The sequence below is a fragment of the Drosophila grimshawi genome, unplaced genomic scaffold, assembly GCF_018153295.1.
Source record: "Drosophila grimshawi isolate 15287-2541.00 unplaced genomic scaffold, ASM1815329v1 contig_44, whole genome shotgun sequence".
Taxonomy (NCBI): Eukaryota; Metazoa; Arthropoda; class Insecta; order Diptera; family Drosophilidae; genus Drosophila; species Drosophila grimshawi.
Window position 1 is genome coordinate 885,217 of NW_025063240.1, and position 144,179 is coordinate 1,029,395.

Genomic DNA, 144,179 nt, shown 5'->3' on the forward strand with positions numbered 1-144,179 from the left:
GTGTGAATTTATACAGTGGGAGCTGAGTGCAACTGCCACACGAGGGACTTATGGATACTCCTAATGAAGCAAGTGGAAATAAAATACAAAGTATAAAATAAGTTTGAAAATTAAACCCAGCAAGAACACTTTGGTATGCAACCTAGTTTTTTGGCTTAAAATTAGTCTGCTAAATATTTGTAAGAGCTAAAAGATTAAACTTCGTTTAAGAAAACTAAAGGTGTCAAATTATTGAAACCTTGCCATTAATATATTTATGCACATTATAATTACAGTTGAATAAAATTTCAAACTAAATGCATATGATTAACTAAGTTCTTAGAAAACATATATAAATAAATCATTGTTATTATAAGAGGTTCCTCGTACCTAAATCTCGAGATGAAAGCTTATTTTACTACGATACTACACATAAATAATTACAAACTTTTTGTATTGGTTCATCATTTCTTGCGATAAATTTTATATATTATAAAAGCGTATAAAACGCAATATTCTCGATATGTGTCAGAAAAAGGTATTTTCAAGTTTTAGCAGAGTAAGTCAGCTTTTCAAAAAAGTGTTCTGACATTATTCGCACTTTATTGCGAATACTCTGAGCATTTTTCCTTAAAAAAGATAACTAACTAATAAATTAAATAGCAATCAATACCTCTCTCAATGAGAAGCATATACATATAATGTGAGCAGTGAATCAGATTGTATTTATTGCTGTAAACAACACATTTGTCAATTTTTAAAGGGTTCTGGCCCCCAAGACGCAACGACATTTGAATGACTGCCAGGCACATTGCGTGCGCTGCAAGCCAAACAATTCCCGGCAAATGCGTTTTGGGGCGTTTGCAACAGTGTTCGATGATGCTGAGACCAATGCAAAATGCGTATTACAATCCCACAAAATGTGCATTCGAGTACAGTTTTTGACTGACAGTTAAGGGCGTATCTGTGCGTGTGTGTGTGTGTGTGTGTAGGTGTGTGTGTGTAAGTGTGTGTGTGTGGTGCATTCCTGCTAGTTGCTCGCTTACATGCCTGGCTTGCCTCACCAATAATTTCCATGTTTATCTGTCAGTCGTAGTCGTCGCCAATGTGTCAGGTAAGGCTAACTGTCCGTTCAGTTTTTCTCTCTCCCCTGTCTCTGTCTCTATCTTTAGCTGACGGGTTGCCTGTCACTGCTGCCACTGAGCACAGAACGCATACATTTTTAAAAGCTTGGCCCGCTTTGGGGCTCTGCGCTTCTCCAGGACTGCAAATGCAAATTGCTGACTTGCTAAGAAAAAGATTTATGATTGACGTCAGCCGAAAGGGCAAATGTGTCAGTAATTGGATGACCATAGATCTAAAATTGCATGTTTTCAATTTGTTATGTTCTGATTACATAATTGGCACAAATTTTTAAGACGCAAACAGAAAAATGTAAATATGTAAGCGGATTGTAAACTTGTTTACCTTTATTTTAATAATATTTCATAACAATTGCGGTTAAAAAAATAACATTTTAATGAACGCTTTTTTCTTGAAAAGATTTATAAATTTAATTTACATTCATTTATTTTATTCAATGTTGACAAATGTTTTTATTGTGTAACTTTATCTTCATAAGAAAAAATTGTTATTTATAATCGAAATCATCTGGTCTAAGTCTGGCTTATACAGCTTGTGCACCACTATTCATTACCAATATTATTTCTTACGGCAATCTTAAAGATAGATTGGGCATTTCTCAGTTTCAATTTGAATTCGCTTAATCCATTAGAAATGAAAAATAAAACTAAAAAACTCTACCTCTATTTTTGATTGGTAAATATTGTTCTGCCAGTCTGAGTTTCTGTCTGTATGAACACGCCGATTTTAGAGAAAACAGTGAGAGACTTTAAATTTAGAGCTTAATGTCTGGTGTACGATATGTACTCGAGTCTACTTCATTTGAGCCAAACAAATTATTAATTTACTGTGCAAATTTCATGAAGATGGGATAAGAAACACAGAATTACTATTATCAAATCGAGCAGTTTAGGCTACAGCATTCTAACTTATTCATCTAATATAGTAATGTAGAGGGTATTATAACTTTGTCGGGAAGTTTGTATGGCACTGAAGGAAGCATTTCTGATTCAATATACGAATTAATATTATATATTTTTGTATTTTATATTATGTTTGCTTATGTGAGCAGAACTCATTGTTGAGACTTGGTATATAGCCGTCTCCTTGCTGCAGATAAGTGGTAATTTGAAATCCGGACCAAAATGTAGTTTGACTCCGGTTTTTTTTGGGCGTGCCAAAGATAGCCGTTTTTTCATGTTTTCAATTTGGGTCTGTGGAAACTTTCGATCCGAGCATTCCTATTTATTTACATGCTGTGTCCGTAGTAGCAAAGACGGATTCAGATCCATTTAACCCAGATTTGACCCACAATTTACCTATGAGGAACACTGTTGGCAATTGCTCCTCAGTTGATGCATGAATGCGTTTTATGCTGTGTCATTGGGTGAGGTTGCAATGCAGGGCACGCCCCAAGACACAGAGTCCGGATTCAAAATGCGGAGAACCGTTGGCAACACACATGGACAAGAAGCTTTCCAGCACAGGGCAACGTAAACAAATTTGCAAATGGACGAGAGTGTCTATTTCTGTAAGTGTGTGAAGGTGAACGTCTGTTGCCGTTGATGTATTGGTGCGCTTTATAATGCATTAAGTTCGCATCAAGTCGCACAAAAGTGCCAGCTGCAAACTGCAAACTGCAAACTACAAACTGGGCGAAGAGCTGAAATCCAAAGCTGAAGAGTTTCGGATTTTCAAGCTTAAAACAAAATGTTCATCTTAATATGCAAACATTTTTGCAATGGGAATCGGCGAGTAAAATGAAATTTCGCTTTTCGCCAAAAGTAAAAATGCGACAAAGGCTACAGATTAAAAGTCTAAATTGCTTGCATATGAACCCCTCCAAAAGCCACTCAACGCGAAATGAAATGACTCCATGTGTGGCATCGTGGCCCTTGGAATGGAAATCTGAATGGTTCAAACTAGACTGCATATGAACTTCTACATGTACATGGGAGTGTGTGGGTGAGTATGCGGATAAGGTTCAAGCGTCTCGGATTTTCATTTCACTGGACTCGACTTTATTGAAAGAGGTGGACTTCCACAGTCATGGATTTCAATTGGGGAGTTTACGGGGATAGTTAATGCCAGTGGATACATTGTTCAAAGCGGAACCACGAAAGGTGATTAGAAGTAGGCAGAAATAGAGACAACTGGTCGAGTCTCTGCAAGGCAATGCTGCCAGTTGACATCTGTGACCAGATTGGGTTCGTGTTTCGTAGTTAACCTATTCCACGTGTATGAAGCGTAGCGAAATGAAAATTGGAATGCGAATAGTAGACGTATATTGGATCAAAGAAAAAATTAAGTGGACCTGATTCATGAATACCTTGGCAGGCATTTCAATAAAGTGACTACAGTGAATATATGATGGTAAATTAATTTGATTTAAATATTATTGTGTATAAAAAGCTGTCACAACTTGGAATTCTTTATTATGAACTCAACATTATTAAAATGTATTTTTAATTCACTTTGTATTCAGTCCAGGAAACGTCATGTTATATGTTGCAATACATCCCTGGCAGCTTGTGAAAATAATAATGTCTGTGCAAAAAATACATAGTGTGTATTCTTTATTTCAAAAATATACTATTTTAATGATATTGTCAAATGAAATGTATAAAATATAATGCAAATGTATGCGGACTAGATAGGGATTCCTTATCGCCAGAGCGGATATTTGCTTATTATATATGAATTTTGCATATTCTGTATTTAAATATATGTTTCCAAAAATATTGCATTTAAAGTCATTTTTCCCCATACCGCTTGGGAGTACAAACATTAGTTTCCAATCTATTTAAACACATTTAATATCTAGCGTAAGTCTTCAATATATTTTATCATGGTGTATAATATAATATATATAAGAAATTGTGGGGGACGCAGCTAAAGACTGTGATGAACGAGAGATAACGAGGCTTCAGAACTAATTCTTGTGGATTGGCAATAAGCACACTGAGACTCTCTGTGGATAGCACCCTAAATACGAGTGAAAAGAGGGATTTTAAATCAAGTACACTCAATGCATTGCTACCCCTAATTGCGTAAGAATAATAATAATAAGTAATAATAATAATGGTATATAACCATGATTTCCAGAGCATAATTCCCTGAATACCATGCATAAGAGTTTAATCAGATGAAAGCAGTAATATATTTACTTAATAGCAATGAAGCTGTCTTTTAGTTCGTCCAAAGACGAACTTAGTTGCTAGTACTTAGTTGCAGTTGCTCATTTTATACTGCATAGGATATTGTAATTGTGTCCTGAAGTGTGTAACGCATTGAAGGAAAGACATTTAATCACATAAATTATATACAAATATTTCTATACATAAATGAATTATAAATTCCGTCTGTTTCTAGGAAAACTAATCTCTCAATTATCTTGATAAATTAATTATTCAAGTAATGTTTCCAAATTGTTAGGCTTTATTTAAGTGCTTATTTTTAACTCTGCTTAACGCATGGCATAAAGTAACTGACATTAAGTTTTTGGGCCACATTAAATATGCAAAGTATCCTGAATATCTTGGGCATAAAACTTTATTTATAGTCAACTGCGCTGCTAAAAATAACGCACAGGAATAATCACAATTGTTTTGACACTTATCTTGTCTGGGGTGTGTGATCAAAACAAGAACTAAACTTAACAAATTTAGTTGTTTAGCATAGACCTTATTTTCTGTTCTTTCTTGTAGATTGTGGTAGATGGCCTTGAATATTTATTCTGATTTTTGATTGCGATTTGCGATTTATGTCGATGACAAACGGCACGAGGAATAATCTAAAAAACTGCATCAATGAGAGGCAAAAGTATTTAGAAGTTCGGCATTTAGACCAAATTCAAATTAATAGTGATTATTGATACTAACCATATGAAATGAATTTAAATATATATTCAAAATGGCATATAAACTAAATAATTTACGCTCAGTTTGCCTTAAGGTTTCTGTGCATTTATCTAATAGAATACAAACTGAAGACATATTTGTCGACGCAGAAATGAAGAGTTCTTTCTAAAGATAAAAGCAATATAAAGAAAGTGTAGGTGGATTACCACAGACACATTTAATGGAGGAACAACTTTCAAACTCTTGCTAATGACAGCAAAGCCAAGTAACCAACGCTAATTTCCTGTGATTGCGTGTTCATCTGCATATGTGCATGTTTGTCTGCTCATAGCTGTTTGTGTGTCTGTGTACATCTTATATATATGTATGTTTTATATAATTTCATTTTACATCAGACACACACAGCAAGGTCAGCAGTTGAGAAAAAGTTTTCAACATATGAATGCATAGGAAGAATATAAAGAAAAGTGCAAAGCATTTGGGAAAGAATACTCAAGCAAAACTTATCTAAGCCGTTTCGTATGCAGAAGCAGTCAAGCAGTCAAGCACACACAGATACAACTATAAGTGAGTATCTGTGAGTGTGTGTCTTGCCCTTATATATCCTACTTTTATGCGTGTTGTAATCATAAGCGCGCTCTAAGCCCTGTAATAAGCTTATCGGGAAGCGACCAGAACAGAGTCCACAGCGTTGCCGAGTGTTGAGCTCAGCATTTATTCAATATATCTGCTAATCGGCTTATCGATAGCAGACGGTCTCTCTAATTTCGAATTATCCAAAGTTTGGTCATACTAGCGAGGATAATAAAGTCCGGTCAGATCAGAAAAACTAACTGCAAAACTTTGTGACTTTGTGTTTGTAATGAAACCAGTAAGTCCAGCCACACCTCAAAAAAAGATGAAGAAAATTGAGCAACTCTCACTAAAAGGTTTGCCACGCTGATAGAAATCAAGGTGAGTTTCTCGTACATTAGCAGTAAAATCTCTGCAGCAAAAAGAGATGGGGTAAGATGGAGTACATTTTTTGTTGGCAAAATAAAAACGTTTTTCCTGAACTTTACTTCCTGTTTTTTGGCTGTGCTCGCGCACTTTATGAGCCGCATATTTTGATTAATGCTCTTTCTGCGAATCCTGCAAATGCAACGGCTGCTGGGTGCAGGGTTGTGGCAAGAGGCTAAGCGGATAAATGTGTCAAACGCTGAAGGCTGCTAAAATACGCTGTAACAGTTAGTGCAATTTATAGACTCATATACGATTAGCTATTGCAAGGCAAAGGTGCAAGATTCTCAGCCAGAGAAACCACTGTCCGATTACTGTCCATAGCAACTGAAATGAACCTAAATGAAACCAGCTGCCAGGCTTTAATGATACAAGTGATATTATGCAATGTACTTCTTTCAGTCCTGATTAGCATAATTATTTTTTCAAATCAAGCGTTTATCAAATAAAATATTAAGTCTTTAACTTTCAAATTCTCTAGTTTTAAATAAATTTTAAGCTTTCAATTTTAAAAATTTTAACTATAAACAGAACATCTAACAGTCGCTATACTTAAATTAATGACGTCATCCAAATAATCGAGAAAATTGTGTCATATCATCTCTGATTACAATTTTGCTCAACGTATCCCAATGAAACGTAGCTTGGGGTATTATTTTACAGCTGTCATTTTACTTTGGCTGGCATTTTTAATTACTTAGCTTCCTTTCATTTAACGGCTAATGCGAATAATTGTCCCCTAAATTGTTAACGGCTTTCAGACAAGTCCCAATTTGGAAATATCTCCAGGACATGTTTTGCTTTTAAATAATCCACAATCAAATGCCTGAACCTTTTCTCACCGAAGGCTTTTGCCATGCTATTTTTGGCTTGCATGCTTTCTAACAACTTGTTATAAAAATATATAGCTGACATGAATTTGATTGACTTCTCCGGCATTTGCACTTGGCTTTGACTGCAGACTTGTGTGCTTTGTGATTTATCCATTTATCTGTCTTGTCCTGAATTAGATAAATGCGAGAAAGTAAAAGTAAATAAATATGTTTTCATTTTCCAATACATTTTTTTTTCTAAAATTGGCCTAGCTTTTAATATGCTAAAATCTCGCAATGTCCACCACAAAATAAAGAGCTGAGTTAAAACGCAATTAATTTAATTATAATTATACCAGAAGTGTGGGCTCTGTCTTAAGGAAAATGAAATTCCAAGCAAAAGACTGAGAAACAGGAACACTTTTTATGAAATCTAAGAACACAATTTAATTTAGCTGAGACTGAAGTCTCTTTAGCTTAACTTTCACGTAGAATGGGATCTTAAAGGTTTCATATTGGAAATGATTTGCTGTAGATGCGAGAGAAAGAAAATTGTTAAATTGCTACCATAAATTAAAATAATTTATCCAATTTGAGCAGGAAAACAAAAAATATCATCTGCCATCAATTTTTTTTACTCACAATTGCATTTTCCTTTTCATTGCAGCGCAAATTGAAAAATAAAACAACCAGAGACAAAGAAGGAGATTGAGAGAGAGAGAGAGAGAGATAGAGGGGGGAGGAAGAAAAACCACGCGCATAAGAGACGAACAGAGCAGAAAAGGACGAGGAGGTGAATGCAGTGTTAGCAGGATGTCAAAATGCCATCGGCAGATCAAATCTTGTTCATAAATGTCACCACAACGGTGGCCGCGGCAGCGTTGACAGCAGCCGTTGCCGTCAACGGCACACCAGAGGCGTCCACAGGGAAGGCATCATCGCCAGCGGCAGCCAACGGACGCAGTGCCTCAGCAGCAGCAGTAGCAGGAGCAGCAGCGTCGTCAACGTCAACAACAACAGCAGCCCTGGCAGCCAATTTATCGGGTTCGTTGGTGGACAGCCTGACAACAGCAACGGCAACGGCAACGGCAACAGCAACAGTGACAACAGCAACAGCAATTGTCGAGTCAACACAGGAATGTGGCGCATTGGCCGTGGAAGAGTTGCATGTCAGCTTTTTGGGCTTGCAACTGGCGGTGCCGGAGTGGGAGGCGCTGCTCACAGCGCTCGTCCTCTCCATCATCATAGTGCTGACCATAATCGGCAACATTCTAGTCATACTGAGCGTCTTCACCTACAAACCATTGCGCATTGTGCAGAACTTTTTCATCGTCTCGTTGGCGGTGGCTGATTTAATGGTGGCGCTGCTGGTGCTGCCCTTTAATGTGGCATACTCGATACTGGGCCGCTGGGAGTTTGGCATTCATCTGTGCAAGCTGTGGCTCACCTGCGATGTGCTCTGCTGCACCTCCTCGATACTCAATCTGTGTGCCATTGCCCTGGATCGCTACTGGGCGATAACCGATCCCATTAACTATGCACAGAAGCGGACAGTGGGTCGAGTCCTGCTACTCATCTCGGGTGTGTGGCTACTCTCCTTGCTGATTAGCAGTCCGCCGTTGATTGGCTGGAATGATTGGCCGGATGAGTTCACCAGTGCAACACCGTGTGAGCTGACCTCGCAGCGTGGCTATGTCATCTACTCGTCGCTGGGCTCCTTCTTCATACCGCTCGTCATTATGACGATTGTGTACATTGAGATCTTTGTGGCGACGCGCCGTCGCCTAAGGGAGCGTGCCAAGGCAAACAAATTGAATACGATTGCGTTGAAGACAACGGAGCTGGAGGCCATCAATACGAGCAGTGCGGCTGCTGGCAGTAGCTCAACCAGCTCCAAGGCGCGTGCCTTGGGCAGCCTCTGCGGCAGTTGGCTCTGTTGTGGTCGCGATCGCGCCAACTTCGCCACGCCCATGATACACAACGACCAGGAGAGTCTCAGCAGCGAGACGCACGCCCAGCCTGACACAAACACCGAACAACACCAGCACCAACAACAACAACAAACTGTTGTTGTGCTCGTCAAGAAGTCGCGTCGCGCCAAGATCAAGGACTCAATTAAGCATGGCAAGGGGCGCAGCGGTCGCAGATCGCAGTCTTCTTCGTCTGGATGTGAGCCGCACGGTGAGCAACAGTTGCTGCCACAAGCCAATAGCAACAATGCCGCCACCAAATCGGATCAGGAGATAAGCACAGAGAGCGGCAGCGATCCCAAAGGTTGCATACAGGTGGGTCAATCAAATTATTCTTTTGTGACTCCATTTAGAAACTTAATTTACTTATTTTCATTTCATTTTATGTGAACTACATTTTGTCTACATTAAATAAATAAGTAAATAAATCCTTGTAGTTAATACGGATTGCATATTGCTTACTGCTCGCAGACAGTATTTTAGATAGATATTTATGAATTTAATTGAATTAAATAAAAATTGATTGTAAATAAAAGAAAGAAATAAAAGTTTCTCAAGTGCAATTATTATGCATTAAAGCATATAACTCATTAGTTATCCAAAACAAAAACGGCATAAAGATCAATGCAACATGTTGCTTTTTAATATATACAAACATACTTTTTTAATAATATTTATTTAATATTATTATATTCAACAAAACTTAGTTTTTATCTCTTCAAACTTTGATAAAGGTATCGTCGCAAAACTCATGTTAGCTAATTACAATCCTTCGATTATAAATAAATAGTAAATTAAATTATATCGCAATTATTTATACTTATTTTATTAAAATATAAATTTAATATGAATAGTTGTAAGTTAAAATATTTAACATATTGTGATAATATTTAGTTATCATATAAAATGCTTAACGTATCTTATGAAATTAATACAATGCGATTTACATTTTTTCTAGGTTTGTGTTACCCAAGCGGATGAGCAAACGTCTCTAAAGATGACGCCGCCACAGTCATCGATGGGCACGGCTGCTACGACTGTGGTGCAGAAGAAGCCGAGCACCGTTAACCAGTTTATCGAGGAGAAGCAGAAGATCTCACTGTCCAAGGAGCGGAGGGCTGCTCGCACCCTGGGCATCATTATGGGCGTGTTTGTCATCTGCTGGCTGCCGTTCTTTCTGATGTATGTGATTCTGCCATTTTGCCAGAGTTGCTGTCCCACGAACAAGTTTAAGAACTTTATCACCTGGTTGGGTTACATTAATTCCGGCTTGAATCCGGTCATCTATACGATATTCAATTTGGATTATAGGCGCGCATTTAAAAGACTACTGGGCATGAAGATATGATGACATAATGATGGACACAAAGTGCAGATGCCAACCAAAAGAGAGGGCATAACTCAAAGTTTGTGCCAAAAATTAATATGAATATTTGAAGAAACACCTGGGAAAAGTGATGCTACCAAATAACTAATCATGAAATTTACCTAAATATGGTTTCACTCATTTGTATACAAGATCTCGAATTTCATTCAAAATAATAAATGACATTAAATATTTGAACTAAATGAAGAAAAAAATAAGCAATTTCTATTAGCAAATAAAAAGCTTCGTGTTACATTAGCGAACTCTAGTTTTTTACTTAACAACTTCACTTCAATATCAAATGAATATATCTGTTAACTTTAGCTCTAAAATAAACTCACTTTTTTCGGGTGTTTCAAAGCTTTGGTTTTGCTCATAAAGAACCCTTTGAAAGGACACGCCTGGGCGTACTTAGCTAAATGTAAACTGTTATATATACTCATAGAAAGTGTACTGCGAAAGGGGGCCTAAATAACCCCAAGGTCAACTTTTATGTGCACAAACTCTCTTCTCCAAAAGAAATATTAAATAAAATATTCAAAACTGGAACAAAATATTACCATAAAAAAGGAGGAAAGCTTCAATGTATAAAACGGATAACAAAAAATAAGAAAACTAAACTGGAAACCTAATTGAATTTAATTAAATGTTTATGCACATGTTGCAAATATGTTTCATATTTCATTCTTCAGCGCATAAACTGAATATATATAAAATATATATGCATTACATTACATATGCATACATAAATACAAAATAATAAATAATAATAAATTAATGATTAATTGAATGTGCTCGCTCAACAATGAGAAACTTCCAAAAACTGTTTTCTTAGGCATTACTCTAACATATTTATATTACGAATTAGGTGCAAGAAATTATTAATAATAAATGTATGTATACTTTGTGAGGTACGCTTAAAAATATTTGTTAAATAATTTAATTAGAAATGAATTGTTTTTATGACAAAGCATCAAATGTGTTGAGTGTGCAAAAGCACAGCTAAAAGCTTAAATACTTAATAAATAATTAAACACAAATAAGTAAGATATACAGCAGCAAAGATAAATGTTTTATTGCATTGTGCAATATAACTTAAAATAACTTAAAATATAAATCAATGTATAAAACCAAGAGAAAAGAAACTCATAAGTACATACGGCAATTATTGAAATTTCATGGTGTACGTTAACTTCACTAATTAAATTGTTTAATTAGCAAGCCGAAACAAAACAAACGAACAAAAAGACAGATTCGAATAAAAGTTATGAAAAATATTTAAAAACCATAGTTTCACTTGTTTATTTCAAAACGATGTAGTTCTGCGCTTTTTTACGTTGGACCTAACGCATCGCCATTCTACCGACAACATTTTGACGCTTTTCATCATTAAATCATTTATTTACTGAGAGAAACGACAATTTATTCTGTCGATGTTTGTGTTCTAAATTTAAATCGAATTTGAAACGGTCATTTTCGATAAATTCGAATTTTAACAGATGTTTTAAAATTTTCTGCTCCTCCTTAGTGCATGTGCTGACAAAAGCTGCTTGTTATGTATGTATGCACTACAGTGACCATTGCCTTCAGCAGCTGAATGATATGAGACTGCTTAACCTTTTCTTCATATTTAAAATCAGCTGGCGCTGTTAAACTGCTTCTCAACATAAATTGAAATAAATTATTATTTGTTTTATTAATTACAAAATAATCGAGTTACATGAAATGCGACCTAAAAGAACAAATGTTGTTCCCGTCTTTATATATAATTTATTTATTTTAAGCAACTGGTATTTTTTTAGTATTATAAATAATAATCCCAAATATAGTTTTTGGGATTTTCTGCTTTGCATTTTGGATTTGTGTCAGTATTTATGAAATGTGCGATTAGTCATTTCAATTTATTTTTAGTTTACATTTAAAGCACATTAGAACATTATTTCAAATAAGTCTCCTACTGTCCCAAAAGAAATAGAAATAATACAAAAATGCAGGTAAGCTTAAAGTCAGCAGAATATTTATAATTTATATATTTATATGTCTATAAATACATTTACAATTATAAATGTGTATTTGTGCATAAATTTGAGCATGTGCATGCAATAAATGCCCATATTCGGTAGTAAAACGCACCCAAAATGAACCGCATGAGTGAGTTGAGCGATTTGTGAATGAAAACTCAAGCAAATGATGATTTTTGTAGGATCCCAACGAAGATACCGAGTGGAACGATGTGCTGCGCGCAAAGGGAATCATTGGGCCAAAGCAGAAGGAAGCGGAGATTACCGAGGACCAAATTCAGGCGATGATGAACGATGTGATTCAGCGACGAACAGATTTGCCGCCGCAGGAGGGTCAGCGTGACAAGCAGATCGATGACATGTCACTCGACGAGCTCGATGAACTCGAGGATTCAGAGGACGAGGCAGTGCTGGAGCAGTATCGCCAGCGTCGCATGGCCGAGATGCGTGCCACGGCGGAGAAGGCGCGCTTTGGCAGTGTTCGCGAAATATCCGGGCAGGAGTACGTCAACGAGGTGACCAAAGCGGGCGAGGGCATCTGGGTGGTGTTGCATCTGTATGCCAACGGCGTACCTCTCTGCGCCCTGATCCACCACCACATGCAACAGCTGGCGGCACGCTTCCCTCAGACCAAGTTCCTGCGCTCCGTGGCCACCACCTGCATACCCAACTTCCCCGACAAGAACCTGCCCACCATTTTCGTTTACCACGAGGGAGCGATGCGCAAACAGTTTATTGGTCCGCTGGAGCTGCGGGGCGAGAAACTGACGCTGCCCGAGTTGGAGTTTATGCTGGGTTCGGTTGGGGCTGTGCCCAGCGACATTAAGGAGGATCCCCGGCCACAGATCCGGGACAAAATGCTAGCCGATTTGGAAGATAAAAGTGCGGATTTTTATTGAGATCTCGTCGGAATTTCTTCGAACCCATTTTCTGTTGCAGTACAATTGCGAATCTTGTTTTGTGTGCATTTCTTGTTAAAATATAAAAATTATTTTTGCTACAAGGATTCACTTGTTGTTGTTGTGTGCTTTCCCACTGCTGGTCGGGTTCTTGGCCATGCCTTTGGGCTTGCTGCGAAATATGTTCGGATCGATGATATTGTACGGGTGCTCGCAGGCCGGATTTATGGTGCGCCCGCGACGCAGCTCGTGCTTTTCCAGCAGATGTGGAGCCAGCAGTAGAAACAGCTGCTCCGTCCACGAAGGCAAGCCAAAGCTGGTGAAACACAGCTCCCAGTAGGGCAACCCCAAGTGCGCAATCGCCATGCGCAGATACTCACTGAAAGTCTCGGCCAGAAACTGCCAGCTGAGTGTGCCCAGCTCGAGCAAATAAAACCGTGGATTATTCGAACTAGTTGACTCATACAACATGCACACCTGAAAGGGGAAATATTTTTGGTGTGAAAATAAATAATAGCAACTAGAAGAAATATATGCATTTATCTACATTATACAAAAAAGAAAATCGCCCCGAAAAGCTTACATATTTTTTAGAAATAATTTTCAAGTATTAAGATAAATATTTTTTAAAATTTAGGTAGCGTGCCCTAAATCGATAATTTCAAACATATGGCGATTTTTACAATTTTTAATCAATTTTTCCTATAGTCAAAAACATTTTCAAAAGTAGAAGTGCAAACGGACATATTTTGAAAATATCATTTCTAAACTTCAGAAACGAGTAACGAAATTTAACGGCTCGGCTTTTATATCAGAGTTCAGATGACGTCTGACTTAGTCAAATTACACCATATGAATTTATAAACTATAAAATATTTGTCTATGTGAAATCTTCAAATACAAATTATATATTATTAATAATATAAAAGGCACAGCATCTTGAAAATTGAACATATTTTTCTAAATTGTGGAAAAATACACCCTAAAATTCAGACATTCAAAGCCGAGCTCTCAGAAAGCCACAACAATAAATTTTGGAAATTGTTTGTAAATAATAGCAACTGCAACTGTTCCACACTCACCTTGGCCATTTCGTTGATATTGTTGATCTCAAATATTTTCGTCTTGGCCGTTATGATGGGTGTGGCATTATCCCACTTGTCCTTGGCTATAACAGAGCTGGTGCTGCTCCCGCTGGCCCCGCTCGTCGACTGGGCGCCGCTTGCCGGGTGAGTATTCTCGATGTTCTCCCGCAATAGGGTCACCTGGAGCAGATGCGGAAAGTGTATGTAGCCGACGCGTCGAACATCGCTGGCTAAGGGATTCCATTTGACGCATCATCATTATTCGACTTTGTTTGGTCGAGTCCCGATACTTACGCGCATATTGATAGCTCCAGTTGAGCACGAAGCCATCGCTTGAAAGATAAAACTTTTTCATGTCCTCCGGCAGGTAGACACAGTGTCGTTGCTCCCAGTTGACCACCTGGCACGGATTCAGGGGCTGTCGACGCTCCAGGCTCACATTGCACACTCTCGGCACATTTGCTATTATGTAAGTTGGTTTTCGGTATTGGTTTAGCTGGCAAACAATAACTATTACTCACATAGCGTTTTAATCAGGCCCAACGTCAAATTTTCGTAGAATGCATCTTCTGGTGAAAGTTTCTTATTCATATTTGTAATATGTAATTTTCAAAAATGGAATATTCCAAAGAGTGGGAGCGCTGTTAAATGTTAAATTTGATAGAGTAAACAATGACTCCCTGACACTGGTTGTCCTGGTAACAGACTGACTAACTATCTGACAACTATTGTTCCTGAGGCTGAACTAACAATTCATTTCCATAAATATTATGAACTCTTAATTTTATATTGAACAAGCCAAAAATTACTCCTAATAAAGATATGAAACCCTTATTTCCCACATCTGAGTAACACTAATTATACTACTGATACACAGTTGTTTTTTATTTTTATTTTTATTTTTTTTGAATACGATTAAATTTTCGTTGATATAGCTGTTAATAAGTCGTATACTACATTTAAAAGTTTGTACATCATTTATTTACAGAAAAGAAGTACAGTAAAAGAGAAGGGGAACTAACAACTAGTCAAATAGTAATTTTAATAAATTCGAGTATTTATATTAAACGATTATTGACCACATCTAACTAAAACCAATCAATCTAAAACTGAAACCGCGATTATTTTTAAGTGCGGTTAATATGTTGGTGATATAGCTGTTATTAAGACAGTTGTTTTCTATTTTTATATTTTTATGTCCATTAAAATACAATTTATTTACACAAAATAGGTACAGTAAAGGAACTTGATTACGGACATAAATGATTGACTTGATAACAATGAAATTAAATACGACACTGAACGAGCAATATGGACGTGAACAGATCGTGGCCATTGACCAGTTGCCAATCTCATCTCTTTGCTTCACTGGGCTCTGTGCTCTCCGCCTCCTCCTCGTGTCAGGAAACCTCCCACACGGTGGACTCAACCGATCGACGCGGACGCCCAGCGACCTCCACATGGGCATCCAGTCCGTCACTCATGCGGCTGAAGCGGCGAGCCCAACTCCCGCGCGGATTTGCCTGGCCCCCGGCTATGGATGTGCGATGGCTGGCATCGCGGAACAGGCTCATAATATCCTGATTGTCGCCCTGCGCCCGCTTGATGCCATGCTGGTATTTGGCCTCCTTGGCTAGCAGCTGCTCGCGCTGCATTTGTGTCTTCACCTCCGAGGGCACATCGGGTATGATGAACTGCATGATGCCGGTTAGGACGAACACAACGTGCTGTTTTGGTCAATACAAATTTATAAAGTGAGTATCTATTAGAGCCACAGTAAGATTTAGAGCCAAACTTCTCCAATTCAAAGAACTGTATTATTCTACAACTCGAACCAAATTGAAGAACGATTTCGTTTAGAGACACAATTTGATACAATTAAATAAGAATTGTATGATTTCTGTGAAGTCTGCTTGAATGTACAATACTCTTCTTAACAAATAAAATAATAAATGTCATAAACTCAAAGATAAAAAGATTTATATTTTTGCGGCTTCTTATGCTTCAACAATATAACGTCGCCATTAAAATATTCTTTAACGTCGATTCGATTTAGAGAAGTTTGACTATACTTGATGCCCCATTATACCTCAAACACCACGACGAAGGCCAGGCGTGCGGCAAAAACATGCCAATAGTGGGGACTAAGGCCATAAGGCTCATAGTGCTTGGGGCCATTCCTGTAAAGTACAGCAAATGTAAAAATGGACTAAGATGAAATAGTTGTCAATTTACTAACCGATAACCCCTATATTGACAGGTGTCGGGATCGAGTTCGCTACTCGTCGCACCCCATTCCTCCTTGTATTCGGATGTATTGAATACGGACAGGGAGTGCTCAATGTAGCCAGCCAAGGTATTTGACTCCGAGTAGACAAACTTATAAACGACGCGTGGAATGAAATCACTTGTGTAGGCGATCACAAACGCATTCGAGACGACGGCCGTGTAGGTGATAATACGCAGAATGCCGTACCAGGCGCCAATGTCCTCCACACGCTCCGCCAACGGTCGCCTCGCCTGTGTGACCATCTTGTAGGCATCCAATCGAATCTCGGCCACATTGTTGAGTAGTGCAAATAGCGGCGCCAATGGAAATGCGGCCACAAACAGTGTCACAAAGCCATATTGAAGAACTAAAATAAGTATAGACCAAATTATGAATGACCAACTTGGGATGTTTAAAAATAGGCGAGCTACTCACTCATTTCTAGGTACTCGTCAAATAGGGCCAAGCGTCCTGGGTCCTGCATATGATAGTCCTGTTCCCAAGCCATATGTAAATGCGATTCATCCTTAGTAGCCTGCAGTTAAATACATATTGGGATTTATTGCTCCGATACATTATATAATAGAGTGCTACTATGCTGGTTAAGTGTTTTTACCCATGAGAGAGAGTAAATTTAATGCTAGATAGGTAAAAATGAAACACACAAAAATTTATTTATTATTTAATTTATCCAAAAGGCTGGAAAAAATAAATTGGTAAGTAAATAAATAATAAATAATAATACATTTATAAACATCTTTCCTCCATTTTCCCCACAAATTTCCTAAGACTTTCGTCGTGCAGCTGGATTTCAGTTCTAAATTGAGATATTTATCCCTTACCGCTTAGTCAGTACATTAATCTGCACAAACAGTTTTAATTATAAATAAATTTGTAAGTTTATATCTTACACACCTGTTTATGCTTACGCTGACGCCACCAGTTCCAGAACTTGGGAAAAAGATATTCCATAAAGTTGTTCCAGCATTGCTTGCCCACCATAATAATGGCCTAAATGGTCAGAGAGTTTGCCTTATAAAAGGAAAACATACTGATCGCTGAAGTTTATACTTGCCAACTGTATGCAGAGCTCGGAGAGGCAGCCCGCCGGATCACAGATGTCATTCTTGAGGCGGAAGAACTCACTGCGCCGCGCCTGATCATCGCCGGGATAGTCGAAGAAGCGTCCCTTAAAGAACGCTATGTAGATGAGCGACGAGTAGAAGTTCATGAACTCAAAGAAGAATATCTTAAAGGTGTATGAGTCCTCGTATTCGGTGTGGGTGCGAGGATTCTCCAGGTTTGTCAACTTAATTGCCATGCGGTGATAGATCTAATGAGATACCAAAAAAATGATTGATTGGTTGATTGATTGACCAAGTTCTACACTTATAGAATCTAAGCCTACCCGTGTGAGTATCATAATGACAACCAAATTGATCAACGCCGCTGTCACTGTGGTAAATAGCTTGGCATGCTCATTCACAAAGAAGCCTCCCCCGCCATAGATAACCGATACCAAGGATACGCGATAGATGATTGTGCCCAGCACGGCGGAGAGCACAACTGCGATCTGTACTCGAGGAAGATGAACAATATTTTGTTAAATGGTAATGTATTATTACAGTTCTTGCATATTAACTACATTTTCAAATAACTATTTTATCATTTATTTATTTTTAATGTAACCCACAAATTTAAAGATGATTTCAAAAAATAAATGTATCAAAAAAATAAATAAATAAGAAAATAATACCTTGTAAATGTCCATTTTCATAAATCTTATATTCTCTATGCAAAAATAGAACATTTGATTGAATATAAAATCTATATATCTAATAATTTGCTTGGTCTATTCAAAAACGCCATATTGCAAAGCAGAATCTAATAAAAATAGTTTCATATTGCATTAAAACTGCTTATTTCTAAGCGACGATTGTAATACACTCTGAAAACTCGATCTCACTAAACTCATAATTGTCCTGAAAACTAATAGCTATTCTAGCTTTTGGAAATAGTTTCTAAATATTCGAAACATATTTTCCAACATTCGAAATGCTGACCCTGGATTCAATATTCATAAATATTGGGTTTTAATTTTTAGAATTAAAAAGTAGAAAATCAAACCTTATTTTAAAAAATATGCTTTATAAAATTCAGAATAAATTCATGAAAATCATGTGGGAATATTTTTTAAATTAAACTTATGGATAATAATAAAAAATTAAAAAATACTCTGTGTACACATTGAAAAAAACATTCAAAATTTGTTGAATATTTTTCTAAATTTTAAAACCACAAGTTTTAGTTTTAGAAATTCACTTTTTGAAAAATAGTGTGTGATGTTCTTCTGGCCAAAAGTAACGACATTCTCTAAGATTCACCGTTATTTTTATTAAGTGCAGTATTTACCATAAAGAGCACGGCACTTCCCGTTATTACGAATCGAATAGCGCGGCTCCAAGTGGACATATAGGGTTCCTTCTCCCGTGTCACTGGATTCATGCGAAATGTGGTTGCGTTCGTCTCGAACTCGGGCCGGTTCTCCTCATCCAATTCGACGTTGTGGAGGTCCCATTCCCATACTAAGACTGATTGCTTGCGTTTCCACAGTTCCAGGAAAGTGGTGGCTAAAAGTGCATAAAGTGCATTCTTAAAATTACAGATTATTAATTGTTAATGTGAATACTCACCCCAGAAAGACATGAAAATGGCAAAAAATACCGTTGACGGGTTGTCGAAGAGGTAAGTTAATCGTGAGAAGAGGCATGATTTGTAGAGCGGCTGATAGCTGCACGCCCTATCACAAAGCGGACACAGGGTAATGTTGCCGGTGCCGGACTCATTGCAGATCTCCTTGCTTGGCGTATTGTCCTCCGACTCCAGTGTGGCCAGGCCATAAATAAAGCACAGAGTGCCAACAACCGAGGGGTAAACCAGCATTTCGGTGTAGAAACCCAACCAACAAAAGTAGAGCGCGATTTTGTCTCCAAAGTACTTGCGCACCAGGCAAAGCGGCTGCTTCTTGTACCACTGCGAAGGAGTTGCCCAGGTCTGATAAAGCACTCGGCGATCCAGGGAAACACCGCTCGAATGGGGCCGATCGTAGCGACCCTCGTGCAGCGGAAAGCAGCCCAGATAGGTGCCATCGTTGAGCAGTCGTCGGATGCCATTGCGATCACCCTCCTCGTAGGGTGTCCGAATCAGCACCTGCATCACCATCAGCGACCGCTGAGCACTTGTGTACGCCGTGGCACGATCCTTAACAATGAACCTGCATGATGTAAATTGGCATTAGTTGAATTGCGATTTCAGCTTTTTGGATTCCGTTTCAAATGATTTTTTACGTTGACAAATGTATTTTATAATCTGAGGAGTGGTTTTGAACTTGATGCTTTGAGTCTTAAGGACTCGGTTGTCTAGGAATAGCAAGACCTGAATGCCAAGGGGTAAACAACCTTTAAAATGCGAATAAATCTTGTCAAGAGTATTTCAGAATGAAAACAGCCATACTTTTGGCATCAAGGGCAGCGTACACCTCAATATTAAGAATTTTTATTTATAAGTAGGGAAGATCTTTCTAAAATTAAGAAAATAGATTTCAAAGCTACAAGATTTTTTTGATTTGTGTTATTAAACATCAGTTTTTTAAGATTACACAAATAGAAACATTTTGAATAATTTATAAATTCATAAAAAGTATTTTAAGCTACGCGGCTTCTAATCTTTTCAAAAATAAGTGTATTTTTATTATAGCCTTGTTAGAAAAATAATTCTCAATAATAGAAAACATATATATTAAACATAAATATTAAATATTAAGAAAGATTAGAAAATATTTCTCAACATAAGAACAACTTTTCAGATTTAAGGGTGAATTTGATTTAATTGTAATATATTTTATCTGAGTGTGTTTTGAATTTGATCGGATAATTATTGATCAACATGAGATTTTATCCAATAGCTGTTTTATATATAATTATTGTCCAAATATAGCTGTGCAAAATGTTGTAGTTTTTGTAATGTCAAAGGTAGCAGTTAAGTGTTGTCAGTTTAAGGACTTACTGTTCCTCCGGATTGCCGTTGGCTGTCGCAGCCTTGAAAGTTGTCTCGCCTTCCAGCAGGCTGTGATCGAGTTGGATCTTTTTGGTGAGCCGTTGCCACATATCCTTCCAGTATTGCACATTGCGCATGACGACGTTCTCATCATCCTATACAATTGAAGGACACTTAAGGACGTAAGTGCACACTTAATGAATGGTTTGCTTACCCAAGACGACTTTACGGTTATTGTTATGAAGCGTTTGATGGGCAACTTAAGATTCATGACCTCAGCTAGTCGTGTTTCGAGGCGCCACGGCAGATGGATCTTGAGGAAAAATGTTTTTTCGTTGAACGACTGTGACTTGTCCTCCAGCTCAACGTCGAGTCCTTCCTTCACTAGATTCTCCATAAAACAGCGCCTTATATCGCGCCGACGTGCCTCCGCCTCGGTCATGACGCCCAGATCCTCCTCCTCCCAGGCCAGCACCATGTCCACCTTGCGCCGTCCGTCCCGAAACATCAGTGACTCCGGGTCGAGGCCCTCCCTATCCTGTTTGCTTATGCGTCGCTCTCCCTCGCTGCCATCGCCCGTCAGGCTGTTGCTCTTGCTGGCCTTGCGACTGCTGGCATAGCTGCCACTAATGCTGCTGCTCTCTCCGGTGGATGTCCTTCGATCGGTGGGCATCAATTGTCGATAGCCAAACTGATCTGCCAGCTCATTCGAATGTGACGACTCGATTACTTCATTTGACTGATTCCCTTTGTCATCCACCTCGCTGGAATTGCGCCCATTCAGCGCCGGGCTAATGTGCAAGCCCAGAGTGCGACGCATTGCTGTGCCTGGTATATCCTCCTCAGGTCTGTCCACAACTTTGGGTCCGAATGCTTGCGTGGGACTCGGCTCCGCGGATTCTGTTTCCAGGTGTGTGGGCAGCGGCATCGTTATCGAGTTGCCCTTCGAGTAACATGAGGCATTGCTGCCACGCACCATCGAGGAGTTGAGCCATTTCTCTGTGTAGGAGGCAGAGCCGCTGCTGCCCGAGCTCTGTTTGTCCACGGGGGGTTTTGGCGAGACGGGTTTGTTCACCGCTTGACGTTCCACATCCATAAAATGGTATATGCTGTCGGCAGTGATGCTGGGCTCCATTGGTGGAGCCTCCAGATCCAATTCAATTAAATTTCTATCCTATTGTGGCAAATAAATAAAAGAAACATTATAAGATATATTGTTAAGATCGAAAGGTACAAATTGCTTGTGATAACGACACTGAATTTGCTTGAGATAAGTGGAGTTTTTAGATTTCAATGCACAAAAGGAAGTAGACCGCTCAAAGAAATATAAAGATCTTCTTGTTGTTAGAAATAATTTCTAAAAATTAGGAAAAATATTTCTAAAATTTAGAAATGCCTGCCCTTAATCGACAATCCTAAAAATATGGTTATTTTTTAATATAAATATTTATATTAATAACATTTCAAGAAAGTACACAAAAGTAAGCCGTAATTTTTTAGCAAAACCTTTCCAAAATTCAGAAAAAAGTAATGAAATTTAGTGGCTTATATTAAAGTTGAGTTCTTGCCTGCCTTAGAGTCCAAGTAGCTCAGTGGGAAGTCACTCAACACGTGAACCAAATCGAAATCGTAAGTTCTTTCCAATTAAGCATATGCATTTTATAAACTATTTAAAATATGAATTCTATAAACTATGCTAAGTCTAAAATGACTGACATTTAATAATAATATAAGCAGCAGAAAAGCTAATATAAGAATTCTTCAATTTGTCATACTTTTAGAAAAATATACAAAATAAGTCACAAAAACATAAGCATTAGAAATTTTTATTTTTGAATAATACGGCGCTAATGGCGCCAAAGGAATGTCGGTTTAATAAACTTTAAATTGATTTTTTTATGAGTGCAGGAAATAGGATTATTTGGCATACATCAAAATAGGAGACAAGATATGATAGCAGATATGTATACTGATTGATGAGTTTAGTTGGATGACTTACACCATAAGCAACTAGACGACCTGCTACAATGCCGCTGTCCTGGCTAAGCCGTCGTGGACGCGACTTGGGATGATTTTGGCGAATTGCTCGCTCGCTTTTGGCTGGACTTGAGACGACTTGTCGCCTGTTTGGAGAGTTGCGCCCACTACGTAAAGTGGGCACTGACAGGAATCCTGTAAAATTAAAAGTGTTTTAAGCTAAATCGAGATAGCTACATATGGAGCAGCGGCGAACTCACTTGGAAACTGAAACACTGTCTGCTCACTGGCTCTCTCGGTCTCGAGTGCGCCGCTGCCAATGAGATCCTCGCGCGAATTGGACTCAGTTATGGGTGCGGTGCTCTCATCATCAACGCTGTCGATTCGTATTTGAAAAATATTTGAGTTGCCTCGCACATTGCCCTGCAGCTTTCCATGACTGCTCATTTTTCCGTGGGTTTGTCTATCTATCTGCGACACGTCACTACACAAAGTAATTATACTATTTAGTTATTCTATAACAAGAACTTTCCTCTTTTTCGACTACTTGGCGTGTAATTTGACCTACAATGCCAGATCGCACGAGGCATGTACATTTGTCACCATTCCCATAATAAAAAATGTATTTAAATTTATAATTTCGATTCAAATATAACAGGAACAAAATCAACGCGCGCTCCAAAACTATTTGACTCTTTTACGTTTCCTCTGAACTAAAAGAAATAAATGAAAAAAAAAAAAACTGTTAGCCTGTTAATGTTATTTCTTTTTATAGGAAATATCGGGTCCTTTAAAGCTCCTCCTTCTTTTATTTTTACAATTCGTTGTGAACTTTCTCTAATTTAAATAGGCATGCACGCATTTTAATTTGTTTTTCTTTTTACTAACTTTACTTCATAGGGCACAACTAGGTCGAGTTGTTTCTGCTGTATTATTTTGTTTCCCTATTTCTGTAATGTCCCGATGGGCCACTTTTATTTGACATTTGAACCCTGTTATATTACAATTACAAAGAGAAGTAGTCCACATTGGGGCAGGTACTATATGTATATGTATATGTATGTAATTGTGCTCGCATTCAATTTATATATTTGACTGTCAAAGTTCGGGTTAATTAATAAATAGTTCAAAATTGTACACAACTCTATTTGTCAATTTGAGGAAAATATTTTGAAATGCAAAAATGCATTTTGTGCAAAACCTCAATATGCCAAGGTATGCATGAGTAACAGAATTGTAAGGCTCTCTGTCAGGGTAAAATAGAAATGGCCTGGGGATAGAGAGAGCTGTATTTAAATTATAAGAAGAGATCACCAAACAATAAACTATAAATATAATTTAATGTCTTTCATCAATTTTGTTCTAACTTGTTCGACACAACTTCGATAAACTGATATCTTCTGGTTGAGCACTATTAATTGTTGGTAAATTAGATTAATATTGTTTTGGAAACAGGGGACATACCCTGTGAACTAAATACATATTAAAAAGATTGACGTATGAATGTATGTCCATATGTGTACACACGCCATTCAATGGCATGGGAGCCAGAGTCCAACGTCATATCGAGGCCAGAGTCATAATGACCTTATACATACGATTAAATATGTATATACGTGTGCAAGATAATGCTCGTTACAGACAGTTGTACTTGGGTCGATAAAACAAATAAACTTGTTGCTGACCGTAGAGGCGGGTTGGCAATTTAAGTATTTTCAATTAACTGAATTAATCTGCATTTTTGATCACTCTACGAAAATTGGATCATCATTTTAGACACTCTTAGTTGTTTCACATTTCACATCTAAAATTAAAATTAAAATGACCTATAGCAGGGACCTGAGAAGGTCCCTTGCCTTGACTTGGTATTTTTGAACTGGCTGTGACTTGCTAGATTCGTCAATAGAATTGCTTGGTTTGTCAGTTGGGCAAAGTCCCATGCCATCGAAGTAATCACAGCAATTGAGGGTTTATTGATTCGTTGTTGTCATTTTTCAAGTTCTATATTCACAATCGATTATTGATTGATTCAAATTCCATGCACATTCACAGATCCTAGTCAAAATTCATGAGTACTCACAAAAATCAATTAAACCAGTCACTGCTAATCAATCTGTACAAACTGTTTTTGTTTAATTATTATTGTTGATTGGAAATGCACATTACATGGTTTGGAATTGGAATTGTTTGAAATGTTGCTTGCGTATTGATTTAAAATTGTTGTAAAACGAATATTTGTCTCTTGTGTATCTTTAGCATTTTTCCATTCACTCGTTCGCGTGTCGCGTATTAGTTATTAACACATTCCGTTCTACATAATGGAGACCAGGGTTCTTGCGACCGATTTATTGAAGCACTCGCGCACGAATGACCAATAGCCAAGTGAGTGCCACAGGACTAGGTTGGATTGCAACTGTCCTGCTGTCCCGACCACCAAATGCCTCCAACTAAAATGTAAAAGTTGGTAGATAATCAAAGTAGTTCATTTTCATGTGTTGCGCTCTCACTCAGTCTAACATCGAGCTGACTGACAGTACATACATATGTACATACATGTGTACATATGTCTATAGTTTAGTAGTTAATTGACTGGCCACACTGCTCGCAGCGAGTAGTATTTGACATTTCGAGAATTCGAGAGTGAGGTTCTTGTGCAGTTATTATTACATATGTATAAATTATACATCTTGAACTCAAAGACCTGTGAGTCCTGTTTCAAGATTACTCACACCCAGTTTTCGAGTGGTTAATAATGACATCACAATTAATTGTCACATAATAGTTGTAGCGTAACTATAAAAATAGGTGCCTCTTGTCACTAGCGACTATTATTGTACAGCGGTCCATCTATTTTGAGTGACTGTATGCGTCAATCAAGTCGGCAAGTGCGTCGTTTACCAGCTTAAGGGCGGCATTGCGTGATGTGTGATTGTTGTCGGAAGTACTTATACTCAGTTAAACGAAAGTATTGACGAATGCCGTTACAACTAACTATTTAACAGCTACAATCCAATACATATGGTCTATGATTTACTGACAAACAAATTGGTTTCTATGACAGCTAACACCAGATTCATCGTACAATATATATGAATATAGGTAGATGATGTACATTGTTAGTCTTTCTCTAATATCGGCATGAATGATTTGGCATTGGTTCGCGGAAGTTGACTAACATTTAATTAAAGTTGTGCAACAGTGTTACTTAAATATCTCAATATATATTTAAATGTGTTCATACTTTAAACTAAAAGTGTGGTTGTCTTAAGCGGATTCATTTTCTTAAATAATTTATGTGGAACTAAAGTCAAGTGCTTGTAAAACATGTAGTAATTTAGTCAAATTGTCATTGTTATACAATGGATGCTGATGATGATGAAGTTTTGGAAATAATGATTTAGATGTTTTTTGTTTTTGTTTTGAAAGCCATGCAAAACGTGTTTCTAAATATACGTTAATATATGTAGGTGACGTGGCTACTGTCAAAAAAAAAAAATATATTTATAATTACACATTTAAATTGATTGTTGCTTTTTATATTTAATGTACTTTCCTTCCATGAAATTGTTTTGAATATATTTAGTCTCTTTTGTCAATCTCGACGTAAGCTAGATATTGTCGTCGATCTTCATTAACTAAATCAAATTAATTAAAAGCAGATAAGTTCGATATTGGCAGACGTTACTGGCTGTGAATTATTCTGTCCAAAAACAACCAAAATAAAATGGAAATCAGTCATTTGGAAGTCAAAAAGCAGTTGGCCTCTGCGCTTTCGATGTATATTCTAAGTAAATAGTAATGCATATCTAAATTCTCTTGAATTATTACAATTATGGGAACTCACTAATAAATTAATGTGGCAGTCAAAAACAAATTACATTTCTTTCTAAAACACATCTGTTCACTTCACTTTATTCACATCGATTCATTTCTTCTTCTTCAAGTTGATGATCACACAATTGATATCGATCGACTTCGATATCAATGTTATGTACAGATGTCAAGTTAGTCTTATTACTGCTACATTAAGACCGAGTGATTCATCGGGATGCTATCGGTTTGCCAGGTGGGGGCCAATCAATAATAAATTCACTTCAATTTCATACAATACACGAATTGACGAACAGAAGCACAGACAGCCGGATAGATTGGTATGATTTGGTATGAAATATTTATTTTTGATTAAAACACACTCAAAAAAAAAAAATTCAACCTGCATTTTACAAAAATGTAATGCAATTTACTGGCTCATATTAGATTTTAGCTGTTGTCTATAAAAACTGTCTAAGATTTATACATTTTTAATATATATAAACAAGAAAGTTAACGTTGCAGTTGCTTTTTGTGTACACAGGAAAATTAAATAAGACCCTTAAAATTAGACACATTTTTTCAACATTTTCGATTATTGTATCCCGAACAATTTTTAAAATTTAGTGAGATTTTATTCTGAGTGCATTGTCGAATTCTAACTTAGAAAACGGATAAAATTTTAATTATTGCTAATTTTATTGAACCCAACACCACAAAGATAATTTTATAAAACTCAATTTTGGTATACAAGAAGTGCTTCCAAATGGCTTACGATCACAACGCCTAATCATCGGATTTTGGCTTTTCGTTGGAATTATTGGTGCACTGCTGAAGAGTATCTGGCTCACAAGTGTTTGTCGCCTTGCTGAAATACTGGCCCACCTCGCACTCGGCCTCGATCTTCTGGCCGTGCAGGCAGATGAAGTAGCCGCGACAATTATGCGTGTTCCACGCCAGTTGGCCATGCTTCCCGTTGCAGACGCCCACACGGTCTCCGTTCTCCAGAAGGCAGGTGCCGTCGTTCTGGCGACAGATGCCCAGCAGGCTGTCGTAGCTCTCACCGTTGCGGCAACGTTGCGAGACGGGCTCATCCTCGTCGCAGCTGATGTAGCGGCGACAGTCGCCCGGCTCTGCAATGGAGGTCATCACGTCGCCAATCAGATCACAGAGACTGGCAATATCTGTGAGCGGATCGGTGCAATACTTCTCAACTACTAAAGTTTGTTCCGTTGTCGCTGGATCAGCAGCTGTCTTAGGCGACAGCAGATCCTTCTCGTCGGTTAGCTCAAAGGCCTGGCACTGTTGCAGCGTTGCATTGAAGAAGTAACCCGCATAGCAGCGCTCCCTGCGCAGTTTATTTGAGACGCACAGGTAAAAGTTGTTGCAATTTGACTTATCCGGCATTAAGTGACCGTGTTTGCCCTCGCACAACTCCGGATTGGGCGGCTGATGCCCGCTGCTGCTGTTGTTCAAGGCACTCATCGTTTCATTAATTCCACTGACAACAACATAGGGGCAGGCGCCATCGTCCTGGGTGCACAACAACTGATCTGCATCAAAGTAGGAGCCGGCGCCGCAGCGTTGTGCCAACGCCACGCCCCCCGCACAAATGTAATACTTGGTGCAGTCCCTGGAGTCAGCCACGTAGCTGCCATTCTGCAGACTGGCACAGCTGTCAACGGCACTACTGTTGCCACTCCCACTTTCAACTGTCAGCTGTCCCAGCGGACACTTCTCCAACTCCGACTCCAGCCGGAACTCCGACTCATTTACACACCGCAGGAGCGTTGCATTAAAGCGCATCTTAGGTGGACAATCGACTAGAATGGCCAGTCCATGGACGCAAGCGTAGTACAAATTGCAGTAGACCTTGTGGGGCAGACGTGTGCCATGTGCGATTCCGGCGCAAGGATTAATGATGGTAAGATTGGCCAACGATTGGGCGGGTTGGCGGCACTGACCCTGATCCAGGCGACATTGTAACGTTAGGCTGTCAAAGTATTGACTCTCGGGGCAATAGAACAACTGAGTGTCATTCTGGCCAAGGCTGGAGTTCAACCGGAATTGAACCGAATTGAAACTGGAGCAATTGTAGTAGGCGCGACAGTTGTCCGCATGAGCTACCAAGCCAGCACCCTTGTGATGGGCACACACTGAATGGATGGGCAGACAACTGCCATCGTTGGGGCGACAGTAGCCGACATTGGCATCGAAGTAGCTGCCTTTGGAGCAGCTCTGAAGTAGAGCCGGCTGCTCCCGTAGACACAAATAAAAGCTTACACAGTCCTCCGGATGGGCAACGCTCTGGCCATCAGGCTGACCCACACAGCTGCCCGTGGGCAGTTGCTGCAGCATGGTCTGGCAACGCTCCACAGACTGACACCTGTTCAGGTGGTGGGCAAAGCTATGTCCGCGCAGACAGCTGCCCAAATGCCAGTCATCCGCGTCGCAGTAGTAGAAGAACTGGCTGCAATTCGATTCCGGCAATGGCAGAGCTCTCAGCTCACCCGGCTGGCAGGGGCGTCGCAGCCCGTTGCCCTGGCAGCTGCCATCGCTGGGCACACAGCCCAGCAGCGGCTCGAACTGTTGCAACTGACCACAGGATTTGACTATCCACTGATTCGCCTTGTTGCATTCCTCATACGAACGGCAACTGGTGGCCAAGGCCCGTATCTGTCCATTGGTGCAGCCCGTGGAGGAATCAGTTCTGTTGAACTCGACTGTGCACTGGCTCGCATTGTTGGGCAGGCAGTAGTTGAAGGTGCGACTAAAATACATGCCAAGTGGACATTGCTGTTTCCACCAGGCGTTCTCCATGCACATCAGGAATCGATCGCAGCTCGATGGATCTGCCCGCACAGCCAGCTGCTGGCAACTGGCCGGCTGCTCATCTGTGCTCTGGGTGCTATTCAGCCAGCTGCAGAAATCATCGCCCTCGTAGGCCGGCATTGGGAGACAGCTGCCTAGATGCGTGGCATAATACTGTCGCTTGGGGCAGTTCCTCAGTCGCCACTTGCCTGCCGCACAGCGAAAGTATTGCTGACAATTGTTGCCCCTTTCACTCTTGGTCGGAATAGTTTCGGATTCGCTGCTTGAATTGCAGGCGGGCAGACCTGATCTTCGGGCATAGCTACAGACCATGTCGTCGCGTGGCTCCAGGCAACGCTGCTGCTCCGGATTGTAGTAGCGCTCCTCGGAGCAGGTGCGTCGCCGCCAATTACCATCCAGGCATATCTCGTATTGAGAGCAATTCGCTGGCACAGACCGCTTGCTGTTTAATTCACAGGCGAACTGCAATGAATCAGTGGAGAAATTGTTGAATTGTATTAGTGATAAAAATAACAACTGTCGAAATCTGTTTTATTATAATTATAATTTTTATAATTTCTTTGATTGGCTTTGGGATGAATTGGTTAAGTCTGGGAAGCGTCTTGGCAACGCATGCGATTATTCTGTCTTTATAACAAATGATAAATGAGCCTCTAATGAATTTATTCACAAAATCAGACAAAAAAAAAAGTTGAAAAATGTCTTATTTGAATATTCAAAAATATCATTGAAAATAAGATTGAAGCAGATAGGACGATTTTTTACCATTTGGGTATCGAATTTTCACAACTCTCTTATTTGAACTCATTTAAGTACTGAAATAAAGATTTTGAATAGAAATCACAAAGCAATTGAATTGTAATTTCTTTCTAATTCGATTTTTTGAGAACCTCTTCAAGGTAGTCGAACTATTTTCAGTAATCCAGAAAATTGTCAATTTATTGCCCAATCGTAATTTTATTACACGAGTAAATAGTGAGTTTTTGTGATATAAAATTAAATCGAATTTTATGCAATAATTTAATTTTGTGCCGATAGTTCCTAAGATTCTAGCCGACTGCTTACAAAGATAGCTTCAAAACTGAAGGACTTTTACAGATGATATTCAACTAAATCTAAAAAAAAAGGAGATAATTATCGATAACATGAAATATTTTTTTATATAAATGAAGTATGAGAACAATAACAACTAATTTAAAGATAAGAACATACTCTTGTGGACTCTAAGATTGGCGAGTTCATACAGACAGACAGACAGAAATACAGACCAATGGGCAGCGCCAGATCGGTTGCTGCTGCTTATTAAGAATATATATGCCTTATGGCGTCGGAGATTCTTCATTCTGCTTCATTGCACGGAACGAATACAAATATTAACTTTAAACAATGACAAATTCCTGGATATCTGAGTTTTGTATTTCCTAGCAATTGCTTAATATTTATGCTTCACGTTATCAAGTATAAATTACTCTTAATAAAATCAGTATTCCTTACAACGACATATTTTTAGTATTATTTTCAACAAAATGTAATCAGTATGTAAGAAATTTAATTGTCAAGCCACAATTTTTTTGGATTTAAGATAATTATAAATATGGTTCAGAAAGATTAAAAGTATCGAATTGGCAGTTAAGGGCACATTTTACTTTTACTTTCTTTGCACCAAAATGTTATTTTATTTAATTTGCAGGTCACATTTGTTTTCCGAGCGTAGTTCGCATTTAAGCAGACACACAGACAGACAGACAGGTTACCAAATCGGCTGATAATGCTGATCAATTGTATATATACATTTTTAAGGGGTCGGACAGGTCTGCTACAATGTGCTACACAAATGGCGAAATAACTATAATATTCTCTGCCAGGGGTATATCAAATAGCGAAATAAAAGTTCAGCTTAGCGCACATGTGTGGTAAATAAACATACATATATTTGGATAGGTATAAAACTGGAGCAAGCGGAATTTCTCGTAATAATAGTAACTCATAAATAACATGCATATGTATAGGTATAGGTATATGTATATGTATATGTATACGTATATGTATATGTATATAAGTAAGTAATTTAAGACATCGTCTAAGGTCTACATGGGTTCAAGGCGTTGGTCGCATGTGTGGTATGAGTGTCGCAAAGTCTATGCAAGTTTCTGGAAGAGTTTCTTAAGGAATGAGACTGATCTTACTTTTTCCTCCGGCTCCACAGATCTCTTCTGTATGCCATGATCGTTCAAAGCGCACAATTGCAGAGTGGGATCATAGAGGTAGTCTTTTTGGCAGCTATGGTAGGTGGCACCTTCAACACTGCCATCGCAGAGGCAGAATCCTTCGAATGTATTCTGCGCTGCAAATACCGTGATTGTGGTTCGACCCGCACACTCTTGAGGATCACAGACGCCTGTGACTACATCCACACACAGACCCAGGGCCGAATTGAACTCGCGTCCAACTGGGCACTGATAAAATGTTGGCACAGTGTCACAGGAGCAGAATCCATTAGTTGTATTGCGCGCTGCGAACGATTCGAATTTCTTGAGAGTTTTGCATAGTTCCGGATCACAGGCATGTGTGACACATATGTTCAGAGTCTGATCGTAGATCTTATATTCTCCACAGCTCTCAAAGCTGGCACTGCCATCGGCTTGGCATGTACAGAAGCCATTAGCCGAATCTTTGGCTGCAAATGTCGTTACCCCAATTGCAGCTCGATTCTGGCACTGTGCCACATCACACAACAAGTCTTCAGTGGTTGCGGCCTTTGCCTTAGGGAGGCATATGCCCAGCGTGGCATCGTATTGTTTGTTGTCGAGGCATTCCAGATAGGTGGCAACACCTTCAAGGCACAGACAGAAGCCAGAAGTTGTATTTAGCGCCGCGAAGTTCGAATTGTCTTTCATTGTGGCACATTGTCCTGGTGTACAGACAGAGCAAGGCGCCTGTTAAAAAAAATTAATTATATTAGAAATCGGATAACAATTCAAATACTCCAAATCAAACCCACCTCGCGTATCATGCATACTCTTTCGCCAGCATTATAGTATTTACCACTCAGACAGTTCTCGTAAATTGCCTCACCACCCTCACACACGCAGAAGCTAGTGTCGTCCGCCTCGTTTGAGGAGGGGAATGTTTGGTATTCGCCCAAGCAAGAACACTGCTCTGAGTCACAGTAGCTGGCCATGCAGCCATTCTATTGAACATATTGAACATGAGTGACGACATCAACTATAGCGATAATAAATTGAATGAGTGGCTTACCACAGGCTCCAAGCATATTCCTAACACGGCATCAAACTGCTTATTGTCGAGACACGGACTGTAATTTGGTAAGCCTTCCTGACAGTAGCAAAATCCGTCAGTGCCATTATTAGCAGCGTAGGCCTCATTCTCGGCAAGAACATCACACTGCGACGCATCACAGACACTGGGACCCTACAATTTAAACAGAACGACAGTAAATGATGAGAGTTAGTGTATAATAAATTCAGTCGTCACACAGCAAGCTTACCGCTGGCTCCAAGCAAATCAGCAGGTCTGGATCGAATTCGAATTCCAGAAGACATGGGGTATATACACCGCAAAAGTCTTTGCAGAGACAAAAGCCAGCTGGGGTATTCGATGGGAAAACCAGATTGTCTGGGCCACTCACACACTGAGTCGAATCACACTCATTGCAAGGGCATGTGGTAGGTTCCTGCAAAATTATATGATGGCAATTACCCAATGAAATGGTCGGATCAGGATATTAGCCTAGAGCACTTACAGCGGGGACCAAACAGATGCCTAGAGTTGCATCGAAAATCATATTATTCAGGCATTGTTTAAAAGATGGCACCTCATCCGTGCACATGCAGAATCCAGTGTCTGTATCCAGAGCCGGGAATGTGACAAAATTTGGCTGGTTAACGCAATAGGTGCTACAGCATCTTGGCTATAATATTGTTGGATTTAAAGAGAAACAGCACATCAAATTAAACGTGAAAGAGCAGACATCGTCGGTACTCCGAAGGAAGCAATCAATTGGTAGAATAGACTTAACTTACATCAGGAATTGGTATAAGGACGCACAGTTCCAGTTCGGAATTGAAGGTATATCCGCGGGGACAGGGCACTGGCGTCGGCTCGCCGGCACGGCACAGACAGAAACTATTGGGATCATCGTAGTTCACGGAAACAGAGTATTCTGGTGTGTCGACACATACTTCTGGATCGCAAGGGCCCGTCTAAAATGAAATGGTATTAGAACATTTTCAACCCTTTTTATCAGACTTCGAGAGAGCATCCTTACAAAAGTGCATGCGCCCAACGCTGCATCAAAACTCAAGCCGGATGGACAGTTATTTAGATACGCGCCATCGGACTGGCATAGACAGAAGGTGGTATTATCACAAGTTAGCGATGGGTAGACCTGATTCACATTGGCCTTCTTGCATTGTGATTGATCACATGAGGTCTGCAATTGATAAATAAGGGAACTTTAGCGAACAGTACCTTTGTTCCGAGCAACATGCAACTCACACTTGGCGTGGCCAGACAAACCAAAAAGGTTGGACTAAACTCTGTGTTAGGGAGACACGATCGAATCGTGGCAATATTGTTGACGCACAAATAGAACCTTGTCACATCGCCGGCAATGGCAATGGCAGTTCGATCAGCTGCTGTGGCACATTGGTTGGCCTCACACGTCACATTGCTGGAGCACTTGCCGATTGCCGAATTGAAGCCCGCGCCGGGCCCACAGTTCACCACCTGGGGAACACCATCGGTGCACTTATAGTACTTGGAGCAGATAGGATTAGCGACATTGCCCGAACCACAACTACAGGGATTTATACACTTGCCGGTGACATCGATGGCACAGGCATCGCCATCGAACCACTCGCCACTGGGACAGCTGGACGGAACGGATACTCCATCGATGCATGTGCTGTAGGCAGTGCAATCGCTGGGATTTATCATTTGATAGCCATTGGGCTTGTTGTTGCACACCCAGCATGTAGCCTCGGTATCGGGCACACAAATGTTTTCACAGCTGCTGAAGATGTTGCCCTGACCACAGGAGCCATCGATCAGCTGACCATTGACACATATCTGATACATGGCGCATTCGGTGGGATGCGGCACCATGCTGCCCTCGTCCATGCCATCGGGGCAGTTGCAGTCATTCTCCGCGGCACGTCGCGTGCGCGCATTCGGTTCCAGCAACTTGTTCTCGGGACACTGATTGTCGTCATCGGGGCGACAGATGCCAACAGACGCATCGAAGTAGTAGCCACCAGTGCAGGACTCTTGAATCCACTTGCCAGCGATACAGGCCAAATAGTTCCAGCAGTCAGCTCCTGCGACCGCAGCTTCGACTCCACTGCACGGGTTACCATCAATAGCAGGGGGTGTCTCAGTGGTGATGATGGGCACAGTTTCTGTGGTGCTGCTTGAGTCTGTGGCTCCCGTGTCGCATTGCGGACACACATTGTTTTCATCCACCAAACAAATCCGGAGCTGGGTATCAAAGTAGCTGCCGCTTGGGCAGGTCTTCGACTCCCAATTGCCATCCTGACACACAAAATACTGATTGCAATTATTCGCATCGTCTGTCAGGGTGCCATCCACGCAGTCTGTCGACGAGCTGTCCGGGCAGCAGCCACTGCTGTCCACCGCGCAATTGCCAAGTTCACCGTCAAAGTAATTGCCTTGCAGACAATCGCCGGGAATGAGTTCACCATTGACGCAGGTGAAGTACATACGGCAGTTATCCGGATTGGGTACCATCTCTCCACTGCTAGAGCCATCGGAGCAACCGCAGTCGGAGGGTGATGCGGTGGTTGTCGAAGTGGAGCTGTCATCACTTGGACATGTGCCGGGCACACAGTGCGGACCGGACTCTTCAAAGTATGAGCCCGTTGGGCACTCTTGAGAGGTGGCCATTTGATTGTAGCACACATAGAAGATGGTGCACTTGTCAGCATCAGCGACCGCTGATCCATCGGCCTTCCCAACGCAGAAGTTCTCCCAGCAATGGGAATTATTCTCATCAACGACACAGCTCGCAACGCTGTCATCGAAATAGGTGCCACTGGCGCAGGTTTTCTGAGTGGTCTGGCCGTCCTCGCAGACGTAGTAGTTCAGGCAGGATGTTTCGCTGGCAATAACTTCACCAGTTGTTTTGGTCAGGCAGAAATTTTGCCAACACACGGATTCGGTGTCGGGCACGCATCCATTTGTGGTTATGTCAAACATGCTGCCTGCATCACAGACTTGAGGATAGGCCACCTGATCGTCACAGATGAAGAATTCCCCGCAGTAGCCAGTCTTGGACAGATATGCACCACTCACCTCACTACTGCAAACATTACTTGGCTGCGGGTGGAGCACATGAAGTTAGTTTAGCATTTAGTCAAGATCTGGTATTCATTATATAAATATTATTTCTTGTGTCCGTCCGGGAAAGAACGAAAACTTGAGAAATTAATTCAAATCCGATCACTTACCTCCGCCAAGGGTGCGGCCAAGCTCAGTTTGCAGAGGCCACGTCTTGCTGTTGAGCATTTGCCGGACTTGGAATTGTACTCCTTGCCGGCTGGGCATTTAAGGGAGCGCACGGTATTCTTGTTGGAGCAGCGGTAGTAACTGGCACAGCTGGTAGGATTTGGCCAGTGGGGTGCCAATCCACGCAATTTCCTGTAGACGCACTCAGGATCGGCAGCGCTGGCAAGGGTTGCCACTGCGGCGAATGTAACCACAGTAAGCAGAGTAACTGTTGTAAAGGTATGGAGAAAGAAAGAAAATGTTAACTCCTTTTGCTAGATTCTCCTTTTTTCCTTTGGGTGGCTGACCTTTCATTTCGGTGCACAAATATTCCACGGCTATTGTTATAATTGCACTCCGCACAGTTACCAAAATTTCAAAGCCTTTATATACATAACAAATAACATTGATTTCTGCTTATCAGCATCGTTCGATCAGTGCGTTCTTATCAGCATTGTCGGTCATGTTCGACATAGTTTTTAATTGAGTTCGAACCTTAGCACCCATCAATTCCGGGAAGACAACAAATCTAGTGTATAGAGACGCACTCAAACCACTCCCCGTTATAGTGCTTGAGTGTTTATGAATGAAGAGCACAATTTGAAACATAGAAGATAAAATACCTAGAAGTCTTTGCATATGTACATTTATTCATATTAAATTATAATTTTTATTATTATGGTTATTAGGCGCAAACAGTATCGCATGTTTGATTCTTCGAGTCCCAGTAGAGATTAGATGGGCATCGTTTTATATAACCCTGCGTTCCATCGCATTGGATAAACAAATGACAGTCATAGGGATGTGGCAGGTACTGCATACCAGGATGGCTTCTGCACATGGCATCAGCATCCACATCACAACATCCTGTTGTTATTGGTATGGGAATTGTAGTCGCTTTCGTATCTGTCGCCGTTGTTGTGGTCCAAATTGATGAAGCCTGTGTCAACTCTGTTGGGGGAACGTGTGTAGTAGAATCATCTGGAAATTGTGTTTCGGTAACGAGCGTGGATGTTTTGGGTTCAGTTGGAGGCTGTGTCAATTCTGTCGACGCTGCATCTGTTGTAGCATCCGACTGCTCTGTGAGTGGAGTATCACTTGAAATCTGTGTTGTTCCAGTGGGCAATGCCTGTGTTGAAGATGAAGTTTTTAGTGTCTCTGTTGATTCATCGTCGGTCGGTGTTGCTCTTGATTGAGTCGTTGATGGAACTGTTGTTGTTGTTGTTGTTGTCGTTGTCGTAGTCGATGGAGTGGGCTTGACGCATAGTTTTGCATGGAGAGCTGTTATCAGCAACAGCAGCTGCAATCCTACAAATATCCAGGAGACCACTGAAATAAACAGAGACATTCCTTGACATATCTCTCAGGTAATTAAAGGCAACTTGCTTCTAACAAAACTCACGTTTCATCTTGTTCGGAGTTCAAGTAGCTGTCAGCACTAGAGCAACTGCAAGCGATTCTATTTGTATTTATATTGTTTGAAAATGCATCATCGTCCATTTGTCTTATCAATATCTAATTAGCATTTGACATGCCACTAATACTTTTATCTTATCTGAATAATGATATGATTTGCATTATAGTTACACATTTCAATTAAATCACCAACGTCAACTTTAGACAATAAATAGCAAACAAATTGACCACTAGAAAATTTTCTTAGTAATAGCGTAATAAATTGATTTTGGCCAAATTTAATTTCTTATTTGGTTTATTATATTTTTTATGTCATTATTGGAAGGGGTTCTTTTGAGTAGAGTATAAGCCGTTAGGCATATTTTATCGCAAAAAACATGTATTTATTTAATTTTTAAGCTGCCTAAAAGTATGCCAAGCAAAATTTAACCATACTGTTATTTAGTATCAACAATCTTTAAATTTGGAGTAAATCTTTAAAGCGTATGGTAGTAACAATCTAGTCCATATAAATATTATTCGCTTCTACCATTCTTACCACATTCAACCACATATTTATGTAATTTATTTTTGTATATATTTACATATTTAAAGGAGTTAATCAACTATTATATCTTTGTGTCCGACAGTATTTTGTGATTTTATCCACGCAACTATATCAATTTAATGAAAGGGTCGATTAACAGTGAAGGCATGTGAATTGACTTATTTGTGTCAGCTATCAATATCCATTTGTTAGCAACTGCAAATCGATTAATAGTAAAAAAAGTACTAGGGAACTGTGAATAATATTAATTCTAATGTTTTATTAACATTGCAGTCATAATGAACCCAATTGGCAGGACAGCAGAAATAAATTAGAGCACTTTAAACATGAGAGGCAAACAGATACTTTTTTATTTAATTGTTTTCATTACAACATAATTTATTTTAATATCAAATATCAAATTAATGGCATTATATGAAATAATCATTTTCAATGCAATCAATGTTAATGCTAATCCATTTGAGGAATTAACTACATTCGAAACGTCAACTATTGAGCCCATCAACTGAAATACTAACTTATTCTACAATTAAAATAGAAACGACATTAGAACCAAGTGTTATTTGTGATGAGGGAATGGAAAGTGTTTATATGGTTATGCAATTTCGAATTCTTGTTCTAATATTCTCTATATATCTCTCACTAAGAGATTTCTCTTGCGATTCGCAACATTATAAATTATATTGTGAATCACATTGTGAATCATCTGGAGATCCATTTATATATATGATTTCTGATTATACCCTATTTATTAAGTGCGTTCATATTGAATTTGGAAACAAAGAAAATTAAATTAAATTAACTAAATGTTATTAATAATTTAATTTTAATTACTCAAATAATTAAGTAATAAATGAAATATTACCTATTTGAGAGAGACTCAGACTGCTCATTGTTTGGCCTTCCTGTAGAACATGTTCCAGAGTCAATCTTTGGCCTAATTCTGCAGTGGCATCCTTGAAGAAACCTGCGATTACTCAATTGGAGTTTTAACTCCTGTTTCGACAATTCCTCGATTATCAAATATACTTAAATGTTTTTTGCTATTTAAGCCATGAGAAGCTCGTCTTCTTCGTCTGTCATTATGGCTATTCGAATGGTAGTCGTTGCCCATCTTGGACACCTTGGGCCATTGGCCATCTTAAATTGACTAGATTCAACTGGAGCATTTTACATTTATAATAATATAAATCTACTTTATTGATTTAGGGAAAAATCAGTTGGCTGCCTTCGGAAACATAACAAATTTAAAAATACAAATGGTTGCACCAAATAAATACACTTCATAAACTGGAACAGCAAAGAAATGTTGTTATCACGGACAAGAAAAGTACGGAAGATAAATATCTACAGTCACTGCGAAACACATTTTTATCAACAGTTGCAAGTACAACAAACTTTAACCTTGAAATTGGTATCAAACTAACCTTAGCCAATATCTCTCGCAAATTCGTAGCCCACCCAAATTGCAAAAACTTATACTTTCCGCAGTTTTAATACATTTAACATGAACCTTAGAAATTGTTTAATTCTTCCAGAAGGTTATTTTCCACCTGCTAGTAACTGGTAGTCAGCCAGCACTCGGCAACGAGCACGCCTGTTTTCTATAGTGAAACAATAGAGGGTATTTAACATTTGGCGTGCCTGAGAAAAGTATTCTCTGCTCGTATTATTGTTTATGCCAACTTTTTATATTAGTCAAAGAATTTCTGAAAGACAACACATAAATTGTGTATGAAAAAATGATCACGAAACCAATTATCAAATTCACAGACATAACAAGTGTAATCAAAAGATTAAAGGCTGCGTTTCTTCCAGCTTTTTATCTGAAATGGTATAAAAGAGTAGGTGCTGAGTTTTTGAAGACAGTGGAAATTATTTGTGTAACGAGACAAAATGAGAGCGTTCAGTAAGTATTAACAATTAACAATTCGATTGCTTACCTAAATCATTTATCCTACAGCATTTGCAATTGTTGGCTTGATGGTTGTGCTTGGAACCAGTGCACAAAGTTTGCAAGACGTAAGTGAATATGAATAATGAATATGAATATGTATATGAGTTCAATATTTGAGTTTGCATTTCAGCAATGTAGGGGAATTGAATACGATTTGATCCCTCACCCGGCTGATAAGAAGAAGTTCATAGTGTGCGTCTTCGAAGTCCCAGAAGAGCGCACGTGTGCAAATGATCATTGTTTTGATCCTAAATTGAAAAGCTGCTCCGAGATTGCTTGCAATCCGATTGTGCCCAGTGACAAAGCGGTCGCAGTTGCGTATTGCCATGACTTGGGCCCAGCAGAGAGGATACCTTCGGTGGATTGCTCCCACTTCTGGATATGTTTGGGCGACTTGGATCCCGTTTATGTGGCATGCCCGGATGGCAAACACTACTCACGTTCTGAGCAGGCTTGCATCTCGCCACCGCTGGCCAAGTGCACCACCCACGAGAAACTGTGCGCCTTCCCCGAGACCGCCTTCTATCCTGCCGAGAACTGTAATGAGTACTACGCATGCGACAAAAAGAATCTGGTGAAGCACACCTGTCTCTACGGTCAGGCCTACAGTGCGGAGAGCACATCGTGCGTCCCGGACTTCGATCACTCCTGTGCCGCTCCCACAAAACCAGATTGCCAGAATCCGGCCAACGCTGATGCCTACTTCTCGCATAGCGACTGCTCCAAGTTCTACGTTTGCATTCAGACCCAAGTCTACGAGGGAAAGTGCGCCAATGGCTTCGGATTTGACAGACAGAGTTCGAATTGTATGCCGGGCATCTGTAATGCTTAGATTCTAAAATTAAAAAAAAAAAAAGTTTAATAAATTATTGGATACAGCATGTAAGTTTTTGTTATACCCTAGAAAATTTTAAAATGTAATCACAAAGCATGAAACACATTAAAGTAAATATCTTCATCGTCGATCAACTGTCTGTCTCGCATAGCTCTTATTTAATGGAAAACTTTATTGATTTCCAAGATTCCCAAACCAAATCACCACTTATTAGTATTATTATGCCATTAGGAACTGTGCTAAATAGTCAACAACAGACTATTAAATGACAATTATATAGTGTGGGAAATCTTATTTCTATTATTTATTGAGCTTAATAAATGTCAAAGCTATGTTATGATGGAAGGAGTGTTCTAATGCTCGAGATGCCATAGATAGGTCCGTTTTCATTTTAATATTTTATATGATCACTCCGATCTCAGAGTCTTCAATAAATAAAGACTTCAAATGTCAAATATATGCATCAAGTTTGTTACGATTTATTGACAACAGTTCCACAGATTCCACAAAATCGATAAGCATCAAAAACTTTTAAATTTTATTAGATATGGCTTTCAAATAAGTTTTGAATATATCTTGATGAAATATTGATTGAGTTGATGGTATCTCTTTATCTCGATAAGAACATTCTTATTTGCCATATAATTCAAGAACTTCCACATATTTCTCTCACCTATATACATAAATCTAACAGTCCAAAGTATCAAAGTAATACAAATAATTTAGCATAGCTATAATATAAGCCATTTAAAATGCATTTATTTATTTTGTGTGCAATTCATATTTTTCTGATAAATTTCAGTTGCACTTTTATTACAAACATATTTTGTCACAAGTAAGCAACTTGGAGTTCCAATATAGGAACGGAGGGCAAATCTTCACGAATGGCAGATAGTCGCACTGGATAAAACGAGTGCAGTCTCCTGGGAATGGTATGAAAACCTCCTTCTGAGCAGCACACAGAGCGAAAAGACTCTGAATATGTTCATCTCGGCTAGAAGTCGAATTCGAGCTGTGATTGAAATTTGTTGGTTTTATAATGCTTTTAATTTCACATCGTTGCAATTGGGGTTTCCAACACGATTCAGGTGGGCAACTCAGAGTGCGTTTCTCATAGTAGAGATTGCAATCCCCTGGATAGGGTATATGTGTCAAGTCATTGGTTTGATCGCCAATGAGTGTTTGTGGGGTAGAGAATCCAATCAAGACAGACAGGCCGGAAACTATCCAAATTTGCAAATTCACTGTCAAAATAATAATTATCAATTAAAAATTAACAATTACCAATTATACGTTTGATGGTCTTAAATTACTCACTTTTATTTCCGTTGACAAGTGCAGACAAAGTTAGTAAGTTGCGATGTTTTATACCATTTCTTAGGGAGCCCTTATCGCAATATCAACGTTATTACCAAGTCAATAGTAATATTTAACAACAAGACAATAAGCAGAATAAGAATAAGAACAATAAGAAGACAAGATATATTGAATTATATCTAGGTATTTAAATAGTAAGCACTTCATAGCTAAATGCGGTAAAATTTCAACAGCTAAGAATGTAAGAAGACAAAACAGATATTTAGAAAGCACTTGACAATATTTACACATCATACACTTACACTTAAGCTGTTTTATTGATTCTCTGAAAGGCTTAAAGATACCGGCGATTACACTGATAAGCCAAAATATAAAAAGGCGCTTGTAAGTGCCAAGAGCATTGAGTGCTTTCTCTGACTTCTGCTGATCAAACCAAAAGTAATTACCAATTAAGCGACACTAGAAATTCAACTGATTTATTTACTCATATTCTTAACAGCCATGAAATTTAAGATCCTCATTTGCTTGACTGTGGTCACTTTAGTAACCACTGGCTATGGCGACACAGCTAATGGATCGGTAAGTCTACGATACTTAACAGTGGAATTTGTAATTATTAATTCACTTTTTCTTTCATTTGCCATACAGGTTATACAGGCTATAGCCCCTGTTCCACATAGTCAGTGTCCACTTTATGACGATCCCAATCATATTGTGATGCTAAGCTATCCCAATGATTGCAAAAAGTATTACACCTGTTTAAATGGCCTGGGATACGTCAATCAATGTCCCGACAACTACTATTGGAGTCAGCTGACTTACCGCTGCGACAATAAGCAGTATTCCACTTGCGGAAATGGCGATTATCCAGACACACCTAGTTCCATTGAGTACAGCGCCTATCCGGGAGATTGCAGTCGCTACTACGAGACTCGTCTACTCCGCTGCCAGGACAACTATCACTGGAACGCTCGCCATGAGCGCTGCGATCTGCCACAGATTGCGGGCTGCGTGGCATCTCCGATTCCCTTTCCGCCATTTACCACCCCGAATCCCTTAGTGCCAACTGCTGCAACTCCGCCATCCGGACCCCAATCACCAATGCAGCCTGGATCCAATAAACCGATAAATCTCGATGATCTCTGCAATAGTGCCATTGGGCAGAAGTATCTGCCATATCCTTTAGATTGCAACAAGTTTATCTACTGCGGCTCAACAGCTTCTGTCCTAAACTGCCCCACCAACTTGTTCTGGAATCGTAATACCCAGTCATGTGGATCATCCAACATCGGCTGTCCATAGGATCATTGCGGAACTGGCTAGATACGACGATAACGAGATACGTAAGGAGCTAACTTAATAAGAAAGATTAAACATTTGTGTCGCAGATTAAATACCATTCAGACAAATAAATTATTGAGCAAGAACATAAACATCAATAATCAATTAATCCCTTCACACAGATTGAAGCTATGTTAAATCGAAGATATAGAGACATAACCTTATGATATTTATACAAAGCAAACAAGTTCCTAGAAAAGCTCAATTGTTAAATGAATCTTTTGATATAATGAGCGGTAAATTCTTTTCCAAAGGTAAAAGACAAAATCGAAAAGTGAATCTCGATAAATGCACATATCACGTAAAAGAAAACTGTCACCAAATTTGGAAGGTAGATTGTATGTGTCCTTCTTCAAAGATCGGTACGATTTTGAAGATAGAGTGACTAAACTTGGAAGATAATTTGCTGGTAACCTCCTCAAAGAAACGGCATATCAATTTTCAGACCACGCCCACACCCGCCGGCCCCAGGAACTTCGACCCTACAAATCTGAAATGCGCATATCTTCCACAATTTGTCACCAAATTTAAAAAGTATGTTACTGGTAACTCGCCTAAGAGATTGATACAAAATTGGATGGCCACGCCCAATCCCCACTCCAAGCCTCCCTAAACCGATACCACTATTTGTGTAAATCGATAAGACCATATATCGCACATAATTCGAAAGCTAGAGTTACCAAATTTGAAAGGTAAGCTGCTAGTAACATTCCTTAAAAATCCGGAAAAGAAAATGTTGAATCACGCTCATTCCCGCCCCTAAAAACGAGAAAAGCCGATGTCTCCCGCTTTAAGAGCTAAAGTTACCAAACTTGGAAAAAGTTACCAAACTAAGATGGCACTGCAAAAAAATGTTTGGCCACGCCTACTCCAGTCCATATCTCCGGTAACTTAAGAGCTACCAAACTTGGAAGGAAGATTACTAGGAATTTTCCCTTTTAATTTTTTCGGCCACGTTACTATCTTATATCTATCGCAATTTGAAAGGCAAACTTGGACAGTATTTCTTGGTTACATCCACCCTGGCCTTTGCTACCTATTGTCAGCTTGTATTACGTATGATATCAAAGTATCGCAGTCGGTTACGCCTGATTGAAATGTTCTCTCTTGTTTTTGTCTTAAACAATATTCTCTGAATGTTAAAAATGTGATTCTTTATTTATTCAATGCATATTAATACAGCTTACTAATATTAAACAATAACAAAATGTTTAATGTAACTTTAAATTCTAAAAGAGAAAAAACATTTACCTTTGGTAGCATATTATCGAATATGCTACAAACTTCATATTCCAGAATAGCAAAAGCAGATCAGAATATTAAATTGTATAGTATTATTGTAATTTTTAATATCACAATTTTTTATATTTATACTTTACATATTTTATGTTGAGTCTCTTGTCGAATGTATTTGATTTTATGAGAGTTGTGTTCTTAAAAACTCTGAAGCCAAAAAAAGAACTCTGTTTAAGGAATTTAAAGTCTGTTTGTTATCTTTATATTATTACCTGATAGATTACAAAACTTGTCAAATTAAATGAGTTTTTTTAGAGATACAATTAGCTGCCTGGGCATCCATGCAGAGCAAGTGGGTCGGACTAAACTGCTCATTACCAGGGCAGACGTAGGCAACTGCAATGGGTTCTTGGCACACTATGTATTTTGTGCAGTTGTTCGGATAAGGAATAAGCGATCCGTCAGCTTTGCCTTCACAGAAATCATCATCGGTGGATTGATTCGATTCCGTTGTGGCAGCCACTTGAGTTGTGGTTGTCGGGGTAGCTATAGTTATAGTTGTTGCAAACGAACAGTTGGCAACCCATGGAGCCATGCAACGTTCCAAAATCGCACTAAACTCCTGTCCAACAACACAATCGTATGCCACAGGACCCGCACTGGTGCACTCAATAAACTTGGTGCAGTCGTTGGGATAGGGCACAAGCTTGCCTTCCGTTACGCCCTCACAAGGATGCGGTTGAGGTGTCGTTGTTGGTGTAGGCAGGGTTATCATTTCTGTAGTGGTCGTGTCCAAATCTAATGTGCTTGTTGTGTAATCCTCAAGGCATGCGTTGGGCGGAACGTTGGCACCACACTCACCACTCCATGGATCGTAGTACTCGCCGCTATTGCAAACGCTCAACATGAAGACGTTATCGTTGACACAGCGGAAATACCATTGACAATTACCCGGATATGGAAATGTTATATCCTTGCCGTTCTTGCAGGTGCCGGGAGATGGAGTTGGCTGGTCGCCAGGCGGTAACACTGTGCTGGATGTGGCCTCACAATCACTTTGCTCCCAGTCAACACACTGCTGAAGCGCCTCGCTGAAGTAATAGCCGTATGTGCAGTAAAATGCAACGGGAACAGGCTCTGCGCACACTATATATTTACTACAGTTATCAGGATAATTCACATACTCGCCTTGCACCTTTCCAGCACAGATGTCTGAACTAATAGGCTTTTCTGTTGTTGTTGGTTCAATGGTAGTTGACTGAGTCGTTGACTGAGATGTTGACTGAGTTGATGACTGAGTTGTTGACTGTGTCGTTGACTCTGTGGTTGTAGTTTGAAGGGATTCCTGGCATGCTGTCGGTGACACATCTTGTCCACAATCGCCCGTCGCCGGATCATACCAAGCATTGTAAATGCAGTTGGCTATGACAGAATCGCCATTTCCCAAACACAAAATATATCGCTGACAGTTGCTGACAAATGGATATGAGACACCTAGCTCTTGGCCCGCACACAGATCGCTTGGACTTGGCGTTGTCTTTGGAGTGGTGCTTGTAGTTGTTGTTTCTTGGCATGCAGTTGGTGGCACGGCGGGACCACAATTGCCAGTCGCTGGATCGTACCAAGAATTGAATGGGCACTTGGCTTGGACAGACTGATCGTTTCCCAGGCATAGAATGTACTGTTGGCAATCCTCAGCATAAGGAAATGATGCGCCCAGATCTTGATCCTGACACGGGTTGTTGTCTTCGCTGGTTACTTTTGGAGCTGTGTTGGTTGTAGTGGCTGTGGTGGTTGTGGTAGCTGTGTTGGTTGTGGTTGTCATTTCAGTAGATTGTTCGGCATAGCACCAAGCCTCGTCCGGTTCGTCACATACGAGTAAATTTGGATTGAAGAGATAGTGCTCGGGACACGTATGGAGTACAACTTGATGATTGATGCACACTATAAACTGATCGCAGTGCTCCAACGAGGGCAGCACAGCTCCGTTTGCTTGATCCACGCAATCATCCGGATACTCGGATTCGCTGCAATTAACTGCTTCGGGTGTATCACAAATTTGCAGATCTTCATTGAAGAGTTTACCGGGAGCGCAATATCTTAGCTCTGTTTGGGAATCGTTGCAGGAAATATATGCAGCACAATCATATGGATATTCATAGTAGCCTGTTGGCATATCTTCACAATAATCTGTATCAATAATTGTGATTGATTCAAATGATATTATCGTTGCTGTTGTACTTTTAACAGCGTTCACTGTTTGATTGAAGTCCTTTTCTTCGCTACTGACTCTGCTACTCCTGGCTGAAGTCCTGCGAAAAGCAAACACGATCAACAGCGTGGTCAGGGTGAGACACTTCCAGTCATAAGCTAGAATATAAGAAAAAATACTATTTATATAATTATTTTTTCCTTATTTTTAATTGAAATTTTATTTAAAAATGTATTTTTATTTTAATACATTTTTTACTTTTGTATTTTTTTGTGTCGAGCTAAGGTCAGCAGACATTTAATAAATAAATAAATACAAAATAATAATAATTTGTTAAAAATATAAATTAATATACATATATTGATCCATACAGTAAACCTGCAACACGAAATACAACACAACCAAGGCAAGCATTTATATCGGTTTGACTAAGAAAAAGTGTTATTGTATTATATTTTCGAATTTGGTGACGAATGCGATAATAATAATCTGGGCAAAATCGACAATTTGAAAGTATGTTTCCGGTAGCTCCTTTCAAAGATCGATAAACAAGAAAATTGGATCGCCACGCCCGCTCCGCCTCCCAAAACCGATTTACCTGATCACCATCAGGTACATCGATAAAACCATTTATCTCACACAATTTGAAAGCTTGATTTATCAAATTTAAAACGAACATTGCTAGTAACACCCTTCAACGGCCGGAACACTTTTGGACCACTTTCACTCACACCCCCAAAAACGGTAAAAGCCTATTTCTCAAACAATTTTAGAGCTAAAGTTACCAAACCTGGAACGTAGACTACTAGTAAACTCAATTTTTTCACAAAAGCTTCTATCGACAGCAATTTTAAAGGCAAATTTGGAGGATGGATCACTAGAAATCTCGCTCAAAGATCACTACACCTACATTCTCCAAAAGATCACAAATGCCCATGTAGTGTTGCGCATTGCAACATTTTGCGGTGTCGATTTCGATTTGGTGTCTGTGAATGGTGAAGTTTTCAAAAACTTGAGCCACTTCCAATAGTAATCAACGATTGGCCGGAAACGAACAGTTTTTTGCCATAAAGTGATAACCTGGCAATATTCGATGCTTGATGTTATACAAACAGTTGTTGTTGAGCAACATGAAGCTGCTGTGGTGGTTGATATATCAATTGCTGTATTTTGTGCTGTATATAGTTGTTGTGGTTCTTGAACAACATGCTGTTATTAAAGTTTTTGAAGTGGTTGTTTTCATTGCTGCTGTGGTTGCTGTTATTGTGATCGTTGTTATTCTGATTATTGTTGTTACTTTCGTTGATTTAGTTTTTGTTGTGGTTATTATTTTTTCCCAATCATTCACATTATGTTATATTTATATTAAATCACTTAATTATGATTATGAAAGAAAAGGTATCAACTTTTTTCCCCAAAAAAAAAAAAACAAAAACAAAAACAAAAACTATTCCGCCGACTACATAATTAAATTATTATTTTTTATAGCTAAGACCAACCACCTGCCAACAAGATATCCATAATTTTATTGGCAATTTTGAGAGACTTTCAAAAAATTAATATGCAAAATTGGTTAACTCGAAATATAACACCTTCGGTCTGTAAGAATCATTTAAGCTTCGCTATCACACATATTTGTTCATTGATATTTATTGGTATTTACTTTTCATTTTTGTTGTTGTCTGTGTTAAAGTTTTAGATTGTTTTTTTCTTTCACTAAATAATATATGAAAATCTTGAGAGTTAGTTTCTTTAGTTAGTCCCTGGTATTTATAAACTTTATTCGAACTATTATTTTTAAATTGTTTGTTGTTAGTTATACCACGGGTAGAAAGCAACTGAAATCTAATGAAACTCAGAAACATATTTTCGTAAGGCTTTCAGTGTAATAATGAAACGGAAAGATAGCAGTTAATCATATCAAAATTGAAGCCACTTCTGGTGATAGTAAAGACGCACGGATACATTCGATAAGATTTTGGCAGAAATTCAATTGAATTCCTATTATTAATTAAAGACAACATTCTAGTCAAGGAAAACCTTTTGGTGAGTCAATTGTTTATTTCTTATATATTTTTAGAAATTATCATTCAAAGTAGAAATTAATGGCTTTTCAGAGTTGAATAATTGAAATATGTTATCATGTTTCTGCAAGATGTGAAAGGCCTTAAATGAGCTTTCATATAGATGGTCCTCAACACCGAAACCTCTATAGATTTTTGGACGGTTTCTTCAGGACACACAAACTATAAAAAATAACTTCATTCCAACCTTTTTTATTCGGATTAGAAAACGACTGCTGCTCTTGTAAGGATTATATCCCACAAATTAATATAGTTTATTTTTTCCAATAACTGCATTCATTTTTGAAAAATGTATTCAAAGGGGAAATTACTGCACTTTCTAAACAAAATACTACAGACTAAACAGCCACGTCATCCCCACAAATGGACAAAATAATCTCTCGTCTGCTTGTTCGTTACTCTGCCTGTTCTTGTTGTACAGAAGAAGAGTAACACACATCACATTTAATACCAGCTAAATATATCTCATAAAATCTATACTATTGATTTTACTGAATCGGGGAATCAAGCAGTAACCAATTCAAAAGTATTTTTACGGCATGCAATTCATAGGTTTGAAAAAAGAAGTGAGAATGTTCGAGTCGGATGTAAGTGACTCTCCTACCCCATAAGGTATATACAATTCTTCTTGATCAAAGACTACAAGAGCTAAAGACTTCATATTTGCTTGGGCGCAGACACATTTTGAATTTAGATTCTGAATCCGATTCTGAATTTCAATCGATAAGCATGTAGTTCCGATTCCGGTATCGGTTTGACACGCTATAAAATACATTCAATAACTTTCTTTCAAAATAAATAATCATCAGTAATCATCAATGGTGCACACAAAGTGTTTGCATACTTTTGGCTATCGTTCTTTTTAAATACTCATTACATATTTTTAGGAGTATTTTTTAACCTTCTTCAAGATTGTTCAGGCAGCCAATTAGAATGTCAAGCAATTGTATCGTACATATATATATATATAGTATATATACAACTATACTATATATATGTTTGTACTCATAAACAAAGTAACGGTGTACATAAACTTGTTTCTATTCATAAATAAAGTATGAGGAGGCCTTATTAGAAACTTGTATTGTACTTTATATACTGAAGGGGCATTCACTATTTAGATATCAGTTGTAATATTTTCTGATTTTATCAATTCACTTTAAAAATGATAAGAAAAAGTGCCTGTCACATGGGAATTTTCGATAGTGCTATCTCACCATACAATTTACATATTGGCACAACATTCAAAGTTCCCAAGACAATTCGGAACATAAAATAAAAGTGAAGATACTGCGAAGTTACAGTTTATGTGCGATTTTGAACATGGTAGGAGACATGAAGTTTGTAGTCGCCCTCTGGATAATATTGATTCTGCATAAGACAGCCGACGCCCAATTGAAGGTAAATGATGAAACGCACTGCATCGTGGATTATTCAATAATGCTTTTATCTCAAAGGATGGCTTTATGTTCAAAACACCCATATGTGTGGGAAAAAATGGCGCTCTATTGCCTATGTTTGGTAGATGTCGAGGATACTACGTTTGTAATGACGGCAGGGCTGTAGTTGGATCCTGCGACGAGAACAGTCGATTCAATCCACTTACTCTGCATTGCGATGATGCAGACAATGTTATATGCCCCTACGAAACTTCAGATCGTGATGAGGAAATTGATTCGGATGGTTCAGAAAGCGATGAATCGGAATTCGACAGTGATGAGATCGAAGAGACGACAACCACTGCACGACCCGTTCTTACTTCAAAGCCACCAAAACAGCAAAAACCACACACATTACTGTCACAGCCGAATATGGTTGATGCGGATGATTTATGTTGGGGCAGAAAAAGTGGAGTAGCCTTGCCTAAAGCAGACTCCTGCACTGAGTACTACGTGTGCAAGTCTAAAAAAAGTCCAACTGCGTAACTGCCCAGCTCGACAGCACTTCAGCCCAACTCGTCACATTTGCATGAAAGCATCGGAAGCCAAGTGTACCATCAACCAGAAGTGGCTGCAACCGGAAGAACCCTTGTCAAGCCCAGCAATAACTGCTGGCTTTTGCCCCGATGAGGAGCAGGATGCGCTAATTCCCCATCGTGATGACTGTGGTAAATTTATGCTCTGTAGTAACATGATGTTCCTGGTGATGAATTGTCCAACAGGATTGCATTTCAATGCGCAGTTGAAGCGCTGTGACTATCCAAAGATCGCACAATGCGAACTGCCAAATAAGCCAAATAAGAAAAATAAGAAAAAATTATTAAAGAAGATTAAATAAATATAAATATTTAATCAAAACAGCAATGCAATTTAAATGGTTTTCGAAATTTTTTTGATTTTTTGTTTTTTCTCGAGATTAATTTGTTAATTATAGGAAAACTTTAAAATGTAATACAACATTCCAAAGACCATCTGTGCATCTGTGTTCGACAAGAATATTTATTTAAGTGTACTATATGCGATCCGGTCGGACGTATGCACTGCTTGCAACAAAAAGAAAGATATATTCGAAGACAATTTTAAGGCTGGTTCGCATCGAAATATATACAGTGTCTCAGACTTTATTTCGACCAGTCTCTAGCAAAATATTTAAAGTGCTATAACGTTTAAACAAGGAAGCAAACGCAAAATGTTTAAATGCCAAATTGTTTCATGTTATATCACGTTTGAAAAAGAAACTTTAGTGTTTGCTTAAATATTAATTAATTCATTAAAATTAGTCAAAAACTGAAAACAGATCCAAAATACATGTCAAAGCTTATTTAGAACAGACATAAAAAAGTAATATATTTTCCGTATAAAAGGATGTTAATACTTAGTATGATATCCTTTAGTCTTAACAACTTCCCTTAAACTATTATTCATGAAAGAAACCAGCTTCCGGGTAGTTTCTGGGTTGATTTTGCTCCACTCATCCAGCAGAGCATTTTTAAGATCCTGTTTTTGGATATGCTGTGATTTCGAATGCTATTTTCCAATAGAGCCCACAAGTTTTCAATAACTAGGCCGGTGGAATTCCAGGATGAGTCTCCGTTGTTCAATGGTAGTTCGTTTGCCCACAGTCCTTGTCCCCTGGTTGCACCCGAGATGCACGATATAACTAAACTGACTACGAAGGATTGGTCTATTTATACTGCAAATATTCAACCTACTACGTAAAAAATCCGGGTTTTATGGCAACCAGGTATCCGTAATGCAACTGTTCGAAATAAGCGTTGACCATAAATTAAGGTACTTTTTTACATAACCCCACCTAGCAGGTGGGAAAATCCGAGTTTATGGTGGTCATATATTCATTTTGGTTGTTAATATATATACCTGCCATCGGTCTTTGGAATTTTTGAAAAATTATGTATAATTAGTTTATGATCGGCAGTTAAAATTTTTGCTATACACTTGTCTAAATAAGGTCTGAGACACTGTATATATGTAGATAGATTGACGGAGATGGCTATTTAGACTCGGCTACTGGTGCTGATCAAGACTATATATACTTTATGGGGCTACACACCATTTGTCGAGATTTCAACAAAATCGATAGAAATATAATGAGATTATATGTAGCTCTTGGGTGTAATATGAGAACATCTAGAGAAGCAAGTTTTAACTAGATATTACCTTAAATACACCAGAATAAATGTTAACCGTTATAAAAGGCTGCGCTGATTTGGCCAATCTTGGAATTGAACGACTACCAAAAAATTGATATTACAGTGCAACGACGTTGTTGACACATATACACACTATAATTACCAGCAAACTGCAACTTGTCTTATTTATATACAACTGAATCATTATGCCATATTCACTTGGAACCAGCGTCAAATGAACTTTGGATCAATGCGAGTAATTGTCTGTTGCAGGCTTCTGCTAATGTGATAACAAGCTGCTGTTAATGTAGATAACAGGCCACTGGTAATGTAGGTAACAGGCCATTGGTGACTTACAACAGAGACTGTAATTAACAACAGTAACATAACATGCACCCACGATACGAAACATACGATATCGAAATCGATGGATATCGACATGCAATCCAGCTTGAAGCAGATCAGCTCAATTAGTTACGAATAAAGTGAGGGAGCTGTCATGTTTGGAAGAACTATTCAATTTAGATATGTCTGCTACAAATATCAGAGCTGGGATAAAAAATTCATCGCTGGGACTACTAAAATTTGCATTGTGAAATAGCTTCTGCGTAAAACTTACTCGAGCAGCTACGCTTGATAACGGTGAATGAGAATGTGCGGAGGAAACGGACGGCGGCAACTGTCGCGACGGCCGCTGCCATCAACGAAAACGGCCGCTGTGAAATTGAACAAGCAGTCGGGCACACCGGTGTACAAAGACGAAGCAAAAGACATCGGCGCATTCCAGTTGGCAAGTTGTATGGATTTCGATCGTAATTTTCAAGTACATAATTGAAGCGGCCAATTGGAGGCTGTTGCCGAATTGTGCGAACTGACAGGTGCAGCGAGTAAATTGATTGATAATTTGAATAATTTGTTAAAATATGACGGTTAGATTTCTGATAATTAGTACAAATTGTTAGTAGAGATATAAATGAATAACATAATAAAATAAAAAAAATAGGCTTTTGTTAAGTTTTTAAGTTCCAGTTAAAATATTAGTGTTACATTATAAAATTAATGATGTATAGCATAAATTAGAAAAAAAATATTGTTAGCTCTAAATGATTTTGATAGAGAACTATCCCATGGTCAGAATGGCCGAGTAATGTATGCAACATACCACCAATGACGTAGAACTGAGACTGTGATAACTGCGCACAAATAGTGGGAAAGTCTGGGGAAAACAGATAGGCTTCGTGAAGTCCTCCATCTATTTGACAAGGCTGGTCTGCTGCTCTGTTATTGCTTCGCAAGCCGCTAAAAGCTGTTAGTACTGTCAACGATTCTATCAACAATATTTACCCCTGTTTGGGTTCGTAAATATGTTGCTGGACGATGATAGATTGGCGGTACCGGCATCCCCACCCTGGATCTTATCGCAGCAACTGTGTGTTAAGTAGAGAGGCCTCACTAAGGAGGCTGTTAACCAACCAACTGTACCAACCTGCACGTATTAAGAAGAATGCATATACTGCTGCATGCACAATTGTGGTGATGTAGTGGTCAGATTTTGAGGGTGAGTTTAGTCGTGATACCTTGATGAGCAAGACAATATGTTAAGCGATATGATAGTTTGATCCGGCGCCAACATAAGTATTGAATGCAGCAAACAGATTCATAAAAATAACTTTAAAACTCCGTCGCACAGAAAGGAGAGGAGGACGGACGGTCAGAAGGACATCTCTACAAAGTTTACAACCAGCTTATAACCAGATCTGCAAAGGTATAAAGCTATAATTGGAAATATAGAATATCTGCGACATAAGCTTTTAGATGTCGGAGAAAATTATAAGGAGCTATAAAAACGTGTGCAGCTTCAGATACGTTTATTAATGAATTTAGCAATTGGAATTTTCAGGCCAGTCGCAAGACCGGACATTCTGATTAAACACTAATCCGGCGGAACATGTGAAGTTCACCTCACATTCGCATTGGCACACAATATAGGCTCCACTGCAGGCGTTGGTCGCATCGGCGAACATGGCACCATCACGTTGTCCCACACAGCGACCACCGCTCTCACAGTAAGTGCCCGAGGGTCCGGCAGAGGGTCCACTCGGTGGTGGACTGCCATCATCGCAATTAACATTCTCAGGGTAGTCGCATTCCAGTGTCAAGCTATTGAACTGTAGATTATTGGGGCATTTCATCTGGATCTTGTTGCCATAAAGACATTGGATGAACGCGGAGCAGTTATTGGCAACGGACCCAATCCAGTTGTTAGGTTTATCACAGCACTCGCCTTCGCAGGTGTTTGGAATGCACACGCCCTCAGTATCGACAACACAAGTCAACAGTTGTGCATTAAAATAGGTCTGACTGCCGCACTTTCTCGGTACCAGTGCATTGTCCACACATTGCAAATAGCCAGCACAATCGGTCGGATTCACCTGAAGCTCGCCATTCGTGCATGGGGTGTTGCCATTGCATTGTCCATTGTCCGTTTCACACTGGCTGGTTTCTGAGTTCCAGTAGTTTCCAGTGGCACAAGATTTCGACACAAACTGACCATTGGTACACAGTTGATATTTGGTGCAGTCAGTAGAATCTGCCTGGGTTTCTCCATTGGTGCATGGGGCGTTGCCATTGCATTGTCCATTGTCCGTTTCACACTGGCTGGTTTCTGAGTTCCAGTAGTTTCCAGTGGCACAAGATTTCGACACAAACTGACCATTGGTACACAGTTGATATTTAGTGCAGTCAGTAGAATCTGCCTGGGTTTCTCCATTGGTGCATGGGGCGTTGCCATTGCATTGTCCATTGTCCGTTTCACACTGGCTGGTTTCTGAGTTCCAGTAGTTTCCAGTGGCACAAGATTTCGACACAAACTGACCATTGGTACACAGTTGATATTTGGTGCAGTCAGTAGAATCTGCCTGGGTTTCTCCATTGGTGCATGGGGCGTTGCCATTGCATTGTCCATTGTCCGTTTCACACTGGCTGGTTTCTGAGTTCCAGTAGTTTCCAGTGGCACAAGATTTCGACACAAACTGACCATTGGTACACAGTTGATATTTGGTGCAGTCAGTAGAATCTGCCTGGGTCTCTCCATTGGTGCATGTCAATGGTGGGGGGGAAGTGCTTCCACAGTTGCTGCATTCACCATTGTTTGTTTCGCAAGCGCTGTTCTGTGGGTTCCAGTACATTCCACTGGAACACGTCTTGAGAACGAATTGACCAGTACAGCATGCGTAGTACTTTGTGCAATCCTCTTCGTCGATTTTGGTGTCGCCAGGCTGACAGCAATTGTCGGCCACAGTTCCTAGGAAAAGTGACAATGCAATAACCAGCACGTACACTGAAAGTGGACAGCAGAGTTATTGAAATTAAATTATTATAACATAAAAGTTCGATAAATATCTTACCACTGTCCGATTTTATGCTCTTCATTTTTACACTGCACTTGGCTAGCAACGTTTTCCTTTGTGAAGATAGCGTCGACTGAAGTTTTGTACGATGTGTAGCAGCTTTTATATTTGCTGGCAATTAAAATAATTAAATGTTCCTGGTTGGGATGGGATGCTTGTGCCATAGATAAAGAGAAATCAGATCATATCTGTTGTATACAGTAGTTGTATACTAAAACAAATTTCTTTTATCAAAAAGGTTAAATGAAGACAATGAAATGAGAAATTGCTATTTCTGCAATTGGTGAATTTTTTAGCGATGTATCTTTTTTCATTAGCCTTCTATTCTACGCTGACCTTTTTATAGAAACAGGTTACTTGTCAAAGGCACAATAAACACGTGATAATTTGTTTTAGTTATTATTATAAACTCTGAAATTGAACACCATGCGGAAAAAGGTAATAAAATGTTATGCGACCCTAGAGTGACTATTATATGATACCAAGAGAATATAATCAAATAAACTTTGACTTTCTACTAATTAATTAGTACTTGCTTGGACTCTTCGATAATTCGACACTTTGTTTTAGACATTATTAGTAGACATTTTATTGCTTTTTTAATTTATTGAGCACAAATTTGGAAAAGATATCGTTTTAAAACAAAATTGTATATTCTTGAATACATTTAAATGAAATTGGTGATAATGCAATTGCCATACCACCTATGAAGGGCAGTAACCTTCGGTATCGACAACACATGCCTTGATTGTGGTATCAAAATAAGTGCCACTGGCACATTTTTGACTCGTAAGTTGTCCCATAACGCACAAATAGTAGGCAGCACAATCTTGGGGATCGACTTGTAGCTCGTTTTCAGTACATTTTCCAGTATTGGGACAACACTGTCCGTTATTTAGTTGACACGTCGCTGAGCTAGGATTCCAATAGTTGCCACTCGAGCAAGACTTTGGCACAAATACTCCACTGCAGCAAACATAATAACTGAGGCAATCGATAGGATCCGCCTGGGTTTCTCCGTCCTTGCAACAGTTTGTAGCCAGCGATTCTGTTGAATGCCAAAATAGAAGGCACAGAAGTAGCACTGTGTGTAATAAATAATATTTGTAATTCTTAATACTTTAGATGGATAATATTCTGAACTTCAATTATACCGTATTGGGGCTTATTCAACTGTGCGAGACACATTTTAAGCTATAATTTCCTTAGTATGCGGACGCTTACTAAACTGTTTTGCTGTTCTCTTCGCCTTTTATATTTTTAACCAATCATAATAATGAAATTTTGGTCTGATAATAGGCCTGATAATGTAACATTACAAGATGACCTTATCAAACATGTAAGAAGAGTCGAGTGAAACCTGTTCAGCTGTTTACAATTTATTTGAAAAAATAATTTAAGGAAAAATACACAATCATGCTGCCATTTAAGAAAAATTGTATTGAGCACTAAGGGAAAACTATGAATACGAGTATATGACCTGACGAAGATTAATTATCTGTTATGGGCAGCTAATACATGAATACACAAAAGAACTCAGATAATGGCGCCAGTTGTCGTCGAGAAGATGAACGCTGTCAAAGCCAACTATTTAGCTGCGGTTGCCCCATCAGGAACGAAGTCAATCAGCTCCTAATAACTGCATGAATGCCTGTTAGCCCGGATTTGGAGTTAGAAAATGCAGAAGTGCATGAAAAAAGTCACTCCTAAAGAAGAGTGATGCGCAGTCAAATTAACAGTTGTTGGCTGCCAGTGATGCACTGTGTTGTTGACCATAATTAGTTTTAAGCTATTGGCACCCAAACCATAAATCCAAGAAGAAGAAAGAAGAACAAAATGAAAAAAGTCGGCAATTTGTCCTAAAGAAATGCGCTTGTAGCCATCTCTGTGATTGAGCGCTTTTGCATACATCCATATATTTGCATTTACGTGCTTTTGCGCAGAGGATACATGTAATTGCTTTAAAAATATTTAGAAAGAGGAAGAGTGTTGTAGTCTGGTGAGCTCAACTATGATTTACCCTGAACCCATCTGTTAAATATATTCTAAAACTATTGGCAAATTTCCCTATAATAAGTTTTGCACCCAAATGTGAGCAGGGTTGCTAGTGCACTCATTTTTTATAGCAAGCTCAGGCACTGAAGAGTAAAAGAAAACGGCGCTCTGCAAAATACACACAAAGACATATTGACGCTTGCGTCGATTATCATGTCATCTCTTTCTCACGCATGCGCTCGCATATTGATGCATGCATCTTGCTTGCGGTTGCTGATACAAATGAGATCAATATGATAATATATTTTTGACAATAACTTGGGTGTTTCTTAACTGATCAATAATATGCATATGCATATTATGTGTTAATTAGAAGATTCTGCCTTTAAAATTTTAGCATTTATTGCTGTCGCAAATTTTAATGTATCTATAATCGAGAAACGAAGGCAGTTATCGGTAAAATAACGTAAACTTGATCTGCGCCTGCTATACGAGAACCTATATTTCAAACTTGAAGTCTAGCTCTTATAGTCTCTTAGATCTGCGTGTTCATACAGACGGACGAACGGATGGGCGGACGGACACGGCTATATCGCCTCGACTGTTGACCCTGATCAAGAATATATATAATTTATGGAGTCGGATATGCTTCATTCTGCCTGTTACTTTGCTACTTATTTTTAATGGGTACAGGGTATAAAGAGAAATACAATTTAAATATTTTAAACTTCAACCAAACAAAAACTCTTGGCAGATTAGGGTAATTTCTGGAGAACATTTTATAACTATATATATATGCAATTACGCCAAATTATATTTATAAATACATTCATTACATATGATGCTACATATTCATTTAATAACACACCCAGTTAACGGTACATGTACATTATGGTTTATTTATTTATTTGTACATTATTTTATATATTACATTTTTTTTCCATTCCAGTCAAAAATAACCTTCATACCTAAAGCTGGGAAGCCATCACATACCAGCGCTACAGATTTCAGACCCATCGTCTGTTATTTTTCATGCTGAAGACTCTAGAACGACTCATAAGTCTCTATCTTACAATATCCATCGACTCCAAGCTTCTGTCTGTGTCTCAACATGCCTTCAGAAAGGGCAGATCCATTCTGTAGTCAATATTACAGAGAAATCTCAACTCTAAGAAAATACCCTAATACATTTCTTAGACATTGAAGGCGCCTTCAACAACGTTACTCCGGCGGCGATAACTGGAGCTCTGCTGGACCTGGGGATTGACAGCAGTTTAGTGGGATTGATCAATCAATTGCTCACTTGCAGTATTGTGATATCTACACTTGGATCGTCAACTCTCTTCTGGTATGTCAGCAGAGGTACGCCTGTCAGCCCTACTATAGCATAGCGATAAATTGCTACGAGACATGGATGGGGACGACTATCAAACTGTTCATACGCAGATGACGTTGCGGTAATCTTCAGGGGAAAGTAGCCCCAAACTCTCTGTGACATTATGACTATCAAACTTAAAATACTGTCATGCTGGGCACACAAGTGCGGTTTGGGTGTTAACCCCAATAAAACGAAACTTGTTCTTTTCACGAGAAATTACAAAGTCCATCCTCGTATCCTCGACGTATGGCTGAACTGCGCATATCCGGGGTGCTTCGTAGCACACCTAGTGAGGCACTAGACGCTATCCTGGACTTACCATTTCTGGAAAGACAAGGAATAGAAGAGAGAATCCTTAACGTGGACTGCTCAGAAAACAGGCAATGCTTCTATCTTAGAAGGGAATTTAAACATCCCTTCGAAAACAGATTACTGCGTGCCAGTAGTATGACTAGAAACACCCTTCAGCACATACGTCCCCCCAAGGGAGGAATGGGCTCATGCACTCCCGGTCCACCGGCACCCATAACCTTTTTCACAGATGGCTCAAAGCTAGAAAACCGCGTAGGCGGAGGTGTCTACACTGAGCAATTCAATATACAGCTATCATTCAGTCTCCCAACACATTGCAGTGTTTTTTCAGGCCGAAGTACTTGCTATAAAAGAAGCATTAGATTGCCTAAAAAGGCTCAAAGTCAGCCCCGGCAATGTCAATATTTATATTGATAGACAGGCAGCAATCAAATCTATTAGCGCAGTATCGTCAAATTCGATATCAGTAACAAGCTGTCGCAAATCTCTGCATGAGATGGCAAAACATCATGTTATTTGCCTGATATGGGTTCCTGGACACCAGGATATTGAATGCTGATGAGTTAGCTAGAAAAGAGGCTACCACTCCTCGCGGATAAGGAAGATATAGGTATGCCTTTTGCTACTTGCAAGCTCAATATCAAGGAAGAAAGTAGACGCAGGTCAATTGATAAATGGCGAAATGCAAATTGCGCTCGCACAGCACACCAAATGAAAAAGGTTAAAATGCAGCTTACTTCTAACACCAAAATCACCAAATAATTAAATTTGAATAATATCTAAATTTGAAATTCTTATTAATGATCAAGCTGTTGCCCCACCCCGTATCTCAGCAAGAAGTTTCTTTATCGCCTCTTATAATGGATATCAGAGTATTCAGCAGTCGGAACGTCCAGCCTCAACGTTCTCACCTAACCGAAATTAAGAGACTTTCTCGATGTGCGCGATAAGAAATGTGTGCAGCAATAATTGAAAATCTTCTATTCTCAGATTTGAATGAGTTATTTACCAAGAGAAATATCTTGTTTTATTAAATACTAACAAGAATAACGGATTTCTGATTCACGCCGATAATTAGACCTTGTAGACCGATGTTAATCTGCTAACATATCAATTTCTGTTCAGAGTTCGAAAAAGTTTTTTTTCGTTCTATTGAAAAAAAGTTCGCTTTAAGCAAATAAACCAAAAAAATGTGCCTGAGCAAATGCGAGAACAAGTCTTTGGACCTATTACTCCTATAAAGCTTTATAATTGATAAATCCGATCGCCTCCGACTTCATTAGTAACCGAAGACTTCAAGAAGACTTCAAACATAATCGTAGTAATCATATAAAACGCCATAAATCTTCCTAATCGTTGTTTGATAAGCGTATCTGATATACAAAATCAGGTTAAACTACGTTGGGGTACTTAAAAAATACTCGACAACAGATAGGCAGAATGAAATAATAAAAAAACCATTCATAGTTACTTTCCATTATATTTATTTGTGTGACTTTCGTCGATTATAGTGTACAGTCAACATTATACGAATAGTTGCAAGTCAGCAGCTTCTGATCCCAGTACAAGCCTTGTCCGCACGTCATGTCCACTTCACACTCACACTGGCAGACTACATATGCGCTACAACTGACCAGGGATGGGAACAAGGTGCCCTCGCGTTGGCCCAAACAGCGACCGTTGCTCTCACAGGAGATGCCGGAGGGCCCGGCGTTCGGACCGGATGGTGGTGAATGCTCCCAGGGGCAATCCACATTTTGGGGATAATCACATAACTCATAACTGGAATCGTACAACAGATTGTTGGGGCACACCTGTTCCACGGCACAATTGAAGTTGCACTTGTAGAACTTATTACACACCCCCTCTATGGGAAAGAGCGTACCCTCCGGCTGACCTTGGCAAACTGTGCTTGTGTTGTCGCATTCAACTACCGGCACATAGTCCGCCGGATAGTCACACTGATCCGAGGTGGCATTGTAAACGAGGCCATCGGGACAGATCACAGCACTACTGCCTTCACCGGAAGCCGGTGTATAATCCCAGTCACAAACCTGGGCCAACTCATTGAATTTGGTATTCGCATCGCAGGGCATTGCAATTGGACATTGGCACTGGCAGACGAAGTAACCAGTTGTATCCGGATCGGCAAACATAGCACCATCCCTTTGTCCAGCACAGACGCTCTGATCACTGCAGCTGGTACCCGAAGGACCAACTATCTCACCCGTCGGATCGCTTGGCGTACACTCCACATTCCAGAAATAGTTACACTGATTGATTGTGGGGTCGAAGTACAAGCCGCCGGGACAGGTGACATCCAGACAACAGCCGTGCGCGCAGTGAATATACTTCGTGCAGACCCCTTCTACAGCCAGCATGGCACCGTCCGGCTGGTTAACACAATCTGTGCGTTGGTCGCCGCAATAACCAGGCACAACGTTTGACGGATCCGTGCTGCCAGTAGGTTCATCCGAAGCGGGTGTAGTTCCATCGGTTCTATCGGTTACATCGGTTACATCGGTTACATCGGTTCCATCGGTTACATCGGTTACATCAGTTACATCAGTTACTTCGGTTCCAGCGGGTTCATCGGTTGTTGTCGGTTGTTCTCCACAGGTCTCCGGCGATTGTTGGGCAATCGTAGACTGCGTCAATATGAGCAACAGTAGCCCAATGAAGGCTAGTGTTGATTTGATTTAACTAGAATTCGTTACAGAGAAAACTCCCTTACTCACCAGTAGCTTTTATTTTGAACATTTTCTCCGAATTCTCTTATACCAGCTGAACGTCGAGCGCGACTAATTCACCGTGAAGCCTCTTCAAGAGCATTTATGGAAATGGAAAATATTGGCAATGTGTATGTATTGTATATCAAATCGGTAGCCAATCTTTTTTGATAATAACAAAAACCGTATTTAACTGTTGATTAATTCAGTCGACCTGCTATCGCAGGCGCTGCTGGCGCTGCGTGCATTGCTTCTGTTTAATTACGCCCATGTTTCGGATTCGGTTCCTCTTATCAATATCAGAGCAGGTTTTTGAATTCGAGCCGGGCTCGTGTGAAATGTGCATATTTAGAAATGTCGGCACAAATTAGGCATCTCCAAAATCTTATCACTGATACCCGATTCTGGCAGGAAAACAGTTAACAGTATGCATTGATCGATTGCTATATATAGTGCGATATATTGTATGGATGCGGTATATATAGCCGGTGGTTGGATAATCATTAGTGTGCCTATATAATTTAGTGCCTCTAGCTCTCGGACTTACACGATCAGGTTTTGGGAAGTTCGAGTGGGCGTGGCCTTCCCCTTTGTATTATCGATTCTTAAGCAACAGCTCTCTTTCCCTGTCTCTCTCTTTCTGTCCCTATATATATATCTCTCTCTCTCTCGAAAGCACATGCACGATGGGCGACAGTATTATCAATTCAAAATACTACTACGGAATGGAAATCATTTTATAATAATTCGAAAATGGAAATCATTTTATAATAATTAATAAAAGAAGTAGAAGAAGCACAACTTATTAGGGGAAAAACACATTATAAATTGAACTTAAGATCCAAAATCTTTTATGGATCGCATAATTCGTATAACAAGTTTGAAGAAAAAGAGCCTGAAAATTCCTTGTCTTTTTGATCGGAGATGTAAAATTAAGTTGGCTGATTAACTCAGAAGAATCAATATCACCGTCCATAAGATTATGTAACAAGAGTACACCAGGCATAAAGAGAAGGGAGATTTATTAATAAAAGTTCACTACGGTAGGAAGGTAAGCTAATATTAGTATTCCAATTAAGACCCCTAAGGCAAATAATAGAAATTGCTTTTGCTACGGATTATATTCTGTCCTGATGAGCCTTGCAATTGGGTAACCATATCCAAGACCCATATTCCAGAATAGGACGCACATAAGTAAAATATATAGTGTTTTATTAAGATAGAGAATGTCAAATTCTTTTAACCAGCTCCCGATGAAAGCCAGGTAAAGAACGGCACGATTAGCGGAGGAAAAAATATGCTTGCCAAACTTAAGCTTACGATCTAAAAGGATACCCAAATCATCAACACTAATGCGTTCCAGCTTACATTAAAAATATTAATTTAAAATTCTATAAAAATAATTCATTTGTTTTTCACAATTAAAATTTAATAAATTAAAAAAAAACCACTTCATTTTTGAAGCCTTTGTCCAGTGAAAGAGTCAGTAGACGAGAGGCACAGTTTTACATCATCGCCATGCATCAGTTTCTGAGAGTGATTTATAATGTTAATCATTTTTAATGGGTCCAGAGTCTTACGATTTTATAAATAATAAAAAAAAAACAATTATTCCATAATTCCGTAACCGTAAAGTATGCAATGGAATAGAAAATCACTTCAGATTATTTGTTCTGTTGCTTGTAGAGCATACTTTTATATTATTTGGAGGTTATATATAATACATATATTTAAATGGCGTAAATGAATTTCAAGGTAATAATTAATAATTAATGCATGTTGTTTTTACAATCAGTTAAATTAACAAGTTGCACAATATGCATTTACATATTTATCTACGATATCAATACACTAATCCAGGGATGATCTAGAAATCGTATATCTTAGAGGATCATCCTCCATTGTCTATGACTTTCTGTGGACAGGGTATTCAAAACTGCCCCGGCAATGTCAATATTTATATTGATAGACAGGCAGCAATCAAATCTATTAGCGCAGTATCGTCAAATTCGATATCAGTAACAAGCTGTCGCAAATCTCTGCATGAGATGGCAAAACATCATGTTATTTGCCTGATATGGGTTCCTGGACACCAGGATATTGAATGCTGATGAGTTAGTTAGGAAAGGGGCTATATTACCACTATATCCTTACTGATAAGGAAAGGAAGAAAGTAGACGCAGGTCAATTGATAAATGGCGAAATGCAAATTGCGCTCGCACAGTACACCAAACATTGGCCAATATTATCACAAAGCTGTGTAATCTGAGTCGCACGAACTGCTCTGCAGTAGTCCGAGCTGTAATAAGACTCTGGTTGGTCGGCATTCATGCCAATAGACTCCCGGTGCCGTATAATGATTTCTGCAGAAGCTGCAAAGAAGAAGAAGAGGTAGAATCCCCGGAACACTTATTCTGCTTCTGCCCAGCACTTGCCAGGAAACGGCTGGCAATCATGGGAAGTTACTCCCTAACTAGCCTATCAGAGCTAGCAAAAATGAGAGCGGTCAGGATTGCGAGATTTATCCACGCAACTGGCTGGTCAAATCTCTGCATTTTTGGGGTTTTTGATACAGGATTATAGGAGAAATCAACCCCAGATCCCATAAGGTCGACTCCCCTGAACCGATACCTAACCGGCATAGCTATATACTCGCGTATAACTTCAATGATCCATCAATACGAGTCAAAAGTCAGAGAATGAGACAACTTGGTTAAAAATAAGCCGATTTGCTTCATTACACTGATCTCTCAAACTTACTTCGTTAACAACTTATTAAACAAGCTAGTAGTACTAATAATAGTATTTACAATGGAAAGGTGGTAAATTATTGTCTATACATATGTACTTCGTGTTCTCCCGCCTTATATACTCGCCAAAGCTGTAACTAATTTTTCTTACTCTTATACCAAAAATTGCTGATGGCTTTCTTTAATATATTTATTTCCCGATATCTTGCTCACTTTAAGCATGAAAAAGCTTAAAATGCAGCTTAGTTCTTACACCAAAATCACCAAATAATTAAATTTGAATAATATCTAAATTTGAAATTCCTATTAATGATCAAGCTGTCGCCCCACCCCCTATCTCAGCAAGAAGTTTCTTTATCGCCTCTTATAATGGATATCAGAGTATTCAGCAGTCGGATACGTCCAGCCTCAACGTTCTCACCTAACCGAAATTAAGAGACTTTCTTATGCAGATTCTCGATGTGCATGTTCGAGCGATAAGAAAGGTGTGCAGCAATAATTGAAAATCTTCTATTCTCAGATTTGAATGAGTTATTTACCAAGAGAAACATCGGTTTTCTAATTCACGCCGATAATTAGACTTTGTAGACCGATGTTAATCTGCTGACATATCAATTTCTGTTCAGAGTTCGAAAAATTTATTTTCGTTCTATTGAAAAAAAGTTCGCTTTAAGCAAATAAACAAAAAAATTTGCCTAAGCAAATTTATGCGAGAACAAGTCTTTGGACCGATTACTCCTATTAAAGCTTTATAATATATAAATCCGATCGCCGCCGACTTCATTAGTAACCGAAGCAAATCGACAGTTATATACAGTTATATAAGATATATATTGATAAATCATGAAGACTTCAATCATAATCCAAATCGTTGTTTGATAAGCGTATCTGATATTCAAAATCAGGTTAAACTACGTCATTTACGGTACTTAAAAAATACTCGACAACAGATGGGCAGAATGAAATAATAAAAAAACCATTCATAGTTACTTTCCATTATATTTATTTGTGTGACTTTCGTCGATTATAGTGTACAGTCAACATTATACGAATAGTTGCAAGTCAGCAGCTTCTGATCCCAGTACAAGCCTTGTCCGCACGTCATGTCCACTTCACACTCACACTGGCAGACTACATATGCGCTACAACTGACCAGGGATGGGAACAAGGTGCCCTCGCGTTGGCCCAAACAGCGACCGTTGCTCTCACAGGAGATGCCGGAGGGCCCGGCGTTCGGACCGGATGGTGGTGAATGCTCCCAGGGGCAATCCACATTTTGGGGATAATCACATAACTCATAACTGGAATCGTACAACAGATTGTTGGGGCACACCTGTTCCACGGCACAATTGAAGTTGCACTTGTAGAACTTATTACACACCCCCTCTATGGGAAAGAGCGTACCCTCCGGCTGACCTTGGCAAACTGTGCTTGTGTTGTCGCATTCAACTACCGGCACATAGTCCGCCGGATAGTCACACTGATCCGAGGTGGCATTGTACACGAGGCCATCGGGACAGATCACAGCACTGCCAATCGTAGACTGCGTCAAAATGAGCAACAGTAGCCCAATGAAGGCTAGTGTTGATTTGATTTAACTAGAATTCGTTACAGAGAAAACTCCCTTACTCACCAGTAGCTTTTATTTTGAACATTTTCTCCGAATTCTCTTATACCAGCTGAACGTCGAGCGCGACTAATTCACCGTAAAGCCTCTTCAAGAGCTTTTATGGAAGTGGAAAATATTGGCAATGTGTATGTATTGTATATCAAATCGGTAGCCAATCTTTTTTGATAATAACAAAAACCGTATTTAACTGTTGATTAATTCAGTCGACCTGCTATCGCAGGCGCTGCTGGCGCTGCGTGCATTGCTTCTGTTTAATTACGCCCATGTTTCGGATTCGGTTCCTCTTATCGCAATCAATATCAGAGCAGGTTTTTGAATTCGAGCCGGGCTCGTGTGAAATGTGCATATTTAGAAATGTCGACACAAATAAAGCATCTCCAAAATCTCATCACTGATACCCGATTCTGGCAGGAAAACAGTTAACAGTATGCATTGATCAATTGCTATATACTATAGTGTGATATATTGTATGGATGCTATATATATCGCCGGTGGTTGGATAATCATTAGTGTGCCTTTTGTAATTTAGTGCCTCTAGCTCTCGGACTTAGACGATCAGGTTTTGGGAATTTCGAGTGGGCGTGGCCTTCCACTTTTGTATTATCGATTCTTAAGCAACAGCTCTCTCTCCCTGTCTCTCTCTTTCTGTCCCTATATATATATCTCTCTCTCTCTCGAAAGCACATGCACGATGGGCGACAGTAATGATATTTACATAGCGCCTGCTGCAGCATTCATTTCAAAATACTACTACGGAATGGAAATCATTTTATAATAATACGAAAAATATACAATATATAAGCCAAGTTTTAAGTCTCCATCTTAGGTGACGAACTTGCGTTCATACAGACGGACAGAAAGACGGACACTACACACGACCAATACAAATTTGGCTTTAGAGTAAAACAAATATCGCGGACTCGATTCCGAACTCTTAACTACAAAATGTTACTTGTTGAAATTTAAGATAATGATTAAATACCGTATTGCATTTGATTGTTTTTCTCGGTTAACTGGATCCTAAAATACATTCGTAGATATTATATATATACAAATTACTGTAATTAAAATAACTTATCATAAATATGTGTGAAAATGTCTATGAGTGGTCAAGTGATATATGCTGTTGCTGATATATAATATATATACTTAATATGTTCTTCGATCTATTGCATACATATTCACAATATCATATATATATATATATATAAATTTTATAATGACATAAAATAAAAGCTGTTATTTAAAATCGTTGGTGTGAAAACTTCACTGTTGAAGGGTAGAAATTGGTATTGCCTGAATGAATGGACAAGGATAATATTTTCACCCAACCAACCGAGGGGCGCGCTGCATAAAGTGCAGTTACGAAGATCTCGAATTACCAGATAGACTACTTAACACAACAGTTTGTGGCAAATTGATTTTGCTACGGATTCTATTCTGTCCTGATGAGCCTTGCAATTGGGTAACCATATCCAAGACCCATATTCCAGAATAGGACGCACATAAGTAAAATATATAGTGTTTCATTAAGATAGAGATTGTAAAATTCTTTTGACCAGCTCCCGATCAAAGCCAGGTAAAGAACGGCACGATTAGCGGAGGAAGAAATATGCTTGCCAAACTTAAGCTTACGATCTAAAAGGATACCCAAATCATCAACACATTCAATGCGTTCCAATTGTTTACCATTAAGAAAATATTAATTTGAAAAGGGAATTCGCCTATAAAAATACATACATTTGCATTTATCACAATTAAGATTTAATAAATTAGAACGACACCAGGCTTCAGAACTTTCTAAGTCAGCTTGAAGCCTTTGTCCAGTGAAAGCGTCAGTAGACGAGAGGCACAGTTTTACATCATCGCCATGCATCAGTTTCCGAGAGTGATTTATAATGTTAATCATTTTTAATGGGTCCAGAGTCTTACGATTTTATAAATAATAAAAAAAAAAACACAATTATTCCGTAATTCCGTAACCGTAAAGTATGCAATGGAATAGAAAATCACTTCAGATTATTTGTTCTGTTGCTTGTAGAGCATACTTTTATATTATTTGGAGGTTATATATAATACATATATTTAAATGGCGTAAATGAATTCAAGGTAATAATTAATAATTAATGCATGTAGTTTTTACAATCAGTTAAATTAACAAGTTGCAAAATATGCATTTACATATTTATCTACGATATTAATACACTAATCCAGGGATGATCTAGAAATCGTATATCTTAAAGGATCATCCTCCTTTGTCTATGACTTTCTGGGGACAGGGTATTCAAAACTGTGTTTGACTCGTTGAACGTGTAATACCATTGAGTAACTTGAGCAATATTTCCACAATTAAGAGACAAAACAAATGCATAGACAGGGCAGATGTCGAAGCAGACAAGCAGAAAAGAAATCGTCAGATTATATACATACGCATACACACATAGCTATATGAGATGTACTGTTAGATTGAAATAGGTGTGCACCTTAATGCCTAGAGGCTGCGGTGACAGGCTTCCTGCTTTGGGTCGAGTTAGATGGGATCCGCTTGAAACTGAAACCAAAACAATTCTAATTATTTAATAAAAAAAAAAACACACACACACGCCTAGGTACGCTTGAATTAAATTACCACCGTAAAAAGTAGCACTTAAACGAAGTAAAGAAAAGAAGTGCAACAAATGTGCAATGTCAGAGCTTTCGGGCTTGCAGCTAGACGCATGAGATTGATCCATGGATGGTAGACCTGGGCTTATGGGTGTACATTACACATGGTACGAGTACGACTAGCACATACACAGAATTACAGAGGGTCGCACTGGGTCCATGTGTGGCAGTTAGGAAAAAAAATGAGAAAAAAAAACCAAAGACAGAAGAAATACGAGTTGATCGAAAGTCGCTCACATATTTATGTGAGTGAGTGTACAAGACATGCACACGGTCTATTGTAAAAATCTTCTCAGGTGTAACAGGTTTCGCAGATTTAAGCAGAGGTTGTGACTGTGCCCCACACAGTCGTCAGTGACTCTCGCTCGCCTCGTTATCACTCGTCATCGTGATCGCAATCGCAATCGCAATCGCGTACAGTACAATGAAGGAGCAGTCAATCACTAATAACCTATGTAGCAGCCAGTTCAAATTGAAGAACTGAGATCGATTGGTGCATAGATATCGTCCAAGAATAATTTAATTTCAATTCTAGCACCATTCGAAATCAGTGCTTTGTATTGGAACCGATCAGCGGCGCATTAGCACAAAGTGTTTCAAGTGATTTATCAAAAGTGATTCATGATATTGCCACGATCACAGTCAATTGACTCTAATCACTGTTAAATTGGGTGCATCATTATTACATATTTTGTTTTTTTTTATATACTTATACACATTTGTAAGTATTGGCTAAAAGTGGCGAACGTGATCACGATGGAAGCCGTCAAAGTGCAACGAAGGTTTCCTATTGTCGCTGTGCAGCCGCGTTCCGACTCAAACAGCAGTATATAATATGGGTCACATTTTATATACCTGTCTGTATATATTAAACACTCATCATTTCTTGTTAATTACAGTTTCCACTCTATATAAGAGTTCAGTTGCTAGCAGCACTATAAATCTGTCCTTTGATATTCTAAATCATTAATAGTCAATAGTCAAACTATTTTACCTCAATCGATCTTTATTAACTATTAAAAATTTTACAATTTAAATACATTTTTGTCGGTTGACAATCAATTATCATTGAAATGCGAAATTTTAAATTCACAACACTTGAAAAGTAATCGAATAACATGATTGAAATCTCGCTTAAGAACAGGTTTTATCAACAAATGAGTGGACTTCTTTTTTACCAGTTTGTTAAGATTCGTGAACGCGATCCCTTATAATATGGGTCACATTTTATATACCTGTGTGAATTTAATAAACACAAATTAATTGTTAAGGTTTCCCCAGTGGAATTATGGTAGAAAATATTGAAGTGATGTCTTTATTCCATGAGTGTTATTCTATGAGTGTTCAGTTATTAACAGCACTATAAATCTGTCACTTGATATAAATAATAATTAATTTAAAGCATGGCAGATTTAGCATGAGTCAATAGACAAACGGTTCCACTTTAATCGATATTGAAAAGTTAGTAAAAATTCAATTCGACATTTTTATAGCTTTGTGATAACTAACTACTTAATTTTGGTAAATAAAACAATTTGTTGTTTGACAATCAAAGCATAATACTATCAATGAAATTCGACATGTTAAATTCGCAACATTCTCAAAGTATTATTCGATTGGAATCGCACGTAAAAACCAACTTTATCAGCAAATGAATGGTCGTTTTTTAACCGTTTTGTTAACTTTTGTGGACGCCATTTCTTATCAGATTTTGATGCATTGTAGCCACTTAAGATTTGATTTATTTATACATCTGCTATTAGGGGCGGCATCGATTTGAAAATAATTTCCCAGCTCTTATCAAATATTTTGAGACTTGCATAAATCTTATTTGGCTGACAATAAATCAAAGCATTATTTAGTATAGCTTCGACTGCCAGACTAGTGAAATTTCTATTGATTTTCTTAGTGAAAGACTCGAAAGTCGCTTAGAAGTAAATGATTCCAATCCCGCTCCCCATCGAAGTTGTTCCAAGGCCACGAGGAGCCAAAAATAGCATAATCTGATGCTCTGAAATGTACAGTTTTGCCATTTTGTGTAAAATGACAGTCAGTTGGCAGTTGGCAGTTGGCAGTTGGCGCTGCCCCAGCTGATAGCCGCGCAATGTGACAAATCGAATCTTATCTAAAGCGAGACCCTAATTGCTTTCTTAATATATTGCCCCCCATCATCAGCATTCTGCGAGTAAGACTCACACTATCTATCGTCTCTGGCTATATAATGCACAACTCCCAATTTGCTGGCAGTTAGTCGGTTTGGTTATTATCAAAAGACAAGGCGTTCAAATGAAGCGAGGTGCCCAAAAACAAAATAAAATATGAAATGACATAAGAATAATTAATGTTTGCCATTTGCAGGAAGCGTTGTGATTGTCGTCCTGCTGCTGGCAATGGCTGCCCAGCTGCAGCTCAGCACTCAAGTGGAGTATATGAACAGTAATCAGGATATTTGTCGACTATTTCCGGATAACACAAAGATACGCGAGCCAGGCTACTGCGATCGCTGGATCGTCTGCAAGAACTTAAAGACAACAGAGGGCGAAATATGCACGGGTTCGACATCAAAGTTCAATCTGAACTCAGGCAGCTGTGCAAAGAGTCTTGAGAAAAAGGATACTTATTGCGATGCGCCGTGCACGTCGAAGACTAACGGCTACGTCGGAGACTCTTTCAACTGTGCCAACTGGTATTACTGTGAGAAGGCTAAGCTTTTGAGCAGTGGCGTTTGTGAAGGCGGCAGGTATTTCGACCAGGCGAGCGGGGGTTGCTACTATCCCCAGAACACGCAGTGCAATGCCAAATTTGAGATCTGCCAGATTGCGCCCGTTGGCGTTAAGGTTAAGGACGAGGTCTATTGCAATTCATATATCACCTGCAGCAAGACTGGCGAGATGACTCGCAATGAATGCGAACCTGGAAAGTACTTCGAAGTGTTATCTGGAGAGTGCATCCAGAAGGCGCTGGTTGAATGTGATAAGCATCCCTTACCGGAAGATGCCTGTGGCAACAAGAAGCTGGCGAAGCGAGACACATTTGTTTCCGACGGCGCCACCTGTCGCGGCTATTTATATTGCCGGGACATGGGCTCCGGCATACCGGACCCAGACCCAGTGTGGCAACAGTGCCCTCTCGGAACCTTCTTCAATGCGACGTTGCAACTTTGCCAGGACAAAAGCGCCTGCAAGTGCTCCGAGGATCGATGCGATGGACGCGAAAGTGGCTTCGAACTGATGCAGGTGGCGGGTTGCCACAATTATGTGGAGTGTGTGAACGGGGTGGAGATGTCACCTTTCCGGTGCGACGACGATGAGTATTTTGATATAGAAACTGAGAAGTGTACAACTGAGCCTAGGCATTATCAAATATGCAGTTAAATTCCGTTTGAAGAATAAATTTCTTAAATCAGTGACTTCATATTACTGTCACAGCCTATGCAAATTTACTGGTAATCGGCCAATGCCAAACAACTCTTCTGATGCATGTTAATTTTTACCATGCTTAACAGCTGAATTGAAGTCGCAATATTAGTGATTCATTGCAGTAAAAAGTGCCTGATTTTGAGGCATTTTTTGAGCTTAAGGAAATAGCCTAGAAAATGTGATTAGGAAATGCATATTTATTTTATATTATTTAATAATGTAGTCCAATGTCAATATACAAATGATGTGTGTAAAGCTTTTAATCATAGATAGTTCCTCAAGTAAATATTTTGTGCATTTGATTAAATATTGTAGAAGTGAAGACTTAACCTGTCTAAATCAAATGTTGATTTTTCCCAAGTATTTTTACCGAACCGGAGTAGATATATGATATATACACTGTACCAAATAGATGCGTATGTGTAGAGCCCATAATTAGAGCGGATGAGTTGCCTGATTAATTTACAAACACTTTTTATACTTTTGATTATTAAAAAGCTCAAGTCAGCAAAAAAAATTCACAATAGTGCCTAAAATACCACTAAGCAGTGCACTGCGAAAGCAGTTCGCCCAGGCAGTGCACATTGTTGCACTGCTTATACAAGTTTGTCAAGCAGTTAACACACACTAAGCGCGTTGATTTAAAATGAACCATAAACGAGTAGCAAGTTTGGATATGAATTATAAGCTGTTTAAATAATATAATTTGTTTCTGAAATAGGTAAAACTATAAATTGAATATACCCAATTTATCAAATTGACAAACTATATTGGAATAGCGTTAAAATTGTCATGTAATAGTGAAATTAAAACGACGAAGTTGGGCAAAATCTCCTCAATTCAATTGGGGGCAATTCTGTTTTAGAATTATAATTGTTTTACACTGACCCAATGCGATTTGGGCTTGTCGAAGAACTCACCCTTGGTATGCAACCTGTCTGGATGCCATGGCAACCATTTGCGTATGGAATGGAGAGTCGAGCTGTTAGCTGTTAGCTGTCAGACGGAAGTGCTTCAGCTCCTCCAACTCCAGCAAGGGGTGGTTCAACTCCCATATCGGAGAGTAAAGTACTCCATTTCTGCAGAGCTGCAAGCAGCCTGCGAAATTTCGCTTTTTGCCATGTAGAGACTTTCGCTGTAGTTTTTTTTTTTCAACTTCGATGTGACATGAAATGCAGACCAGAGACAAAAAAAATTAAATAATTTATCATGGGAGTGTGTTAGTAAGGTTAATTGGCTTGCTTGTTTTGTCTGCTTAAATTAATTCAAGAAACGGAATAATTAAATTTGTTCTTTGCACCACATTTAAAAGAGAAAATCTAATATTATTTACATCTCTGATTTTTGGTATCCCAGAACCTATTTTCTGATTGGAGCCTTTGTACAAAAAATTTTAATTTTAAAATAAAACACATTTTACAATTATTCACAGTTTTGAAATGCATTCGGGCTCGTTTAATAGAAACCCATTCAATTATTTTTGACACATGTGATATTTACGTACATCTGTATATGTGCACATATATAATCAGACATACATCGATATATTTGTAGTGCAAAAAATTCGAAAAAATATGGTTTTTACAACGGGTTCGGTTTATAACTGGGCTTACAGTGTGAACCGGTTCGGTTCAAGCCGTTCTGCATTTTTTTTACTACGGCCACACACAAATTGCCTCAGCAACTAATAAATTACTCACGCACATCTAAATGAAAATGTTTTCCATGGTATATAAATTGTTAACATCATAACTTTTGATAAACAAACTTATTAGAAAACAGCAACTTTTTTCTTCTGATTCGACATTAAATTCTTATTCCATGATTTATTCCTATCAATAACACAAAAATTCACATATATCAAACTGTTAAGCGAAATAATATCAAATATAAAAGAATATAGGTAAAAATTTGAATACAACGCGCATCCGAGTTACCTTTAAGCCAAAACTCTCTTAAAGCGACTTTTTTTCATTTAATTTGGACTAAAAACAGTCCATAAATTTTGAAAAATGATTTCAAAAAATTTCAAATTAAAATTCAAGTTACAAATTAAATGATTTACAATGAACAGTGAATAAATCAAATAAAATTGAGAGTTTAAGATTAAAATTAAAGTGACAAATAATAATGGAGTAATTAAAATGAGAAAAAAAATTAAAATTAAAGAATAGAAAATATTTAGGTATATAAAAATGTAAATTGGAATGAAAAAGCCCCAGCATACAAATATAATTCCAAGGGTATCTGTGAGTCGAGCACTTTCGATTACTTATTATTACTTTATCAGGTGTGTTGGGGCACTCAGACAACACCCTGGAAGTTGTGCACGCTTCGAGGGTTGTGCTCGATGCAAAACGATTGTTGTTAGTTTTCTACTCAGTTGTCTTTTGTTTCGATGATTCTAGCAGCGTTTGTGGGTGCCTGCCTCACCTTCCTTGACTCAATTTGTGTGTGAAGCTGCCCGGATTTCTTTTCCTTGTAATACCAAATATATATATATATATATATAAATGCTTACGGAGAGACAGCCACCCTCTTCCCTGTGGATCTAAGCCTGTTCCGTGCTCCCTTCTCTGGTTTCACTGCCTTCAGTGACGGCGTCACGTTCGCCGCACGCCATCGTCTGCCATTTTGGCTTTTCCTGCAGGAAGCTTGCATATTTTACGTGCTCCATGTTGCCATTGTTGTTGTTGTTGTTACTGTTGTTGCTGCTTTGTCTGTGCGGGCATCTGTCTGTGCTATGTGCACTGTGTTCGTTGCTCTGTGTGTTGTGTGCTCTGTGTTCTGTGTGCTGGTGCCCCAACTCTTCACTTTTATCGATTGAAATGTGTCTCAGGCTGTGAAATACAGGTCATTGATCTGCTCGTGCCTTTTTCGCAGCCATGCAGCGACGAAATACTTCTCGTATCATTTGGATTAGGAGTGAGCCGAGCAGCCAAAACCAAGTGCAGCTCGTTTTTATGGCATTGCACGGAGCTGGCTGGCACTAAATTGCTACATATAGTTAGTTAGTCAGTAGAGAAAAGTTTGGTAAGTTGATTACAGGTATAAATAGAAGAACTTTCAAGAGTTTTGTGCAAAAGATCCAAACTTAAAATATCGAATTTGATTGTACAAAATAAATAATAACAAATATGTCTGCTATTATATATAAATATTATTATTATAATTTATTTTTAATTTTTAACAATCAAATTAAAGTTAAATTTGATTTATAACATAAATAATAATTATTAATTTTCTACTTAATATTTGTTTTTTACATTTAAAACGAGAAAGATCAAAACTTAAATAACGAATTTGATCGCAAGAATTAATAAATAAATATTTATAGCATACTAAATAATTAATTAATAACACACTAATATAAAACATAAACAGCGAATTTGAGTGTAAAAAAAAAAATAATAAATATAATTATATATGTATATACAAAATATTAATCGCGTAACTGAAAAACTTACGCTTCGAATTTGATTCCAACAACTGAAACACATTTATTTATCATCACCTACTAATTTTTAATGTGTTGCCCAAAGTTTAATTTTAAGTGAAGTCTAAGATTCGATTTAAATTTGATTGTTCAAAATAAATAATATAAAGTCTTAGCTATCTATTTATTATTAATTTTTTACAATCACTATTTATGCTATGATCTATCGCTAGAAAAATCCTTGAATATAATTTATCCACAAAATAACATTAAGTTTTAAGGTCAATAAATTGTAAAAGGCGATGAAAAAATGTTTACAAAATTATAAATAGTAATTATAATAATTTAATTACAGTTGTTAATACTTAAATTCAGTTTGCAAGTTACAATATCAAAATGTGAATGTAATTTAAGCACGCCAATTGTAGATTAGATAAAAATCTGCCCACACCTGAAATATGATAAATATATACCATGTATATGTTTTATAGTCGTAGAGAATCAACCACCAATTCAAAAACTGAACACGAGCCAACCCAAAAGCGTCTGCCCCAGTCGCCATTGCAGTCGCCGTCGCCGTCGCCGTCGCCGTCGCAGTTGCTTCACTTCCTTGTCACACGGATACCGTGTTGGACAAAAGAGACGCTCCAGGACGCGAACGTGGTCGAGGATTGAGGACGAGGGCATCGCTGTGCCGACGACGAGTGGCAACGATAACGAAATCGTTTTTAGCTTTGGGGTAGTGGAGCAGTAGTCAGCGAGTGGGGCGCGCTTGATGTCATGTTGGGCAAACTGTACCAAAATTGCGCATTGAAATTCGCCAAGGCAACGAGCAGCAGCAGACGGCAGTCCGAGCATTAGACCAGACCAGACCATACCAGACCCGGCCTGGCCTGGCCTGGCCTGGCCCAGACAGTGGTAGAAAGAGAAACCAACTACGACTTATGGCCCAGGATGTGTTTGCCAAAGTTGTAGCTGTCAGCATTTATTTTTGAGGGTTGCACTCCGCCCGGAAAATGGGAATTAAAATAACTGAAAAAAATAAGAGAGAAAGAGGAAGAAGAAGAACAACAACAATATCAACAACAACAACAAAACAAGCAAAAATCCAACAATCGCAACATGGAGACGTCTGTTGTTGGCCATAGCCAGTGAGTGCGGTTCAATGACCAAATGCCGCCGATGGTATCGCTGCATGTGAATTGTCCGCACCTACCCAAAACCCAACGCCACATTGCCACATTGCCACATTGCAACATTGCCACAACGCTCTAATGTGACTAAGGAAAATTCTCGTGGCCGTGGCGAAGGCGCAAACGAGTTGCAAGGTCGATGAACGCTGTTACAGTTGCAGTTGCAGTTGCTTGCTGTTTGCTCTTTGCTGTTTGCTGCTTGCCTCTTGCGGCTTGCAGCAGTTGCAGCTTAAGTAGAAGCTGCAGCTAAAGCGCAGTTAATATCTAGCGTTTCTAGCCAAACACGTTTTTTGCCAAAGCCACTCATAATTTGTGCTTAAATTTTCAAATGTCTGGCAACGCCAACGCTCCCATCAATCAAATCATGGGCAGTAATTCAAAATGTTTCTCCTTAGATACAATCTATATATACTATACTATATGGCTTCTTAAAATATTTTCGATTTAATCCAGAAGAGGTGGATACATTTTAATAAAGCCTACTCACATACTTATTCAATTTGCATAATAATAAACCATTTTCAAATTATTCTTTGTTTATTTTAATTGACGATTAAGTATACAAGTCAGAAAAACAAGTACATCATTCTTAATATAATTTGCGTGTTTCTTCTACGATCTCAATGAAATTTACACAGTTGTTCAATAATAGGTCAGCTTACCGCCTCTAAAATTGTGGCTTTATTTGCGATCTGGAGCAGGAAGCTATCGATAAAATAAAATAAGAATTAAACGAGAACCCTTTTTCAAAATTATAAATCTCTAGCTGTTATAGTCCCTGAGATTCACACAGATAGACAGACGGACAGGGCTATCTTGACTCGTCTGTTGATTTTGATCAAGAATTTAAATACTTTACGGGGTCGGGTGGTTCCCTTCTACCTTCTGCATACTTTTGCAAAAAACATTGAAAACCTTTTAATATGTTCTGGGTATAAACAGTATAGTCTATAATAAAGTATTTGTTATACGAAGAGCTCGTATGGCCCCGTAGTTATAGGCAGTGCATTGAATACCTTGCGTTCAATGCAGTTGAGGCAACAGTCGAGTTGACTAACAGCGCATGCGTCGTCGGGAACGCTCCCTAGCTGGCAGCAACGTAGGATAATGGCCTTTGGAGTCGCTCGTTGATGTTATAATCGCTGGCATCGTTGCTCCAAGCCAGCATTGCACAAAAGAGTCATCGTCGTCGTTGTCGTCATCATCATCATCATCATCGTTGAGCTCCCCGCACTCTCACTTGAAGCGCATGGAGGCGCTGCAGGCATTGACACTGAATGTGCCCCTGCTCGTGCTTGTGCCTCTGCCTCTGCCTTTGCATATGCCTCTGCCTCTGCCTGCATTTGTGGCAGTGGCAATGGCAATGGCAATGGCCATGGCACTCAATATGCTTCTCGTGTGTTCCGCTTGTGCCACACAGACACACCTTGCCTGACCCAACTATTTGGCATTGCTTTATGTCGTGGCAACATGCTAAGTAGCTAACAATACTCTAGTTTGTATACTCTGCAGACACTCCAAAATTGCTTGCCGTAATTGTACTTACTATCTATTATATTCTATTATATTCTTTTATTTTTGTAAATTACAAATTAAAGTAAAATGTTATGTACAAATTTAAGCTAAAAATAACATGATTTACAATTTAAATGAGAAAAATTAATATATTTATTAAATAAATACTAAAATAAATGTACTAAATTGCATCGGGAATATAGAATAGATAACTGATGAGACATCAATTTTGATTGTTCATTAAAATGAATTAAATATTAAAGCTTGGGCAAAATGACGTTGGGAAATACAAATTCAAAATCCAAATTTCTTGTCAATTGATTGCAAATATTACATAGAATTTCCATATGTCATTATTTACAGACTAACAGCGAGTCTTTCAGCTGGTTTAATATGGTTCTTTAAAACAGTTGTTTTGTCTTTTTTATAGGATCTACGGCAATTGCTAAGCAACTAGCAATTGATTCATTCATACATTCATTGATCAATTAGATATTTTATAGGTACACTTTGGAAAAAAAATGTTATAATATTAAATACGAACTGACGTCTTTTATTTATTTTCCTAAATGCGCAAATTTACAATTTCTATTCAGAGACAAATTTTCAATTGCCGTTTTTGGAACAAGAAAATATCTTTCAATGATACCCTTATAAGAAAGTTAATTTATGTTTTCTGTATATGAGTCTTATACAACTAGAGCCAGTTAGTTAAGGTAAAAATACAAAAATAATACAATTTAATAATAATTATATAGAGTAGGATTAGACCTAAGGTGCAATATATTTTTGTGGAGTTAAATAGGACCACAATGCCAAAGCTATTATGCGAAAGAAATAAATATATACTTTGAATTTGATCTTGCAGAATTGCATTTGGATTGATTAACCGAAGACATGAGGAGAAGAATTTTTAAAAAATGCAGAAATGTATTTTGTTTAGGTTTCTTTCTTTTTTAGGTAAGCTTTCTGGGATATCGGAGAATGTAGGAGACAGTGTGTAAATGTTTTCTGTGGTGTTGAGAAATATGTATAGGGAATGAATAACATACATGTTAACATATATATATATATATATATACGAGTAATTATCGACAGTTTTATCTCTCCCTCTATTTCCAATTTCACTAAATGATGAAAAGTGCAACACAATTAAAATGAAAATCAACGAAAAGCGAAAACTTTATACATAAAAGTATGCAGGGATACACAGGGATTCACAGACACACACACACACACACACACACACACACACACACACACACACACACACAATAGAACAATAACAGACTAACCTATTGTAAAGTGGGGAATATATACACATATCAACATATGTGTGTGTGTGTGTTGGGTAAATACAAATTTACTGTTGCCAACAATTTCCAAAATGGCGTCGCAGTGTGACTATCTTGCCACTCGCTTTCTGCCTCGCCTCGCGCCCCATTAAAAGCCCTCATGCAACGCAAATACATGTTTACCAAAGGTTTTTCGTCTGCTGCAAAACTCCAGTGCAGAAAAGCGGAGCTACAACGGAGCTAAAACATCGACGTCGATGTCGACATCCACAGAGCGGAGCAGGTCAATGATACCAAAAGTTAACCCACACCAGCAACGTCTGCGTCGCACTCGAGTAATTTTCACAAAAAAAAATAAAAATAAATGGCAAAAAACAAGGCAGAAAATAACAAAAAAAAATAAAAATAAACGAAAAACAAAAAAAACAAACGGCCTGGCCGCACCCTTTGGGCAAAGCCACCCACACACACACACACACACACACACATATACACACACACACTCACAGTGAGAGTTGCAGCCACAGCCCCACAGTGATTGCCGCAGTTGCGAGTTTCAGAGTCAGCGCCAGTGTCAAGTTTACGCCAAACATAGTGTGTGTGTGTGTGTGTGTCTATGGTGTGTGTAGCTGGTCATGAACTCCATTCTCCATTTTCAATGGCACATAGGAGTCTCAGCAGAAAGACACCGTCCCCCCCCCCCCTGCTCCACACACACCCCCCGTTGGCACAAAAGCTCTTTTATCTTTCGCATGTTTCATTTGTGCAGTGAAAGAGGCACTCGACTGCAGTGAAAGACCCACAAAGGAAAGGGAGAGACAGAGAGACAGAGACAGAGACAGACAGAGAGAGAGAGAGAGAGGGAGAGAGAGGGAGAGAGCATAAAAAGCGAATGCGGCACCTAACTACTTATCTATGTATCTATGTATCTTAGCAGTCATGCCAACTCCCACTTAGCCTCCCCACCCACTCCCCCCACACACACTGCTCCGCAAGAGCAAACTGCACCGACAACTGCGACGCCTTTTGCATCATTTATTGCCTCCGACTCTTTGTATCATTTTATCTTTTTATACGTTTATACGTTGCGCTGCTTTTTCCTGTGCAGCAGCAGCAGCAGCAATAACAACAACAACAACTCAAACAACAACATGCCACGCCACAACTTGAACAACGCGGTGAAGGTCATTGCTACCAAAATTGTGTCTCCCTTTTGTCCTACTCTACTCTCGACTCAATTCGACTCGCATTCTCATTCGCAGTGCCGCAGACCAGAGCAAATACACACACACACACACTTGCATACTGTCAATGTGTGTGTGTGCATTTCTGCATTCCCCGTGGTATATGCACATACATTCATACATCCATACATTCATACATTCATGCAAACACATGGATACAACACATCCGCATCTGAAGCGTAGCATGGGTTAAGGCAACAGCGTTGCCAGACTGCCCATATTTGTTGTACTTATTTGCTTTATTGTTACATATTTGGTTTGAACTATTTATTGTTAAGCTATTTAAACTATTTATTGTCATTTTTTAAATTAAGCAGATATTACATTTTATTGAATTTATTTTTGTAATTTGCGTTGAAATATGTAAAAGCGCAGCAACTAAGATCTTTATTCATTTTTTAAAATTTAATTACCTTCTTGTTACATATTTGTATTTCACTATTTATTGACAGGAAAACATGTGCATGTATACATTTATGATTTAATTTATTATTTTAATTTAATTTATTATTATTATTCGAAAAATATAATATTTGGGAAAACATGTACATTTACATTAATAATTTAATTTAATATTTTAAAAATATCAGTGTTAATTAGGCTTATTAAGGCGTAGCAGCTTAGACCTTTCTTCATTTATTATTCGACAAATTTTGGTATTTTAAAAAGTAAGTAGTACAATTGATAAGATTTACATATTTTTTAAATATATTTTTTGTAATAACAACAATATTAAACAAATACCTTTTTTGTCTAATATATAAACATATTTAATTATAGTTAAGTCTTGAATTATTTATTTTATAAATAAATTAATTTACACTTTTTGTATTTTTCTGTCTTAAAATAAATCGAAATAAATACATAAATAAGTTAATAAATAAAATCACAGATAATATAATAAAAATAATAGTAAAAATTCAAATTAACGTATTAAATCAATTGGCTTAAAGTTAAAATAAAATTACAATGAAATATTATAATAAATTTTGAATGTTGAAAATGAATATTAAAATCCATCGATAAGCAGTAAGAAAATAAAGTGAGCATAAAAAGTTGGGAGACTTTTCTCTTTTATATCTTAATTGCGTGATATATACGAGAAAGATTTGGCGATTTGGCAATCAATTATCCCATACAATGTATGATTAAAATTTGTTGGACCTCACTAAAGTGATAAGAGTGGCAACACTTGGCACATGTCGTATTACAACATCTAGCTGATAGTCACCGACTCGATTGCAAGAACTCGTTCCCTATTCGCGACCCGTTCCGCTCCCGTACCAGAACCAAACTGTGTCTGTGTCACTCAACCCACTAAACTTGCACACAATGCGATGACGACGATGACGACGACGACGACGACGACGACGACGATGGCGATGGCGACGACGAAGTCCAACTGTGTGGAGCATTCGTGTTTGCTGGCGTCGTTACCTTCTCATACTGCATGGTGTTTGTTATGTGTGCAACGATGTTGTGGTTGTTGTTGCTGCTGCTCGGTTGCATGCAACATTTTCAGCTCGACGCTGCTGGCACTTCTGCTCCCTGCCAACTGCTCCCTCAATGCTCAGTCTCTCCACGCTCTCGTCGTGGGTTGATGTTGACTCTATGCTCTCAGCTCTTTTCAGCCTGCTAGCTGCTGTTGGGTTCAATGTCTGGTGGTTGACCTACCCGTACCAGATTTTCCAGCAGGACGCTTCGCTTCTTGCCTGCTGCATTTTGCGCATTTGCTGTTGACTCATTTCGTGGCAACAGCAGCAAACTAACGCCCACAGTACACCCGCTCCCACCCACTCCACACAACATCGTCATCGTCGTCTGTGTGACAAGTGAAAACTAGAAAAGAAGGAAAATAGAAAACGTTTGCAATGTCTGCAGCAAAGTAAAAGTTGTGCAACTGAGTAAGAGCTGTGAGTTCTCTAGATACACATATGCAACTAAATATATTTATGGGCTAGCGACTGTTGCTCTAGCTGTGTGTGTGTGTGTGTGTGTGTGTGTGTGTGACAACTAAAATTACACAATGCCATTGTTGATGGCATCTTGGTGATCAGACAATTGCTCATCAACATTTTCACTTGATAGTTTGATTTGATTGGCTAATCTGCTCGGCAACTGGGCTGCTGGCTGCTGACTGCTGCTGGCTGCTGCTGGCTGCATCAAGAGCTCTTCAATTGACCGAGGGCATGGCATGGCATCTGGATTTCAGTAAGCATATTCTACAAGTATTGCATTCTATTTTCTGGATGGTGCGATGTGCGATGTGCATGTAATCCAACTGGTTTTCCATTTGTAATTTTACTCGCTTGGCCAGTTTTCCACAACTGGCCCCAACTGGTGGAAGGAAAAGCCAACAGACCGCACTCGAAACCATTAGAAGATTCAAGGCTAAGGCTGCATGTCTAAGGCTAAGGTCATTGCCATGCAACGTTGCTGCCATTATACCCTGTACCTGTGATTTTATAATAGGGAATACTGAAATAGTAATATCGAAATTTATACAGTAAGTGAATTTCCTCAATCAAACTAATTTTCAATGTTTTCCTTATACATTTTTGCACAACAATAGACTTTTCATCAATATTTTATTTAATTCAATGTTTACTAAGAAAATTTCACAAACTTTCAAATAGTTAAATTAAAATGTTTTATTAAATTTAAAGTTAAAGGTACAAATTATAAATAATATTAGGACGGACAAAAGAAAAATTAATATACAAACTGTATAGTTTTTTTTTTAAATTTCAACTTTTCATTAATATTTTATTTAATTTAATATGAACAAAAAAAAAACGCAAATTTTAAAGAGGGTTTTAAAAAATAATTCAAAATTAATGTTACATATTAAATGATATACAATTATATATATGTAAATTAGAAATTAAATTTATATCATTTATATTTATTTGTGCATCTTTATTTAATTATTCAATTAAACATTGGTTATTGCGAGGGGAAAATTCGTATATATCATATTAATTCATTTATAAACAATAAGAAATTAAAATAATGATATCAGCATTGGGAACGACAGGAAAAATTCAATTAATTTATAGGATAGTTCTTTCTCGGATATAGGTATTTAATTAATATTTTATTACATAGACTATTTGTAATTAAAGACAATTTTTTAAATAAATAAATCTATAACGATTTTTACCTTTTAAACTTCATTTAATGACTCTTAATGCAATCAGTTGCCCCCATCACTTTTCCAGGGTATTTGATATGCTTGACTGCGACTTCAAAGTTGCTTGCTCTATCAATGATTTTTGCATTTGAATGCAAGTTGGAAAACTAGTTTTTCACCATTGAGCTGGAAGACAAAAGCCAGTTATTATTATTTTCTTTCTTCTTCGGGCAACTAACTGGCTTAGCAAGTTCTTGGCTTACCTGTTGTATTAGAGAAAGTTCTATGGGTATGTCGCAATGTTGCCTAACAAGTGATTACAGGGGAGAAAGTACTCGTACTTGTAATAGAAGAAAGTACTGCAATCGCCTGCCTCGATTGTCATGTGCAATGCCAATTGGAACTAGGTAAGGTGAGTCACACTTTTCACAGCTTGCAACTCGCAGCTCGCAGCTCGCAACTTGCAACCCTCGAGCGAAGTCGAGCTCTGCTGTGTTGCTGCTGTTGTTACGGTTGCCCGTGTTGTTGCAGTTGTTGTTTACCCATGGCCAACAACTGGCAGCGTGTGCCACGAATGACAAATTGCCCTGCAAAACTGACATATGCATATCGTGCAACTTGTGTATGCTTTTGACATAAACAACCCAGTCCCAGGTGCGTTGATCCAGAACTCCCGGGACCACTAACAAGCGTAGGAGGAGTTGACAGCTCACCTGTATGGAAACTTGTGGGTTAGCACTAATCATTATAGCAATCAATTCAAATAACCTGGCAACTTCAAATGTGGACAAGGCCCCTTTTAATCGCTGCATTCGACTCTCCATTTGTTACACATTGATGGAATCGGAAATGAATTTAAATTTGCATAAGTATTGTTGTTGTTGGATGTTGTATGATGTGGAAATTCCTTATTCTGTGCATTAATTATTTAATTGTTGCAGGTTCCCCATATTTCAAGCATTCACTTAAATTTAAATGAGAAAAATATATCATTATCAAGCAGCTGTCGAGGTCTTTCATACAAATCGTTAAGTCAAGGTAAGGACTTTATCTCCTTGCTCTTTACTGCTTTATCCTTGAACGTTCAGACTCACACGACTCTATCTGAGCTTTATTGCCCCTTAGCGACAAGACAGTAAACTGTGTAAAATTATATTGATTACAGCTGCAGCTACTGTTTGGCAAATGCGCGACGAATCACCCGAATGCAACCCCAATTTCAGCCATCCCTCAACTAATTAACTGACAACTAAATCAAATTGTACAAACAGAGCTAGCAAGGCAAAGAAACCAAAAATGGACGCAGTGCTTTCTAAAATAACCCAACTCCCATCACTATTTATAAGACAAGCCCAAATTGTAGCTAATTTTAGTAAACTCCCAGGGCATAGACAAATTAAGTCTGGGTTGTATTTCAGTGCTAAAAAGTGCACTTTGTCCCTCACAACGTAGACAAAATAACAAGGCGTTGCAAAGGATGTACGAGGTGATTTGCGAGCCAGCCCAACAACAACATCAGCATTTATCTGTGAGACAAGAGCAGATTAAAAACTCTCACTGACCACAATCAGAATGTATATTTCAATGTGTAGCAATAAGAAATAACTCCATTTTATAATTGGAAATATAAATTTAAATTAAAAATGGTACTTGATCTCAGAAACACACTAACTTACTTCAATTTTGAGTCCTAACCCTTTTGAGTGTGAACCTTTTTGACAATTTACATTGAGCTGAGAAAGGTGCTCTTTATATATACCCGTACTTATATCTAAACGACTGTCTATCGTAACTGAACTCATGCAGGTTAAAAGTCAAACACGTGATTCTCTTGTTGCTGTTGTTGTTGTTGTTGTTGAAGTTTATTCACATGACTAATGTGCAAAGTACAAAAGCCATAACGAACTTTGACCCGGTGCTTAACCTGTCCTCATCGTCATCGTCATCATCAGCATTGGCAGCAGGTGCAATGGACACACGATGTCGTTGGCGCCTGCCAAGCCACAAAAGATTACTCATCCACAACCAATGCGAATGATTCACAAATGTGCGCACCTTTTTTGTACCCATGCTCATCCAAAAATATAAGGCACAGCCCAAATGTTCCTGCGCCATGTCCTGGCAAACGTCAACGTCATCGGGACGGGCTCCAAAAGTTTCGGATCCCAATGGCACCTAATGAGTCACTGACCGGGCGGTGCTCCTTCTCTGCTTCTGTTTCGGTTTCTGTTTCGGTTTCTGTTTTGGTTTCTATTCTGTTCTGTTTTCTGTTTTCGTTTGGGTTTTTCTTTATTTATTTAAAACAAAAGAGGCGTCGCCTTGTTTCATTGAACTGCTAAACGGCGACTGACTTATAGCATACATTTTTGGGCTGAGCTGCCTTAGCCCCGAAAATCGGTTCACTTCACACACATTGACCTAATAATTGGCCACAATTCACTTCTGCCTTCTACAGTCTGTGTCTGTGTCTATGTCTGATAATGACCCAATGGGGAGCCTCGTATATTGCCTTTTACAAATTGGAAATCAAACAGTACAAAGATATTTCTAGGATAAAGCAAATCAGCATTCAAATCTAGTCTTTGATACTGTAAGAAATGTATATACATATTTGCGGCACTAGATTAGCTAAAGACATACAGGTCACCCATATTAACACATATTAAACATTGAGTTCGTGGCAAGGCTCCAAGCTGACGGCATCTAAGTCATGTTTAAATATTGTGAAACATTGAAAGTCGGTCTAAACTCCACTCCTTACTCCCATATTAATTATTTCCTCGAATCTAAGAATATGTTTTCCAAGTCTTAATCTTCGTTTATTCGAACTTAAAATTTATGCCAGGCATATTTGGTTATTTGATGTTCTGGATGTTATAATTCCAGCAACTAAGTCTCTGTTTATTTAAATCTTCACAATTATTCGATTTATTATGAAGTCATATTTTCCGAGGTTAAGAAGATGGTGCTGAGAATATATATACTTTATGGGGTCGAAGACGTCTCCTGCAATAAATTTCTCTCCCTCGACTAATATGTTAAAGCTTAGCTGCGGAAAGTCATTCAATGCTGCGAGTTCAATTCTCTCTCTATATATCTATGTATAAACTATCTATCCATATTTAAAAGTTAGGGAATGAGTTCTAAGTAATAAAAAGCAGAGAATATAAGAGTTAAATTAAATCGTTGAGTAAATCATTTAATTATTTTTTAACATTTCATTTGCGACATTTATTTGAATTTTAAATTAAGCCGTGCTTAATCCACATTAAATAAATCCACACAAATAAATAAAATAAAAAAGTGACTTAATTTTGGACTACTGCAGAAGCACGTTCCATAAAACTATTGTGGACTATATCTAGCTCGGGCAGGAAATGAATAAGGGGTTGCCTTCGCATTGTTACCTTCCAAAAATGTCAATGAAAAATGAATGAGGACAAAGGGGTTTGTTGATGGTCAGGCCACAGCTAGATAATGGCAGCAGCTAATAGGCGATAACCCTGAAAATGAAGCTCGTCTGCCCGGCAGCCCGGCAGCCTGGCAGCCCGAAACCCTTCGCACGCCCACGTCCACGCCCACTCAATGTCATTTGCAGCGGACAAGAGCTGCAGAAACCGGCAGCCGGCTCAGGCAGCGCCCAGCCAAAGCAGACCTTGGCATTGAGAGCAAGAGCAGCGGGATGCAACAGCAGCAGGAGCAAGAGGAGCTGGAGGAGCCGTAGCAGCCTCTGTTGCAGTTGCAGAAGAGGAGCTGAGCCAAAGGAGCCGGGTGAGTATGTAAATAATGTGCTGTGTGCATGCGGAAATGCGCATGCTTGCGTGTCCTTGCCCTTGGTAGCGAGTCCTTTCCACACATATACATCTAGCTGACTGCTGAGTGCCCCTGAAAACTGTTAACCTTCGTGCAGCGCAGGCGAAGGCGAAGGCTTCTGCAATGTGCAACGTACGGCGTGGAACATGCGCGTTGCATCCGCACGGAGAGAACGAGTTAAAGAGAGGAAGAGAAAGAAAGAAAGAGAGAGAGAGAGAGCAAGTTGCATATATGCGAGCAGTGAGCTGTGAGTTATGCCACCAGAGCCCAAACCAAATCAATTTGATGGGGGTGTCTGTCTGGCTGCCCCTGCCACTGGCTGCGGCAGCAAATTTCATGGCTCTGTCATTGCCATTGACCATGATATTTAGCAAAACGTCAGTCAATGCAGGCAAGGGTCGGATAACCTTTAGGTGCGCTTTACTTTCAATGCAATGGCCTCTCAATTCCCAATTCTTTTGGAGGTTACACACACACTGCAAGGCTAAGACAAACTTAATTCGCTTACAGTCTTCTTTCGGCGAGCCAGAAATGGCATCTTGGTAGGGGATGCGTCTTGAGGCGAACCTTCACTTCACTCACAGCTCGAGTCTTTGCTTTCAACTCATTGCTCGAGGGTTGCAACTCCAGACAGACAATCCAGTGCCCCAGCCCACCCTCCATTTACCATTTCGCAATTATTTGTATATTTGTAATTTCTATTCTGCGACAACTCCAGGAATTCTATGCCAAACTTTGCAACCCCAAAAAAAAAAAAAGAAAAAGGGGCAGCGGCAAAAACAACTGTTTCAGGCGCAACCAAAACCCACAGCACAACTTTTGAGTGCAGCCGAAACTAATATTGCGCAACCATCAGATACCCTAGAATGTAATTCAAAATGTATTCCTTAGTTAACTTGTTTTTGTAGATTGGTTTATATATTTAAATTAAATGCAACAAGTAACGCTGAAGATTCGTAGAACGGAGTTGACCTTTCTCTGCAATCATGATATTAACAATACTTATTTTGTGTTGTTGACATGATATATATAACATATATAAAACTTGTTCAACAAACGAACTCAATACTTATTTTGAATATTATTATTATTATCATAATTATTATTTTCTTATTAGAGCTGGCTGTGCTGCAAACTTGTTAGATCTATTGTACTTCTTGCGTATATGATATCTGAGCTCAATAAAAGTGTCTGTATTTATGTATCAGAAAGATTTGCAAGGATTGTGCAGATGACATAATGATTCAATGTTGACTAATCTTTAGTATTTAAGAAAACAATATTTAATAATTTTAATTCTCTAAAATATAAACGTATTAATTTTTATTCATTTCAGTCAGTTGAGACAAAAGTGGAACAAAAAATAATTGAACTTCAATTAAGAATAAAATTTAAGACATACTTATAAGATTTCGGGGGGGGCATGTAAATGTAAAATGCAACATTTGTGGCATAGATTGGGGAAACCTAGGAAATAATCAAAAAGAAGCAACTAGCGAACATGCCACAAAGCATGAGTTATTTTTGATTCGAACGACATACAAACATAGTTAAACTTAAGTTGCATGCAGTTCGCATGTTGCATACCCGTTTCACTGAGTGGGCATAGGGTATATGAGCAGCGCAAATCTGGTGGCCAACACTTCCGTTCTCGTTCCCGTTCCCGTTCCCATTCTCGTTCCCGTTCTCGTCTTCGTCCTCGTTGGCGTCGTCATCATCGCCGTCGCCGTCGTCATCATCGTCATCGGTCTGTTGTTCATTGCACCCCCAACGCATTGTACATTGACTTCTCTGGGCTACGCTTTGTTTTCTGCATTCGCCGACGGCAATGGCAACGGCGTCGTCGTCGTCAGCAGCAACGGCAACGGCAACGTCGTCGTCGACGTCAACATCGGCGTCAGAGTCAGCGCTCTCCTGTTTTCATTCTTGCTGCGCTCTCTCCCACTTACTCGCTCTCTCTCTCTCTCTCTATCTCTCGCTCTCCATTTAGCTCTCTTGGTTGCTTGGCGAGCTGAGCGAGATTCCCATACCACGACCTACCTTACCCACACCCGCAGTGCGCTTTCAGCTTTCTGCTTTGGGCTTTGGGCTTTGGCCATTCTTCCATGCACAACTCCCGCCCTGCTGTTGTCTGCTGCTGCTGCTGCTTGCGTCGCAGTCGACGCTGCTGCAAAAATTCGCAGTTGGCAGTTCGTTTTCATATTGAAAGTAGAATTTTTCACTTTTGCAAATTTTGTGTCTCGTTTCAGTCGCGTTAACGACGTCATGTCGCACGTTTGCTCTGCACTCGATTCTCAGTTCAGCTCAGCTCAGTTCTCGTTGACAGCAACCAGTTCTTTCTCAGTTCTCCCCAGACAAAACTGAGCTAGACTCCTAATGTTATTATTATGGTTTATAATGCCCCATGGTCTAGTCGTCGGTCAACATTACATATAAATATGTAATATCTCTTTGCTAGATGAGAGTTGAAATTTCATTTGTGCGGTAATCCATTGTGAAGTTCAATTGTGAAAGATCGTTGTGCTCCATACAGTGTGCTAAAGGATAAAAAAGAAATACAAACAGTGGATACATAATATATAGCGGAATATCAGTTGCAATTAAGTAAGAATAATAATTGTAAAAAGTATAAGCATAAGAACAAAGACTTCAATCAAATATCGACCCATCCTTTTCCTGATCGTTGCCACCTTTCACTCTCAGGATCATTTAAGTAGAGCTATCGAAACTCGCCCCATAAACGTTGCCTGCCCAAAATGTCTGACTCATTCCAGTTGAGTTTCAGACCAGAACAGGCCCACAGATGGCGCCCACTTTTGCACAATTCTCAACAGTGCAGACATTGCAACCCTCATTAAGCACTCCCCACCCCCCTCCTCCACCCAAACCCAACCTTCAATGTCTGGACTGCAACTCCCTCCCACACACACACATACAACGAACACAACCCCATCAACAAAATCCACCCATTTGCAACCCATCTCTTTTTTAACAGTGCGCTGCTCGCTCAACTGTAGCGCCGCTGTAGACGCTCTGTTAAGCGCCAGTGACACACACACATGCATACGGCAGTTGCTATTAACCTTGCCTTGGTATTGGTGAACTTGACTGAAACACGCGCCAGCAGTAGCATCTCTTTCATTCTCTTGCGCTCTTTCCGCCTCTCGCTCTCTCTCGCTCTCGCTCTCGATTTTTTGCGAGTGTGTGTGTGAATGTGGAGCGTCGACGACAGCAATGAGCATTCAGTGTTAAGGTCAATACATTTGTCGTATTATTCATACACACACCCATACGTCTGTGTGAATGTGTGTGTGATTGCTTGCACATGAGTGCAGCGAGAGACTAGAACTATGAAAATGCATTTTGTTTGCTGATTATTGCTGTGCAATTGAATTCTGTCGCTTGTCGCTTGCTCGCTTATTGCTCATTCCATTTTGGGGTCAAGCGGTGACTCTGACTTTTTGACAGACTGACGTTTACGGAAGCTTTTGAGGCTGCCATGATTCGCATGATTTATGAATTGACTCATCGTTTGAAACGTGCCTAGAAATCAAGGCAGGCAAAAAAAATAATAAAAAGATTATAACAGATTTGCAGTAATTAGTAATACAAATATACGAAATCAAGAACCTACCTCAACTAACTGTAACTGTAACTGTAACTGTAACTGTAACTCTCTCTCTCTCTCTCTGTCTGTCTGTCAGTCTGTCTGACTGTCACTGTTGTTGTTGTGCATTAATCATACGCCCTGTTGTTGGTGCTGTTATTGTTATTGGGCGGAAGTTACCGCCCACTCAAACTCCGCAACGCCACCCACAAAACTACCCCAGTGTCAAAGCAAAGCAACCCCCAGCTAAATACGTAGCTGTCTAAACTTCGACAAATTTGTGGGACCCTCCTCATTCTGCAATTTGTTAACCCCAAACAAATTGCCTTCTTTTTTTTTGAGTTTGTGCGTGTTTTTGTCGTTCGCATGCTCATTCGCGTTTATTTTTGTTTATTTATGTTTTGCTTTTTGTATTCTTCACAGCTTTGCTTCCTTGTCCGTTATATCACACACACATACACGCCTCTCTTTCTTTCTCTCTATCGCTGCTTTGTGTGACTCTCTTTGCAGTCGGTTCTCTCTTGTTCTCGCTCTCGCTCGCTCTCTCACTCTCTCTGTCGGTCTCGCTCTGACGTGCCCACTTTGCAGCACACAACGACAACGAACGGTTTTCACTTTCATTGTGCAGCTCATTCGCCCACTCACACACACACACACACACGCACGCACACAGTCAGACTCGCTCTCAGCAGGTTTCTGTTCTGCTCTCCATTCTGTTCTGTTCTGTTCTCTGTTCCGTTCTTTTTGCGGCCTGCAAGCTTTTTGCGATTTTCAGTTTCAGTCAGAGAAAGTACGGCGCACGCATCGGTTGCGAATTTCAAGCGCGTCCCATCACAAACAAGTTTCAAAAACAAATCTCCGTCGCCAATAATAAATGCACAATTAATCCAAATTGCATTGCTGTGAGCGAAATGTGCAACAATTACACAAGTGCAATAAATATGCTAAAATAGCCAGCCTGGCAAAGAAAAGTGCAAAAAGTGTTTTATTTAACATTGAGCCCCTTGTCCCGTGTCCGTGTCCGGGTAAGTGTCCGTGTCCGTGTCCGTGTTCGCGTCCGCGTTGTGTCCTTGTCCTTGTGCAGCGCCCAACGGTCGGATTCGATCCCGAGCCGAGAACAGCTGTTGGTTGTTGGTTGTTGCTTGGATAATTTCCGTTTCTTAGCTCGTGCTCGTGCTCATCATCGTCCTCGTCCTCGTCCTCGTCGTCGCTTTTCGTCCTTGCTCTTGAACGCTGTGTGGAGCCCTCAATGTCAGTGGCAGTCATCGTCGCCGTCGTCGTCGTCGTCATCGTCGTCTCGTTGCCAGAGCCAATGTCATCGTATTGAGTTTGTGCATACTTTTTACACACATGTGACACGCCCCCGCCCCCGTTGCCCCATCGCTCGCCCTGCCCCATTACCGCCTCAGTTTCAGCCGTTCCCAGCTGTTGCACGAAAGTAAATCAAATTTTTGCTGTTGGAAACAGCTGCAAGAGCTGCAAATCGCTAGCAATGTGTTTTAACAAGTTGTATCTACTAAATAAATGCGTAAATTACACGCCGCAAGGTGCGAAGGTCAAATGTCAAACATAACAAGTGCTAAATCCAAAGCCAAGAATCAAAGGATACGCCCATAAAAATATCAAATTGAAAGCAAAATTGAAATAAACGTAAAAAAGTGACAAATTCATCCTACAGAAAAAAAGGGGCCTCGAGTGCCCGAAAAAATATATATATATCTTAAAAAAATCTATAAAATCTATTTTTTCAAGCTTAAAGCTATGAAAAACATTTGAGTTGGGGCTGAGCTCGAAAGCAAACTCCTTTCAAGATAATAATAACAAATAATCTCACTACACAATATATATTTTTATAAAGCTGTTTACCAGTACAATTGTACAATTAATAAAAAAAAAATTATAAACAAAATAATAATAAAGTATATATCTACTCAAACAAATTTAATGCTCAGGTGAAAATACAAAACAAATAAAATAATATTAACCAGCAACTATCGCGTTGTGTTTCATGTGCAAAATATTATAGATATATATATACCTGTAAAATAAAATATATATATATATTTTTGGAGTTAAATCAAACATATTTAAAACTTATATAAATCTTAAAACCACAGTTTATACGGCTAACATATTTTAAACAAACATACGGCTTTACTCGTATTATAACAAACAACAACAACAACAACCACAAACCAACACTCTAATTTATTCGCATATATAAATAATAATAACAAAATATATTCAAATAACAAAACTCTACAAGTATTCATCAACAAATACCATACATAAAATTATTCATATAAATAATGCATTAAATAGTGTATATTTTTTGCATATTATTCAACGATTTTAAACATCAACTCATCAATCACGCAAACAATCAATCAGGTCTTTAAATTATTTATGTAAGTATTGCCAAAACTAAAATTAGTTTAATTTTTAAAACTATATACAGATCTTTAATATATCTTAACGACACCGTTTTCAAGATCTTAAAAAAAGTACTCAAAATCAATAATAAAATATAAATATAATTTTAATCTACAATCAGATCTTCAATATTTACCTACGCACTTTTAAATATCTGAATTAAATCCCAAAAATATATATATATTTTTATATATACCCAGGATATGAAATTATAAATAGTTTAAATGTTAAGTCTGTAAATAGAGACTTATTATTAAAATACACAGATCTGATCTGAATTAATAATTATATATTATTTTAATAAAATATTAAATATACAAAATAAATATATGTTATATATATCTATAGACAGAAGAAGCATCTCCGCCCCAATAAGGCATATATTTTCATGATCAGCATCAACAGCTGGTCCAATTTAGCCGAGTCCGCCTGTCTGTATAATCTCAATGGTCTGAGAGACCTTAGGTTCGGTTAGATTGGGAAGGGCGAAAAATCTTGAGCTCTTTGAGATTGCAGTCAATATGAAATATCCTCTGGTTTGAATGAATTTCGATAGTTGTTGGATATTTGATATTTGTGATATTGAAGATCATCGATTTGTTGCCTTCTCCACATAGTGATAGAGGAGGGAATGAATCGATTTCTACTCTTCTTCGACACGGGATCTTCTGCAGAAGCAGACGGACAGTCTGAAGAAGCAACTTATCGTGTTTCAAGTATATATTTCATTTTATCGATCCTCGTTTGCCAAATATCTATGTAAATTGATTTTCGATATCAATTAAAAACCATAAATTTAAAGATCCATCGTTTAAGTCGAGCATTTAGATAACTTGGCATAATATTTATTAATATTTCTACAAGTTTCATCAAGATCACTTGACAAATAGAAAAGAAAACTAAAACTAAACCCTTAAGTTCAGGGCATCTTCTAGTCTAACTAGAGCAAACTATTTATTGCCTTCTTATTATTTTTAATACTAATTGTACTAATTGTGTTCTCTTCATTTTATTCCTTAGATACTTCAAATACCTACAACATACTCATATATTCAAGGATCTGCTGTGGTGGCGGAAGGAAACCAACAACAACAACAACAACTAGTATTATTAGTAATTAACATTTTCCCCGAAAGCAGAAACATTCTCAATCACAACAAGGCCTCACCATCAAATCAAATTTAGATCTATATATCTCTGGGCAGGTTTAAGGACAACGCTAGAAGAAGTAAGAAACAAATAAAAAAAAATTAAAAAAAAACAAGAAACAAGAAACGAACTACGAATAAAAACTTTGCAACTTGAAGGCTGATACCATTTTGATAATCCAAAAGCAGAACAAAAAACAAAACCCCAAAAAATATATTTGCAACAAGTGTAAAGAAGAAGAGACTGATTTTTACAAGAAAAAGAAGAAGAAACGGAAGAGGCAGAGGAGCACAGAGGCAAACGGCAAACAAAAAAAACAAAAACAAAAACAAAAAACATAAAAAGTGATTCCGGATCAAATCCAATAAGCGAAACTTTCCATACAAAGATTTACACACAGAACACGCACATAATTAAAAGCTTATATAGAAATATATTTATATATATTTTGTATACGTAACGAGATCGATTAAGTTGCAACAATGCTTAAGAAACTGAAGTGCATGGAGGCAGCAGCAGCTGCTGCCGCTGCCGCTGCCGCAGCTGCCACGCCCCCTACCACAAAGATTATCAAAACGGAACCCGTCGACTTCGAGCTGTTGCACCTCGAGGAGCAGGAGCGACGCCAGGCCGAGCCAAGCAGCAGCAGCAGCAACACTGTTGCAACACCACAGCGCTACACACACGTGCAAGTGCAGACGGTGCCGCCGAGGCAGCCAACAGGCCTAACAACGCCCGGTGGCACGCAGAAGGTGATCTTAACGCCGCGCATCGACTATGTGCAACAGCAGCAACAACAGCAACAACAGCAGCAGCAGCAGCAACGTCCACTCAGCAAACACATCTACACACAGAGTGTGGCAAGCTCGAATGCGGAGCTTGCAACTGCACCGCAAATCATTATAACGCGTACCTCGAATCCGTTGCAAACGCATTTGTCACGTCGCCACTCGGCCAGCCCCTCCTCCAGCCACTATCAGCAGCATCAGCATCATCAGCAGCAGCAACAGCAGCAGCAGCCACGTGTGGCACACTCACCGCCCCCGCTGCATCATCAGCAGGTCGAGCAGCAGCAGCAGCAGCAGCAACATGTGCGCGTTATACGCGATGGTCGCCTCTATGAGGAGTCTTTGGCGGGCAATGTTTGCCCCACTGTTGCACGTCGCCATTCTGTGTCGCCACCTCCGCTGCATCATCATTCCCGCTCTGCGCCCGTCTCACCAGTCATAGCCAGGCGCAGCTACGCCGGCGAGCAATATCAGCAGCAGCAGCAGCAACATCGTCAGACGCCACCAGCAACACCGCCGCCACCCACAGCAACACAAGCCCAACAGCAACAACAACAACAACAACCCCAACAGCAGCAGCAATTTATTGGTGGTGCAACGCCCACAGCTGCTGCTCGCAAATTTGTGGTCAGCACCAGCACGCGTCATGTCAATGTTATTGCCGCCAACAACTTTCAGCACCCGCAACAACAACAGCAACAACAGCAACACCAGCAGCAACAACAACACCATGTCATTACCAATGTCAGCTCGAGCAGTTCTGCAGCTGCCTCTTCCTGCCCAGCAACATCTTCTTCATCCTCGTCCTCGCACATTTTTCGCACGCCCATCGTCTCCAGCAGCAGCAGCAGCAGCAGCGGCGGCAGCAATGGTTGTCAGCAACAGTTGCCGGCGCAGCATCTTCACAGCCACAGCAGCAGCAGTAGCAACAACAACAATCACAACTCTGCAATGCGTCCGCCTCCTCCGCCGCCGCCGCCCAAGTTGAAGCATGCCTCCAGCTTGGGCAACAGCAGCAGCAGCAGCAGCAACAGCAGCAGCAGCATCAACAGCAGCAACGGCGAAGAGCCATCCAGCTCAATTCCTGATCTAGGTAAGTGTTCAGTGTTCAGTGCTCATGACTTGACTCACTTCCTCAGCGCCCCCAAGCAGACCATAACTAGTCCATATCCACATGGCAACCGTAACCCGTTGACCCTGGAAATAAACACACACGCAATATTCTCGATATACTCGATAAATTGACTGGTTCTAAAACACTAAACTACAAAGATCCGATATGCATAATGAATGCAACATTTATTCCCAACTGAATTGCAACAAATGATAAACATAACAAACAGTTGACAAACTATTAAAACCACCTATGAACTTTATAGAAATCGTGTATTTATTTATAATAATTATTCACATTTGAAAAATATATAATATATATATCGTGTGATATTCAATTAAAGTCACTTGCTTCTTTTCTTATAAAATTGAAAATAGAATATTCAAAAAATGTTGTTTATTTTTTGCAATATTAAATATTCATTCATCTTCAGGGCTATACAACAATTAACCCTTTACATTTTCTACATAAAATAGTGCGGAATTTGAAAGTAATTTCTGTGTTTGTCTTGCATTTAGAGAGTTTAAAGTTATAAATTCAAATAAAAAGTACTTGCTTTAAAAGAAAACACCTTGAAAATGCCACATTCGTAATTTTTAAAAATCCAAGGTGATTTGGTATTGAGTCAACCACTTTTCGCACACCAGGAGCTGGGTTTTTGGGACCATTCTCTTGTGTAGCTTTCCAATTCCCAGAAACTATTGCCAGTCTAATCTCGAGAAAGGTTTCCACTATCTTCTATAGAAGTTAAGTGCAGGGCAACTTTCGAGTTGGAAATCCTACTCGCAAAACTTTTCTGGTGACTAGATTTGTAGATTTTGTTCTTTAACAATATTACTATTTTTGTTATTATACTAATAGTATCACGGTTATCTTTAACTGCTGACTGCATAATAATTATTTTCCATACAACTCTCAAAGAGACGACCAATTATGAAATGAAAAAGGATTTCATTTTTAATTTGCATCCAGCATTAAATAAAAATAATGCGTAGAAATCAATTAAATTGAAATTGTATTCTTATTGCCATACTTTGTATAATCATCAATTTATAAATGAACAGAATATTGAAACTAATGGGTAAGTGTCCAGGCAACCACTTTACGTCTGCAGACACTCGAGAATGCAAAATATGTTGATATAATACATATATATTGCTGTCAAATGTATCTTTTGGTATTCATTATTTATTTATTTCATTGATGCTTAAGAAGATACAATTCTGAATACGAAAAGTCATCTTGACATTCGGCAAATATCAGAAGAGACTTAATAAAGTTTATTTACATGCCGATACCTTTGTAAAATATCTTAGATTTCAAGAATTTCAACTCGAATGTATTTCACATATATCACTTGGGAACGGACAGGATACCAGGAAACTCAATTAACATTGAGAGAAAAATGGCAACTGTCCTCAAACCCAGTTTGTTGCTGCACAGTGTAAATGTACAATTGTGTTTTATCTGTGTGAATCAACGATTTATAGAGTTGTTGAACAGTTATCTACTTAGTCAAGTTGAGTTGCTTTCACACATAAATATATACATATATAGTATGTCTGGATCACGTTACAATCATGTTTTGCGGTTGGTTTTACAGTTACAAAAGGTCAAACTAAACACAATAAAATTCTGATTGGTAAACTATCTAAAAACGAATATGTCAATAGTATATTTATACATATATATATAAATGCAAAATGTTTAACGGAAGTATTCAGCGCTGATTAATGGCAATCATTTGATCCAGATTTTATACGGGGCACTAAACTACACAAGTAATTAAAATTGAGTTACATCACAGCCATAATTTTCTTATGTGAGTAAATTTGTATACATTCTCATGTTATCATTAATACTATTACTTATTCAGAATGTGAGCTGAGCTACGCCTCGAATTTCATTTCAATTTAATTATCAATTTAAATTGAAATTGTTCTGAGGGTGTGATTGCCACTCGTGCCCCATCTGCCCCGCCTCCCACTCCCGACTCTACCATTTCGGCAACTTGATTTTCGTTCCAATTTTTGTGTCACTTTTTTTTTTGTTGGCTTTGTGTTTTTTTTGTCAAGGCTGCGAATTTTTTTTTGTTTTTTTGTTTGTGTGTTAATTTTGTATATACGATAATTCTTTTGCGTGTTGGTTTTTTTTTCATTTTGCTTTTTTTTTATGTGATGTGTGTTATTGTTTTGACTGTCGTTTTTACCTTGAACTTCAACTGGAATAAACTTGGCGCGCTCAGCTTGCAATTCAGAAATTTTCGGCAGTCATAAATGGAACAAGCGTGATCGACTCGCACATACCCTACAGCGAAAGTAATAAATAAATGTTTCATAGAAAACAGACAAAACTCTCCTACAATTACCATCTATCTAAGTACTAAAAAAATAAATACGACAGTAAATTATGGCATTTTTGAGATTAATTTCAAAAGAAGCGCATATTTTGTACAATCAAAAATGTGTACAGGGTACACAGCTAGAATTTAATATATATTTATATGTATTAAATGCAATTAAAACGCCAATACATAAGTACATAGATAGATATAGTACATACGTGTTCATTTGTGAGTGATATCTGCTGATTCTGCGGTGCGTACTAACAAATTACGTATACGATCGGTATATAAATAAAATAAAAATATGTTTGCTCTTCTTTTGTTGTTCTGATTTCGTTAATATATACACACATACACATATATATATATATATATATAGATGTAGATTTTTGTTTGTTTCCAAAAGCGAATGAATAATTTCAGGGAATATCCGTTTTGTCTGCCTTCGCATGGGAATGAGGAAAACTTGCTGCTGACCATGAACCATGAACAAAACTTAAAAAAAAAAAATTACGAAATTTATAAGAATTAATTACAATCAAATTTGAATTTCCTCAAAATTCTTGAATCGCAGTTAAAAATGAGCATAAAAACCGTTTAATTTCTCAACACAAACAGCTGTGATTAATTCCTTCATGTTTTGAACATGTGTTGGCCATGTTGCCAGTGAAACCTGTTCCCCTAATTAGAATAGAAGAGACAGAGACAGAGACAGAGACAGAGAGAGAGAGAGAGGGGAATAGAAACCCAGTTAAAAGTGTCAGCACAATGGAGTTGGCAACGTCATCGACATTCTAATGATTTGGCTTCATTTTGGACTGTTTCGCTTTCGCATACGAGTATATAATTCACATAAGTGGCCCGTCGGCCAACAGATTTGTGTTTGTATTTCTATTTATTTTAATTATATTTTTTATTCTGATTGTTTTTTTTTTTTTTTTGTATGGCTAATAAAAAATAAACAAGTCTGGCTGCGCTTATTGAAAGTTAAGTAAATAAAAGTCAAGGCCAAGTTGGCTGCTGATGCTGCTGCCGCTGCCAATGCTGCTCAGACTGATAGATTTATTGTGGGGCCTTCAATATGGGTCGATGTTGCGTGAAAGTGTTTGCCATATACTCGTATGCTCAAATCCTGTGTCACCTGTCCGACTCTCCCTCCAACTGCCAGTCTGTCTGCTCTGTCTGCTCTGTTCGCTCTAGTCGAAAGAGCCCTCAACACAAACTTTCAATGTCAATGTCACACGCACACTTTCAAATCCAAATGGGTCTCTCTCTCTCACTCTCTCTGTCTGTCTGCCAGGCATATATTGATTGATCTCAAACACGCTTCCTATCAGCGACAGCTGCCCTCTCTCTCTCTCTCTCTCTCTCTCTCTCTCTTTCTCAGTCTCTCACTTGTATATTTATATTAAATTCTGTTGAATATACTCGAATGTGTGTGTGTGTGTTTAAATACTCGTTGCAAAGCATTCTGATTTCATTGTTGATATTCGGGGGAATCGGCAACAGTTGTCAACACAGTCGCATTGTTGTCAGAAATGCGTAATACAGTCTATCGTAATGAATAATGAGAAGTTCATATTTAATTACAGTCGGACTTCGCTTCTAGTGAACTGCTATACAATCATGTTCTCCCAATTATGAATTGCTTTAAATTTAAATTGCTTTTCCCCAAAATCAGCTATAAACACAGAACTATAATTATTCTCATGTTACTTAAGTGTTGGTTCCAGTAATAGGACTTCTAGTTAAACAAAAATTATTTAAATAAATTTGAATACATTATATCCTGCAAATAATCAGTAGAATTAATTAAAACATATATGACAGTTTTCTCCCAAAATTATATTTCTAATACCAAAGACTTACTTAAAATCACTTTGTTGTTGACAACTGTACAACAAGTTTTTAATACTTAATCGACGCTAAAAATCCTTTAAAGGCGAAAAACAAATAATGTGAGGAGTGCAATACATCCAAAAAAAAATAGGAATTGTTTTATATTTTTAGAAAGGCTTTCTTTTAATCAGAATTAAATTTATACAAAGTATACAAAATAATATATATAGAAATACTTTCAAAAGTTCAGAAAGAGTTAGAGCTCAGCTGTTGTCTAACAATTTGACTTTTTTTTTAAATTAAATTATGTGAATTCATAAACTATTTAAAATAACTATAAGTAATAATAAAAAGATATTGTAAGATTTAAAAAAAAAAACTTGGAAATTACAGATTTCTTTCGAAATGCGTTACAAACTGCGCGACACAATCAAAATACCCTCCTCTGCGGGGCTATAAAAATTAAAGTGTCCCCCCGTCTGCTCACACAGGTGTTCAATTATTTTTCACTTCGAGCATGTCTCTGGTTGATTTTATTTATTTTTTGTTCTATGGCAGCAAATAAACAATTTATAAATAAAACGTATACTTCGAAATCTCTCTTTATATTTATATATATAACCATATATTTATATATATAGGTACAAGAGCACTCTCAGTATATGTTTGTATGTCCTAATTAACTTTGAATTGAGTCGCGCTGACAACAACTTGACGTATTCCAATCCTCAGCAGAGCAGCAGCAGCAGCCCTGCTATACACAATTCTCGGGCGATTGTATAACAGTTAAACAACACTAGTTGTTACTGATATACTGATATACTTATATGCTGATATACATTGCGATGTAAACATTGCGCCTACATCACTCCTCTCTATAGGTGTATTAGTAGTGATTACATTTGCATTAGCCAAATACTGGTATACGTTTGTATATTGATAATGACCTATTAGAAGTGTTACAAAACCAAATTGGTAATCACAGTGAGCAGACTCCAATCAGAAATGCACGTAACTGTTGAACATGTGTATAACAAATTCCTTGTGTATGTGTGTGAGTGTGTGTGTGTGTGTAACACAATTGAAACGTAATCTGATGACAATGAAAAAATTATGATGAAAGAACATTTCACTTTTATACATATGAAAAGTGAGAGATATTTAATACTAAGTTAAGTAAGCCAGCATTCTGGAGAAACAGTTAGCAGAATGCGAGCATCTAGCGGATAACAAAAAAAAAGCAACCCAGACAAACTTGTTTTCTTCACATTGCAAGAAATCCAACAAAATACAAGCACAATAAAAAGAGCAACAGAAACAACAGTAACAGTAACAGCAACAGCAACAGCAACAACAAAATCACAATTATATAATGCACAATGCTAAAATATGCGAATTACAAGTGGCGAGCGCAATATACAACTAAAACAACAACAACAAGCAGTAATAAGAACAACAACAACAACAATAACAAAAACAAAACGAAGCCCAAGGTCATCTGACGTCGGCATTAGAAGCGGAAGAGAAATAGCAACAAAATAATAATAATATACAAGTAATAATAAAAGCAAAAGGCGGCTACAAAAATGTGACACACTGAAAGCAAAACTCGTGAGAGAGGCAGAGAGAGAGAACAGACACAGCTGTGCGTGTTTGTGTGTGTGCTGTGTGTATTCGTGTGTAGCGAGTGTCAAAGAGAGCAAGAGATAGAGAGAGAGGTATACTTAGAGAGAGGTCGAGTGGGGAGGGGAGTGAGCACATTAGACATTGGCCAAGTGCAGGCGAAACGCTTTAAATGTAGAACACTTCCTGACAGTTTGTAAGGTTGCAGGGAGGGGGCATAGCTCGACAGCTATGACAAACTGTGACAATTAGCGAAAATCGAATTTGTTGACAATTACAGTTACATGCATGCTGCATTTACAATGTGATGAGATGAACTTGAGATCCCCCCCCCTCCCCTCCATTCCACTCCCCTCCCAATAATTGTTTTCCGCACTGCCTCTCGCTCTTTCGCTCGTTGGTGTGTTGGTGTTGATAACCGTTAGATGAAGTTCTCTCACTCTTTCTCTCTCTCCCGTTATTTGTCTCTCTCGTAACTTTTGCAATTGCCGAGGTTGGGTAACGGTAGCGGTAACGGGAACCTTGCGACTAGGCCAGCCAAGCAATGATTACGCTGCGAGCGAGGTCTTCTGTAATCCCATTCATTTGTTTCAACTTGATATTTGTTTTATGATCTCAACATTTACATTAAAATTACCAACTACGAGTAAAGTTTTCTCTTATTTATTTATGTATTTTTTTTTTCGCTCTGACAGCGTCGCCTGAAGGTCGTCGCGTCTGACTCATTGTGCAAAAGTTTAAAATTTCTTGTTCTAGCCTCCCTCTGTCTCAGAGCCCATCATCATCCAATTGAGTCATCGCATTTGAGTTAGCCTCCAAATAATCACGCAGTGTTCCATGGAAGCCGATGCTCCGATACATTTGACAAGAACAAAAAGATAACACAGAAGGTCGTCCAGTTTATTGGAATAGTAGTAGCATTATTTGAGTACTTGAGAGCACATATTCAATTACATTCAACGTTCAGCAGTTGATCGCTTTTACTCTTGAATTTTCATGTTAAACTAATACACTCATAAAACAATAGTAATAAATCGCCATACATTGGTCCCCATATTGTTCAGAAAGCAAATTTCTCAAATTTATAATTGTGCATTTCTAAATTTCAGGTGAATTTTCTAAAATTTAAAAGAGAATAAAAATAAAATGTAAATTACATTTCTTGTTTCTAAAGAAAGAATTTTTTCTAGAAATTTAGATTTGAAAATTTTTGGGATCTTGGCAAGTCTTTCTAAATCTAATATTTTTCCCTAATATTTATGTTAATGTTCAATTTCTTAGGTCGATTTTCATTTTAAGGCGATTTACTAAAATTACGGTGATATTTTTCTGAGTGCATTCATATTCAATGTCATAGAGAAACGTTTCTACGTAACATATCATTCAATAGGGCTGTCAGTCTGTCACTCTAATTATTGGGTTGAGGCTTTTGCTGAGAAATTCTAAAACACACAAAACATTCACATTCAAACATTGGCGATTATTTGATATTCAAATATGTAAAGATAGCTACTAGTTTGCTAATTGCAACTTTACTGATGTGGCTTGTGGTCATATTAGCTGAGTGTAAATTAATAAATTGTTACTTTGTAGTGTTCCTCTCCTTTCCAAAAATGCGAAAATAATGCCGTGAAATATATATAGTATTTGAAGCGAGTGTTTTAACATATAAGAAAATTCATATCTTTCTATTTCCTTTGCCGAGAAATTAATTTTATTATTGTGTTTTATTCCCCTTTTATTTTTACTCATTTTTCTACAATTCTGTGGAGCTCTTTATCATTTCATCAAGATTCATTAACTTGGACAATTTGAAATTTTGACCCAAAATCTTCCATATTGTAGACTGTCCTTTTTGAGCCGATTCCGTTGGAAATAAGGGTTTTTTTTCGATTTGGCAAATATTTTCTTTACTTTATATTCTGTATTCACAAAAATTTAAATTTTAACTCAAGGATAGATTTTTTTTTTTTTTTAAACATATCTTTTTAGAAATTTACTTCTTAATAACAGAAAATATTAAAAAAAAAAACCGTTGTTCTTAATTAAAAATTATTAATAAGAGACAATCTGTCTTGTCTTCAGGGTGAGTTTTATTTTAGGTTGATTTTGTAATCTTTCATTCTTTGTAAACCAATTTGGTTTTTGGTGACAATTTCTTGCTGATTTTCATTCTTAAATTCAGCAAGGAGTTCGAATTGCTGTGAATTACTGAAGTTGTTTCTTGAGGGAATATTAAAAACATTAAGCATAAGTTAATTTGGTGAATATTGCATATTTTTGTACTCGCGCAGGGAAAACATATTACGATTGTGACACAAAAAGTGATCAACAATGTTAATATTATTATAATTATTATTCTGCGTGCAAGATTATGTCCTATAACAGGGGAATAATTCACCTAGTGTATTTTTGTCAACTTGAATAAAGTAATGGTTTTATAAAATGAATGGGTAGATGTTAAACATGTTTGTAAAATGAGTTTTCTATTGTGACTGGCTGCACATTTATGCATTATCATTCCTTGAGTCTGCCCGCTCACTCCCGCTGGCCCAGAAGAGCACATTTAGGTCATGAACCGGAAACGTCTTAATTACACTGAGAATAAGTGAGGCTCGAAAGTCAAATTGCATGCTTAAAACTCAGCACAGACTGGAACAGAAACACAGAATGCAAACACAGATACAAACATATATATATATATGTACATATGTAGATATACATATGTATATAGAACTGGAATCGAGTGAAATAATTAAGCCAGCAGAGCAGAACAAGAGCGAGCAGAAAAGGGCGAATTTGTTTTTGTTTTTGTTTGGTTTTTGTATATTTTATAAACATATATTAGTGTTTATGTACATAGGCGCAGTGGAAAGAAGCAGAGAGCAAAAGAAAACGAAATCGAAATCGAAGCGCACAGAGAATGGACAGACAAAAGTCTGATGATGGACACAAATCGAAAAGATACAGAAAATAAAAGAAAAGAAATGAAAAGAAGAAAAGAAAAAACAAATTAAAGTGAAATCTGTGCAGACGATGACGAAGACAACCAACGATGTTGAACTGCGCTGTGGAAGACCTTGAACTTTGCTTAAGCAGCACGCAGACAGCGACGAAGGGCAGAGATAGAGAGAGAGGAGGAGAGCGGCAAGCGGCGAAGCAGGAGGTGGAGTAGATAACAACTTGCACTGGCAGCGAGCATAAAATCAGACTAAAGAACAAGAAGAAGAAGCGCTAAATCAAGCCGTCGCGGCCCCAGTTGAGATGCCTGAGGAGCTGCTGCTGCCTGCTGCCTGCTGCCCAATCACAATGTAGGGCAGACAAAGGAGGCAGAAGAGAGTCGGCTGTCTGCTGTCTGCTTGCTGCTTATTAGCTGGATCAGCAAAAACAGAACTGGTTGTGCGTTGATTGAGAGAGAGAGAGAGAGAGAGAGAGAGAGAGAGAGAGAGAGGAGAGCATATTGGTGCATTGACCCAGAAGCAAAGTCGTTGGCTTCTTGATGATCCCCTTGATCGCATGCCAAGCAAGGCAGGGCAGGGCAAGGGAAGGCAAGGACTAGGGCGCTGGGCTAGCATAAATGCCGAACAACAACAATAAAACAACGCAAAGGCCTTGATATTGTCAACGACTTGGCGGCTGCTCAAGTTTAAAAATACAAATCAGCGTGGAGCCTACTTACACACACACACACACATACACACACAGTTTCTGGCGTCACGCTTCGTCTGCGCATCTAGACAAGGACGGGCTTAAGGGCAGCGACGTCGACAGAGACAGAGATAGAAACAGGCTCTCTATTTTTACCTCGCCTGCGGAGCAACGCTATTTCAGTTCAACTCTACGAGGATTTTTCGCGCCTTAAAATTTAAAGACCGAAGACTGAAGACCGAAGACTGAAGACCGAAGACTGAAGACTCCATGGCTGGTGGTGGGGTGGGCAGAACGGAACGCCCTTGACTTGGGTCAATAGCATGACAGGAGCAGGGCAAAAATGTTGCTTACACTTAAAGGCCACTTGGTGCTTATAAACATCAAATTCTTAAAATTCAAATAACATAAATAATTGAATTAAAAGAAGGTAACGAAAGAGCGCGACTAAGAGATACCCTGAAGCCAAGTCCTTAACTGTCTATACGCGTACACTTCTTACATAACTTAACTCTATAATATATATATATATTTAAATTTATATATATCCTGGTTATTTTTTATATACGGTTTCTAAAGTATATCATAGCCGATCTTGAGGATACTTTCATAGCTAATCAATAAGTTGTCTTGGCATATTTCTATCGAAGAATAAGATATTGGAGATCAAATCTTACCAAATTGTTTTTTATCGTTAATCGATTCTTATCGATATTGTGTAAGCGTAGAAAGTTATCGCTGAAATAAAATAATATCGTTTTGCATATAATATGCAAGTACCGATTAAGTACCCATTTAAAGTCTAGTTCTTAAATTCTCTGAGATTGGCGCTTTTATACAGACTGCCAGATAGACTGTTGAACCTGATCATGCATATATATACGTTATGGGATCGGAGTTGCTTCCTCCCGCCTGTTACCAAATTCTATAGAATTTCATAATGCCTCTTTTACTCTTTTTCAACAGAAACAAAAAACAAAAAAAGCTTTAATAATTGGAGTTAATTAGAATTGAGAATGGATTCCAGGGAAATTAAAATTTTATGAGAAAGTCTTCATGCTAAATTTAAGATTAAAGTTAACTTAAAAGTATTTAAAAGCTTTTTAAAAATTCATTGTAGTAAAAACAGAATTTAAAATAGCGATAGAAACACATTTTTCGACTTTCCATTTATAAGTTCACTTTTAAAAGTAATAATATGTTTTCAATTGAATACTTGAAACGTTTTAAAATAATAAAATTGCATCTGTAGTTAAATAAGTTGCTTGTAGATCTTCCTGGAATTTAATCAAAGAATTATATGCAATCAATAAATGACTAAATAAGGAAATTACTTGTAAACCTACAAGATTTTGCTCGTACTTAATAACAATAGAATTAAATCCCAAAAATCGAGTTCAATAAATAAATGACGAGAAATTAATTTTGATTTGATTCGATCACAAGGAAACTTCTTTTTTATAAGAAATGCTTTTCTTGCTAAATTTAATATTAAATTTGACAGAGTAAAAATAGGTCAGGTCTTCTTAGAAATTTCTTTTAATATAAAATTACGAAACAAACAAAAAGAAACAAAATTTGTGTTCTTAAAGATTTGCATCTCTAAGACTTTCTTTGAATTGAATCACAAGAATCGGGTACACTAAATATGTGATAAGGATGAAAGGTATCTGGTTGGTTGGTGTGGAAATCGAGCAAAGTTCTCGCGTGGCACACTAACCCACAACCCAGTCGATTACCCGTCGATTAAGCTCGAGTAGCTCGTTCAGTTATTTATGGGGTCCGGGTGCCCCATTGGGGAAATGTCAAGTGCCATGGCCCTGACCTGACCTCCAATTTACACTAGCCGGGCAGCAAGGGCAGCAGAACAGAACAGAGCAGAACAGCGCAGAACAGCTGTAGCAAAGCAACAACAATAGCACAAATTCATGCAACGTGCCACGCCCGGGGGTGGCAGGCAGGGGTGGTTTGTTTGCTTTGTGCCCCTTGTTGCACCCGACTCGGAAGTCGCTGTAAGAAAATTTCATTGCCAACAAATTCACGTTCAATGTCAGGTTCATGCGCGTCAGCGTGCAATGCAAATGCTCTTGGCTGCGAGGCGAATCACTGCACTGAGCGAAATTCATATATACATGCACGCGTGCGACGCCTTATTGCCACTCTAAGGTCATAGGCACTATAAACTAGCGTGCTACATGCCCCACTGCCCCCCACTGAACTGCTATTAGTCAAGCGACTTTTTGATTTTCATTGTGCCCCTTGCATATAATAATAGCATAATGTTTATAATAAACACTTATGTATATAAAAATTGCACTGTTGCAAATTTGTATTCCAATTTAATAACATGTGTGAAAATTAATAAACAAAAGAAATTTCCAAGTGAAATTCATCAATTTGTAATTTTAACAACAATGTTGAACATTTTTTAATTCTGTTGTTGGATTAAACTGAAACCGGGAGATCTTACTGATTATGTACTTATTTAAATATATATATTATAGAATACCATTTGAAGTTATTAGCGCTCAGTTAAAGTGTAAGCTTAAATATAAATAGATTTTGAAGAATGCAAATTAATGTTTGATTTAATACTTGGGTTGGTGTGAAGTCTTCTTCAAGACAGTGAACTGGAGTCATGTTTAGGGTTATCAAGGTAATTTAATGTTAAGGTTTCTATTAGCGATGGGCGCCGGAAACTGGGACCAGCGGGATAGTTTTCAATATATAAATATTGGGATCATTCTCGAAAATCCCGACATTTCCGATAGTTCCCCGCAATTCCAATAAGTGCCAAACACAAAAAAATGCAATAAATATATTGTTTTGATAAGTTTTTTGCTAAGTTCTAGCTAAATACTAGCATATTGCTATATTGGTTCAATTAAAGAAGAAAAATATATATTTTTAATATTCCACTAGTCTAAAGATGAATTTTTTGAAAAACTTTTGTTTGAAATAAATTGAAATTGATAATAATTTCATACGTTCTATTATGAAAATTAATACAAATAAAATTGCTTTTGATGGGAAAATTATTTAAATTAATACGGGATTTGCCAGGAGGAGATTAAAATAAAAATTTACTGATTGGAAGAATTGGAATCGAATAAAAAGTTCCGCTACTCTCTGTGTATAATTATGGTGTCTAAGTCTCATTGAGTTCTTGTTTAACTCTGTTGATTTTTGATAAGGGGAGAATCATGGATTTAACAAGGAGTTTGAATGAGAGTCTATGTATAATAAGCCAGTTCCCGATTTTTAATTGTGATTAGTTTAAGAGGTTCTCCTCTCCGAGATGGGTGTTTACTGAACAGCTCTTTCAAGGCTTTCAATTAGAATACTCTTTCATGCCAATTAAAACGAATCCATAATCAATTGGCTTTTGCCAATTTGCCACCAACCGGGCAAGGATTGAGTTTGTGGCGAACGCAACTTTTGAGAGTGTTTTGCCTTTTATAAAACAGATAATAAAATTACGTAGCCGAGGCAGAGAGAGAGCGAGAGAGAGAGTGAGATAGGGAGAGAGAGAGAGAGAGAGAGAGGAAAAAGTGGGTGTTGTGTGTGTTTGGAAAAGACCTTCTGAAATTGACAAGTTCTCGTTCAGGGCCATGAATGCGGATGCGGCAACAACAGCAACAGCAGCTCAAATGGCATTGTGTGGCAAGTATGCATGCGTTGGCGGCGGCAACAGCAATAACAGCGACAACAATATCAACTTTGACAACGAACAATTCCAAGTAGATTGTATAATCGAAAGCAGGGCAATGACTGCAAGGAGAGTCAAGGAAGCCAAAAGACGCCGGCGCTCCTTTGCCTGATGAACAGTGTCAGCATCGAAGCTGGGAATTGTCATTTACGTGGAAGAAAATAAATAAATAAATATATTTATATATAAATATATATATATATGTCTATACAGTTGCGAAAAAAATAATAGCAACACTTTTTATAAGTTTAAGAAACTTGTAACTTGAAAACAAAATTGCGAAAAGAATATCATAATTTTATTCACCGTTTTCAATTTATTTTTATTCAAAATCAAAATCAACATTTGAAAAAAATGCAAAACGAAAGGTGGGTTTTTTCAATCGTAAAAAACCTTGTCGAAGTGGTGCTATTATTTGTTTCACAACTGTATAAATATATACTATATACTATATATATAGATATATATATATATCTTGCATTTATATAATAATACTTAATTACGCTAAATGGGCATCGATTTTCTTTCTGGGTTTCTAGTTTGACCCAACTAACCCAATTTGAAGCGACGCTTTTCACTTTCGTTTTGTTTCACACTGGTCCCCCTCGCATTTTGTGGCTATTTTTAAATCGGGCACAAAACACTCGACACTCAACGCCTTTGCGAAAGCGACCCCTTGGCCATTATGCTCCTCGTAGGCATCATCGGGCTGGTGGCTGGTGGCTGGGGGCTGGGAGGTGGTGGGTGTCTTATGATGAAATTTCTTTGCCATTGGTGCACAATTATAATTGGTTGGCTAACAGTCTTGCCACTTGGCTCACTTCCGTGCATTGCGGATACTTGGCAGGCTGCCCACTGTGCTGACCACCCAGCTGACGTAGCTGGCTGCAGGTCCTCCACCGCCCCCTTGCCACTTGCCCCTTGTTCCTCCTTCCGCTATGCATCCTCAATGGCCGTATTGACCTCACCCACATTACTATTTTTTTCCCCGAGTTTTGCGACATTGAAAATGTATTTTTAAATATAGTTACGAGCATGGGAGATCAGCCGACGGCAACTCGGCTGAATCGAAAATTAATTCCTCGAATGCGGAAGCACTAAGTTTCATTCAGATACATATGTATATATATATACACATATATATGTTAGTATTTCAGGTGTATACCTCAGGTGCACATACATAATTCATTGTACTGATTGCAATAATGTTTACTCGTGCAGAGCGCAGTATATCTTTTAACTACCAATAATTAATAATCTAACACATTCAGAGTAAACTGATAAACACATTAAAGTCGAACACAACCGAATGCGGAATACGCTGCTTCTTGGTTTAATCTAGCTTCAAAATTATGGGCAACATATGGTTTTATCGATTTGCATTTATCGATGTTATCGACTGTCAGCACCCAAGTTGAGGTAGCATCCCAAACAGAGCACTTTGTCTAGACGAATAGATGTTGTCTCTGGCTTCGATCGTATGTAAATTATGATATTATACATTTTTGGTATATTGCCAAATAATGCCTCATATTTTGGTTATTTATTTGTCACGCTCAAGAAATTTGGTACAGCTATCCAAGGGTTGTCGAAGATTGGATAGATGGAAGATGGATAGGGGAATCAACATGTTGAATGTAGAGGAATAGGTTGCCCCCCTGGGGACATTCTGTAGACATTCAAGTATGTGGGAAATTTGAATAGTGTAAAATAGTAGCTATTAATCGAAATTACATTTGTATAGTTTATGAGACTGGAAATGCCATTTTAGTCGCGCTACAAACTTTGAGATTACGTTTTAATTACCACGGCGAGGGTATAATAAAAACAGTTTATGACCTAAGGTTTTTGTCATGGCTCTTGTGTAAACCAAATACTAAATGGGAATGGCAACTCTGTTCGTATGTGTGTGTGTATGTGATGTGTGTGTGTGTGTGTGTGTGTGTGTGTTTGTGTGTTTGTGTGCATGTAATGTGTGTCACTCGGTGCTGAGCAAACAAAACAACAAATGCAGCCAAGGGAGAGAGAGCGAGAGAGATAGACGGAACGAGAGCAAACGAAAAGTAAAATGAAAAGAAATTGTGATGGTCAAGGTCGTTGGCGTGCGCTTTGCGTAATAAAAATACAACAACAGCAACAACAACAGCAACAGCAACTGTAAAATGTGCAAACTAAATAGATAGACACACACACATTGATGGATAAACTCAAGACGGCACAGCGAGGCAACATGTGTGTGTGTGTTCAAATACTTTGATACACAGTTACGGGCAAAATATTAGCTCCACTCTCACAAGAAATGTTTCGAAAGGAGCCTTTTTCTTAATTTGTATGTTTAACAAGCTTATGAATACGTTGTTGGAAGTGGAAGAATACCCCTAAAAAAATGGAGAAAGACAGAAACCATAAATTTATTCACTCAATTAAAATATAAAAACTAACTAAACTAAAAAATAATATTACACTTAATTTGAAAAGTAGAAATAACTAAACGATTTCTATATGGAATGAGTAAGTGCAGCTATTATTTGTTGCCATTTTTTGGCACTTTTCACTTGAAATAAAATATTTACATGTATATATATTGCAGTAAATTCCAGGAGCAGTACCAAAGTTAACTTATATAGTTTTTGCATTTTTATAACAAAATATCGTAGTGGTGCTATTATTATTTTCACAACTGTACAGACACACATGTTTACATATGTATATACTTCGCTGCGAATCCGTAAGCTGTTTTTTGACCCACTTTTTGTGGGTAGTAGACTAGCTATGCTCCACCTGTAATTTTACTACAATTTTACTCAATTTTAAAAGCAATTTAAAGTAATTTCACTTGCAATTTGGTCAAGTTAAGTGTGCAATAAATTCAAGTGCAAGCTGGATGTTAAACTTAAAAGTCCTTGTCCTTGTCCTTACAGGCCGCGCGTGCAGTGGCTTTTAGCAGCTTAACGAAGGTTAACAGCGATCAAGGGCAGCTCAATGCCGCAAACAAAGATCCTTGATGCATGTGCTGGCCATGCACATACACATCCTTGCACATACACACACACACACACGCACAGATGGGGGTCCTTGCGCAATGCTTTTCTTTGTCCTTGAACAGCTGGTCGCCTGTTACCAGCGGCATTTCGCTTCGTGGCTGCATCCATCTATCTGTTGCGCTCTCTCCCAGCTGGGCTGGCAACAACTTGTAGCTTGAATTTGCTGGTCAGGTGTGCATGCAAAAAGCACCCTCTCTCTCGCTCTCTCTTTCTCTCACACTCTCTCAGAGCTGCATGGCGTTGCCAATAGTTGTGAGTGCAATTTGAGCACAGCTTTTGCACTGTGCAAGTGCATTCCAAAGCTTTTACCTCTCCCTCTCTCACTCTCTCTCATTCTCCCGATTTGAGCTTCAACTTATAGTTAGTGATGCAACCGAACGCTTGATGAAGCTTGTTGAGAGCTTTGCGCTGCAGCTTTATTCTAGCAAATTTCAAATGCATTTCGTACTTAAAAGGTTCGCATTGCAATTGTCGCCAGCAATAGTTTGTGAGCTTTTCAAAAGCTCGCAAGAACTGTTACAAACTAAAAATGCACTTTGCAAAATTATGAATTGTGTAGAAATAATAAATAATATAAATGTAACAAATATTAAATAATTTTAATTTGTAACTTATATTGACGTTTATCTTAATATCCTATAAATATATAATTTGAAAAGTAATTTTGGCTTAGTTTTTATAGTTGTATAAAACTCTCGATTTCGCATCTTAAACTTTAATATCTTGCTGGATCCCAGCATATTAAACGTTTTACATGTTTTACATCGACAATTAGACAGGGGCAGATATGACGCTTATTAAAAAAAATACTTTTAATCCGCAAGATAAATAAACATAATAAGCTTTTATTACTGTACACTGTACACTGTCATAAAATTAATTTTGCGGTCGGCGCTTACAAATGATTTTCACAAAAGTTGTTGTATTTTTTGTACACATTTCGTTTCCATGCTGTCATTAAGCTTTGACCAAGAGATTTAAAGTCATAGCAGCTTAGACAAAGCCGAAATGAAATAACCGTTGGTTTGGGTTGGGTTGGGTTGGGGGGATTGTGGGTTAGTTGAGGGTTGAATTGGTTGTTCAAGTTCACCCTAACAAGCAGCCTGACACACACACATACACACATACATGGATACAAATAACTCTCACACGCATTAGCACTTTGTCAAAAGTTTTTTCTTTTGGTCTCTCTTCTCGCTGCATACCCTGTAGCAAAAGTGTGAAAAAGGATAACCCATTTGCTGCGTTAGGCTGTCCATATTTGTAAGAGGGAAACTTACAGGGTATCTGCTAGTATAGGTAATATGACGGCCCAACCTTTTGACTTTGTGGCGTGTGTCGAATTTCGTTCGTTGGCTTTTTCTTTTTAGTTTTTTTCTTCTTATTTTTGTTATTGGCTTATACATATTTTGATTGGCTTGGCCTGGCCTGGCCTTGACTTTCAGTAACCTCTCGGTTAATTCTAGTGTTATTAATGTGGAAGGCGCTCTGAATTCGCGGAATTTGCTCTTTCGCTCTCAGATTGGTTATTTTTATTTTGATTTTTATTTTGATTTTTTTTTTGCTGCTTTCCTTTCCTTGCGGTGGCTTTCATTGTGTAATTGAATTTGTCAGTCATATTGATAAGACGCACTCGCTGAATGGGTGCTTTGAGCAATCAGCGCTGAGTTTAAAGTCGCTTAATTATGATAAATGAGAGCAAGTGGCGAAACCTACCTCAAAAGTTCCACTCAAATCGCTGACACTTTGCGCATTTCACATTTCGTACTTCGCATTAAACTTTCCACGCGTAGGCCAAAACTTCGCAAGTTGCCACCCTTGCCACATTCTGCGTCAGATTCAAATTCATGGTCAATGTGTCAAACCCCCCAAAAAGAAACACGAACTTTGTACATAAGGAACCGCAATAGCAGCACCCAACTCCCCCCAGCACAAACTCTAGCTCAACACACGCACTGTTGTGCTAGGCCTAAACGAATATCCGACTCTCTCTCTCTCTCTCTCTCTCTCTCTCGCTCTACCTCTGTTTCTCTTTGGGGGTGGCTCTGGTGTTTTTCCGAGCTAAAAATAACAAAACTCGCAAGCGAACCGAAGTCTCCAATTCCAAAAAGCGAACCTTTCCACTAAGATTTTTCTTGAGTAACCTCTCGCGCGCTCTCTCTCTCTCTCTCTCTCTCGCTCTCTCTCGCTCTCTCTCTCGCTCTCTCTCTCTCTCCCGCTCGCATCCTTCTCTCTCCCTTTCTATTGCGTAGGTTTGTATGTATTCAGCCTGTAACACACACACACACACATAGCACATCGATTGGTTGTTAGGCATTTTGTTCACTCTTTTTTTTATGTATATATCGGCTAAAATATATATGTATTACTATATAAGCAAGTACGCGCATTAATACTTAAATATAATTTAATGGTAATAGGCGATTTAAATAAATAAATATAAATTGTAGTTGTATTGTGCCATTATCAAAAACCCCTTGCATTCCATCAACAAGTTTGTATATATAAATAATTATATTTATATATATATATATATTTATATATGTATATATGTTTATTAACTCTGTATGTGCTTATTGGCATTTATAAATGCTTTGTTGATGCGAGTTGGGACACAAAACGCATACAAAACACATACCCAATTCCAAACCAATACCAAATTCATAATAAATGCCCAGTCACAACAAGTGTGGAGAGTTGGGGAACTTTTGCATCTACATATATATGTATATATATATATATATATATATATATGCATATGTATATGTGACTTGAATGCTTCCTTCATCGCTTTTCCGCATAATTTTGATGTTTCCCTCCCACGAAATAAACAGCCAACTGTCGCGCACACTGTGCACGCGCCCCAACAACAACAACAGCAACAGCAACAAGAACAGTGGGGCCAAGCTGCTGATTAAATATACACCTAATGTGCTGCCTGTATACATATATATATATATATATATGTATGTACATGTTTGTATGTATGTATGTACAGCATTCCAAATAATATATGGGCCTAACAAAACATAAATAGGCACACACACACACACACATATATATATATATATAAATGTATATGTATATATTTGTATGTATATAAGTGTATATGCATATGTACAGCAAATGCCGACACGAAACGAATAAAAACGAACGCGCAGTTGTCGGCATCGAATAAATATAGGTGAACGACCGGCGATAAGAGGCGACCTTCAAAATAATCTGGGCCAAGTGGAATATCATCATCGGTTGTTGCTGTTGTTGTTGCTGTTGTTGCTGTTGCTGTTGTTGTTGCTGTTGCTGTTGCTGTTGTTGTTGTTTATGTGTGTATTACTTTTTATGTGCTTGCTTTGCTCTCTCTTTTCTGTCCCTTGCAGAGGCAGTCAAGCTGACTCACAAAAACTCTCACTTAAGCTGGCTCTCTCTCTCTCTCTCTTTCTTTCTCTCTCGCATCTGTATAGCAAAAGTGTATCAGTTCATATTTCTCATATATATATATATTTATCTACTATAAATGGCAGATTCTTAATATTAATTGGCATCCATTATTATCATAATGGGCAGGCAACAACAGTCGTATACGTAATAAAATGACTCGTATGAATTTGTATTATTTTTAGTTGCTACCAAAATGTATGCAATGGAAGACGTATTAATAACACACATATGTAATTAATTATTGTAATTGGCCACAGTCAGAATCTATTATCTCATATGTAACTGAGATCAATTGCATTAAGCATTAGACTAAACAAGAGAATCGAAATCGCAGCGAATGCTTTCAGTAATTAAATAAGGTGCTTTTGGCTGGCCTTGGACAAAGTCGTTGCACCCTTTTTGCAGGACAATGACTGTGGCGCAGCACAGTTGCACACCAAGCTGTACACCCGCACCCACACACACACACACACACACACACACACACACACACACACACACACTCACAGCCACATCGCGACTACGTGGCTGGCATTTGAATTTTATTGCCGTTTTTTAATTAAAGATGCACACTTCTTTTATGTGCCCCTAATGCTGGCTGCTGTTAATGGACCGCCTTCTGTTCTACTTATTTTGCATGGCTGCCAACAGCAAGGCCCCCCAGTTCTCCCCCTTACCCCCCTTACGCCCTGCATCCCTCTGCAGCCCCTATAGTTTGTGTCCTTGCCCGATTTGCCGAGTTCAATAGACGGAGAAGGTTACAAACAGCGCTTGACTACGTCAAAGGCAAATCGTATCACAGATTGTGGGGATTAAAAAAAAACATTTTGTTTGTTTTTAGCATCGACGCAGATAGCAGACTTGAAATATTTCAAAAACATACAATATAAATCAAATATCAGATAGAACAATAATCAACGAAATAAAATATAGAAAAGACATCAGTCTCAGTATGCATAATGGCTGAAAATAAAGCTTGGGAAAGCAGTTAAAACTCTTGGCAATTTTTGCATTCAAAGTTACTTTTTTGTTTTGTGTAATATATTTGCATATAAATTTATCTATAGACATATGTAATAAACAAATCTTCTTCGATATGTTCAAGAGAAATAATAGTATTTATAATATAATATTGCCTTAACATTCGTAAGCTTTTTTTAAATTACTCATTTCCTTAAAAAGTCAATTCCATAAGAGCTTTATCTCTATATGCAATCTATTACTCACTTTATAATCCACACCCAGAAAAAACATCGGCCAGTAAATCACAACAGAAAGAAATTCGAGTAAAAATGTTCCTAAAATTAAAACGGCATTTTTCTATATTTCAGAAATATATTTCTCAGTGAAATAAAATCGTTTAAAAAATTAAATGTGCAAAGAAATTCAGAAAAAACCATTCTAAACTTCAGAAAATAGTAATCAAGTTTTAAACAACTCGCAATCGAAGGATTTTGGGCTTTAAATATGGAATTTCATAAATTTATTAACGACATACAATTTTAAATATTTAAAATCTTGTAAAATGCATAAATAAAAATGTTTAATTAACTAGGAAAAATGATAGCTTAAGAACACTATGTGCATATATACAAAAAAGCACATATATATATATATATATATATATATATATATTTAGAAAGGCAAAACGTTCCCGTTGAAAAATATGCTTTCTGAATAATTACATTACATTTATGTATATAAAACGAGTAGTTTGAAACTTAAATTTAAACTTGGATTGCTGGCAATTAGATTTGATCAGTATGTGTGGAATTAGCTGCTTATTATTGTTATTTTGAGTGTAATGAAGCCGCTCAGCTGATTTCCTTTTAACAACTGCACAGCACAGTCGAATGGCTAATGAAGTCTGGATTTGACGCCATTGCAGTTGGCGCTTATCAGGCTTAATGGACCAGCAAAGCGAACAATCGAACCAGCGAGGAGCAGGCAAAGCGACCCAGTCCAGCCCACAAGCAGCCCCTAGCAACCATGCAACCCGCGACTATGTGTGGCAACTGAATGCAACTGGCAACTGGCAAGTGACCCTGAACTCGGCCAACGACACAGAAACAGCAGCAGCAACAGCAACTGAAACTTGCCACTGGCAATTTGTATAAAATGCAAAGCAGGTGGCTTGTTGGCCAAGGGGTGGCTTGTTGGCGGTGGGCAGTGGGGGGCAGTAGGGCATACGGTTGGTTGGTTGGTTGGTTGGCGGCTGGTGGGCGGCACTCGGGTCTGAGTCTGTCTGTGCAAGTGTTGCACAGGAATAAACAGTTCAAATACGTTCGCTGACATTTTGCTGAAGCTCTCAATGTCGCGCTGTTATTTCGCTTGAAGACTGCTGCTGGGCGCTTGAAAAATCTAGCTCAAGGATTACTTTTGGATTCACACACACACACACAACCTGACACACACACTCATAGTTATGGCTGCTTTGTCGCAGTTTTGTCATTGGTTTGGTTGGTTTTCACAGTTAACTTTTCGCTAAAAAGAGATTAACTAAGAACTGGTCACATGCTATGGAATTAATGCCATTTCAATAATTAATAATTGATTTTTATTCTACAAATGAAACAAGAATTGCTATAAAATCGTTCTTATTTATTGTTCTTGAAATTTATTCACAATATCAAATTGCCTGCAAATTTTAAATCACGCGCCCAATTGCTAAAAGCTCTTCTTCCCTCCCACATATGCGAAAAAAAAAGCTTAATTTAGCAGTGCCGTTTTTAGTCTGTTAATGATAACAGTTTCCTTTGAGTATAACAGTCAGTCGTCGGCGCTATCTTTACCGCTTTTTCTTTGAAATGAGACGCCGTCCAAAATCAATTTTATTCATTTAACAAATAATCATTTCAAACTGATTATCGTGTAATTTGTATTTTCGATTTTTTGCAAAACTGAATTTGGCTAACGGCAGTTTTGCTCAGTTGCGCACTGTTAATAACATTTTAGCAAATCCAAAAGCTTCGTTGCGGGACGGACAGCTGTGAGTTGCTGAGCTTGTTAGTGTTGGGTAAATTTATTCGTTGGCAGTGTGTTTGTGTTGTTGTTCCGGTGCTTGGCGCTCAAAAACTTTCGGCATTTTTTGCGACAAAAGTTCTATGCGAATTGAAAGTGATTTTTCATTCTGAATGCCCAGCTTAACAACAAAGTGTCATAAATCAAAAGACTCGACGGAGAGAGAAATCGAAAGATTAATTATAGTTAATAATAGTCTCAAATGCATAAATCGGCTTAAAAAGTGAAAATTATGTTTAAACTAATTGTTGCATTTACCAGATGAAAATGCATAAAGACTTGTCCAAGAATAAAACCCGTAAAAAATTGTTACTGCCAAGTCAAGAGAGTGCAAGTGCATTTGTATTTGTTGCTATTTTGTGATATATCCCCCAAAAAACACACAAACACAATCAAATAATTCTAATAGATAATTACAAATTTTATCAATTGAAATCATTAGCCAATCGTTAACGGGTATCTAAAGACTACAAACCTAAATAGTTAGCTAGCGTATTCAATTTTATATATCAAGAAATACAAGGTGCCATTTGAAATTTGCGCAACAAAGTGATAAAGTATTTTGCCTAGTAGTAATATATATAACTAGTATATCCATATATCAATAGAACAAATAACAAAAATCATAAAAGAAGTGGCCATTGAGATTTTGTGTCCAACCAAACAAATTGAGAAAACAATTGAAAAATGACTGTGGGAAGTCGAGAGGATCTGTTTGCTCAGGCCAAACATATTGACGACACGGAACGTTTGATTGGAAGAGTCCTGGCTGGTGAGTTGGCACTAAAAAGCCTTAGAACTTTATCTATACTCTCAATTGAGAGTTCTTAACTAGGTGCACATTGCTCAACTAACTGCTTTACTATCTACTTCCATTTTCATCATCAGTCTGTCATCAGTTTACTCTCTCTCTACCTATCTCTCTCAATCTCTGTCTCTGTCTGCGATAGTCGCACAGAAAAACACTTTCGCCTTCTATTTTTTGTGTGCTTCCTCTGAGGTCGTTGAACTCGTTGACCCAAATTTCCATCGTGCAAATGAATTATAGCGAATCGAATCGCGTCATAGCGACAAAAACAAACAAAATACATATTCAACATATTTAAAATAGCCTGCAACAATTTCAGGACTCTTTTAATTACTCAATGTACTACAATATTTAGGCTTTCCTTAACAGCTTTTATTGCTAATATTGGAAAATGCTTTCAACTCGCAACAAGTTGTATTCTGGGCCACGATGGCGTATACTTAATATCAAAACAAGATCATTTAATTCGCCAATTCGAATTAAAAAGTATTTATTCAAGCTAAGTAAATACGAAATAGAAACAAATGCGTAACAAATGACTATGTTGGAGAGGGAGTGGAAGGGGGAGGGTGGAGGGTGGAGCGAGTGGGCGGGTAGTAGCTAGAGAAAAACGAACGACGAGTCGGCAAATCTAAACACGTTGCACACGAAGCCAACGCACGAAAGTAAAAGCAACAACTACAACAACTACAACAACAAGAACAATAGAAACATTGTTGTTGCAAAATCTAGGCCATGGACTTGTGCGGTCGTTGAACTTGTCGAACGTGGCCGTTGCCTGCTCACAGATAGCAGCCAAATTAAAGGGGGCGCGTGGTGGGGGCAGGGGGAAGTGGAGGGAGAATAAAAGTGGGTGAAAATAATTTCGCTTTCAATTGATAGCCAGCGAATTGTGAGAGAGGCGTTCTCGCTCGTTTACATCATATTCTCGAATTATTCGCAAATATTGCTCATACGCCTCCAATGCTCAAATATTTTCATGCACACGTGTGTGCTGTGTGTGTGATGTGTGTGTGATGTGTGTGCTGTGTGTGTGCTGTGTGTGTGTGTGTGGATAGAGAACTCAGCGAAAATGCTCACAACATCAAGTATTTAGGGCATTTGTTGACATTTGTGGCATTCACACATCCATATACATATATTTATATAAATATATATATTTTGTACATTTTTTTGTTGCCATTTTTTGCCATTTGGATTTGTGACCGTTCGCTTTTTGCACGGAGGCAGAAACGCTCGACTGACTCTCTGTGTGTGTATTAGATAATGGCCAAGGCACCCATTAGCTAATATAATAAAAATTCATTTGATTTGAGTTTATTATTATACGATAATCAAAACAAATATCCTTTAGTCTAAGTTACATCCCTAAAAAACCTCTTCAGACCGAAAAGATTTTGATTGATCAACAACATTTTGCTTTTAACTTATTTTGTATTTAATATAAACTAAAAACATTCAAAAAAATTACAAATAAAAGTTCTAAGAAATAAAAAAATGGATCTATAAATTAAATGAATAAAGTTGAATGACTAAATACGAATTTTTAATAACAAAAAAAGAATTCAATGAACAAAAAGTTTAATAAAACTGGGCTAAAATCTAAAATTTAAGAAAACTTTTTAAAAAACTAAATTTTTAAATCGATTTTAAGATTAGAATTAAAGTTACAAATTAAAGAATACATTAAAAATTAATAGTTAAATTAAAATTGCAAACGAGAAGAGTAAGATTGAGGTTAAAATAATTCTGGGCCTATTAAAATGTAAAATATGGCAACATTCATTGCCAGAATTGGGTAAATCCAGAAAAGAACACAATTTGTTTTATATGTTTTCAAAAACCAAGTTATCTTTTCATTGCTGCACTTAAATAGAGGTATAAATAATGGAAAAACAAATGAATCAGATCAAAAAGTGGTAAACATTAATAGCTAAAAATATGGAAAGTAAAGAAGAGAGATAGAGAGAGAGAGGAGAGAGAGAAGGAGAGATATTAGCGAAAGCTAATCGACAAATTCTAATTTGTCCAAAAACTTGAGACTCCAAATTTGCCAAGATAAGATTTGATAAGAGAAGTGTACAAACTAATCGTAGAACTTTAGATGACTTTATGCACACTTCAAAGTGTCGCCAGAGAGAGAGAGAGAGAGAGAGAGAGGGTAAGAGAGACAGAGACAGAGACAGAGTTCAGGCTCAGCTGCAAACAACTCGAAATCCAAATTCAATCCACAAAAGGCTTTTCCAATAATTGCCAAGTTTAAATCGTTCACCTTCAACGGACACAAAGTGCTTCAGCCCTGCCCCCTGCCCCCTTCCCCTTTCCACGCAACGCAAACGCGCCTTCGTTCTCTCCCCCCCCAACCCACTCTTCGACTACCAGCTGCCTCTCGCACGCACTATCAAAAGCTCTCTCGTTTTTGGGGCTCTATGCGCCATGGCTTTGGCCTTGGAATCGGTTTTGCCTCCGCCTCGTTCATTGACCCCAAATTCAGTCTGTCTTTCGCATTGCGCTCATATCTGCTGTATGTGTGTGTGTGTGTGCAAGTATGTGTGTGTGTGTATTAGAGTGCGATTGTGTGTTTATTTCTATTATCAGCAAAGTCGATGTGTGCGGCGATATGAATCCCCCCATTCTATGTGTATAAATATATATATATATATATATTCATATGTCTGTCTGTCCGTCCGTTTGTCGCATGACCTAATAAAATTTGCCTGCTGTGACTGCTGCGACTGCTGCTGCTGCTGCTGCTGCTGCTTACGCGTTTAGCGCTATCAATTGTGGCAGCCGCAATAGATTTTCAGCTGGTCACAGGGCGTATACACAACACAGAACAGAACACAGCACAGCACTGCTGTGTGTGTGTGTGTGTGTGTAACTAATTGCTTTGATTTGTGTCTATGAATGTCTATTGAAACGTATTCATAAATCGAAGACAGCTGAATGCAGACATGCACATTGCTCATACGCAGCGTGTGACTCGACCAAAAGTCATTTTCAATTTTCAATTGCAGTCAGTTAAATGCCAATGGCCGACCTTCAATTTATTGCCTCCAGTCATTAGTCGAGTGTGTTTAGCGCCCAATTTGAAATGTCCAGGAAATGAATTAGCTGCACAGTTATGCAGCCCAACTGAGAACCTTTCCTTTCAGCATCTCTAATTATTTTTAACAATCTTCTCTTTTAATTTCAGGTAAGTGATTCGAGCTGCTTTTACCCAACAGCATTTCCCAGCTGGCAGCCAAGCGTAAGTAAAATAATTCGAATTGACTGAACAGAAAACTCAACTTACAACGACGAATGTCATCGGAGGTTCTTCACCTGCTGCCAGCTGGCGACCTTGCTCAAATGCACAGCGAACAGCGAACAGCAACAGAAACAGAAACAGAAACTGAAACTGAGTCAAATAACTCAGGCAAATCAAATGTCTATGACTATTTGTGTTGCAAGCTGCTCAGGCCTACACAAATTGCATCTTTTTTTGTTTTTCTTTTTTTTTTTTATTTGCAATTGAATTGAAGAAATCAAGTCAAGTGCTCAAAGAGAGCGCAGCTGAGAATGGAGAACTGTGCACTGAGCACTGAGTATAGAGAACTGCACTCTGTCGTTCTATGCAATAAATAAATTCAACATAATTTTTCTTAATGTCATTTTGTGTCTGTGTGTGAGTGTGTGTATGTTTGTGTGTGTGTGTATTTGTGTGTGTGTTGCGCTATTGTCGTCGTCTGCTAAGCAAAACGGCAAAAACTAAACCGAAAGTTGAATGCACGGGCAGCATTGTAAAGCAATAACCTCGATCTAAATTTACACACAGATACGCAAGTATCACAAACACACACACACACACACACTCACACACACACACACACACACACACACACACACACACACACACAAACGGCTCAGCTGCAGCTAAGTTGTATAGTTCTGAACTTGCACTCGATTTCTTGTGTGTTGCTCGCACACACACACACACACACACACACACACACACACACACACACACACACACACACACACTAGCACTCTCCATTTGAGTTGAGCTTTTAAAAGGCTGTTGCGTGACACGTTTTTCTTTTATGCGAACGGAAATTACAATGGAGCTCAGGTTGCCAGTCGTCTTTATTTGTTTTTTTTTTTTTGTGACTCCAGCAACTGTAAAATGTATTTGCTCCTGCATAACTAGCAACATAATAACGGGATTCCATTATGCCCTACATTTCTCACATTTACATTCTTAACATTAAGAGTCTCAGTTGTCGTTGACGTGTGACTGGCAAAATTACAGTTTGACTTCAGTAAAACAGCTGATCGACTTAGTATTTGTCTTTACAGCTTGACTAATAATACAATTAATTATAATATAAGAGAAATTTAAAAATCAAAAGGATTTCATTTCTATATTGCTTATTATAAGAAATACATTTTAATAATTTTATTAGAATTGTAGTTGAAAGAAAAGCGTTTAATTTTCTTGAAATATTATTTGTCGGTGATATTGATATTGCCATGCTTTAATTGACATTGATGCGATATTATAGAATTCATCGCAAAAAACAAGAAATACTCGTGGGGAATATATAACATTCGCAACATACTTTACAAATGTTCAACGTACAGAATGTTGTCTACTCAATGGGAAATGTTGATAGTGGAATCAGAGAAACCATAAATTTTACGAAAGATTTTGATTAAGAAAACTAAACATGTTACTAGATATAAATAGGAATAAATAGAATGGTATTCCATCAATATTATTTCCCTCTAAATCCATAATTTTTGCAACAAATTTTGCTTTAATAATTAGCCAATAGTTTATTAAGCAATAAAAAATGAACTTTCAATTTTACTGGCGAATGCATCATAATTAAATTGAACGACATTAAATACTGCAAATGGCAACAACAACAATTAATCGAATAATTCACTATTCCTGCAACTAACAAATTAGAATGCATACAATAAATAAGAATAAAGAGACAGATTCGCTTTTGCACAATATCAGAAAACAGAATCACATTTTTAGAGGTTATTGCGAAGCGGGTCAATTCAGTTCATTCGCCCGCCTCCGTTGGGCGCCATATTGTAAACTGCACGTGACCTCGTTGTTGCATGCAGCGCAGCAGGCCTGTTTGTTACACATATATATATATATCTATATATATACATATACTCTTGTAGTTGTCGTCAAATGAATGTGTTCTTTTGTGTGTGTGTGTGTGTGTGTGTGTGTGTGTGCACTTTATGCACATTTTTTCTAGTCAGAGAGCAAATTGAAGTCGACAAACGTTCATGAACTCAATTCGGGTTTTCCTTCAAACGTGCAATGAATGACGTCAAAGAGCAACTGTAAATTTCATATGTTCAATTGCGCTGCGTAGAGCTTTTCGGCTGCCACTAAGAACTTGCAACATTGTTTGTTGCTAAGCAAACTGCAAATCGAAGCAGATTTTCCACTTGCATTGCATTAAATTGTATTTTCTTTCAATAATAATAATTAACAATAATCGGAACGGCTGAAATGGAACACAACAGCACGTTGCATACTTTTTGGCATGCTGAATTTTTCAAATAAAACCTGCCATAAGCTAGTGGCGACATCTATTGGCAACAACTGAAGCTACACACCAAACTGTAAAAGGGATAAGTGCTATGTTATGGGATTTATTAATTGACTAATCCTACTAGTCTTGACATGTTCGAATAGGTTTATTAAATGAATTATGCTTCTAGTCCTGTGAGATCGGTAACTCTGTTCAGTCAAATGCATGCCGTAATGGTTAAATATATATATATAGTAAACAAGTGTTTGCATACTCAATAGTGCACATCTCGAACTTAAAGCACCATCTAGCGGCAGCTGGCGGCAGCTTAAAGTGTCTGGTAATAGTTGCGCACATTGGTCGCTGGTAGCGCCACAGTTCTTTTCGTTATGTTGACACAAAAAGCATTTTCGTTAAGCTTTTAGCAACGCGCGAAGAATTTTTTAAACAAATAATCTTAAATTTAATTGAATTCTTATTTATATTTCAATCTGCAATTAAGGTGGTAATTAAGCTAAAATATCTATGTTTGGTTGGCCTATTAATGGAACATTTTTATTTTTAATTTCTATGCTTTTTATATTCAAAAAGTCTGGTTTTGTTTCTGGGCGAACTAGTTTGCCAGTTTAAACTGGAAAACAATAAATACTATAATAATGTCTTTCCCATAATACAGTATTAATGTACAAATTTATATAGTTTTACTGGTGCATACCAGTTCGCAGTATTATTTCCACTTTTTGTAGTTGCAAATTTTCGGGCAAATAGAACGCACTTCGTCGACATGTGCACAATCAGACAATTTCAAAACTATTGCGCAGTTCCATGCCAGATCGAACCTTCGCCCTGGCATTATTCCTTATGGGCCACCCTCAACAAAACCCATTTGCAATTGAAATTGCCCTTAGATTTTGATAAGCGTAATGAAAACAATCCAACTTTAGTTTATGCGCATTGCAAATTTAGCGAGCCCTTTTTCAATACACTCCACTCCCTCTCTCACTCCTCCCTCCCTTCTTCTCTCTCTTTTTCTCTCTCTCTCTCTCTCTCTCTCTCTCTCTCTCTTTGCGTTTGGTACCTTCCTGCGTTCGGTTCTTTTGCTTGGTAGCTTTTCTCCTCTGACTGCTTTCAAGGTTGTTCGGACATTGACATTTTCATTATTTTTTTTGGACAAGAACCGAAAAAAAAACAGTTTGCTTTTGTTGGGTTTTTTTTCTTTCATTTTTTTTTTTTTTTTTTGTGCGTATGTGTGCGTTTCTCCATCTTCGCTCTTTGATTTTGTATGGTTTTTTGCGATTTTTTTCTGTTTTTTTTTGTATTTTTTGGTTTTGTTTTTGGTTTTGTTTTGTTTCCTTTATAATGCCCGCATAAAATTTAACTAAAAGATGTTAAGCGACAGGGCGCTGAAAAGTGGTTTTATCGCCTCGCCTCGCCTCGCCCCGCCTCGCCTCGTCTTGGCTCTCCTTTCGTTTCATTTCTCTTTCTTTTGTGGGCCCCGTTGGCCGGCTGACTCCCAAAATGGCGGCAAATGTGCCGCGTGCCACGTAACCAGCCGCCTGCCTGTCCCCAAACCCACACAAATTAAGCCAGGCAACAATCGAGCAATCAGCATTTCCAACACGTTCAACACGCCCAACGGGGGCAGCCCTTGGCTTTGAATACTACTTAGATACACAGCTACACAGCTACACAGCTACATAGATACTTAGATACATAGATTGTAGGTAGATTCTTTCTAACCAAACGAAGTTCAAGTTCATTTAACGTATTTTAAATTCCGACTCCGTTGTGCATATATCATTTAACTGCCTTTTTTGTTATTGTTTTTGTTTTTGTTTCTGCACCTACTTGAGGCAACTATGTAACTGCCTAACTATGTATGCCCCGCACGGCTTTGAAGATATGGCCAAAACGAGAGCTTAGCCCTACACTCAGCAAAAAAAAATTGACCTGCATTTTAGCATCTGCCCCTAAAATGAAAATCGTCTTAAGAAAGTTTAAGTTTAAGTTTAGATTACATTTTATAAACCATTTAAAATGTTCGTGTGCGAAGTCTAAAAATACCAATCTTTAATAATAATATAAAATCTAATATAAGAAATCTTCAATTTAAAAGTTTAGCATTGAAAAGACAGTTTTTAGCAAATTCAATTAAAAATTATCGAAATTTTTAGAAATAAATTAAATTATAGAAATTCACTTTCTGACTAACCACTGATGCCAAAGTGATATACTAAAATTAAGGGTAATTTTTATGAGTGTAGAGAATATATATAGATATATATATATATATATATATATATATCGAAGGTATGCCGCTTGGCAACTGAGCCGTGACTTGGCCAAAAGCTGGCTGAACTCGCCTAATAGTCAGCTCGTGAGCAGTCAGCAAACCGAGCAATTGCTTTGTGACTTTGCAAAAAAATTAAGACACAAAGAGAGAGAGAGAGAGAGAGAGAGAGAGGGAAGGGTGGCCAGACCAACAAATACCCTGTATATATTATTTTACACATTACATTTATATTTTAATTTAAAAGTAAACTTACCAAAACCATATCAAATAAGTAACTGCACTCGTTTATCCATTAGAGATTCCCGATTGCCAAAGAGACTTTGAAGATATATATTTTCGATATATAGGGGTATCAAAAAAGGCAAAACTTTCTTTCAATGTTTATTTGCTTAATACTAATACACCCCTGCAAACCCGCACTGTGCAGGGCATTAATGCGCAATAATAAATATACTTTAAGGTTCTCGAAAGCACATTTAATAGGCTTTGGCATTAGAACTCCAACTCCAACTCCAACTTCAACTTAAACTTGAATCCGCCAATGACATCAGCAACATTAGCTGAGCCTACCATTATTTCATATATTAGTTTTAAATTTCATTATTCGTGAGCCTTTTAAGACTAACAACAGACATCATTATTAGCATAATTGCAACTATTAAGCATTCTCCGCTTTACGAGCAGATACATTATAGCGTATTATAATTATGATGTATATATATATATATATATATATATATATATATATATGAACTATATGTATCTCTGCTGAGAACTTTGGTACATTCCAAGTTGAAATTTCTATTCAATTTTGAGCCGAGTCGTTTTCATTTCAACCGCTTCACAAAAAGGAATAAAAACCGACAAATTCCAAAACGCATTTCAGCCTCAATCTTCGTGTCCATTAACCCATTTTTATTACCCGAAATGAGCTGGCCAAAAGCAGGCCATGGCCACAGCGCATGAGTTACATAAAAGCCGTCCGACAGGAAAGAGACAGAGACACAGAGAGTGAGAGAGAGGGGAGAGTGGAGAGTGGAGAGAGAGAGAAAGCAAGCGAGTCACAAAAAGAAAGTAGCCGAGAAAGGCAGCGAATAGGAACAGCGTAGCATGTTACAACATCGACTTTTGATTTCAGAACCAACCGAGGGGCAACAACAACAACAACAACAACAATGGAAAGAAAACTATTTTTGTTTATTATTTGTTATTCTTATTCACCTCAAATGCGGGTTGGCAGTGGAATCAGTGGAATCAGTGGAATGCTGTTCCTAATGGAATGCTTATAGCCTACTATTGTTCCAGATTAGTGCAGCTTTAGGTTCTTCCCGTATTCCCGTGTTCCCTTATTCCGCTATTCCCGTATTCCATTCCAGTTTCAGTTTCAGTTTCGATTTTAGTCGCACCTTGTTTTGTTTTTTTTTGTTTTCTTTTTGGACGATGCGTAAATCTCGAGATCGAGATATGTACGTTGTTCATTCGCACATTCTAATAACTATAGTTATGGGCAGCATCAGATCGGATCGCATACATACAACCAATTAACTTGGCCGACCTTCGGTGCGTGCTTTGACCCATGTCTTTTGAAGACTTGGGCATTGTTTTGATCAAAATGTTGATGGCTCAGAATATACATATATAAAAAAAGCAGATTGTATTTGGTGTTTGTTGAACAAGTTAGACAACAGTTGCTGCTTAGAATGGCCAGAAAAAAAAATGTTGTTGATTAATGAAAGCCAAATAGTGAACCGGTTTCCCCACAACATAAGATCATCAAATATAAACAGCTCAGACATCACAATTGTTTTAGCACTCCCCCCCCCCCAACCCCCCCAACACTCACACACAAACCGCAAAAACTAAAAATTAAAAATAAATATTAAAAAATAAAAAATAAAACCCCCAACACGCATTCTAATTTCCTAATGATGTTGAAAATTTCACACCCGCACCAAAAGAAAACCAAACCAAACAAAGCAAAACCAGGCAAGGCAAGGCAAGGCAGGGCAAGGCAGGGCAAGGCAATCATAAGCTAATCCCATACAATGAATTTCCCCTTTTCCCATTCCCCAAAACTACACCACACGCATTAGAATGTATTTTTGTAAAGTTTATTCTTTGCTGTTGTTGTTGTTCTTCTTGCTCTTATTGTTTTCTATTTATTGCCTTGTGCCTTTTATTTTTGCGTTTTGCGTTTTACTACGCTCCCCGACCGAGCGACCGAGCGACCGAGAGACCAAGCGACCAAGCGACGCATAGACGAAACCAAGCCTCTCTCCTCAGCTCATTTCCAATTCGTTCTAGTTTCTGTAGAAGAGAGAGAGAGAGAGAGAGCGCGCGAGAGAGCGCAAGAGCTCTCCTATTATCTGCTCTCCCTCGGTGTGTATGTGTGCGTGTGTTTAGCCCGGCTGCCTCGGATCGCTGCGCTGCGCTGTGCTGTGCTGTTGTTCCCATTGTGCGTGTGCGTAGCAAGTTTACTGACCTTGAACTTCGAAATAATTTTTTTTTTTTTTTTTGTTTTTATTGTGTGTTGTGCGTTGTGTGTTGTGTGCTGTGCGCTGCTGCGTGTGTGTACCCGAAAATGAGAGCATCGAAGGCACATAAATTTTGAATAGAACAACACCAAAACACCAACACATATACAAACATACACTATATAAATATACATGATTTTATTGCTGTACATTTATACCCTATGCATGCAAGTGTGTGTGTGTGTGTGTGTAAGAGGAAAATAACCCAAGAAACCAAACTAAAAATACATGCTGCATATCAGTTGTGATAAGTCTTAGTAGACATCTACGTAGATCCTTTAAATATTCAGATTTAAACTCTAATAATACATCGACAATATTTATTACGAATAATATTCGAAGCACAAACGCAACTGTTTTTCAATACGCTATTTGTGTACAATATAGGAAAACCTTATAAAAAGAACTGTGAAAAAATAATTCCAAAACGATTACAAAGAACTTTTTTGAAAGGTGTCTTTATTATATTCGTCAGTTTATTCTTAAAGGTTTTGTACAAGTTTTTAGAACATTCTTTAAAAAAAAGTAAGGAATTAAAAAAAAAAGAAATTTGTTCATTCATAAAAATCATAATGTTTTTTTTTTTTAACTAGTTGCAAGAAACCCATTAAATAATTAGAAGAAAATAAAATAAAATATTGAAGTAAATTTTTGTTGCCAAAGAAATGAAAAAAAAAGAATATTTTCCTGTGTAAAAAACACTTTCTTCACAACGTATTGGTTCTATTTGTTTTCAAAGCATTAAAGAAACTATGAAAAAAGAAGAAAATTAACGAAAAAAACATTCACTTTTCAAATGTGCAGCAATAATTATAAAGATTATAAATAAATTATGGACTCACTTACGAACAGCTGGTTGTCAATTAAAGTTGAAATTATGTTTCCTTTATTGGCAATAATCTATTGTATATTCCTCCCACATGCCCTGATTACAGGGTATACCCAAGTCGCGCATTCTTTGCAAATTCTGCTACATATTTGGATTTGCCTTAGGTTCTATCCCCTGACCACGTCTAGCTCTTGTTATGCCAGCTTGTTATTTTATTAAAAACCATATATGATGGATATACCTATATAAACATGAACATATAGATAAGGATATGGATATGGATATAGATATAGATGTAGATATAGATATAGATATAGATATAGTCGTCGCGTGTTGCCCCCGCTGCGCAGTGTGCTGGAGTTCAATGTAGTTCGGTTGGGAATAACCTTCGCTGGATCGCATAGATAAAGATATTTAGCTATAATAGAGTGTCATACTTGGCCAAAACTTGTTTGGCGTTCAGTTCACGTGCGCTTCAATGATAAGATAAGCATTTCCGACCATTTACCTGGCAACTGGCAACTGGCAACTGGCTCTGAACTCTGACAAGGGCTTTTTGCGCATTTTACGCACTGAAGCCGAGGTCGCAACAAATTTTAATTAGCCCTTCGAAAGAACCCTCCGTTGGGTGTAGTAAGTTATACGGCTCAATATCGAAATCCACTCGAAACTAGTCGGGCACAACTCGCTTAGAAGTGTTCTACACACCTGACCCAAACACTTATCGCTCTCCGCTTTCGTAGCTGTTTCCCACTCCACACTCCTCACGCATTATCACACTTCCTCTGACTGCCCAATCCTGTTCCTATGTGGAACAGGTACCATAAAACCGGACTATAAACCCAGCCGAATGACAGTTCATTCATCAAGCGACCCTTTCCCCATCTCCCTCCCTCTTCCCCCTCTTGTGTCTGTTGTGTCTGTTGTCGCTTGTCCCCTCGCCAGATAGTCCACGAAAGAGAAGAAGAACCATAACCTAACACACAAGTCACACACAATCCGCATCATGTGGCAATCCAATTGGTAACGAAATAGAACGGTATCCGCTGTTGCCCTTGAGGCAAGAACATGTTGCACAGACAACAAGAACAACAGCAGCAACAACAAGAACAACAACAAGAACAAGAACGGGTACCTGGAAAATTAATGAATCTGTCCAGGCACAGTTTGCCATCCCATCAAGTTTTGAGCGGCATACTAAATGAGTTTCACACAAATGGCCCAAAATTGCTTACGTCAACTATCTATCATCATCATTATGATGATGATGATGATGATGATGATGATGATCATCACTTGTAATGTTGTAATGTTGTAATGTTTTTTGTTTGTTTCCTGCCCAGCAGTAAAAACATTATTTTTAAGGTCTTGTTTTAATAAACAACAAAAGTAATAAAAATTAAACGAATTATTGCTAATTTGGGGCCCAATAATAGTTCCATTTGTCAACACTTCCGCACAACTCATATATATACATACATATATATCTACAACTATATATATATTGTAAATAACAAATAAATAAGTTAGTAATGATAAACTGAAGGTGATCAAATTGCTCAAATGCATCAAGCAGAAAATCTATTCTTTGATCTTTAAAGTATGCAAATCTTATCAGCATCTACAGCTAAGACCTTTATTTATTTATTTTTATTATTTATTATTTATTTATTTTTTATTTTTATTTATATTATAAATTAGGTTTCTTTCATTTGCAACTTTAGTTTCATTATTCATTAGTTTTTAACTTTCATTTTCAATTTGTATTTTTACAAACCTTTTATAAATTGGTTTACTGTTTTTTTAATCAACAAAAAGTTGTTTTTAGTAAAAGTGTCACTATTACTATAACAACTAGACAACTATAATATCTTAATTGATATATTAAATATTAAATATTTAATTTTATATTTTTTAATTTTAAATTTTGAAGCAAGTATTTTGTTTTAGAAACTATAACAACTAGAATACTATTAGACTTTAATTGATATATTAAATATTTAATTTTATATTTTTTTAAACTTTAAATTTTAATGCAAGTATTTTGTTTTAGAAACTATGACAACTAGAAAACTATTAGACTTTAATTGAGATATTAAATATTAAATATTTAATTTAATTTTAATATTTTGTTAGGAGTGTCCTTTTAGTGGGCTCTCTGGCACCATTCGCATATCGCTATGACCCGGAAGCCAACTTAGGACAACTTAGGTCTGTTCTGAGATCCGAATTGCTTTGGCCAAATCCACTTTTAATAAATAAAGACCTTTTCTGCTATACATTTTTGCTGGAACGATGTAAAAACAAACATAAATTTGTTAAATAATGAGTAAGAAGTATATTATTTGTGGCAATTCGCAATTCTTTTATTGTGAGTCTTGCACTGGGCCAAAGTGTAAAAATGCTCGGGCAGCAAGCCGGGCGAGCCAGCCACAAAGCTGGAATGACAAAGTGTCATTCACTCTGCGCCATGGAAAACAACCGTTCAAAAAGTGCCAACAAGAAAATGGCGATCCGCGATCCGAACGTGAAAGAAAAAAGAAAAAGTATTGCCAAAAAAACAAAAAAAAAAAACACTCGCAGGCAAAAAACAAAATAAAAATAAAAAACAACAGCAAATCAAAAGGGAACTCATGCTGAAATAGTAAAAAAAAAAGAACATTCGACGAGGGGGGAGGGGGAGGGAACTGGGCTCTTAGTGTCGACGCCACGAATCTAGGTTATTACGCCGAAAATAATTATATACACCATGCCGGGGGTGCTCGGGGGCCGACGGGGTCTGAGGCTCCACTCGCAAATCATGCAAATATGTATGTACAGCAAAATCGCCGCTCCCCCCTCGACGGCACAATACTGATCTTACATACACAAATATATACACTTGGCCAAAAGCGCGGCAAAAGTCTGTCAGCCACCTCGTCCCTCCGCCGTAAGACAACCATTGCGTTTCTAGCGCGTTTTGGCCAGAATGTGCCACATACGTATTCAAACGGCTCACGCGTGTCTCAAGTTCATTGCCAAATATACATATATATAAATATACATATCCACATATGTATAATACCCATACATATTTATCATTTTACGCCATTAACAACCAGCCAGCCTCGTAGAATTGTTGCACTGCTCGACGACGAGCTACCCTGGTTTATGGTTTTCACATTTGTTGTTATATTTGATTTATCTCTGAATTTCTCTGAAATACCTCTACTTTTCTCTGTCGCCCTTCGCCCTTGCCTTTCGATGTCTCTGTTCTTAACATTATTTTTTCTTTATATTACAACTTAATCTGACCTGATTAGTTTTTTCCGGTTTTCCCTAATCCATTCTACATTATAATCCATTCAGGTATTTTATATTTAACATTTTATTTTATTTGTTAGTTATTAAATAAGGGTTTTTTTTTGTTTCTAATTTTTTCTTAACTATTTATTTTATTTTATTTAATATAATCGTATTTTTAATGTATTTTAATTTGTAAATTTATTTCTTAAATTATAATCTTTTCAGCTTTGTGGACTGTATTCGGTATATATTAAATAAATAATTAAAATAAAATGAAATATAATTTGAGACAATTTTAAAATTGTAATTTATATAAATTAAAGCAATTTTCTATGCCTTTTTCTTTTGAGCTGTCTTCAAAGTATCTGCAAGTCGAATACTTTCACATTAAGTATTCTTATTGGTTTTCTTTTTCTTTTTCTTTTTCGGTTTTCGCTTTTTTGGCATTTAATTGTTGGTGTTGGTTGGCTTGCTTTGTGCTTTGTGCTTTGTGGCATGTAATTTAGTCTCGGCATTTTTGGCCAACAAGCAGAACTCTTCGCCAGAAAGTGCTGAACCTGTTCCAAGCCACTGTTTGACTGACTGACCGAGAGCTAAAACCGAACCGATTGTTGATTATGCACAAAACTGTGTGTGCTTCTTGCTTTGATCCACATGCGTGGATATATTTATATATATAAATATATAAGTTATATATTTGTAATATTAGCTTTCACTTGTCCAGCGATGAGCTCTAACTAAAATTTCAAATTTCCAGTTTTCTTGTCGATATAAAAAATACTGAATATTTATGTCATCCATTTGAAGTTTCTCCTGTTCTTCATTTAATGATTTGACTTACCAAAAAAGAAAAGTAAATTCTGGAACTAAGAAGTTATCAACATCAACAATAAATGTTGTTGATTTATTATTATTATTCTTATTACATTTTGTGGTTATATATTGAATGTGCACAAAAACATTCCACATTTTTTAACAACGATTTTAGAGAATTCAAAACTTTTATTTATCATATTTTTTATTTTGTTTTTCCCATTTTATATTTTTAATTAAATTTTCATTGTTATTATTATATTTTATTTATTCTGCAATTTTTTCCTTTTTTTTTAATTTTTGACTGTTTGCCACATTGAATAAATAAATAAAATGAATGCAACGAATGACAACAAACACAGCTCATGAATTCACATGCAACAGCCCATGGCTCCACTTCAACTCCCTCCCTCTCTCTCTCTCTCTCTCTCTCTCTCTCTCTCTGTCTCTGTCTCTGTCGCTGTTTGCACTGTCTTGAACTGTATCCGCAGCCTCAGCGCGATCATTGCACTTTGCGTCTCGGTCTCGCTGCATGTTGCAAATTGTTTGCTAAAAACCAGTTTCACAATTGCACTCCGATCAAAAACCGAAACCAGCCGAGCCGAGCTGAGCCGAGCCGAGCCGAGCCGAAGCGAGTCGTGCAGAGCTTTGTTCGTGCGGCGTCTGTTGCAAGTTGCATGGCCGCATCGATTGTCGCACTGGTCGGTCAATGGATCTCTGGTTCATTGCCATCGCGCTGGGGGTAACCAACCCAGCTGAGTCAAAATCGGAGGAAATACCAACCAACACCGACTAAATCGACCACTTCTGCAGCGTCATTGTAGACGCGATCGCTGCTGCTGCTGCTGCTGCTGCTGCTGTTGCTGCTGCTGCTGCTTTTGTCGTTGTTAACTGAAGCAAGGACGTCATGTGTGTTGTTGTAAATATTTTTGCTGTGCTGTGCCACTCACTCGCCGTGTGTTGTGCAGAAAGGCAACTGATAGATCAAGATAAATACTTCATGGGTTGGTTTGTCCGCTTGCCGCTTGGTTCGTTGACTCACAAATGGTTGGCTACACAGATTTGGTTGGGGTAACAAAAAGCCAAACAGTTGTGGGTTGATCACCAATGATCACCAATTGATGGGCAATCAAATGATTGCTGATTTATCGACTGAGCTGTTAGCCAACTTTCTGTTGCCGTCTCATTCTGTGCCATGACTCAAATAAACAAATAAAAAAGAAAAATGAGATCAAAATTTCATATTTTCCACTGCAATTCGAGGGCATTTCTCATCGTACACAGTTTGCTGCTGTTCTGGTTCTGGTTCTGGTTCTGGTCACGATTGTATTGTATAATCGTGCCACAATCCATGTGCATATTTGTGCAATGCATAAAGTATCTTTCGCATGCATTCGTCAGCGTTTCACACACTCTTCAAAAGAGCAACAGCAACAGCAACAACAACAACAAACAATCACTGACAAATGAAATTTCACAAACACAAACACAAACAGAAACAGACACAGAAGAGTCAGAGGCAATTGACCGCTTGGCAAATACAAATCCTGATGACATTCACCCCGTTACGAGCGAAGAGCAAACAAAAAGCAACAGAGACAGCAACAAAACAACAGCATGAAAAACATGTGCAAAATCACAAAAGAGACCGAGTTAATAAAAAGCAGACAGCGCCGAGTGCAGCAAGCAGCGAACAGTGAGCAGCCAGCAAACAACAGTGCAGCTTAACAGTGACGTAACAAGCAAGGGGGGATTCCAATCAGCAAAAAAAATACTTAGCTGAAGCACAATATTTCAATTCTTTTACTAATGCCAAATAAAAGACATATATATTTATATATGCATTGGTATATGATAGAAATATATACATAAAAATGTTTATGCGAGCATTTTATATATTTTAATGGAGCAAAGTAGATGCGCTGATTTGTTAACTACAAAAACTCTTTTTAAAAATAAAAAAACAATTGAATAAAATGAACTATTTTGGGCATAATAAATAGAAACTATTTATGAGCCAATTGAAATGTTTGTTTTAACAAACACTTAACTTAAACAGAGCATTATTTGCAGAGGCCTGTCAATAAATAATGACTCATTTATGTGATTTGCTGCTTAGTCCAGTTTATCTTTAAAAGTCCCCTTACAATCAATAATGAGTTTTATTTTGTAGACTAATTGAAAGTAATAAAAATATTTCAAAAATGATGAAAACAACATTTTTAAGCGTTCTCTGCTCTATTTTGCCAGCAGTTTTCCACTCATCACTTTGAGTTAGAAATTACCCAATAGAATTGTGAAAATAGTTTTCCGATCTTTGAAATACAGCTAATTGCTGACTGATTTAATAGATTGACAAATATCATTTGTAATTTCTCCCTCTTGCAACGCCACTGGTCTGCCTCAGGGCTGCCTGCCATTTATTTATATATGTATTTTCTTCTTTCTCTTTCTGCCTTTGAGTTTCATAATTTCACAATGTTGCAATTGTTTAGTGTTATTAGTAATTGTTTGCTAATAAACTTGAAAATGCGCTTCTCTTTTTTCTCCATTATGCAGCAATATTTTTAGCAGCTAACAATTTCAAATTGGCTCTGGACTTGACTCCTGATAGAAGGCATATTCATTTTGTATACATCTGTATCATATCCTGGCCTGATTGACTTCTTTTCTTCTTCTTGTGCATATCTCGAGACGCAGCTCGAAACCTTAGAATATAAATTATGTGCTTGTAGCTGTTATTTAAAAGAAAAAATAAGTCAGAAGATTTAAAAATTGTCATATCTTTGACAACTTATTATTCTGTAATTATATTTCTAAAATATAAATATAAATAAATTTTTATAAATTTCTCTTCCTAAAATCTGGGTTTTCATTTTAAAGTTAGTTTTTTTTTTAATATAATTTCCAGTGGTTGAAAGTAGCTGTTATTTAAAAGAAAAAATATGCCAGTATATTTTTTTATGAAAGTAAAATCTAAGGATTAAAATCTATGTATTAATTCTAGAGTTAATTTTTCTAAAATATCTACACAAATCCATCTTATTTCCAGTTTGGTTTTTAACTATCTACACAGAACTGTAAATTTAGCTTTTTTACTTAAGATTTTGCTTAAGCAAAAATTGTAGCTAGTTTGCAGACCCTTCGAGAAATCAAATTTGTTTGCCATTTCAACGACATAAAACAACTCTTTTTATTTGTACTTTATGTAAATATTTTCTAATACTAAAAAAAAATTAAAAAATACAAAAAAAAACCCTTCTAATTTGAAGATATTCTTTCGAAATTATTTTCAAAAACAAAAAACCGTCCAGCTTCAGGACGATTTCCTATAGATGAAAGCATCTTCAGAGCAATTTGGAAGTCTGAACATTTTTTTGGTTTTATATCTTATTATATATTTTTTATTTTATTTGACGTGATAAATTTGTCATTAAGGTTTTTAGCCCCTGCCATAAAATATAGGCGTAAATAGATATATATTTTTCATCTGTACAATAAATTTTAGCCGTATCTGAATTGCTGAAGAGCTGTCATAGCTGACAAGATAAGATTAAAATTGATGCAATTTTAACCTTTAGATCTGCAATGATAAATTGACCAAACAATTTAACAAATAATAAGCAATTTTCATAGAATAATTTTATTTAATTTGCCGTCCTATTGGAATGACCAATTCTTCCAGAATGGAACTAAATGGAACTTTCGGCGAACCCGCCGATTTCAGTTCATTCTTGTTTTTCCCAATTTTGTAAGCGGCTTGAGCTAAATACCGTTAATTGACAGTGTTGAAAAGATTTGCAGTGCTTCGACTTTTGGCCAAATTGTTTTGTTTACGAAAGAAAAAACCTAATCAAGAAGTCAAGCAACGAACCATCAAAGACTGAAAAACAAAAACAAAAACAAAAACAAACATTTCATATAAGAAGCCAACAACAACCAGAAAAACACGGACAAACAACGCATTACATAAGACCCAGGTTGGCTCTGAGTCTGCACCGCCTCCCCCCGCCCATGCCCCGCCCCTCTTCCCCAGCAGCTTTCTTCCGCTCAAAGGTAGAATAACAAAAAAAAAAAAAAAAAGAAAAAAAAAGTAGAAAGTCATTAAGTAAACAAGCGTCGCAAAAATCAGAGAAAAAAAAAAATCAGAAAAAAAAAGAACCCCGAAATAAAAAGAGAAAAAATCAAAAGTTGTAAACAAATATGAGCGTAAAAGAAAATGAAAATCAAGCGGCTAGTATTGCATCAGTAGATGGAAAGAAAGACAAACAGTCCAAACATCCACTCCACTCCACGCCACTCCGTCCGACAGTCAGTCGTGTCAGTTGTGGCAGACTGTCATCGTCGTCAGATCTCACCGAGAACATTCAGTAGAATGTTTTCGAACCGAGCGCTGCCGCTGCCAGTGAACTTGTCCCAAATAAACAAAATTCCACTGGCCAAAGTCAGTTAGGTAATAGTGTTGTTGTTGTTGCTGTTGGTGTTCTTCTTCTTCTCTGCTTTTTTCTTTTATTATTATATTTGTGTCTATTGCTCCACTCGTTCCACCACCAGCCGCCATTTTCTTTGTTATTGTTAGCTATTATTGTGATGGATCTTATTCCTATTTATACTCATTAAAGTTAAGTCAATGGGTATAATGGTTCTTTGTTTGCGAAAGTGTGTAACAACCTGGAGAAAGTATATATATTCTCGATCCAGCCATGTCCGTATATATGGACAATAGCTAAAGCCTTCAAATTGGCAACTAAAGTTCTCGTTTTCCCCTCGCAGATCAGATTTATTTCAATGAATGCAGAAATGTTGCGCAATTATCGATACAAATCGATTTCCGATAACAATAAAAGCCACCATTTTAAAAGCAGAGGCTTCTTATTGATATATAATAATAAATTGCAATATTATTGAATTATTGCATCAAGATCGGATGAGAAACATCCAAGTTGTAGTCGAAAATATATATTTTCATATCGATCTTATGACTATCAGCAGGCGCAAGTATTTTTATAATAGTTTTTAATATCTATCTCATTTATTTTGAATTATTTCTGTACTTCTCTTTCACCCAGAATTTGGCAATAAAGCTAAAATTTAATATTTATTTTAAAGGTTATTTTATATAAATTAAATAAATATTTCATAGCTGGATTCAGGGTATCTGGTAGTCGAGCATTCTTACTTGATTATTTTTATATGAGTGTACTTTGAAAGGTGTTGGGAATTTATTTTATTATTCTTTTTTTTCTTCGTGGTTTCAACTTGTGTTGTTTTCGCGGAAATTTGAAGTCAAAGCATTTCTGGGACCTGATTGAGTCATTGTCGAATCGACAACTCCTGAGCTGAATGCTTAAATGTCGAACCTAATCAAGATGAGCTTAGAGCTTAGAGAGAATCAATGGCAATTTTGTGTTTAGTGTTTAGAGCGTGCAGCTGCCACAATCTGTGTCTACCTATCTCTTGTATCTTCAACTTTCACTGCCACCCACGGCATTTGCATGACCTCCAAAAATCACAGCGCCAAACTTAGCAATCAGTTACTATTTGTTGTTGTTGTTGTTGTTGTTGTTGTCGTTGTTGTTGCTGCTTTCCAGTCGTTGCACTCGCTCTATAAAGTTAATAAACTATAAATTACACTGAGAAATGCCGAAAAAAAATTCAAATAAACAAAAACTTTCACAAAAAGACAACAACAAAATGATTGGGTGCATTGCTGTTGTTACTGCGCCAATTTTCCCCCCCAAGTGGCAGTGTGTGTGTCTGTGTGTGTGTGTGTGTGTGTGTGTGTGTGCAACACGTGGAAATTCCCAATTCCCGAGCCGATTTGGCAACTACTTTGGCAACAGGCAGCCAACAATTTCACTTTGCCTGGGTTAAAGTCCTGGCGTCTTGGTGTCAGTCAACTTTCATAGCTGTTGTTGCTGTTGTTGTTGCTGTTGCTGCCGTTGCTGTTGCTGCTGCTGCTAGTTGTTGTATCACTAGCATAGTTGCCCAACAAACAAACACTCGAATGCTCCACTGAATGCAACTGAGTGCAGCGACCTGCGATCAGCACACTCGCCGCATACTGATTCATGCCCAGGCAGAGTCAGTCCCTATACCCGGGACCCCCCCCCCCCCCCTCACTCTTTTTGACGTGGCAACGTCATCAGCTGTGACTCTGAATGTTGCCGCAGTTGTTGCAGTTGCATACCAGTTTCGACTGCTGCTGTTGCTGTTGCTTTGCGCTATTTTGCATGCCCGGCCCAGGCCATGCCACATGTGGTAGAAAGTGGCAATGGAGCCAGCGACTGACTGGCTGGTTAGTCGCCTCGTTGCCCGATTGCCCGGTTGCACGATTGCCTGGGTTGAGGTAGTAATGACCTCTCCTCGGCTGGGGTGCTTGACTTATGCATTGGCCGTTTTCTGGCTGCAGCCACAAAGCGATCTTTGGCTCTGCCTCTCTTCTCTGTCTCCAATTGAAAGTGTATGCCAAATATTCAGCTCCAATCGCATAAACTGGGCCTACTTAGCCCAGCGCCTTAATTGTTGTTGTTTCTTTAGGAATTGCCTTTCATTCGGGCCAATATGTTAAAAAAACTTGACCATAACAAACGTATACTTAATAATAAATAATAATTTAATAATTATAATGGTAATAATAATAATAATATTAATAATAATAATATTAATAATAATAATAATAATAATAATAATAATAATAAAAATAATTATAATTATAATAATAACAATTAATAGTATATTTAATTATTAGTTCATTGCATACTTAAAATGTTGGTGGCTCGATATAAATGAATTGCGACAAGTTTATACTTTTTGGAAATCAGCTTTAATTATCTTCAATATCATATGAAATGTAAACAAATAAAAGAAATGTAATTAATTATCTTTTACCTTTACAACAAGAATGTTGCTTAATTAGAACTGATGAACAACTCCCTAAAAACAAATACAAAACATCTTTTCGTTTTTCCTTGGTATTCGTAAAGTTAGAACAGTTTTCTGGAGTTTTCTGGACAGTTCCTCACTCTTAAACTGTCATTTAGACGGTTCTGCTCCGTGCTCATCTCGCAGCTTGCTTTTCACCCAAAATCTATCTATCGGAATTGGCTTGGTGAAAACTATTAAATACTATGAATATAATTTTGCCTAAACTAATTTTAAATTGAGTCAGCTTATGTAAACACTATAGATATATATATATATATATATATATATATATATATATATATATATATATAATAATAATACTAGTATAATATAAAATAGTCTTCGAGGAGATATTCCTTCTAAATATGTTTTTGTGTGAACAAATTTATTTCGTTTTGTTTCCTAACTTGCTGCAAACATTTCTAGGGATCAGCCTTATAGATCATACAACTACTATTTATACATACAAATTCATTTGATCATTTATTGGTTCTCGTAGTTGTAACTGGGCTTACTAATTAACCCGTATTTATTTTAAATTATTTTTCGGATTCAATAAACAGACTCCATTTTAGTTGATCCTCCCCTCATTACGCTCGTAAATGAATCTGTATATTATGTTTATCCCGTTACCCATTGAGACATTTATCTAAGTATATATATAAATATGTCAGAGAAGAGTGAATTCTGCTGCAAGTGGCAGACTGCAAGCTGCAAGTGGCAAGCTGCAAGCAGCCAGGCCGCAAATCATCTTTCTAGCTTATAAACTCTTCCTGTTTCGCAAATTGTGCGATTATTCTGGGGTCCGTCTCACGTCATCGTTTTGTTTGGCTTTGGCTTGACAGCCGCCCTCTAATTTAATCGGCCTAGAGGGGCGATCAGCAAGTTTACTCTCTCAACACCTGTGTGTATATGTTTCTCTCTCCACACACACAGCTGGCTGTTGCCTGCTGTTCTCGTTGTCGTTGTCGCTGTTGTTGTTGTTGTTGGCTTTTTGGCCCAAACGTTCTATGGCCGCGTACGCGTACATTAAACCCAGCAGCAACTTCCTAGTGAGGAGAGCACTGGCTGGCGCTACGTTTAGCTGGCATTCATAAATTATGGCAGTGGCAGCAAACATTAAGCAACAACAAACGAGACGAAAAATTATGCTAAGCGCGTACAAAGTTTGCTGCTGCTGCTGCTGCTGCTGTTGTTATTATTATTGTTGTTGTTGCCTTTGCCTTTGCCTTTGCCCACCACCGTCTTTCAAACAGGTTTCAAATTCCTTGCCTTGGCTCACCTGACAACGCTCAAGCGAGACCCATAGAACAAAGCCAACGCCAGCGAACCAATAAAAAAAAAACAACAGCAAC

At 38.0% G+C, this 144,179-nt stretch overlaps 13 protein-coding genes across 13 annotated transcripts; 6 read left to right on the forward strand and 7 right to left on the reverse strand.

Moving 5' to 3' along the window:
- The first annotated feature begins 7,456 nt into the window (after positions 1–7,456).
- On the forward strand, positions 7,457–10,727 carry LOC6557254 (tyramine/octopamine receptor). Its single transcript, XM_001985522.2, has 2 exons — positions 7,457–9,057; positions 9,701–10,727. The coding sequence occupies exons 1-2, from the start codon at positions 7,594–7,596 to the stop codon at positions 10,088–10,090; spliced, it is 1,854 nt and encodes a 617-aa protein (XP_001985558.1). The 5' UTR covers positions 7,457–7,593; the 3' UTR covers positions 10,091–10,727.
- Positions 10,728–11,975: 1,248 nt separating this feature from the next.
- LOC6557244 (viral IAP-associated factor homolog) lies at positions 11,976–13,135 on the forward strand. Its single transcript, XM_001985521.2, has 2 exons — positions 11,976–12,102; positions 12,312–13,135. The coding sequence occupies exons 1-2, from the start codon at positions 12,097–12,099 to the stop codon at positions 13,026–13,028; spliced, it is 723 nt and encodes a 240-aa protein (XP_001985557.1). The 5' UTR covers positions 11,976–12,096; the 3' UTR covers positions 13,029–13,135.
- Positions 12,998–14,841, reverse strand: LOC6557240 (tubulin polyglutamylase complex subunit 2). Its single transcript, XM_001985520.3, has 4 exons — positions 14,635–14,841; positions 14,408–14,575; positions 14,111–14,343; positions 12,998–13,505 (listed from the first exon to the last, which is right to left on the reverse strand). Exons 1-4 carry the CDS (start codon positions 14,702–14,704, stop codon positions 13,137–13,139), a joined length of 840 nt encoding a protein of 279 aa, XP_001985556.1. The 5' UTR covers positions 14,705–14,841; the 3' UTR covers positions 12,998–13,136.
- Positions 14,842–15,316: 475 nt separating this feature from the next.
- LOC6557234 (anoctamin-4) lies at positions 15,317–22,931 on the reverse strand. The gene is given in 13 exon segments (XM_001985519.2): positions 15,317–15,840; positions 16,203–16,293; positions 16,353–16,749; positions 16,818–16,917; positions 17,298–17,393; positions 17,458–17,715; positions 17,791–17,955; positions 18,795–19,012; positions 19,076–19,656; positions 20,448–20,593; positions 20,653–21,612; positions 22,438–22,610; positions 22,676–22,931. Coding segments are annotated over 13 exon segments (3,747 nt in total). The 5' UTR covers positions 22,863–22,931; the 3' UTR covers positions 15,317–15,465.
- Positions 22,932–26,876: 3,945 nt separating this feature from the next.
- On the reverse strand, positions 26,877–35,897 carry LOC6557286 (zonadhesin). Its single transcript, XM_043215306.1, has 11 exons — positions 35,891–35,897; positions 35,546–35,811; positions 33,576–35,414; positions 33,346–33,510; positions 33,101–33,280; positions 32,821–32,988; positions 32,566–32,751; positions 32,316–32,489; positions 32,059–32,247; positions 31,244–31,993; positions 26,877–29,519 (listed from the first exon to the last, which is right to left on the reverse strand). Exons 1-11 carry the CDS (start codon positions 35,895–35,897, stop codon positions 27,012–27,014), a joined length of 6,432 nt encoding a protein of 2,143 aa, XP_043071241.1. The 3' UTR covers positions 26,877–27,011.
- A 317-nt stretch (positions 35,898–36,214) lies between these two features.
- Positions 36,215–37,027, reverse strand: LOC116806489 (cell wall protein DAN4). The gene is made up of 2 exons (XM_032743065.1): positions 36,985–37,027; positions 36,215–36,911 (listed from the first exon to the last, which is right to left on the reverse strand). The coding sequence occupies exons 1-2, from the start codon at positions 36,989–36,991 to the stop codon at positions 36,268–36,270; spliced, it is 651 nt and encodes a 216-aa protein (XP_032598956.1). The 5' UTR covers positions 36,992–37,027; the 3' UTR covers positions 36,215–36,267.
- A 2,392-nt stretch (positions 37,028–39,419) lies between these two features.
- On the forward strand, positions 39,420–40,348 carry LOC6557245. The gene is made up of 3 exons (XM_032742923.2): positions 39,420–39,454; positions 39,509–39,567; positions 39,633–40,348. Exons 1-3 carry the CDS (start codon positions 39,442–39,444, stop codon positions 40,332–40,334), a joined length of 774 nt encoding a protein of 257 aa, XP_032598814.2. The 5' UTR covers positions 39,420–39,441; the 3' UTR covers positions 40,335–40,348.
- An 802-nt stretch (positions 40,349–41,150) lies between these two features.
- Positions 41,151–42,142, reverse strand: LOC116804977. The gene is made up of 2 exons (XM_032734236.1): positions 42,139–42,142; positions 41,151–41,581 (listed from the first exon to the last, which is right to left on the reverse strand). Exons 1-2 carry the CDS (start codon positions 42,140–42,142, stop codon positions 41,151–41,153), a joined length of 435 nt encoding a protein of 144 aa, XP_032590127.1.
- A 13-nt stretch (positions 42,143–42,155) lies between these two features.
- On the forward strand, positions 42,156–43,067 carry LOC116804935 (probable chitinase 10). Its single transcript, XM_032734182.1, has 2 exons — positions 42,156–42,233; positions 42,303–43,067. Exons 1-2 carry the CDS (start codon positions 42,156–42,158, stop codon positions 42,954–42,956), a joined length of 732 nt encoding a protein of 243 aa, XP_032590073.1. The 3' UTR covers positions 42,957–43,067.
- Positions 43,068–44,523: 1,456 nt separating this feature from the next.
- Positions 44,524–47,073, reverse strand: LOC6558296 (chitin-binding domain protein cbd-1). The gene is made up of 2 exons (XM_001985516.2): positions 47,042–47,073; positions 44,524–46,543 (listed from the first exon to the last, which is right to left on the reverse strand). Exons 1-2 carry the CDS (start codon positions 47,071–47,073, stop codon positions 44,524–44,526), a joined length of 2,052 nt encoding a protein of 683 aa, XP_001985552.2.
- Positions 47,074–49,850: 2,777 nt separating this feature from the next.
- Positions 49,851–50,768, forward strand: LOC6557697 (probable endochitinase; the record flags this gene model as incomplete). The annotated part of the gene is given in 3 exon segments (XM_001985515.3): positions 49,851–49,928; positions 49,985–50,440; positions 50,442–50,768. Coding segments are annotated over 3 exon segments (861 nt in total), but the record flags the coding sequence as incomplete, so codon positions are not given.
- Positions 50,769–53,996: 3,228 nt separating this feature from the next.
- On the reverse strand, positions 53,997–66,345 carry LOC6558341 (chitin-binding domain protein cbd-1). The gene is made up of 5 exons (XM_043215307.1): positions 66,324–66,345; positions 65,717–66,268; positions 64,221–64,312; positions 60,719–61,859; positions 53,997–55,456 (listed from the first exon to the last, which is right to left on the reverse strand). Exons 1-5 carry the CDS (start codon positions 66,343–66,345, stop codon positions 53,997–53,999), a joined length of 3,267 nt encoding a protein of 1,088 aa, XP_043071242.1.
- Positions 66,346–69,368: 3,023 nt separating this feature from the next.
- On the forward strand, positions 69,369–72,398 carry LOC6558390 (peritrophin-44). The gene is made up of 2 exons (XM_032738311.1): positions 69,369–71,280; positions 71,343–72,398. Exons 1-2 carry the CDS (start codon positions 71,271–71,273, stop codon positions 72,356–72,358), a joined length of 1,026 nt encoding a protein of 341 aa, XP_032594202.1. The 5' UTR covers positions 69,369–71,270; the 3' UTR covers positions 72,359–72,398.
- The last annotated feature ends 71,781 nt before the right edge of the window (positions 72,399–144,179 follow it).

Bases quoted from the DNA above. Each gene is read 5' to 3' on its own strand.
- LOC6557254 (XM_001985522.2), top strand. From the start codon at position 7,594: ATGCCATCGGCAGATCAAATCTTGTTCATAAATGTCACCACAACGGTG. The intron at 9,058-9,700 runs GTGGGTCAATCA...CATTTTTTCTAG, and splicing joins ATCCCAAAGGTTGCATACAG to GTTTGTGTTACCCAAGCGGA.
- LOC6557240 (XM_001985520.3), bottom strand. From the start codon at position 14,704: ATGAATAAGAAACTTTCACCAGAAGATGCATTCTACGAAAATTTGACG. The intron at 14,576-14,634 runs GTGAGTAATAGT...CTTACATAATAG, and splicing joins GGGCCTGATTAAAACGCTAT to CAAATGTGCCGAGAGTGTGC. The intron at 14,344-14,407 runs GTAAGTATCGGG...GGAATCCCTTAG, and splicing joins CTGGAGCTATCAATATGCGC to CCAGCGATGTTCGACGCGTC.
- LOC6557286 (XM_043215306.1), bottom strand. The intron at 33,281-33,345 runs GTAAGGATGCTC...ATTTCATTTTAG, and splicing joins CGTTGGGCGCATGCACTTTT to ACGGGCCCTTGCGATCCAGA. The intron at 32,248-32,315 runs GTAAGCCACTCA...TATGTTCAATAG, and splicing joins GAATATGCTTGGAGCCTGTG to AATGGCTGCATGGCCAGCTA.
- LOC6557245 (XM_032742923.2), top strand. The intron at 39,568-39,632 runs GTAAGTGAATAT...TTTGCATTTCAG, and splicing joins GTGCACAAAGTTTGCAAGAC to CAATGTAGGGGAATTGAATA.
- LOC116804935 (XM_032734182.1), top strand. From the start codon at position 42,156: ATGAAATTTAAGATCCTCATTTGCTTGACTGTGGTCACTTTAGTAACC. The intron at 42,234-42,302 runs GTAAGTCTACGA...TTTGCCATACAG, and splicing joins GCGACACAGCTAATGGATCG to GTTATACAGGCTATAGCCCC.
- LOC6558296 (XM_001985516.2), bottom strand. From the start codon at position 47,073: ATGGTTTTATCGATGTACCTGATGGTGATCAG. The intron at 46,544-47,041 runs GTAAATCGGTTT...TGCTTTTCGCAG, and splicing joins ATGTACCTGATGGTGATCAG to GACTTCAGCCAGGAGTAGCA.
- LOC6558341 (XM_043215307.1), bottom strand. From the start codon at position 66,345: ATGTTCAAAATAAAAGCTACTG. The intron at 64,313-65,716 runs AATCGACGAAAG...TCTTCTTTGCAG, and splicing joins TAATGTTGACTGTACACTAT to CTTCTGCAGAAATCATTATA. The intron at 55,457-60,718 runs AATCGACGAAAG...GTCCACTTTCAG, and splicing joins TAATGTTGACTGTACACTAT to TGTACGTGCTGGTTATTGCA.